This window comes from Lates calcarifer, linkage group LG15, assembly GCF_001640805.2.
Source record: "Lates calcarifer isolate ASB-BC8 linkage group LG15, TLL_Latcal_v3, whole genome shotgun sequence".
NCBI lineage: Eukaryota > Metazoa > Chordata > Actinopteri > Centropomidae > Lates > Lates calcarifer.
Window position 1 is genome coordinate 26879889 of NC_066847.1, and position 142223 is coordinate 27022111.

The following is a 142223-nucleotide window of genomic DNA, read 5'->3' on the forward strand; positions in this document are numbered from 1 at the left end:
GTGAGAGTGTTTCATCAACATGTTGATGCTGAGAGGAGGGATATTTTGACCCTCACATTCATTCATATTGAATTACTGCTATTTGCACAACAGGACCTGTTTCGCATGTTTCCACTGTCACGTGGTCGTTGCAAAATCTCCCCTCACACCTACTCCTCTCCTCCGGCTTCCCACCAATGGGACGACCTGTGATTTCCTATTCCATCTCCTGCTGATAAGCATCCCATCATCCTTTGTGGCTGTCTGCTACGAAAGCAGGTGTGATCAGTAGCAACTTGTACATCCTGCTGGCTTAATCAAAGATATGGAAATAGAAGTATTAGAGCGTGAGTGTGAGAACATCCCTATGTGTGCGTGTGCTTGTGCATACCTATGTGTTCAGTGCATGTGTGTGTGTGTGTGTAATATGGAACTAGTGGGTGGCGGAGTAGCAGAGGTCTGGCCCTGCAGGCTAGATGTTGGCTGCTGATAATGAGGCACTGTTGGAGTTAATGGAGGCAAAGCCAATTTAGACTCACTCAGTGGCCGTCTGATATCACCACATCGACCAGATTGACGAGAACCCGAAGACAAGCTGTTGTGCATCAGCATTTGAAGATTTGGGATTGCACGGTCTAGACAGCCTTTGGAGGAAAAAATGCACAGAGAACGATGTAGCAACAGGACTGGAATTTAAAATGAAACCAACATAACATTGGTGTCTTTTTGGGAAACTCATTCAGCTCTAAGACCATGTCCACTCCAAGAAACAGACCAAATGAACTACTTAAAACCCTTTATTCTGACACATTCATACATCACACACACATTTACTTGCACTAAACTGAACTAAGCCTGTGTCTGTATATTGTTTTAACCAGAAAAGTGCAGAGCTCCAATTTGCTTTTGGAGATTTGTCACAGCAACACATCTTAGCAGGGTAATTGCAGCATCCCATAGATGGATCAGTCTCCCATGTGTACTGCAGTTTATTGCCTTATAATTATGAGACTAATTACGAAGATGTATTACAACCCCCCATGTGCAAGGATATATGTGTGTACACACAACTCACACACACACACACAAACTCACGCACACACATCAATCAGAAATACTGTAGCCGATGATTAAAATCTCAATGTGAAAATGGGAGGCAGTAATGACTACACCACTACATTCCAGAGCCTGAGTGTTTGCTCTGAAGCAATACTAATGCTTCACTTTCAGGTCTGAATCTGAGATTTATTGTCAACAAAGCTCCTGATTCCATTTTTAACAAAGTGTGTTGACAACAAAGAAGCAATTAAGCTGCGTTCAAATTTCTACACCTTGTTATTACAGCTTCAAATCAAAACTTTTTTGAACAATCGCCCACGCTATTGTCATTGCAATTACACAGAACTATTTTATTGGCACTGCAATGATTCACATATGAGAGTTTCTTGTAAATTAAGTTCAAGCCAAATCGCTCTCTTTTTTTCCTCCTATGCACCTGTCACTAAGAATACTGTGAAGTGTGCTGCAGCCACAACAAGAGTACAGAAGCACAATAATTGCAACAAGGCTCTTCTGTGTAACATCAATCAGAATACAAGAAGTACAGTAAATTAGTACAACTTCGCATAGAGAACATTATACTGTTTGTTCCTCAGGCATATTACAACAGATTATACGACCTTTGTTTGTTCAAAGGTGAGAGAAAGAAGTGACACACACACACACACGCCCTTCCTTGGGATCTCAGGGGATCTCTAAGGACAATGGTGGGATATTGTACACAAGGACGAGGTGTGGCTTCTCTGACACAGTATGATTCGAGCAGTGTTTGCAGTGTGTTTGCACACAGGGGGACGCAGGCACTCCTGTGTACCAAATGATTCATTTCCAAAACAACTTGCATTTGTCGTTTGGGCATACTGAGTGAACTGAAGGGAAGCTGTGAGGAAGAGAATAAGCACACAAGCTCCACGTAGGATCTGTTTGTTTTGTCCTTGGACATGACAAAATTGATGACCCTGTGTATCTTTTCCTGATGGACTGACACACACACACACACAGGCAGACCAACAGAGCTCTGCCATGGGCTTGCATTTTATACAACACCTTCTTTCCCAAAACACCCACCTCTGTGCCTACAGACTGAGAGACTGCTAAAAGAGCAAGCCAAAGCCGTACCGTGGACACAAATTTGCTTTCATTAAACTTTGACTGAAGTTCATCAAAGCTCGTTCTGCCCCTTCAGCAAATCCAGTTGTGCTCTTGATCTGTAGCGGCGAACCAGTGATAAGTAGTTAACTCTTTCATGATAAATCCATTAGTGCTACACACAGAGTTCTGGCAAAGAGGAATGGGCAGAGGAGGGGGAAGATGATAACTTCATGTTCCTAAACAACAGGCAGATTTATCTCCCCATGCCTTCCTGTCTAGGATATCCCATTTGGCTCAGAAGCAATGTCATTATAATGGAAAAGGCTCCATGGGAATATTTCAAAATTCACAGATTGAGCTGATATTCTGTAAACTTTCAGCTCTGCATTCTGCGTCACTTTTGGTGAGTTGTGAGTCACTAGAGCAAAGGTTATCTTAGTGGCAAATCCCTACAGCGGGTTGTGTAGACTGGCTGGTGGGGCTGTGCCTATCTGAAGGCAATGGTCTGTTTATGAGAGAAAACTCAGCAATTCCCTTTTTATAAAACAAGACACAGCCTTGTGGCCCCTAAAATCACCCCATACCCTGCATCTGAATGCAAGATTTGATACCTACATGTATCCCAGCATCCCACCCACATGCACACCACAATGAATACTATCTTGTTGTTCCAATATACTCGCACAAAAGCGTACAAATATTCAAATATATGTTTGGCATTTTCACCACGACTTTCAGATGAATAATTCAGACCTAATCTTCAGAGGGTGGCATGAATTGAACATACACCAGTCAGCGCTGTCCATTTCTGTCTGTTGTGCTGTGTATTATGTTGAAGGATCAACACACGGGCAGTTTGCCTCTTTGGACGGCCTCTCATTGACTTTTAATGTATGTACATGGAATGTATGATCATTAAAAATCTGAGAAGCAATGTAGGGGGGGGTCAGGCTGAATAAAAGTAAAAACACAGCCCCCCCCCAGACCTTCTCTCTCTCTTTCTGTCCATTCATTAATGATATCTATAGCCCTTTAAGCCCTTCATGAGTGTTGGTGGAGTGTCGGGAAGCTCTCTAATCCCCGCGTTGCTCTTTATTCTGCCCATGACGCTCATCCCCTCTGTGTCAGATCCTGAAACCCCGCTAATCCCCTGGTGGCAGTGCGCGCAGGGCCCCAGCTGTCGGCTCCCATGCTGCGCTGCTTCGCGCCCAGCTAATTTGTGGCCCTGCTTGGGATGCTATTGATGTCACCCTGCCCCATCTAGTCCAATAACTTTTTCACTCTCTTGGTCTTTCCCACTGCCTCCTTTCTGTCTCGCTTTCGCACTTTGCACTCTCTCTCTCTCTCTCTCTCCTGGCTGATGATGAAACTCCCAGCTGGCACAAAGTGAATGCTTTTGTTCCCTCTGTTGTATTAGGAGTCAATGTCCTTTCCCTCTGTGCCTGCACATTACAAATCTGCCACAGAGCCCTTCTTCTCTTCCACCAAAAACTGAATGGACGTGCAGTGGAGGAGGTGGAGATAAATGCAGCACAGAGGGCAATTCGGACTTAGCAGCCGAGAGCACACAGACTAAGCATTTGAATGATGGCACATTAAGAATCCTCAAGTTCAATTAGGAGTGCTTAACAATGCATCAGTATGCAGGCCGGCTCTTTCAGACTTATTTTAATGAGAGGAAGGAGGTGGGAAGGAGCAGAGAGGAAAGGGAAGGGCGGTGGGTGAGGGTGTGGGGAATGATTAGCGCTGTTTTCTTTCTTCCTAAGCTCCCTTGTGCAGCACAATGGAGCAGTGGGCTGCAGAGGGATTCAGGACACCTTGGTGTCGCCCACCCAGACTAATGCCACCCGCACGGCAATCTGTGGGTAAGAAGGGAGTGTAGATGCACAGAAACTGCACAAGTGCAAATTATCACCAGTGGTCTGAAACAAGTATTCAGCTCCTGTAGTAAAAGTAGAAATAACACTCACAAAATATTCTGTCATGAGCAAAAATTCTGCTTTCAAAATGTTGTTTTTGTAAAAGTGCCGAGGCATCAAAAAGAAGGCTGTCACAGAATTACAATTACTTTATATATATCACTGTATTATTTTTTACACATGACATAAGAGATAAGAGATAGCAACATATGCATCAAAGGTCCCTGGCTGGATTCTACCATCATGTCCCAGATGGATCCAATTTAACATTTAATACTGTTTGATAGTTAATTTCATAAAAGTGCATCAAGTAACAAATAAATGTAGCTTTTAAACAAATGTGATGGAATTAGAATATTTCCCTCTGAAATGTAAAGGCAGATAAGTATAAAATAGCATAAGACAATATTCAGAGAACCTCAAAATTACTGTGCAGTGCTGTAGTAAATTGGAGTAAATTTATTTTTTGATCCTTCACCATGGCAATGAATCTTTGCGTTAATATTTGACGCATCTAGGGCTGTTAGCTTTTCAAAAAACCAAGTACAAACAAATGAGAGAAAAAACACAGCAACCCTAGCTAACATTAAGCTACATTTATTTGTGATTTTTCCATCTATGTTCTATGTGAAATCCAAAATGCTCCCTCACTTTACCTCTCTGATTATTTGGCGTGAGGATTATCCAGTCTGTGGAACCCACTGCTTTTCTCCATGTTGCATTAACAAAAAGAACAGCTATAGCTTTGTTTACTGGGAGGGAAACAGGACATGCTGTGGGTTAGATGGACAGTACATTTTACGCTGAGTACATGTCAAGGGCCTGTTGTGTTTGTACACTGTACATCCTGAATTTAAAGGGATGATCAAATATTTCTTTTGAAAAAAAAAAAAAAAAACGCTTCATACCGTACTATCATTTGTGTAACACAAGCAGGCTTTAAAGGGGGCCTTGTTTAGTGCTGGCTTCAAGCCCTTTGGAAGAAAAAGTCTGGAGTCCAGAACATAGTATTGAATTGTAAAGAGTTTGGAGAGGCTAAGAGAAGAGAGAGACAAAGGCAGGGGTGACAGATGAATAGTGTCCATTGTAGAAAGAGCAGAGAAGTAGAGGGTAAAACAGTCAAAGTGAAACTGAGGCGGATTAGCGGAAAAGAAAAGACTAATACAGAGACAGAGAAAGACCAAACAAGTGATAGCAGTGAAAATTGGAGTTAGAGCCCCGAGCTGAGATAGTGGGAGACAGGATGTGGAGCTGACCCCATTCCCAACTTCTCTTGGCATGGCTTCATCAATGTGACATGCATTACCATCGCAGCTCTTGTCTCTGGCCCTGCCGTCCCTTCCCTTCACTGTTGTCTCTCTACTGCCAGTCATGATCACAGCCTCTCCCTAACATGCAGGGCCAACACACCAGGCCGCTCTCTCTGTCATCCCCTTCTCTGGACCCACTGTCACAAAGATAAATAAGAAAAAGAAGTCAGTAAGAATTTTCCAACAGTCACTCTCTCCCGGCGGATTTTTCTACACAGTTACTCCGCTCTTATGTGAGGCTCTGGGATTATCTCGGGGGGGCTGGCGGGCAATTCGAGGTCAGGATGAGTATTTACAGGTCTGGTACCCAGTAACAGAACAGTGGAGAGAAGAAACTATTCACAAAGTGACACAAATCAAATCAGTGAGAGTTGAGTTCGCAAAGAGTGTGAACCCTGGTACAGGTGTCAGATCCCATTTTTCTGAAAAGACCATTGCTAGAGAGGAGACACTGAGGGAGCTGAACTCATCAAGTTCATTTCAGAGTGATACTGAGTACATTGGGAATCCTGTAATTATTAAGAGGTTTAAATTACATGAATACAGAGAAGAAGCCCTAAAGGGTTTTGCTAATTTGTGTGAACTGTGGGCTGTATGGACACATCATTAAACTCCAAATGCTCACTTTCTCTTCTAGTAAGTGATACACAGGCACAACAGTGTATTTCTGTGCACAAAGAGATAAAACCACTTATGGCACTTGTCTGTGAAACCAGCTCATGGAATAGTAAATGGCCAAATTATGTTACCGCTTCACATTAAACTGCAAAACTGTTATATCAGTCATTACTCTTGAGCAGATTTTTTTTCTTTCCTGTCTCTTTGTTGGGAGGGAAAATGGAAAATACTCTGTGTTTATTGACAAGAGTTTGTCATTTCCAGGCACCATGCATCTGTTTTTGTTTGACAACCAAAAGCAGCAGTCTTCATGATCACAGTCAGAGAGGATCCAGATAGAGAGACTGAACACTTTAAACAGACAGATAGTATGAGGGGAGGCTGACAGACGGAGAATGAGACAAAAATGACTGGGAAAGAAAATGACACAAGGAAGTATAGACCTTGTAGAAAAAGAACACTTTCATTTCCCATTTGAATGTTTTTTACTGTGGAAGGTCAGTGCCGCTGCCAGAGTGACCAGACTGACTCTACCCTGTCATTTTGATTCAGATTTAAAGCAGTATTTAAAAAGGGGAAGATATGTAATAATTACAACTCTTTGCATGTATTCTTTCAGTGATTAACAATCTACAAGTGTCACTAGGAAGTTTGATTTAAAATCTAACTATTGAAAATTAAGTGTAGTCTAAAACTGATGGTGTATGTAGTTTCAGCTACCGCCAACACAGTTTTGGTTGCAGATTCCCACTGTACAAGTATTAAGAATATACAGAGAAACACATTTGTTTGGCAGTTTCCCCCCCAAAAAAACAACAACAACAAAAAAAAACCCCAGAAACTCTGCTTTGTGCTGTTGTTCCACATGCCATTGACTCCTGAATGAAGGTATTATGTGCACCAGAGTTCACACAAAGTTTGTGAGAGAGATTATAGAGGAGCATGAGAGCTGCAGTGCACAAGGTTATAAGCTAATTCCTCAACAACAGTGGGCCCGATGAGTCTTGTTGATGCCATGTAAGAGAGCTGACAGTCTACCATATGTGTGTATTTGCACTTATGCAGCACATGATTGTGGAGTCAGTGTATGTGCACATGTACAGGTATGTGTTTATTCCCTGGACAGACTCACCTTTCTGCATTCCAAGAAGGTATCCCCCCCCCCCCCCGTGCACTCTGTACATAATTTCAGCTGCTGATACATTGCAACATTGTGCAAGTCCAAATACCATGAATGTGTTGACTTTCAGAATAGGTACAGTGTAATGTATAAAGTGCCCTACAATAAAATAACATATTGTACTGATAAAAGATTTATTTAAGCAGAAACAAATGAGAAAAAAAAAAACTAAAACTAAATATCAACCCTGGAATTACTTTAATTTATTTATGTGAATGACAGAGATCTTTCACACCAGAGCGCTAATGACACACAGAGGTGTTGCACCATGGCTGGAGGAAAAACCCCAGGGCAGGCTTATACCCAGGATTTCTATGTGGATCTTTGGCAGGGCGCGATGGGTGATTTGCATTGCCCCCTCCAGGCCTTTTCATCCTGACCCGGCAGCACTGCGCACGTGGCCGAACAGTAGCCAGTGCTGTTGCCTGGACAACTGATCGCTGGATTACAGGTTGAGAAAAAGGAGAGAGAGAGAGAGAGAGAGAGAGAGAGAGGGAAAGAGAGGGAAAGAGAGGGAGAGACAAAGAGAGGTAGGGTAGGTGTAAGTGTTTGGATCAGTGGTTTTCATCCTGGTCCTGTTGGTTTTTCATTTTGGTCAACTAATGAAGCACTGTTTCAGACTTGGGACACAAAGTGAATGCAATTAACTGGCTGGTTGGAGAGAAGACCATCAGTGCTCTGTGGACTGTAAGCTTAAATTGGGAACCAGTAACTTTGTCTGTTTCCTCCAGTCTTAAACTCTTATTGCTTTACACCATGTTGTGTCATTAAAGAAAAGCTGAAGTACAAACAGCTCTGGTCTGTCTGGTTGACCAATGAATGCAACCCGAGCCCCTTCCATATTCAGTGTTGTCAGATTAGGTTGTTTACTGCCCAGTTGTGATTCTTTTTTTGTAACTGCACTGTTAAAATTTGAATTGGGTGGCTTGTGAGCTACTTCTTGTACCATCAGTTTTTTTTTCTTTAATGACAAGTAAGACTATATCCCAATACATTCTGAGTACTGTCATTTAGTTTGACAGAGAAATTAGCTCAGCAGTGTCAACACACAGTGACTCATGACTCATGACCAACAAAGCAAATATAATTTCAGTTCAATATAACTAGATAGTAGATAGTATAACTACTCAGATTTCGCCCAGTCTTAGGCCTGTGATAAAGAACCTGTGTTCATGTAAGTGAAAAAAATTTAATGCTTTATGTAACATTATACAAAAGATTTGCTAGAGATAATTTTAAATTTGTATAACTTCACCTAAACCTATACTTAAATAGAAGACTGCAAACACAATGCTTTATTTTTCTTCTTGCACTCATATTCAGCTATATAACGTAACAGAGAGGCAGTAAGAGCAAATTATATGGAAGAAAAAAAAGAATTAGTAATTTGAGAGTGGAGCTTGGTTTGATTCTAGGACATGACTGCCCACATGTGCAAGTTTACAATATAGGTGTCACTGAAAACAGATGTATGGAGAAATCAAAAGTGCAAATATAGAGCTGAACTGTAAATGTAGACTGATCTGCCTTCCCCAAAATTCAGTAAGGACCCTCTTCTCATCTCTTTTAGACTCCACTGATCATCAAACGACAGACTATGGCACGCTCAAATCTAATGCCTTCTACTGCTGCAGCATTTTATTTTTTATTTTTTTAAAAAGCCTTGCTATTTTCTGTGAGTGTGGCATGTCTTTATTCAATATCAGGGGCTCCACAGAGACACGTAGAGCTTTGGGCTGGCAGCAGTGTGGTGAGAGTGTGAGCTGCTATCAGACTGACTGATTGTTTTTAATAATCCTCACCCCCTGTGCTCCCATTTGTTCATATTTAACCAGGGAGATGTTAGAGTGGACCAGTGTTGCTCTGTTTTTCTATTAACTTGAAAGAAAGACAATTGTCATAATTTGTGGAAACAAGGTAGAGACTTGGTCACTTCTGAAATGACCTCTTGTAACAAAATGCATTGGCCACTTCTGGTGTTGCACTTCTTTGTACACAAAAAGTAAGAAGTAGCTGTGTGAAGCGTATGGTCATTACAGTCATTACGGTTAGCCAAAATTTCTGCTGACTGGTGACTCCATTGTCATATTTGCTAAGCTTGCTCAAAGTCTCTATGTGATGTAAGTATGTGGTGTATTTGCACAGATTCCTAGTCCATCTGCCTCCTCCCAGGAATGTGAGATGTTTGCCTTATTCTTTGTAGAAAAGATTAGCTGGATGCATTCTATGATCCTCCCAGTTAACTTAGACATTGACATACCACACCTACCGCATGACCACATTCAGCCACATGTGTCCTTAATGTTATTGACGTGATTAACTGCATGAAAATCTCTAGCCCTCTGGATGTTTTGCCTACTCATTATTTAAAAGGTGCATTGGCCAAAGTCTGCACATGATTATTGATAGCTCTCTTTCCTCTGGTTCTGTATCTGGGTATGTTAAGCACGCAGGTGTTCATCCATTTTTAATGAAACCAAAACCTCAACCAACAACAAACCTAAATCTAAAAGTATCTTTAAAAAAATCTTAGAAAAGGTGGTTTCAAAGCATCTTCTGGCAGTTCCCTTAAATTTTACATTTTCTTTTCCTCTCTGACTAGAAGTTTTAATTGATGGTCAGTCGGTCTACCCAGCTTTAAGGACTTCATGTTTGGTCCAATTCTGTCGTTTTTTACATGTTACCAATGGAGTATTATCTCCTGCCCTTTTTACACCCAGTTGCACCTTTCTTTTAATGCAAATGATGTCTGCAGACTTAATGACTATTTTCATGATGCTGACAAAAATTTGATTTTAATTAATGGCCCTACTCCCATGGTTAATAAACACTGGCATTCCCTGACTTCCCTGTATCTAACCACATAATGCCAAATTGTCAGAAAAAATTTAGTTCAGCTTAATTTATGCTTTTTTATTCAGAAAGTCTCACTGAGATCAACATCTCTTTATAATAAATAATAAATAATAAATCTCACAATCTCACATTCACAAAAAAAAAAGTCTCTCAGTCACATTACAGTACTGACACAGTGATTTTTTAATCTCTGAAAATTAACAAAAAATGTATTTACTCTTTCAGGTCATTATACTTTTAAACTTATCCGTGCCTTTGTGGTAGCCTAGTGAGATTATTGTAATGCTCTTCATTAACATTCAGTACGTCCGTCTTCAATAAATCACCCCCAGCTTGTTCAAAACTCTGCTGCCAGACTTCTAACAATGACCAAATGCTCTGCTTGCATCAGCTGAGTATTAGCCTCACTGCATTGACTCTAAGTGAGTTTAAATAAAACAAGTCATTTTCTATATTTTTAAATTACCTACAATGCATTACATGTCATGTCATCAGATCTAAAGACTAAAGAGCCTTTGCACATGATGCCTAAAGTCTGGGACAGATGTTACTATGTTAAGAGTGGTTGATTATTTAGATATGCCTTTTTAGTCTTAACCTGCCTTCCACTGCCTATTTTATTGTGGCTTTGTTTTTTTCTACCAAACTGTATTCCTTTGCTTTTTCTCCTTTTGTTAAACACTTTCTGAGCTGTATAATATAATATAAATATAGGTCTGTTATATTACAGTTGATCAATTTACTACATAGATTTGTTTGAGTCTTGTATGGGTTGTTCTTTGTAATAAAGGGAGCAAATATATTTTCAGTATGTGATCTCAGTAACCCATAGGCAAAGAATGCTGTCATTACATAAGAGACAAGAAATCTCAACCTATAAACCTCTTATCTGTGATACTAAACCACAACAATGTTTTGTCTGTTTGAGATGTATTTGCAATGCATCTGGTCTGGTTTTAGTGGCTAAAAGGAACTGAGCAGCAATGCAAACATGTTAAGGTGTCAAGGTAAGGGCAAACTCAACATGTTGATGGGGGAAAAAAGCTATACTGTTACTTATTCTTACTGAAAACTCAGCTCAGCACAAATGATGCCACTCAGATATTCTTTTCAAATTTAGATACATAAAGTGCGGATGGGACAAAACTGCAAATGTAGGTCTACTGATACAGTTCACTGAGCTGACTACACTCAGTGAAACAAACTTGAGAACAGTTCCTGAGGCCAAGGAGGCGGATGTTGAACACAGTAGAATACGGGGTCAGTTTTTAAATATATCAGTGATAGAAATTATTATTTATCATGCTTTTTATTTTAACAAACATTGACTGTGCTGTTATCACAATGCTATTTTTTTTGTAGTTCTGAACTTGAACCAGTACATTAGCTCTAACAACATGCAGCCATTCCAGAAAGGAGATACATGTGTTCAAAAAAAGAAGAGGGGAAAAAAAAAAAAAACAGATTCAGGGCTAAAAAAGTGCTTTCACAAGTAGGAGGCATGCTTTATTCACTGGAATGTTTGTTCCAGATACTCTTAGATCAGTGTTTGGACGATTATCTTCTGATGTTTCTTGTAAGTGAAGCCATACACATGCATTGAATAGGTTTAATTTGACAAAACACCACCATCTTAGACAAGGTCAACAGTCATCATCTCCAAGCTTCATTATCTGCCAGTAAATTACATTCCATTAAAGTGGATGGTGTTTAGAAACGCGAGGGAGGGCAGTGAGGGGGATGAATACATGAGGAGTGCAACAGGAATGAGGGAGGAGAGGAGAGATGTAACAGATTTCCAGGAAAAGACAGGGAGGCATTGAAAAGGAGGGTGCCCTGAGTGCAAGAACGATAATGTGGTGAACTCAAGAACCTGTAGGAAAAGATGGCTGATACCAGGAGGACGAGGAGGAGAAGTTGGAGTTTGGTATGACAACAGAAGCCCAGAAAGATCAGAGTTGGTAAACCTGAGTTGAGAACTTTGCAGTATGAGGTTTTCTTTCAACAAAAATGAGGTTTTACGTCAGAAAGTACAGCTCCCCTTATTAACATCACCTAAAAAAGAGAGCATTTCATTTTTAGGCCACGTAAGAACAGCAGCAAAAAGCCATAAACACAACACATTATCATTGCCTAAGGTTGAAATAGCAAACTTGTTAGAAAAGAGTTGCTATTTCACACTACAGGCAGATACAGAACAATATTAGCATTTATTTGGATTCGTGTGTCTGGCCACTTGACAAGTGTGAGTCTAATATCCTTTTAGCTCTCTTTTTGGTCTCCACCAACTTCTGAGTAAATCTCTGGCTCTTCAGCTGCCAAATGCTCCACTGTGTTCATTAGCTAGCTGCTAACTTTGTCTGTCAACCATTTGGCACTTGGCAAATAGTGTACAGTGGGATTACAGAGCGATGAGCTAAGCTGCCTGATGCGACTGGAAACAACTCTTATGAGAGCCCCGAGTAAATGAAAAGAGCAAAGGTGCTGGCTATAAAACCAAAACAATAGGTTAAAGATGCTAAAATACTCTGAAGACCTGTGGGATACTGTAGTGTGTGCGACAGTTCTCTCTGGGTTTGATACAAGTGACCTTTACATATACATACCTCAAGGTCTGACCATACCACAAACAGTGGTGACAAAGATGGGAATTCTCACAGAAACTTGTTACCACCCCTGTGGAGATGGGTGCTATTTGTTCTTGCTCTCGAATTTTACCAGAGAGATTGGCTTAAAATTGTATGTCTACCTGCTGTTTGAATCACCATCCCACACTAAATTAATAACAACAAACAAACAAAAAAAGATATAAAGCACAGTATGACAAGATCTCTATAGACTCTCAGTCAAAGCCCTTCTGGAATGTAATATGATTTTAATTGTAGCTTGTTAAAGGGCCCACCATGCTGTTTGGTGTTCTTATGAATTATTGCTTTGTCTTATCATCGACTCACTGACCCTTGCTGCACCTTAAAACCACTTATTTGCTCTGTTTTGAAACCTGACATTTCCACTGCCTGTGCCTGCATCCACCTCTCCCTCTGTGTCCATCTGTTTCTCTGTCTGTCTGCCTGTCGCCCAGAATACAGAGGGAGAAGACAGTCATAGAGGCCTTCAAAGACATCTGAGTAATTTCACCTCCAGAAAATCTGCCAGTGTTCTTTCTCTCCCTCCCCTCTCGATATTTTTCTATCTTCCCCTCTCTCTATAGTGCTTTCCTCTCTCTGTGTCTGTCTCTTCATCTCCTCTTCCTTTGTATTTCTGCTGTCTTTCATGGTCTCTCTCTTTCTCTCCACATTACTATCTCACTCCCTTGCTCCCTTTCCTCGCTTGCCCTCTCTCTCTTCTATACCTCAGGTACACCTGGCTGGCTGCTGAGCACTGACACTTTAAAGACATTGGCTTCAGCTTCTGCTGCTAGTGGAATATCAATATCTGCTGTACACATTCACACACACACACACACACACACACACACACACACACACACACACACACGTGCACACACCTATTCCTCCCTCCCACACGTTTAGCAACATATAGCACACGTGACGGCACACACATGTCCACAAACACCCCCTTCAATCCACACATCACCCACTAACCCACACAGGGTGGCTGACTCTATTACAGCAGACATAAAGGCAGGCTGTGTCTGCCATGTTGCACAGTGGCGATGACTAAGTGATTGCCATATCAACAAGGGGAACCTTGGGGGGGCTACAGTGGAGGGCACAACAAGTAAACACAAAGCATTTCCCCCTCCACCTCCACATTTTTTGTTACTACAAAGCACTTTTTGTCTCTCCAAATAACATGTCCTGCATGCATTGGTTACATCAGAAGAATTTTAAGCAGCTAACTATAAGCCCTTTAAGACCTCATCCCTGCTTGTGCGCGTGTGTATGTACAGAAACTCACATTCACACTTACCTTCCCCCCACAAACCACCCTACCCCACTTTCTCTCTCCCTCTTTCATTGTCTCTGTGGGCTACTCCTCAAACCTCCCTCTCTCCCCTGCGCTCTTTGCTGATTTACGCATGGATGTCTCTCCATCAAAGCTAGATTACTGCTCTCAGTGTTGCCTGGCATGGATCTCTTGGCGCCTGGGAATAATACCCCATGGCAGATTGACTCAAGAGGTTATCACATGATTCTCACTGTCTTTTTCAATTGTTTTGGCTATCTGTGCCTGAGTAAATAGTCATTTGAAATTTCACACCATAAGTGCATTTTTGCAGCAGTAAAAAACAGTTTGGAGATATCTGCGGGGACTAATAGCTTCATTTTCTTTCTTCGTATTTATAGAAAATGCGCTGTCGTGCTGGCCTAAAAATAGCTAAAATAATAAGGAGACAATTCTCATCTCACCAGTTTATGCATCTGTTGTGTTTACTCACTGACTGTGAGTTTAGCCTTGATAGGTTCTTGGAAGTCACAGGGGACAAACACAGCTCTTTACCATTCTCAAATTTGCATAACGTTGGCCTGACACCTAGTGGATACAATAATGCTGGTTGAAAAGGGGTATCGGCAAATTAGACTAAATTTCTAATCTCCATCCATTTCTTGAAATCAACAATCCTACACTAAACTCAGTTGCAAAATTACATCAGAGCTGAAGTTTTCTTGAAGAGCTGTCCGTGCACACCTATGCGTACATGATCAACACTGAGTATTTCACTTAAGCCAATTGTTTAAATTGCCAATATAAATGGATATAAATGTTTCATTAAATTTACTTCAATACTACAGGTAATTTAACACTTTAAGATAGTATTGAACATCAGCTCTGCGACTGAGCAAACAACCCTCAGTCACCCGTCTCCCGCTATAAATGACTATCAGTGAAAAGTCAACTGTGAAAATTGAGTTGTGCAGAAGAAAGGGTCATGCAATCTTAAAGTTGTAATGTGTGAGATTTTCATCATATCAAATGCATTTCTTGATGCTGTTCATGGCTGGCATTTATTCTGCTACAGCCATTAGATGTCTTTACACTCATTAGTTTCATCTTTATACATTACTTTGCAGAGTCAGTGTTGGAGTCTGCCATCCATGCACTGGATTCAAATGGTGTGCAAATGATGAAGGATTCAAAAGTGGTTCATAAGAGATAATGAATACATGTACTGGATGAAATCTGGCAGACTGTGGGCAGTGCATGCATACACTGAGCATAATTTGTACATATGTGTAATATAATGACATAATCTGGAGTTGTTCAAGTTTCCCATCTTCTTCTGCTGTATTTCTGAAACAGCAGTTGTGTATTGCCCTTAGTGATCAACAAATGTGTGATTTCAAAATGAACTCAGGGACTCGTATCCTGTCACCACACTATGTAACGGGGCACTTATGGCTCATGCATATTTTCATTAAAAAAATCTATTGCACAAATCACAAGCACCTAACCAGCCTTGTTTTCTTCTGTCTTGTGGAAGCAAAGCTTGTTTGGGCTGTACGTCTCAGTGAGCTCATTCAAGCACAGAATCAGTGCCCCAGCGCCAGGGCAAGCTATCTAAAGAGACAAAAGTGACAAACCTCAGACCAAGCCTGAGATCTATCACAGAACAAGAAGAAAGGAATTCAGGAGGAAACTTACAATTTGGGGACAATGCCATACATGAGTCAGACAGAAAAGACAGTTGGTTTATATACCTTATAGGATTTGAACTCTTCCCTAATGGGTTGTGGAATAGCACAAACCTGGTACAAAGGGTCTCATTCATTTTCACATTGATTTAATAAAGAAGACCTTAATTGAGCATAAAATAAGGGCTCCATGTAGCAAAAAAATACTCCTGAGCTAAGTGGAGCACAATCAAATGAAGTCAAGTGCTGAAGAGAAAATAGACTCAGTGTGAACTCAGTGTCCATGTTGCTTTCAAATGGTCTTTTATTTGACCAAGGAGAGCTGTCTGCCCTTCACATACACTCACTCACACACACACACACACACACACGCGTGCGCACATGCACACACACATACATACACGCTCACTCATACCCAATACTAATCAGCGAGATCTAAATCCCCTGGGTATAGGCTCTATTAGACCATGTGCTTATGAGAAGATAATCATTTGGTGATATGAAGACACAGCACCAAGTGGTGGGTGGCAACAGTAATGCTGCTGCATGAAAATGCTCTGCTGCAAACTGTGTGCCAAAGCTTTAACTTTTAATATAAGTTGTTGCCTTAAGGCAGACATTAATGAGTCCTTTTTGTCAAGGTGAAGGAACAGAGATAACAGACAATGTGCTTAACTTTAAAGGATGCAATCACAGCTTTGAATATGAGAGTGGGGGGTTATAAAATGACACTGCAGTCTTCTGGGCAAACAAGTTGAGCTTTTGCCCTTGACTATACAGATTGATGAGATTATTTTAATGTCAGATCCATGCAAAAAGGACAGATATTCATTTTTGGCATTTTGCTGTCAGTCATCATTGTCGGAGATAACAACAACATTACAATTTAGCTGACCTGTTAATTGCATATCTTACTTTGAAATAAACCCCCAATCACACACTAAAAAGTCAGATCCGTTGGCGTTAATTAGAAAGGAAACTAGTTTTTCATTGCCACCAAGTTGAGTTTTCACTGATACAACCACTAGATGGTGCTGTTTAGTTACATGCTGCTTGCTTTGTGAGAGCAGCCCTTGCTCTGTGGTTTCACACACGGCAACTCTGTGACCTTACATTTTCAGTCTGCCATCATGTACAGCTCCTTTGTTGCAAACGTTGTGGGTCTGCCTCACATCTTTTAGCAATCTCAGCAACTTCAGTGCTTGTGTCATCTGCAGCGTAGCCCACAAACAACAAAATGACAAACCGTCCACAGAGATGGCTAGTAAACACGAGCAGTATATGGTCTAAGCTGGTGATGTTGTTGTGCAATCCACATTGAACTGCACTCTAGTGGTCGCAGTAGCTCAAGTAGCTATTTAAGTCTGATTTGCTGAGCTCTGTAAACAAGCCTAAGTACGAGAAAAACATGTCACATCTGTATCTGTGTCGACTGAAATGCATTCTAGTTTTGTTGTTTTTGTGTACCCACAAAGCCCTGTAAGCTTTGATGCTTTGATTCCTCTCCAGCTTTAAGGAATGGGCAAGCAATTACATTGCCACTTTCTGGGATGTATTCCGTGAAAGATGGTACTATAGTGAATAGACTTTATCTGTTTCAGTGAGCATGAAACAAATGAGATGGAAATGAGCTTAACAAACACAATAATGGAACATGCAAGCATCTGTTGTTGATGTAGACTTAAATCAGGATGTTTCTTTATGTCTAAAGGATGAATACATCTGTAAAAAAGAGAAACCGTAAACAGGGCATCACATGGTCAGAGTAAAAACACTTCTCATTTTTCTCCTTTAACCCAAGCCTCTTGGTAAATCTGAAACACATTCACTGCACTCATGGTGTCTCATTTGTAATATCAATAGTTGTGGTCAGTATGTTTTGAATGTGGTCGTTCTTTTTCCTTGTATTGCAGACTTCTTCATATCTGTGTTTATGTTGCTTCTACAGTAACCTAATCCTGTTTTTGTATCTTTGAGTTCCACCAGTCAGCCAACAGACTGAGCAGCCAACAAAATGAGTGTTATCAAGTATCAGAGCTGTTTTTACTGCTACAATCATGTGCCAGACAGAGATAGAGATGATGGAGTGGATAGGAATGCAAACTATAGCAAAGAAAGGAGAGGTCTTTTGCAGGCAGAAGAAACAGAGTAGGAATATGATATTAGAGGAAGAGGGAAAGAAAGAAAAAATAGATAGAAACACAGATTAAGGGATGGAGTCAGACAGATACCGAGAAAGCGCTCTAACATGTCACATGTGAGTCTGCAGTGGTGTTGCCAAAGAGAGGCTCTATTTTTAGGGGAGGAATGTACACACAGGCCTCGTGGAAAGAGACCATAACAACAAACAGTGCGCAACACACTCCTACAAAGAGACGGCCCCCTTTGGAACATAGAGTCACACAGCATCAACACGAGAGAAAAGAGGAAGAAAGTACAGGAAAATGTCAAGACATCATATTTTCTGCTAAGATCTTGCTTTGAATACAGAGTGGGAGCCCCAGAAAACACATAAAAAGAGAGCGAGAAGAGGAACAGGTAAGACATGTATTTTAGTAAAGGCTTCATGAGCCACAGGCAGCATTGGTTTTGTCTGATGTTACCATTGCTTTGAATACATTTTAGCTAAATATAGATCAAACATAAGCTTTACCTTGTTTTAAAACACTTTAACATTGCACTTGCATGCTGAAGTGCAATTTTAGATTCATCTTTTGAAGTTGAATGAGAATGAATGAGTTGTATTATGTTCCTTTAAATTTACATTTTACTTTTGCAGTCACATTCAATGAGATTAAAATTCGAAATGAAAACCAAAAAAACATTTCTGAGGCTCATAACATGAAATATCGCCACACAGCAGAAGCACCACTGATCCAGTGACAATGACACTTCTGTAACAGAAATAGTTGTGCAGGTGTTTCTGTAGTAATCTGCCTAGACAACTAGTCTCCAAAATAATTAGCCAGGCATACTGTAGGCCCTGTTCATGAAAGCAGTGGTGAATTGGGCTGAAAGGCAATAATATTAAATCCATAAAATAACAAAGTTAGTGATATAGTCGTGAGTTGAACAAGTTGCAGATTACTTGAAAATATGTAAACAAGACATTTGGACTGTAATTTACTGAAAGTTTGCACTGAATATTTACAGGCTAAATTACTAAAACATGATACAAGAACGATTCCCCTAGCCTGGCAGTATGGTAATGTATTTTAATCTTTGACTTAATCTTTGGCTAAATACTCCAGATATTGGATCTTGTGCTTTACTAGCCTTATGTTCCTTGTTAATTCTGGGTATTTGAATGAAAGTTGTGGCCTTGTATTGAATACAGAGGCCTTTTTCTCTTTTATTATTGCACTATTTGTTATTCAGTTATACAAGTAGAGAGGGCTGAAATGATCTAAAATCTCATTCAGTTTTGTTTTAGTAATTTGAATCCTACATCTAAGTAGCTTTCATTCGTTTGAAGGTCGATGACCATTATTTTACTGTTACTGTTTGACTGTTTATTCAAGTTGATGAATTTAAATTTTTCAACAACAGCAAAGCCTGAAAACCAGATGGTTTGACAATGACAACATGGTTACTCTCCTCAGCATGGACCGACCAGCAGTCAAAGTCTTCCACTACAAAGACAAAGAGCAGTCCTCCAACCTGCTCCTGCAGCTAAACAGACTGAGACAGGAGAAAATCCTGACAGACGTGTTACTGTGCTCAGATAACACAGAGATCCCATGCCATCGTAATGTCCTGGTCTCCAGCAGTCCTTACTTCAGAGCCATGTTCTGCAACAACTTCATGGAGAGACAGCAGACCAAGATTGACTTAAAGGGCATCACCTCAACCATTCTCAGTAGCATCATTGACTATGTTTACACTGGACTCATTATTATCAGCATGGATATTGTGCTGCCCCTGATGCAGGCGGCGTCCATGTTGCAATATGGCCGCCTTTTTGAGGCCTGTTCGAGTTTCCTTCAGGAGCAGCTGAGCCCAGAAAACTGTTTGAGCATGATAAGACTCTCTGATATCATGAATTGTAATAGTTTGAGAGACAAGGCAAAGGAGATGGCCATGAAGAGCTTCTCTGATGTGTCAGCATCTGAGGATCTGTGTGAGCTCTCCTTACCAGAGCTTATGGGATACCTGGAGGACGACAGTCTTTGTGCAGAAGAGGAACAGGTCTTTGAGACACTTGTTGCTTGGATCCACCATGATCCTTTATCTAGGCGTGGTGCCATTAGTGACCTTTTCAAGAAGGTTCGCCTTCGATACATCCACCCCACCTACCTCTTCCAGTTCATAGCCAACGACCCTCTGATCCAGTCCTCCACTCTCTGCACAGAGCTCATTGAATCTGTGAGACGCCTCATGTTTTCTGTCAACACAAAATGCATCGGAGACACGGAAGTGGACTTCAAACATCTCTGGGTGGCACCAAGGCGCTACACCTACCATGATATGCTGGTGGTGGTAGGAGGAAGAAAGAACAATGAGCAGACCTCGAGGGAGGCGCTAGTCTTTGATGAGAAGAGCCAGAAATGGCAGTGGCTTGCCAAGCTGCCCATTCGTCTGTACAAGGCCTCTTATGTTGCCCTGCACAGCATCCTGTATGTTATTGGAGGCCTGACCACAAACACAAAGTACAGCCAAGTCAGCACGACTGTCTACACCCTCTCCCTTAAGACCAACCAGTGGCGAACGGCAGAGCCCATGCTGGAGCCACGCTTTGCCCACCAGAGTGTCTCCTATCTCCACTTCATCTTCGCACTGGGTGGCCTTGGGCCTGACAGACGGGTGACAGACCGCGTGGAGAGGTGAAATGGACCATAATTATCATTAGTCAACAAATTGTGTGTTACAACACACACAGCATAAAACATGCAAATATGGCAGATAATAACACATCCCAATAATGCTATTAGGTACAACAGTATGTTTAACCAGTGGGAGTCTATGGCGCCCATGCCTGTGGCTGTGCTGCACCCTGCAGTGGCTGCTACTAACCAGAGGATCTATATGTTTGGAGGAGAAGACACCTTGCAGAACCCTGTCAGAATAATACAAGTAAGACATTGTGGCTTCACTGATTTGTCCTCTTATCCATTCTCATTCATTCATTCACTCAATCTATTTGCTTTGACTCCTGCTTCCCCTCTCCCTCTGTAGGTGTATCACATTGCCAGGAACATGTGGTCTAAGATGGAGAACAGAACAGTGAAGAACGTGTCTGCTCCAGCTGCCATTATGGATGACAAAATCTACATCATTGGAGGTAGTAAATGAAGAAAAAGAGAACCATATTCTTTTTGCTGCAATTCAGCAGTATTGTTTTTTTTCCCTGATAAATCAGATTGTAGATTTACATCACTACATTTTGCTAGAGCCACACGTGCAGCCCTGCTCATGGTATTATCTCCCCTGACACAGGATACACCAGGAGAATGATTGCATACGACACCAAGGCCAACCGGTTCATCAAGTGTGCCAACCTGAAGGAGAGGAGGATGCACCACTCTGCCACCGTCCTCAACAACAAACTCTGCATCACAGGCGGACGTTACATCAATGGCCATGACATCATCGAGGACTCGGACAATTTCGAGTGCTACGATCCGAAGACAGACACTTGGACGTCAAAGGGGACTCTGCCGTATAAAGTGTTTGACCATGGCTCCCTGACTCTGACATGTGTCTCACAGACATGGACAAAATCATAGCTGAGACAGAGGGGAAGGATTTAATGTTGTGATTTATTTTTAGTCAATGTTTCATGTGTCATGTTTGAAGTCTAACTCAAATTTTAATTCTGTTAATTTTAAAACAATCATTTTAAAAAGAAAAGACTGTCAGTTAAAAAGTATTTATGCAGAAATGTTCTGATACATAAAAGAAAGCATACCACAAGTATTTTAAACATTCAGGTCTATTTGGTGATTCTAAACTGTAATACTTGAGTCTTTTTTATACCTAAAAATGTGATTTTTATGTTGTTGTTTTTCTTTTACATCGAAACCTATAAAAACAAGCCATCCTACTGCACAGCTACTTCTTAACCTGTCTGACTTCACAAAGGGTGAAGGTGCTATTTTCAGCCTGCTCTAAATCATGAGATTTCACTTGTCATCTTTAAATCCAGGGCTGTGTACGGTTTGGTGCAAGTCAAAGCTATGCTCAGCTGTTAGGTTTGAACCTGCTGCCATGTCTGGTGAACGTTTGGATCACTGTCTGTTGCCTCAATGCAAAAATGATGATGAAATCATTGTGATAACACCAAATATTTCATGCAGTGATTAAATCAAGAAAAATCATAGGTCACAAGGTTTTGCTAAAAATGTAGCACTAGGCAGCATTTAGATGACCAGTGGTAATGTTTTTAGTTTTGACAGTTTCTACTGCTTTGGACCTATTGCCCTCATGTAATATAATGCACAGTATAGTTGTGTAACATCATATCTACTGTATGTTGAAAACATGGCTTTGCTAATGAACCTGTGTATAAATGAAATGGTTTTCTAAGGATTTTGTACTGTTTTCTCCAAGTAATAAAATGTTATTCTTTACACATGGCCTCTCTGCACCACTTTATCTGGACAGTGAGTGTTAACAGCTCTCAGTCAGTTGACTGTGAATGCAGTCTAAGCAGCACATGTGCCCTGTGTATCTCATCATGTGTCTCTTTGACCCCACTCACACTCCTGTCCACACAGGATCTCTACATGCCCAGACAAGTTTCTTGCAACGTCACATGGAAATTTGCAGACGATAATGTAAAAAAGGTATCCCTTTACAAAGAGCAGCCTTAAATATCATCCTGTAGAAACACGTTGAATTTCTTTTGGTATTCTTGTTGCAGGTGAAATTAAAGCCAGGGGTGCGCAAAGAAGTCTCAGCTGGCTAACATGAGTTTTTATGGTTCTGCACATGGAGGTGCTCGGGAGAACAGTACACAGATGCTGTAAGGACATCAAAGCCAGATAAAGTTGTCTGTTAAGCCAGCAGGACTGGATCTTATGTTCCTGGGAGCACAATTAGGACTTTTGGGATTTCTTCAAGAATGACACATAATGAATGAAAGAGCTGCTTGATTCTGATCTCTGTAAAGTATTATACCAGCTCTTTTGAAATGATTCCTTAAAGATCAAGAACAGCTAAACTGATTACATAATTTCATTCATCAATGACTTTCAGAAACCAATGTCAGCCGTTTCATGTGGAGTAAACATAATGTGACCAGGAGGTATTACACAGGAGCCTATGTGCATTTCTTTGAAACCAGGAGTCACTGGGTCAGATGTTTCAGTCACTCAATGCCAGCGAATGGAGTCCAGGGGACAGTGGGTGGAGTGGGCACTGGAAGGTGGGGGACTGGAAAAACTACAGTTGTATAGGTGATCTGATGTTATTTTGAGAAACAAACAGGAGGGCAAATGTTACACCACGTGAGGCATGTGGCCCTGTTGGTTGCTATGAAAGCTGGCAGATGTGAGGGAAGCGAGAAAGCAGGGTTTCACAACAGAGGATCTGAGCGAGTGATGAAACTCATCCAGGAGGAACAGCAACAGGTGTAAATGTGTATGACTGTGTGCAAATGTGAGAGTGTGTGTTTGTCATTAAGGTGAGCAGCTGTCTCGTCTAGTCACAACATCACAACATAAACAAGGATGACGGACAGAGGAGAAAGGTGGAGAGAGATTATTCACTAATGACCTTTTGACTCATTCTAATTTAATGCCTCGTGCAGCTATATGTCTCACAATACCATATTGCTGACAAATACCATATTGACACATACATACAGGAGAAATTTATGTTTAGGAAATATATAGATAGTGTATATTGATGCTGTTGATGTAAATTCACTCTGTGACATGCGCACAACAACAATGCTAACATGGCCATCCATGTTCAGCAGGTATAATGCTCACTATCTTAGATTAACATGGTAGCATGTAAACATTTTCTACTCAGAGATAAACTCAAAGTTCAGCTGAAACGGATTAGAAGTCAGGGGATCACCAAAATCATTAGGATGTATCTTTTTAGTTACATGAATATCTACACCAAATTCAGTGGTCATCCAGTAAATAGATATTGATTACATGTTTCAACTGATAAGTAAAAACCTTGACCATGCTGATAGTGCGAGGATCAAAGTCAGTATGATTCATCCACTCGGGACCATGAATGTCAATCCATCCAGTAGATGAGATATCAGTCTGGACCAAAGTGGTTGCATGGCTGACCAACAGTCCAACTTTACCCCCAAGATCCACATTATTAGCACAGGCAAAAACTAGAAGCTATGCAACCTACTTTACCTCAATACAAGCTGGACTAACACCAGAGCACATCTCTGAGTCATCATTGTGATTCAGTGGCTAAACTAAACCAAAACTCTTTAGAGCCTTAGGTCATAGCTTCCTTCTCAGTCAGTCAGTCACCAACTGACCAAACACTTGGTGGGACTTTCCATGTCATCCTGCAGATTGGCCTGTTCTAGAAATAGATTTAATTAGACATCAGAGACTCACAACATCATACGCATTACTGTGTTCCTCCTGTAGTTCACACAATAATTCATATTTAGTCTCCAAGTTTCAGTTTTTACACATACATCACTGTGGCTCTATGTGGTTACTCAAATGGGGAACTGTTGAGCTATTTCAGTCTGGGTCACTTCTACAGTGGCAACAGTTGTAAGTCATTATCAATATACTCAGTCAGAACATATCTGCCCAATGTTCTTTCATATATTCTCATGTGACATCTTGTTGGCAGATTTAAACATGCAGTGTGTGTGTGGAGCTCTTTGACCTTTTGCATATATTGGGGTGTTGCACTAAAACCTCAGACATGAAGCCACAGGTGCACCTGTTTCAAAAGCTTTGGCAACACGGGACTTGTAGTGAGCAATGCAGTCATGTTTTAATGAAAACTGAGACTGAAATAAGCATTTTCATTATACTTTTTCATTCTTTGTGAATGCCACAAAAGGAGCAACAAGGACTGAACAGAACAGAAAGAAAAGAAAGAACAGAGGAGAAGTAATTAGTAGAGCCCCTGTCAACAAAAAAATTACCTTCTCACACTACAGGGTAGTTTGTAACAATCAGTGGTGAGTGTGCAGCACAAAAACCACATCAACCACATCAGCAACACTGGTCATGCTACTCTGACAGGATGTGTCCCAACACAAGTACTAGATGAGATGAAACACTGGCCTGCTGGTTCTTGGAAGAAGTGTATACTCGTTGTGCACCATGTGCTGCTGCTGCTGACATGTTTTGCAGATTGTATAGCGTGTCTTGAATTATGAGGACCCAGAGAAATCCCCCCTCTCTCTTTCTCCCTCATCCCACTGCCTCAGCACAGACAGACATGTAAGCACAAACCCATTCATTCACATGGATACAGACACACACACAGACATGTATACCCACTGCTGTGGCATTTTACTGAGAATGAATACACAAAGTGTTTTTCATGCTGCAAGATTTTTTGGAAGTGAACTTAAGCCCTTTACACATCAATAATCAGACTACAGTGTGCCCAGGAGTGTCCCTTACTGTATGCTGATGACATAATCAATACACAACTCTTCCTGATCTTTCACTACAATAATGGACGTTTAGTTTTTCAACAAGCATCTTGCCTATGAAAGCACAAGGTTAACTGACATGAGGAAAGCTATTGAAGCCATAAGCAAGCAGATATAAAGTTTGAACTTGATTCCCAAAAGCCTCACAGAAGAGTGTGTAAATAAATCATGTGTTTAATAAAGCTGATAAGAGGTGACCCAGTGCCCTGGACAGACTTAGTTACACACTATCTTTAATGGCATGGCCCAAAATAAACAAAATACCCTCAACCAGTCTTAACAGATCAGTTGGTACTGTTTTGGGAAAATTGAAATACAATGGTAAACCCCCCTCCACAGGACATGTACACTCCCACACAATCCACAATGCAACCCAATACTCTGGAGGAATTCAAAGGACAACTTCATCTATTTATAATACCAGGAGTGACTGAGAATCAGGGGACTTTACAGCCACGTTACTGTGAAGCTGTAATGTTTTTCTCCCTTTATATTTACAGTCACATGAAGCTTGTACCGATAAGCTTGGACAAAACACTTCCTGTCCAGTAATTACTTTTATCAACATCAGTGCATTAGCCATTAAAAACTGGAGTGAGATACAGTATTGTTATAATCCAGATGTTTTCAAATTGAGGGCTCCTGAATCGGGGCTGTGGCAAAGGTAGGAGTAGGCTACAGTTTGATGTCACATACATAACCCAAGTAAAATTCCTGCATATGTTTTACAAGCAAAATGTTTTAAAAATATCAAAAGTAATAGCACTCACCATGAGGTCCTATTTTTCATCACAAGAATAAAAATAACAAACTCTCCTCTTAGTTTTGTTGTGGGAAAAGTTACAACTTTATCATTTTTATTAGCATACTGTACCTAGCCAAACCTGAGCTGGTCTAATCAGCCACATAACTCAAAACACCTGTGTGAGTATACCAGGCCTTTCATCTATGACAATGCATCATATTTTATGAGATGGTCATGTATTATTGGACAGAGTCTTTTTATGATGTCACTGACATTTTTTGTTGGAAAGTCAGTCAAACAAGGAATCACAAAATGACAACAAAGAGACTAGAAAATGACTACTAACAGATGTAAAACAACTACAAAGAGTTCAGAGAGAAAAGAGGAAGTGGTGGAGTTTACATCTCTTTTAAAAATGTCTGGGGGAGGGGGGCACTGTCTAATAAAATAAATTTAATAAATAAATGAGTGAAGTAAAGAATAATAATAATAGATTTCTGTATTTGAATAGTTAAATATCATAAATTGGATGTACTTGAGTAAAGTACAAGTACCCGAAAATGAGGTACAGTACTTGAGTAAATGTACTTTCCCACACTGGTCACACCAGAGACGGTTATGTAATTGTCTTTCGAGCTGTTTAACGTCTAACTTTCCTAAGGGTTTGATCGTGTTTAAATCCCTCAAGATGCATTTCCTTGCTGTCCTCTATCTCCGTCTTTTTCCATAACATGAGGAGTTTAGTTACCTCTGCTCTTCTCTCCAGCAGATTTTGCAACGCTCCAGTTGATAAACAAAGCCACGTGTTGCAGGGAAGTGTCCAAAGTGGGCGGTTCTCATGTATTTCCGGGTTCTGAGTGAGAAGATATAAGAAGAGCTGCGCAATGACAACAGTAGAATAGAAACACGTCCAGGACAAAGAGCCTTCAAGAAGGGATACACATTAAGCCACACGGGGATTGTTTCCTGATACATTTTAAATTTATTTAACTCTACGACATCGAGTGAGGATGCCATTTCTTGGACAGGACTGGAGGTCACCGGGTCAGAGTTGGGTTAAAACCGAGGAGGGATGGAAAAAGACAACAACAGACGACAGAAACAACAACGTCTCCATGGAGAGGTTGGTCATTAAAACAAGCCCTGACAAACGCCTCCATCACAGCTATTTTGAAATTGCGCAACAATTGAATGCGCCATCACTTTTTTAGCTTGAGGAAGATGGAGGCGGGGGGTGAAGATACTTTGAAGAAAGTCCAAACAGCATTATGAACAAAGGCAGGGTGACAGACAGACAGACAGACAGAGAGTAGGCCCACACCTTCATATTATTTACCCTCTCGCTAACTTCAGTGCCTTTGTTTTTCTGGGGCCATGTTCCGTTTCCAGGCTAATCACTGAGCTATTAATAACCTCACAACAAGTGAGTGGATTAACAAACGTCTGTTGAGTCTGAACTACTTTCCAAAATGACTTCACACACTTCTAACGCGAAATGCCTGCCCCTGAGGTTACAGTTAGAAATACAGTCGATACCTTTGTTTTGATGCTAGATTGTGTTTGTCAGTTCAGAAGAAAACGGTTAACCTGACTAAAAAAAGTAATGTCTGTACTCTGTACTGAGATAACGTGGTAAAATGGTGCTTTTTAATGAAATATGTGTCCTTGTGTTTTTCCAGCTTCTGCAAAGCCAAACAGGAGGAATGTTTCAACAAGGAGAACTTACTGCTTTCTCTTAGCTATGACATGGCTGCCAAGAAGAGGAAAAAAGATCTAATGAACAACAACACCAAGGTCCCCTGTGAGTCACAGTCAACAAGACACACAGTCTGACTTTTAATATAAATATACAAAGGATAACAGTTTTTTTGTGTTAGTTATAAATCTTGTCATAATATACCAAAGATAGGTTCTGGATCAGAAACATTCACAGGAGAGGCCCATGAGGATGTTATATAACATTCACGAGGGCATCACTTCCTAATAATATTGTTTATTATTAATTTTCCATCATTTCATAAACTCTATTTCAACCACACTCAGTCAGAAATTGTATCTTGTTTGTGATGTGTGTGTGCGCATTTGTCACAATGCTTATGAACTGCTTAATGAGGGCAGGCCACTAATATAAACATTCTGCTTTCTCATAGATTTCCACAGGGAAAAGTGGATTTATGTTCATAAAGGAAGCACCAAGGAGGTAACAAACGAACTAATTTAGTTTCACATCAACTTTTCATATCATCATTGCTAATGTAAACATGCTGAGAAAACTATACTCCTGCTGAGGATCGCTATCTAATACCCTGATAATTAAATTCTCCCAGCGCCACGGATATTGTACACTGGGAGAGGCCTTCAACCGCTTAGATTTCTGCAGCGCCATCAAAGACACAAGGAGATTTAATTACGTCGTTAGAGTGAGTCCACTTCTCTTTCTTCTCTTCCAGTTTCCTCTGTCCCTTTTGTTCGTCTTCCTCTGTTCTTTTTAATAGATGTTTTTGTTAGTATTAGTGCACAGAAGGGGTTAAGGTTAAGAGGGTGTGTAGGCTTCTGCCAGACTCTTATCAATGCTCTGCAGACAAGGGTCTCTCAGTGGCGACGATACTGACCCAGGGAGTGTATGTATGTGTTTTTGGTAGAATAAGACCATGTCACAGTATGGCATTTTGCTATAATGGGATTGCTAAAGCCATTTGGCATCCCTAAATTGAGTTAAAACCAAAGCTGTATTGAAGATCAGTCCCTATTTACTACCCAGTTCAGTGCATTCATAGCATTTAAAAATGTTATGTCTGAAATGTAATTTTGAAGCACTGTGTTGTACCATTAAAAATTTCACAATGTACATAGCATATTGACCAGGGATGCCAAATAGCTCAACGAAAAATGTCCACTGGAGGGGAGATGTGTCATAATCCTTATTCATGATATCATTATTAATAATGTAATTGCATTATGGGACATAAATAGATATTTTTTTATAATTCATTTTAAATTGAGAACTTTTACCCTCCACATCATAATATCACTGCACTAAACTGAACACCAGCTCTCCCACATGTGCTCCCATGTGAGCCGAGGGCTGCATGTGGTCATGTTCTCCTGTGTTGGTGGGGGAGAGAGGGGGTGGCTGACAGCTGTGCGGTGAGGTGCGACCATCTGACAGGGGTTTATGAAACCAGACCCTGTGGTTGTCAGGTGATTTAGACCCCCAAACACACACGCGTGCACTCACACGCACAAACACACAAGCACCGTCATACACTTGCCTCTGCCAGACTTAAGATTCTTCCCCTTGTGTTGTCTCCTGTCACTTTTCTGGTTTCTTATATACATGCTAACTTAATGAATGTTGTGGGATGACCTGCCCAAGTTTGGTTAGTCGCAGACAAACGAACCATTTTGGCAGGACAGTGAGGTTGTAGGCGATCATGTTTTATGACTGTTTTTTTGTATTTATCTAGTCATAAACCCATAAACACAGGTGTAGTATATCAGCATCATAAAATTCTTGAGATATCAGAATGCAGAACAATCTTTTTGAAATTTTCAGTCTCTTTACACAAAACTTTCCACAGATAGTTTGCCATTTGTTAGAGTTTCTGTTGAAGTTTTGGATTGACCTTTTAGTGCAGGTTCCAGCTAACAAGTGCAGTGTAGTGTGCTAAGCCCAAAGAACAATATGGCTGTGTAACACTAGCGTCTGGTCTGGACATGATGTCCTAGGTCACTGCTCTTCACTGGTTGTGTCTGATGGCATTTGCAGGTTCATTTAACTCCGTCTCAGTTACACAGATCAGGTTCTACCACAAAGAGACAACAAGTGGTCCTCTCTCTGCTCGGAGCAGACCAATAGAGGTTAATTCAAGGAGACAGAAACCTTAAAATGAACTTGCTCTAGCAGGGGCATCTTATAATAAAGAGATATGCTGTCAGTGTGTTTGTGGAAAAGTGTGAGCCCACACTAAGCTATGAAGTGCAGTTTAGCGAACAGCGGGGGCTAAAAGTAGACACGGAAACGCACATTGTTCTGCCCTGCTGCTCTACAAAGAGAGGAACACTTGATGAGCTGCTAAAAGAAGAAGGGCATGGGATTAGGTTTTAGGAATGGAGACGGAAAGAATGAAAAAAGGAGCCAGGAGGGAGCGAAGAAGCTTAAAATTGGTAAAAACGGACAGGAAGGTAGAGGACTTAGCTAAGAAGTAATTTAGTTCAAAGTTGGGTATTAATAAGATCCTCAAACTAATCAGGATTTGGCTGAATTCTGACTTACAGTAGATGACATTTGTAGTAATGAACTTGAACATTTTTCATGAATCATTATTATGAGTTTCGAAACATGCATTGACCATTGTCCCATCTACTTCTGTATGCCTCTCACAACTCACCTGTTTGCACTGCTAAGTATCCCCTCCAGTTTACCAGAAAGTAGCTCACAAAATGTTGATGTTGGTATGATGACAAAGGTCACATGGTTCAGTCAGAATTGAGCAAGGGTCAACTTGAGTTTCTCCATGATGTCACAGCATCTGTTACATGCCCGACGTGCCACCCTGGAACCCACTAGCCAATGACAACAACTGCGCAGACATACACACACAAGCTCACACACACTCTGTCAAATGATTCAGCTAATTCACATGACAGGAGTATCAGGAGTCAAATGATTAAACACTTGTTTGTGGAGTCTGATGTTGTTGACAGCCCGGGCTGTGGTTGAACACCTTTCCAGTAGCTTCTTCCCCTAAAGAGACTCTGATCAAGAATGATGAGAGCCAAGAATGCTGTTATTTGCTTGTTGGACCCAACTTGAGTTGAGAGTAATGACCAGGTGGAACCACTCCAAATTTGTTTTAGACAGCATTTATTGTTAGGAGTGCAAGTGCCTTTGTAAGAATGCAGCATAACAAACATTAAGTAATGAGGCAATGGAACAGAGAGTCTCTGCAGCTGACGGGATGAAATTTATGTTGTGTTTCTTTCTTTCTGTCTCTTTTCTTTCTCTGCTCCAGCTCCTGGAGCTTATCGCCAAGTCCCAGCTCCCCTCGCTCAGTGGAGTGGCGCAGAAGAATTACATGAATATTCTGGAGAGAGTGGTACAGAAAGGTGAGACCTGTCTCTCTTCACTCACTCTTTTAAAGTCACTCAACTAGTTTGCCTCTTCAGTATCCATCTTTTGTGTGTCTAAGGGTTTTATTTTTGTCTATTTTGGCTGTTGTCTGTTTTCTTTGTTTTTTCCACACACATTCAGCTGTTGCATATGCAAAAATAAACAAATGCACAATTCACCCCTTAATCTATTTCATTTTCTTTTTTGTTGGTTCAAGTTTACAATGGAGTGGCTTCTTATCTTTCTGTCCTAATGGGATAAACATAAATAATATAAGTGGAGCAAATGTTAAACCTTCCTGCTTTGTTGTTTGCACCAATAGGTGAGGAAATGAGCCCTGACAACATCTAAGAAAGGCAGAGGAGTGAATGTAGTGCTTTAATGGCACAGTGAAAACACTGACAGTCACCAGATCCCTCAGCAAGCCACTGTGTAAACTAAATGTTCCCTCTGCTAAACAGAGATTCAGGTTGTTTAGGTGGCGTTATGAAACCTGTTGGCCAAATATTATGAACGTCACAGGAGGAGAGCACAGCCACTGCAAAACATTTAGTTTAACATTGTGATTCTTGATGATTCACAATAAATATTTTACTGTTTCACTGATAGCACTAATCTCTCTGGCTTTTAGGTCATAATTGAAGTCATAAATTGAGCTCAACAAATAGCTTCTGATTTCCTCCCACAGTCCTCGATGACCAGCAGAACGTTCGTCCGATCAAAGAGCTGCTGCAGACGCTGTACGTCTCGCTGTGCGGTCTTGTTCAGGACATGGGCAAGTCCGTCCTGGTGGGGAACATCAACATCTGGGTGCACCGCATGGAGAACATCCTGCAGTGGCAGCAGCGGCTGGACAACATCCAGATCAACAGGGTAAGGTTTTACACAAAATACAGGGCCACAAGCTGGACATAAAAGTGATCAAATGGTATAAAATCAGGGACTTAAAGAAGGCTTTAAAAGGCAAATTCAACTATTGTTCTTGCTCCTGTTTCCTGCAGCCAACATCTACAGGCATGACCCTGACTGACCTGCCTGCCAGCCTGCAGCTCAACATTATGCAGCGTCTGTCAGATGGCAGGGACCTGGTCAGCCTGGGACAAGTGTGTCCTGATCTAGGGGCCCTCACTGAGGACCGGTTGCTGTGGAAGAGACTCTGCCAGTACCACTTCACAGACAGGCAGGCATGTACAAATTAATAGGTGACCTCTAAATATGTTTGTAATGAGAATGTCACACTCATTGCACACGCACATTGACATACACTGCAGGTTAGTTGTCTTCCTCACTGTCCTTAAAGTATGTCACTGCTGACCTACTTGGTACATACCTGAGATTGCTGAAATAAAAAGCCGTCTTCCTGACATACATACCATTAACTCACTCTACAAAGAGGTCAAGCATCTCTGATAAACTTGACTTGCTACTGAAAAATGGGAGGCCACAGGGTGTGCATAGTGACATTGCAGTAATCTTGCATGGTGCTCAAAAGCCTGCACTTGATAAGCGAGTGAGACGGTCTCAAGCTATAAGCTAAAGCAGGTTACACTGATGTTTCCTACAGGTCAGACTGGTTTAAATTCAGTTTGTGTTAGTGGAAAAAAACTCTGTCCATTAAGGCTACTCAGATTTGAGTATATGTGTAGTAGTGAATGTGGCGCAAAAGAAAATCTTGTTTTTCTCTCTTTGGGTCATGTGTTGAAGTCTTCTTCTCTCCTCTTTAGATCCGAAAGCGCCTGATGGTGTCAGATAAAGGTCACCTGGAGTGGAAGAAGATGTACTTTAAGCTGAGCCGCTGTTATCCTCACAGAGAACAATACAGTGACACCCTGCACTTCTGCACACACTGCCACATCCTTTTCTGGAAGGTAGTTTATTTTTCTCTCTTTCACTTTGCACTTGATCAAAGTGGATAAAAAACTAAAATGTTACTGTTAGCAAAGCTAGAGATAAAACAGGAACACCACAGTTTAATATTGATGGTTGTGTTTGCTTCTTTTTGCAGGACACAAACCATCCCTGCACAGCCAACAACCCAGAAAGTTGCACCATGTCCCTTTCCCCTCAAGACTTTATCAACCTTTTCAACTTCTGATCCCCCCCTCAAATCCGGATGAACTGACTGTACATACTGTACATAGAAATGTACAATATTGCTTTTGTTTAACCGCACAATCAATTCTTGGATGTATATTTAGTTGAGGTATGACTGGAGACAGAATGGGACAATTATGCAATCGAGTTTCTTTTGGAAGAGTACACAGGCTTCTGGCAGGGTTCACTATTGAGAGCAAGCGAATGTGACAGAGAGGGAAAGAAATGTAGGAGCAGTTGTTGTGTTGATGGAGGAGAGCAGAGGAAAAAGGGAACACTCAGCAGTCAGAGTTAAGTCTTAGTTTAAAAGTCACCCCCAAATGAGCACACACACTTGACCATAGCTGCGTGCACTTGTTTTTCCAAATTTGGAGATTTTGGTTTTGTTTAAATTTTTTTGGTTTTCAAACCTTGCAATGGTCCCTTTCAAAATGGAAAGTAGGAAGATTATTTGATTTGTTTAAAATTGTTATTTGTTCAGTATAAAGTTACAAAGTCTGCTCACATGGGGTAACTGTGTGTTTCAGATGAAGTTTGCAGTAACATTGAGTTTGGCACTGGGATGGAGAGAAGTAAATCTTGAGTCACTGCGGTACCTAAGAGATAATGAATGTAAACAAGGGAGTCAGTGATTAAACATTAGACTGAGTGATGATTCTATAATATGTTAACACACCACAATATCTTTTCTATTTTGTTTTGTTCTTTTTCACTTTTATATGGATTTGATATGATTTAGTTTTTTTTTTTTTATTAATTGTGTGTTTGTTCTCTGCTGTGGCTGCTATAGCAACAGCACTTGAGTGCAGTATTACCAAAGATTGTAACCATAGTCAGCATTACAATGGTGTGTGCCTTATCATGAAACTTGAAACCGGTACAGCTTAATCCTTGTTTGAATTGTTTTTCAGATCCTGATGCTGTTTTTTTAAAATCATCATCACCAAATGTCTCATTAACAGAGGAGTGGTATTTAAGATCTGAGGCTCTGATACCAAAGTTGCTTGTCTGAAACATCGTATTTTTCTGTAGCCTCCTGCATGATTTTTGAAAATCACCCAGCTGATTGTGTTTACGTATTTATTTATTGAGATTCTGGCAAGTGGCTCTACTTGCACTATTGGGTTTGATGAAGACAGTTTAACCTAGACTTTCCTCTGTCACTGCTCAGACAGTGAAGAATAATGTACATGCTATGCAATGCGTTTTCTTTATGTTCTGTTGAATAAATAAATGAAAATAACTCTGGCCTTGATGTGATTTTTCTCAGCACACACTGCATACAATAATTGCTAACATTCTTTTTAAGAGAGCTGAAACTCAAATGGGCCTCCAGCTAGGGGTGAACAGGAGCTGCTCTGTGGTTTTCCTGTTCCTAACAGCAAACTTGCGCTCTCTACTGGACAAATGATGAACTGCAAGGTAGTAATATGAACCAAAAAATACCTTGGGTATGGTATGACCGGTACTTGGCATCTTCAGGACATGTTTACAACAAACTGTGAGAGATTATGTTTTCTCTGCCTCAGTTTCCATCACTGTTCATACCTGAGTGTTTTTTACTGGACCAGAGAATGGGATCTGTCCTTAGACAATTAAACACAAAGCTAAGACTCATGAAAAAACAAAGGAAATTCTTATTAGGAGAGCATCTCAGCCCACTCATACAATGGTAGGGGCAATGCTTAAGGCACTAACAGAACAAGCAGATTTCTGTGATGTCTTTTCACCAAAGAACTCTGAGACATTAGTCTTAATTAGGCAGGCCTGCTGTATAATAACACTAGAGGTTGTTAGACAAAGCTCTGTGTGAGCAACAGCACAGCATTCACATCATCAGTTTCTAAAATGAAAATTTCTCAAACAGTTGTTTTTATTGTTGCAGTAGGACAACACTTGAAGTTAAAACTAAATTTAAAAAGCAAATGAAATATTTTTACATGACATGATATAAACAATGTAATGATTCACTGCTTGTTATGCAACGTATTTAAATAAATAGTATTTATACAAATATTATGTAAATATTATTCATTTTAACTATGTAAGTCATGGTGTGCATTTCCCACTGCAGCATTGCACATACAGTACGGCCCTGCTCCTCAGGGCCTCACAGGTAGTCTTTATGGAGTAGTTCAACATTTGGAAGCATGATGTGTAGGACTGGAAAAGGCATGACACTGCTGCCAAAGCAATAACACACAGGCGTCGTTTTAAGGCCGTATAAATAGGTAATTCTATCACAAAGACAGTCTATCCATCATTTTACCACACTGATCACAAAAGCGGAGTCTGTCATCTTCATCTTCCTCATTTACAGTTACAAATCTGCTGGTTTCAGGCAATACTGCCCATCAATTTTACATCAAAAAGATGCCAGTGTATTGATGCCTTGACAGCAGAAGAAGAAGGCAATGTTAATGGTACATTCCCATCCTTTTTCTGATATAAACACTATCATTTCTTGTAATTAAATGTAATCTAAAGCTGCATTAGTAATCATAGCTAGCTGTCTAGCTAGCTGGCTACCCCCTTTTTTTCTTTACTACTATCATGCAAACATATCATCTACAGTTTGTGCCTCTTGAAACACATAATAAGCACCAATAACAACTCTCTGGTTTTAACTCCTAGTATAGGAGTCACTGGTATTTGACATTACAGAATAATTACATCAGGTAAAATAAAGTTATGAAGTTTGTTGCATATTATATTGTACTGTAATTTGCCAAAAAATTGTGTGCATGTCTCCCTATTGCATCCATCTTCTGCCACAAGTACCTTTCAAAACTGAAGCTATGATGTGAGATCAAAGTAAATATGGGGCAGTAATATAATATTCAAACCAGTGAAGTTTGGTATGTTCATAAAGCTGATACGCCCTCTTTACAGAAGGTAAACTTAACAGCACACAACAAACCTTGTGGTCATTCAGCAGGAAAGTGTATTAATCACTGAAAGAAACTGTCTCCGTTTCCTCAGTAGGAAAAAAATTTGAATGGCTGTTGGGTGGGTTGGGATGGGTTAATGAACGACACCAACCGCATCCTTTAAATCCTATTCTACCATGCTTTCGCTCTCATGCTTCCTCATCAGCTTTGGCAGCATTTGACTGTCTGAGCTTCCAGTGCATGTAGTCCAGAGGTGACAGAGAGAGTGGGGGGGGTGAAAATCCATACAACCTCCCCAGACAGTTTAAGTACCAACTGCAGAGGATCCCGAGATGCTGAGGATCCCCAGTGGTTTATGAGGTGTAGCCAAGGAGAGTAGTCATCACTGTAGCGCTGTAGCCCTGTGTGTGCAAACAAATAAGCGCTGAGCATTAAGTGAGTGACACATACAATAATGTAATGCTTTTCTTGGTAGCTTAGAGAGAGAAAAAAGTGGCATGCTTATAATAATCTGGTAAGACTGGAGGACAAAGATGCAAAGGAAAGAGTTACCAGAGTTAGTAAATGTCACAGAGAGGTACGTTCTCTCTTTCAGAGTTCTGAATAATCCACTCAATAGCATCCCAACCCTACAGATTCACACAGAGAAACAGAAGATTACAGAGGAATCACACACATAGACACGTGAATACCACTGGAAATAATAACTTTTGACTGTATGTCCAATAAGACCGGCCCTGGAACAGCAGAGAGGACAGTGGAGTCCAAGTTAGATGGCATGCAAGGAAATCAGCAATATCTTTATTACTGGAAACAAAGTTCAGATCAACATGCAAGGGATGAAATAAAAATAGAAATATAAAAGTACTGTTTTTATTTGCTGTTACCTTCCTGGCGTTAGCTGACATTCTCCTGGCCATCATCCCCTCCAGGTAGCTGCTTAGACTGACTCCCTTGACTGTAATGATGGCCTCCTGGGTCAACACAGTACTAAGGGCCGAGTGAGGGAGGTGACAAGAGAGGGAGGTGCAAGACATGAGAAAACATTTCTAACATTTCTAACATTATGCACCTGCAAGAACACAGTGTCTAGCTCATTCTGTTTCCTATGTGTTACACAAAAAACACTTTTAGAAATGCAAAGTGAATGAATTTGTACTTACACCTCAGGGTTGTCTGGGTGTGGTCTGTAAAGAAGCCTCTCATCCACTGATATGAGGTTGGTAAGAGTAATCTGGAAGACAAATTAGACATGGATTTCCTTACTTAAGTAAGGAAGTAGTAGTCACTTACAGGATGCACTATTGATATTGGCAGGGCAATAACTGTCACAATGTGCCACAGCACTTCCTGTAAATTCGTTTTGAATCTGAAATATCCACTTCACAGTCTGAGGACTATTTTGGAAAAATGTTCACATTTTGAGACATTACTTTACATTATGTTGTACTTGCTTTGAATCTTTTTCAATTTTCATGCTGTGGTGGCTCACTGCTGCTAAATAAACTGCGTGACCAGTGTTAAATCAATGCTGTGTAACTAATGCTGATCAAAGTCATGGCTGGCTGACTGGCTCAGTACAAACTTACATTTGTTGAGCACAACTCCATCTTCTTCTCCTCTGGGTCGACTATGGAATGTTCCTTCACATACGTCTGTGTCTGGCTGGTTCCTAGTATCTGCAAACACAATCATAAACAGGATGTACAGTAAAATCATCCAAAACTATCACTTGTCTTGTGTATGTGCATGACACAGCTTTGACAGGATCCACGTCTAGAAGCTGTTGATGGTCTCTACAGTACTGATTGTATACAAGAATGAAATCAGATTACTCTTTATTGAAATGTTAGAACCTCATCACAGGAGGACAAATAATATCTTTACTCCCTCCACGTTAACATGTACCTGTGTGCCTCTGAGCATGCATACATGTATATTTCTATACACCTAGAGTGTGAGTTTGTGTTGATGACTGACCGCTCGCACAATACCCGGTAGGCCCCACTCTGTGCTGAGGAGTCTGTGGCTGTGCAGACGTCCCTCAGTGTCCAGGCTGCGGTCCAGCACGTCCACCCCGACCACATTAGGGTTCATGGGGTTGGGGTACTTCCTCATGGCGGCCTTGATCACTGTCTCCCATGGGTAACTGCACACAAACCGGTACAAAATAACATGAATGGAAGGCAATGTACAAACTGACAAAGTTCTTTTAATGTGGACCTAACGGAACAGCAACAGGGTCATTGGAGCCAGTGCTTAATCAACCCTTAATACTTCCCTTATGTGCTTCTCTAGTACTTCTCTGGGGAGGCTGTGGTAATATGTTTTATTAAGGTCTTGTGATGAAGCGTCTGCCAGTTCACTGACTCCTGATGTTAAATGCTCATGGTGGCTCACCATCACTCAGTGAAGTCATTATATAGAATATGTAGAATTTACTGGCCATAAGCTTCAGTGAAATGCTCCAGTTTAAACTGAAATAATGATGCTGTAGCCCTACAATCACAGACCAGTTCGTTCTGCTTTAATAATCTAAACAATAATAACCAGTGCGACCAACCTGAAAACATGTTCCGTGCTCCAAATCTTCATCTTTATTTTCCAAACACAGTCTTGACCTTTACGCGGAAAAACAAAACCTTCGTCGTCTGAAACTATATTTCATCGGACCATTTTCATATGAGGAACTAGCTCCACTGATCAGAGAATGGGGCCTGTGATGGAAGCTCACGGCCATCAATGAAGTGAGTCCAAGGAGCGCGTCTCCGCTTTTCTCCGCATTTCAACCTGGCGTTAAGACTGCGCAAAATGCTCTGGTCCACCGAGGAGTAAGAGACATTAAACATCTACAGATTATAACAAGGAGCTCCTACATGTAGAGGACAACAGAGAAGCCGGTGCAACCGCAGAGCCTCCACGCGTCTAGTTAGACGGAGTGTGAGACAGGATTCCGGTCAGGAATGTCAAAATAAAATCCTTTGTCATAATTGCAGCTTTTGTTTTACCGACATCTACCTCAGCCTTAGATATTTCTACAGGTGATATTTATTTAGATTTATCCTTTTGAAGAAATCTACAGTAAGTGGCAGTTACAAAAGCTTTATGAAAATTCTTACTTCTTCTTGTATTGTTCTGTGGTACAAACTGTCATGGCGGCACTGTTGAACGGCTGATGGTCAAAATTACTTTAATACAACACTTCTACTAATAAACAAATCCTTAAATTCACTGCTATTTCCCTGATCAGTCATGTAATAATTTCTTTGAATGTCATGCATTAGTCATTTTCATAACAAGACCTCACAGCAGTAGTGGTGCAGTTCTTTTGTGCGACCAATAGTTGCTATTTTTGTCATTGACGACAAATTGTAACCGTTTAATTTTGAAGGAAAAGGAAGTGCTTTACTCGTCTCACTCTGTTCGTGCCGGGCTGACTTGACGAAGCTGATGTAGCCCCGCTGCTGCATCCGCCTCCATTAGTGCGCATGCGCATAGCATCCTTCTATCATTCCCGACAAGAGGCACCACACGAGCATCAAGTTACACAGAGACAGCCAGACAGCCAGAATCAGACAGGATGTGCAGTGATAGCGCTTTTAAATAAAAGCATGAAGTTTGCGACCAAAACATATTACGGTCACCAAAGCGAGGTCAAACTGCTGCAGTTAAATACTTGACAAATAATGTAGTTAATTACTGTTGAAAATAAGACACTTACATGATCATTTAAGTCCCAGCATTGAGGATATTATGGCCAACGTGAGTATTTTGTAATCTGAGGTACTCGGGATTGAGTTAGGCTATTATTGTCTGATGCCTAACAACCCTTTTTAAAAATCGTTTCTGGTCAACTTATAGGCCATTTTTACCTAGTTAAGAAATTCAATATTTTTTATTTTCCCATTTCCGCTGTCTTCCAAAGGAAAAAAGGTCAATTCGTCTTTTATTGTGACAGTCTTATCGGAAGTGCGAGGTGTATTCTGGCTGTCTTGACGCTGGGGACCAGGAGAGGAATTCATTGAAGCAGACGCGCAGTGGAGGCTAGTGTGGTCCCTTAACGGGAAATTCATGCCATCGCCGTGCACTCAACGGCCTGTTTATTTCACTGTGGAAACGGATCAATTAATCAGTTCGTGAAAAACGTGATCAGTCGATTACAAGGCGGAATAACGCGCACTGAATGACCTTGCATCGAATGTCATAAAAGAAGGAATTTTTAAGCACCGACACGGTAAGGTCCTAATAAGCATCTTCATTCGCACCGAGTAGAGGGCCGGTGTGGATATTATGGTCTCCTGTGTGTTTGCTGTGCGCAGCCTTGATTTCGATTCATATTTAGGCCAAACTCATTGTATATACAGATCTAAGATGGAAACAGATCAGAGGTTTTGTGAAAATCACATTGGTAATAGGAGTGTATGCAGCCTGTCTGAAGGCCGGACTGCATGCCGCAGAATGCAAATTCGCCATTTAAATGATGGGAATCTTACACTAGGAATATAATAGCCCAAGCGTCTAAGAAATATAAAATATGATGTTGAATGTGTATTTTAATTATTTTGAATGGTTTACTCCCTGAGCAGGTTATAGGGAGAGCGCGTGCAGGACTATGGCAGATGCTGCAGCAGCCCTTGATCCGCTTCAGGCTGGAGATAGAGGGAGGGAGGCACAGAGAGAGAGGGTGGGGGCGGGGGGGCGTCATCTTTTTAGGATCATGAAATCTCACTGTGTGCACTCCGCTACTTGTCAGCCTATGCGTCAGTCTGGCTCTCTATAGGAGATGATGACCCATTTCAATGTAAAAGTGGGGCACGAGGCAATCCCTCTCATTATTAAGGGACACCAGGTTGGCCGGTGGTCGTGCTCAAGCCAAAAATCTGCTGACACATGCGCTCTGCCGGCCGGTGCTCCCAGCCTTTGTGCGCAATGAAACCTATAGCCCATCCATCAGGGCCTGGTGGGGCCACAGGCTCCTGTAGGTTTATAACTGGCCCTCTGTTAGCCTGGGTCTGTTTATTTTAGAGATTCTTACCTGAAGTTTGATTGTTTCTAATCTATAAAATTGAATAATTATTATGTTCCAGTTCATTCCAGTATAAAGAGAAAAGCACAGTTTGGGTAACGGTATTGATTATTGATCTCTTAGAGGATGACTCTGACTCCATCAAATGCTGGTCAAAATCTGATTTTATTATTTATTATTTTATTGGCCTCTGTTTTCACATCTGTCTTTTTAATTTCAGATCCTCAGTTGCAACCATGGAGATTGTCACACATTTAATTAATGACACCATAGAATTCTACAAATGGACCCTAACTATTGCAGGTACGTATTTCTGTTACGTCTGAGAGTCATTGCAAGAGAAGTTTTTGTGCACTTTCATTATACAGCACATATACATCTACAGGTATGTTATCCCTGTTGTGAGTCAGTATATAATGAGTCAGTAAAAGGAGAGTGCTTCAGTGGGAATTTGTGAAGGGATGAGTCAGAGTTGCACCATATATATAGTTAAAGAATGTGCGTATGTGTGTGTGCGTGCGTCTAGTTATATATTGACATGAAACATATTGCAGTATATTGATTTTGAATGTATCTCAGTTGTTTGAAGGCTTAAAGTTAATATTTTGTCACATCTTTCTCCTTTATTTAATGATGAATATTGTAGGGATGACTATACTATACAACAATCAATACTATATCCAGAACCATAATTCACATTCAGATTTAATTAGCACATATTCTTTAAGTATCACATGCACCATTAAACAAGGGTGTCTACATCAGACTGACCTCCAGACAGGTCACCTTGGGACATAATCCATCATCTGTACTCCTACTCACCTATTTGACCTGCCCTTCTCTTAAAATAAACTGGCGCTGAACCCACACTGTGCCAATGTAACACGAACATTAAGAATGATTATGTAACGCTATGAGAACATCTGCTCCACAGACAAGCGAGTGGAGAAATGGCCTCTGATGGACAACCCCCTGCCCACACTGGCCATCAGCACCTCCTACCTGCTCTTCCTCTGGCTGGGGCCCAAATACATGAAGAACAGAGAGCCCTTCCAGCTCCGCAAAACCCTCATCATCTACAACTTCAGCATGGTCTTCCTCAACTTCTTCATCTTTAAAGAGGTTGGTTGGTTGCAAGCGATTAAACTCGATGCCCTGCTGTTTACCTGCATGTGTATGCATAGTAGTGTAGTGAATCTGTCAAAGTCTTATTATCACAACCACAACTATCCATCCAGATGAATATGTTACAGTAGCAGTTTTGCCCCCTGGGTTTAGACTAACCTTATTTCAGTGTAACCAGCCTTCTGCCTGCGCTCCATCTCTCCTCCTCTCACTGTGAGTCTCTGCCTTTGTCCATTTACATCAGTGACTGAGTAGAGACATTCTCTTGTTCTTTAGCTGTTTATGGCAGCGAGGGCCGCAAGCTACAGCTACATTTGTCAACCGGTGGACTATTCAGATGACCCCAACGAAGTCAGGGTGAGTGTGTGTTCACTTGTATTAAATGAAAATGCATTTACCATAATGGACTTAAATGAATTTAGTTTCTTACAGTTCACATCTGTGCAGTAATGACTCTTTTAGAAGAAACCAAACACCTCTCCCAACGTCACTGACATGTTTCCTAGATAGATGGTGATCTAACTTCACTGTAGTGCTCTACTGTTCCCAAATGATTAAGAACATCCTTGTCAGTGGTTTTAGAAACATGATCAGCTTCCACTCATTTGTACCCTGGTCCTGTTATCAGAAAAGGAGTGAGCTGGAAGAGGGATCATGGAGGGTGTTCAGTTTCACCTTCCTTCCTGTTGCTCCATGACGTAGTTACACTCCTGACACAGAAAACAGAGTCGTTCGGTCTCAGGTGACCCGAAGCTGAGATGTTGCAGAATAGATTAGATAGACAGTGCATGAAGAAATATGTGGGATTCATATTAACCAACACAGTGCTGTATTGGATTGTAGTAACAAATTAGAAGTTAGAGTCCAAATGAACTACTCCTCTAAGCCTAATTGTTGTGTCCCATCTGAAACAGGTGGCAGGAGCTCTGTGGTGGTATTTCATCTCTAAAGGCATCGAGTACCTGGACACAGTGTTTTTCATTCTGAGGAAGAAATTTAACCAGGTTACCTTCCTGCATGTCTACCACCACTGCACCATGTTCACGCTCTGGTGGATCGGCATCAAATGGGTGGCAGGAGGACAGTGTGAGTGGCTCATGCTACAGTACATGTCAAGATAATGCACTGTGCCGGTTCCTGTCTCTAAAATTCTATATTTTGCAATCTTAAATAACACAGTCTTGAAATGTCCATAGTATTTCAGAAGTTGCAAGAATGTTTAGCATGTTCACCATATGTAAACATGTCAGCATGCAAAGATTTACTAAGTAATACTGAACACACAAGTGTCTAAGTATTGGAAGAATAAAAAATTTGACCTGATGATGATGTGAAAAAGAAAAGAAAAAGTACAATAAGGGGTTCAAAGCAAACCAATTTTAGACTTGTGAGATTTGTGTATTCTAGCCCTACAATTAGCCTGAAAAAAATTAATATCATTGGTTTTATTTTCCTCTATTTGCAGCATTCTTTGGTGCACACATGAATGCAATGATCCATGTGTTGATGTATCTGTATTATGGACTGGCCTCCTGTGGACCTAAGATCCAGAAGTACCTGTGGTGGAAGAAGTATTTGACTATCATCCAGATGGTGAGACAGTAGTTCCCTCTGTGGCATTTTTAAATATTAAATATAATTATTTAACACATTTTGGAAGGTTAATGTTACTGAAGATCTAACTGAAAAAAAAAACAACAAAAAAAAAAAACGCTGTGAAAAATGCTGTGCAAAAATGTGATTTTATTCCTCTCTTTATGTCTCAGATTCAGTTCCACGTCACCATTGGCCACACGGCCTTGTCCCTCTACGTCAACTGTGACTTCCCCCACTGGATGCACTACTCCCTCATCTGCTACGCCATCACCTTCATCATCCTCTTCGGCAACTTCTACTACCAGACCTACCGCCGCCAGCAGCCCAGGCGTGACGCCTCCTCCTCCTCCTCCTCCAAAGCAGGAAAGGCCCTCTCTAATGGGACCCTCAACGGGCTCAGCAAGGCTGCCAACGGAGCGGTGCTGACGGGGAGCAAAGAGGAGAAACCCCAGGAGAACTCTGGGAGGAGAAAGAGGAAAGGAAGAGCTAAAAGAGATTAGAGGAAGAAGAGTGGGAGAGGTTGAGGTGAGGTATGGCCTTGCTCTGGGTTCTCGGTTACTAGTGCTAAAACATGAAAGACTTGGATGGATGTGTTACGGTGTGATGTGTTTATTTAAGCCATGATCTGAGTGTTGTAGATAAAATCTGAGACAGGCCTGAGTTGAGAGAGGATCATTGTGTTAGTAAGAGGTGTCAAAGGTCGTGCCTAAGCTGACCGTTATCACAAATAACCCAAAATACAGTAGTGTCTGGTATGGGATAGAACTTAGTATTCCTTCTCTTTATTGTGGTGCCAAGTGCTGTAGCTCTTCAGCTCCTAAAAACTGAGCCCTGAAAAGGAAACATCAAACACAGAGTTTACCAGGCCCCTTTGGCATGCTGGGGAATGCTACATTAAATGCACCTGAGCTGCTTGAAAAAGATTATATACTATCATTATTAGTGATCACTGCTGTACTGAGACAGGAATACACATCATAACACACGCACAAACATGTCACACACATTTATATTTGAGCTTCTTATTTTTTTGTTGTTCACCTTTACAGATATAAAACTGATGATAATGTACAGTATCATGTCATATTTGTCGTCATCTTATTCAAGCTGTTACATGAGAGAGACTTAAGTTTACAGTACATGTCTACTGAACAGACACCTGTGCAGTTATCCACTTATTTGTGAAGATGAAGATGTATTTTTTATTCTTATTTATTTTGAGTGGTGAACTCTCACTTTTGAGTTTTCATCCATTAGCACACAGTTACATTCTAGTGAAGGAAAATTAATCAATATCTGGAAGTAAGATGAACATAGAAAGGGAAAAAAAGTAGATTTCTAACCCTTTGAGACCTGGATGAGATTGTTTCATCACCGTTTTAAGATGAAATAATCATCATCTGCAGCTCAAAGTAGGTTAAAATCTAGATTTTCTATTTCTGTATACAACCATAACCCGTTTTATATATCCCTACTTGTATGTAATGTGATGAAATATAATGAATATTATAAAGAGAAATGATGAATCTGATGATTATCTCAATGTTTCCCACTTTTGACAGAGAAGCTGGTGGAGTTTTGTCTTTGCAGATGTTTACCTGTCTTTTTATATCCTCTCTGATGTCGTCGTTTGTCTTACACACTGGTGAAAATGTTGTGTGCCGAACAAAGAAGTGCTGGTGATCTGGGTTCCCTTTGTATTTGCGGAGAATTCAGAACAAGCTTACAGGTAGTTTTGATCATAACTTAACTGAACCTATTTTCTTCCAATATTTGATCAAATGTCCTTTTTGTTTTGTTTTTTTAAGTTTTCAGGCTGAAACCATATCCTGAGCTGGCTTGAATGTAAATTTATCAGGGGAAAAATTTGGATCTAAAAAGATAAAGGTTATGATTTCTTTACAAAAAGAGCTAGTATAGTGACTGTATGTTATACCACTATGAAGAATAACTTTGCTCTGCCTGTAATATATAGAGTATAAATCAGTTGTCAGTTCTATATCAGCAGATCCAGCTTTATGTCATCCATCAACTAATGCATTTTGATGTTATTTATTGGTTCTTTCTATTTATTTTTATGTAAATACCAATTTCCATCTAGCTGAGAGTGCTTGTCTGTGTATTTGTGTTTTTTTGTGTTGTACATATTACATTGTGATATTTTGTATACTGCGCATTTGGGAATGTTCCCAGCTTGTTAGCTTGGACATTTATACGTCCACAATGCTTCTGTGTGTGTTTTTTTTTAAGTATCATAACTTTGAACTCTCTTCAAATTAAATTAAACTGAATGCCTGTACAAATGTTGGCTTGCTTTTTTCACTTCATTTAACTGCCTCCTTCATGACAGCATGTCTCCGTAACAAGGATATTAATTATTTTACAGTCCCTGTGGATCAAGACCATGTTTTTACAGAAATGAAATTCTGTTACTAGCCATTATTAGTAACAGAAGTGTAGAGCAGGTTTCCAACACTAGAGGGCAACACGGTCTCATTTCAGTCAAAGAGCATTGCAGTTACTTCACAGCAATGATCACAATGTTTTCCATTCACCGTAATTATGGAAGTGAACTATTCTCAAGATAATGAACTTTATCAAGTTTTATAACAGGAAGAGAACAATATTATCATCTAAAACTTTTAATGGACATCTGTGAGTTATAAAGGTTAATTCCTGGTTATCAATTTGGTCCATCATCAAAACTCATTTCACCCTGGCAGTCATTAACTATACAGTGGGGTAACACCAAGTGTTGTAAAGTAAGTATAATTACTGAAGTGCTGTACTTTCTGAGTACTTCTCTTTAACTGAGTATTTTCTTTCTGCTGCTTGATACTTTGTACTTTGTACTTGTCTCTCCACAACATTTATCTGGAAACTATCCCAAAGTTCAACATGTACATACAAAAGTATGATGAATCAGATTTAAATTATTTATTGTCATAGATTAAACAACCCGTTTCATGTAATTAGTGTGTTTATTTTTGAGACTTTAAGTACATTTATCCAAGAATACTTAAAACTAGATAACTTATACAGGATTTTAAACGCAGGGCTTTTACTTGTAATGGAATATTTTTTTACATTGTAGTACTGCTCCTTGAGAAAGCAGGAGTATATGGGGTGGATCCAGCACAGGGTGGAGTCAGTCACGTCTGTCATGCTTTGTGTCACATGTTGCTTGTCTAATGCATACACACACACACACACACACACACAAACTGTGCCAAAGCCAAATCAACTTGTTTGGTTGGCAAAAAGAAAAAGTCTTAAAATTGAATTGATAGCACTACTCATCCCTCTGGCATTCTCCTCCCATTTTGACGAGATCAGACAAAGGTTGCCACAGTAACTGTACACAGCAGCTGTCTGACCCCCATACCCCGTCATTCTCCCAAACCCCTCCCACCCCCACCCACTTATCTCCCTCCCCCTGTGTCTTCTTTTCCTTGAATCAGCTGGGGTCTATGTGGGAAACAGCACCAGCGTAATAAACTATTAAACAGGGTTTTAGTGCATGTCTGTGTGTGTCTGTGTGTGTGTGTGTGTGCGTGTGTGAGCGTATGAGCGGGTGGATTAGTAAGTGGAGGTTTCATATACTCAAGTGTGCTTGTGTAATAGGTGGAGAGATTGAGAAACACATTTGTGTGTGTGTGTGTGTGTGTGTGTGTGTGTGTGTGTGCTGTCCCCCCGCAGAGTTTATGAGTGGGAGGCCTCCACTGACTGAAGGGTATTACATGGATGATGTTTGTGTTATTCCTCGACCTGGAGCAATAATTTCACAACTCAGTAACAGAAAACCATAACCTCATCAGCAACCTTTCCTTTGGAAGGTGGCCCCCATATCCTTATGACTCTTTCAGCCCTTTCTTCACCATCTCCTCTGGTAGACAGACACATCTCTCGGCATCAACACTTTGAGAAGGAGCTTTCTACAGAACAATTGATTTACAGCTGCTGACGAATCACAAGCTGTGAAATCAGTTTCAAACATCTGCAGCAGAATACAATTGATGTCTTGTAGCTTGTTCAACATTTTTGCCAAACTAAGATTTTTCACTGGCACACAAATTCTTTGGAGTGCTTTTTTAACAGCAAGTCATTTCACATCTTTTATAACAGACTAAGTGGCACATTTGGCCTACTTATCATCCTTAGCCTTAGTGTAAGTATGTCAGTTTGTGCCTTATGCATCGGTTTTAGCTCTAATTAGTGTAATCTCATTAATGTGTAGCTTTTCAGTTTCATGTCAACCAGTGTAATGCTTTCACTCAAATCTTGATAAGAAACAAAATGACCACACTCTTCTGTGTCTCCACACACCACACGAATAGAGGATAGGAGCTAAACACAAAGCCACAGTCAGATGTACAGAATGTAAATAATGTTTATGTACATACACACGTTTGTGTAAGGCATGCAGTACATTGCCGACAGGGTTCAGCATTTCTACTACATCTCAGCATTTATACTATGTGTCAATTTGAATATGTGTCTGTAGCTGTGCAAAGCCACCTCCTTCAGTGAAATCCCCTGTGCATTTCACAGCAAAGTAACAATTTTCCTGCCTGTCAGAAGCTCAGTTGATATCTGGAACACAACTGAGACCGGAGACAGGTGTGTTTTTATGCCTCGTGGGAGAAACGTATTGCACCAATGATGCACTAGCTTTACCTGTCAGGATATGCGCTTAAAGAATGATGATTTTTCATTACCTCTTCCATGACATGTAATTATTCATAAATAATGAAACAATAACATGTTTTGTGTATGGCTCTTCTTAGGCACTTTATTCTATTGCAGAAAAATGCATTTGTTCATACTGTATTACTATGACTGTCAGTGAAAGCTGCCAGTTCTCTCCCTAACAGTCACAATTTAATTTATGGCAATTATGCTAATATATCAGACTTTATGCAGGAAGGATTAATTGAGGCAAAAATGTTACATATGGTATTTAAGCAACACTATACATTGCAATATAAAAATATGAAACCTCACACAGAAACAACAGCATGACACAGCAGATTATTTCCAATAATGTTCAGCAGTGACAAACACACCGTCTGGGTTCCCTGTCACACATAATGTTACTGTGATGATACAGGGTGAGGGTGCTCGTGAATAATAGAGAAAGTGAGAATGAGAGAGAGAGAGACTTGGGTGTGTGAAATGAATGAGGGTGTTATTTTTAGACAAATGTTCATCATGGCCTCTCTCTCTCTCTCTCTCTCTCTCTCTCTCTCTCTTTGGCTGGCCTCATAGCTACTCTCTCTCGTGCTCTCACGAACGCTTAGTGTGGGATGAAGAAGTAGGAAGTGAAAAGCAGATTTACAACCCAAGAAGATGGACACATAAGAAAGAAAAGCAAAACAATAGTGACAGCATTGGGCAGGAATTGTTGCTGGATGAACTGCCTCTTTGTCATTGCAGGAAAATGTCCATCACAACAAGTCATTAAGTCTCATGTCGAGTCCTTTTCAAGTCATCCTGATGGGATGAGAGATACAGTGAGTCAACTTGTTTCAGGGAAACTGCAGGAATAGTGCAAAAGTATTTTGGCAAACAGTCAAGATAAGGTGATTCAATCCAGTAAGAATGACATTCAGTTCTCTCTTCTGCAGTGATTCACACTACAAATATATTTAATTTAAACTGCTTGATTGAATAATAACTGTAAAATGTGCAAATATTACACAGATTTACTATTTGAGGATTTTCTAGAGATAAAGAAATGTATGTTTTCTCAGTGCACAATAAGATACCTTCTCAGACAAACATCACCCTCTTTGTTTTACTTTAGACAAAACAGAATCAGTAATCTTGTCTGGCACATGGGAGCCTCCATAATGCAGACATCTGTCACTTAAATGCAAGCAAATGATTGAATAGTCCTGGGGCAGAGAGAAAGGATAGGTGGGGGAAGTGATGAATGTGTGTGTGTATGTGTGTGTGTGTCTCTGTGAAAGGGAGTGCAAGACCCCAAACATCTGTTATCCTATTCAGAGAAAATGGATCGTCATTCTTGCCCAAAGCAGACTGATTGGCCCTACAACATCTTGTCTGGCAATTAAAGTGTGATTACAATAGAGAGCAGTCTTGTTTCTGAGCAGATCAAGATACAGTGTTGTAAAAGCCTGTTGTGACAGAAGCAAATGGATTGCACAGAGGTAGGGGCCTGAGAGCTGTGGTTACTGAAGCCTTGACAGAAGCTAAAGTCCCTGCCATAAAACTTTCAGAGCAGAGCAAATCCTCACTTTCAATCCAAGTCAATCCTTGGCACTTCCTGCAAATGTACTTGTTATTTTACTCACACAGGGATGATGTGTACGACATCAGCCCACCTTCTTTGTAGTGTATCCTCTGAACCACTTCAGATGTGTATGTACTTATTCTTAACAGGTAATAACAGAACTACTAAGGGCCAAGAATTTAAAAAATCGAAATGACTGGTCAGATGAGTCTGGCCCTGTGCAATATAATTCAACTAAAGTGAAAATGCCTTGACTTCATGAGGAGCTCAGGAGAATCTGTGTTTCCAAACAGAGTAAATGATCCTTATTAACTAGTTCCAGTGGAAACACACACATGAACCTGTTTTCAAACCAAATCCTCTCTAATTTCACATTTCCATTCCCTGACAACACAGATTCAAACAAATTCTGGGAGAAATTAGTTGGCGGGCAGAACTCCAAATGAAATGTATTTATCCCCTGACAGCATTAAGTACTGTAAGGCCTATTCTCCCCTCTCCAAACACTAAATAGTTTGGCAAATGCTTTTTTGGGCATCTGTGGAGGAATTCTGTGCTCCAGCTCCAGCTACAGTTTGGGGTTTTGTGAGAGAAAGAAAGATGAGACATGGGAGAGAAAGGGCGGCGGCCAAGAAACAATAACAGTAGACCAACCTTTTGAATGTTTTGAGACGCAGCCATGCAACTTTAATATAAGTACCTCCATGAGAGAAACTGCATATTTCACTGAAATCTAAGCCACATCTGATCATTGAACCAATGTCAAATGACTGTCCAAGTATGAGCAAACAACATGACATATTTCAACCTGCATGCCTGGTGTAATTTGTCAAACGTCTGAATATCCTTCTATTGTGTATTAAAGACAAGCAGGAAAACAGACCATAGGAACATGCATTATTGTAAATTTTAAATGGTGACTAAAGGATACTGTGTAAAAAGAAGGCAACTATTGTTCCTGTGTGTGCCATAAATCTTAAATTGGCAATTATGTTGCAACTTGCTTTAGTTGAGTGAGAGCTGTTGAATAATGTCCATCACACATGGCTTCAGCCATGCTGTCTTCCTGCCATGAAGTGCAATACTGTGCTGATAGAAAGGACTGCTTATTATAAAGTTTTGGAGCAGATACATTCTCTCTAGTGGTCAGTTCAAGTCCAAATAATCAAGGTCAATTCAAATGACTGACGACAAGGTGAGTTTAAAGTAGCAATGGCTACATCCAATCACTGCTGAGAGAGAGAGAGAGAGAGAGAGAGAGAGAGAGAGAGAGAGAGAGAGAGAGAGAGAGAGAGAGAGAGCATCCTGTCTTCTTCCAATGAGAGCAGCCTGCTGCGTGGTGCTGCTTCGTTTCCGTGCAGCCCTCCCTGGCGATGATGTAATGTCATGAATATTGAAACAGGTTGCTTGGTGGTCGGGAGGCGCTAGAGTCAGCATCCCTTCTGCCTCCCCATCACCACTACCCTTCAGCATCCGACAAAACACCCAGAAAAAGGTAAGAAATTCATTCAAATTTGGAGTTTTCCATGTGATGATCCCTTTTCTTTGAGCACACGGACCTGTTTTAGATGAATGTGACAAGTGTAACCTGTATGAAGGGCAAATGAGTGACTGTGGTCCACATTATTTTCTGTACTGTCAGGCCTTGAAGGTGGGTTGATTTACTGTTGCTGCTCCTAGTTGCTTATATGTAGAGAACACTCCAGGCAATAATAGAGTCCAGACTGAGCTGTGCTTTTCCCCTTGCTTAGTCTAATTCAGTATTCTTCATTTAATCAGCACTGAGTGGGAGACTGGGTGACGGGCAGTCGATTCTTTGCTTTTCAAACCAAAGAGACAAAAGAGAAAATGCATAATCTGTGCCACCTGTGCGATGGGTAAAAGAAATGTTTTGTTCGTTGCCTCCGATACTTTTATAGCTCATCTTCCATCCATTTGAGTAGTGAGTCATCGGGCTTGTTGGAAATGAGCAGTTAGAGATGATGGCTGACAGGAAGCGGCTCTCTCCGTGTACTCTTACAAGCCTGGATGTGGTTCATCTAAGTATCAGGAGGCTGGATCATCCTTTGTCTCTGCTGGGTAGGTCGAAGATCACATCAGAGACCACTCAGAACCTGCTTTCTGTCAGCGAACAAGCAGCGCGGTTTAATTGGCTGGCTGCTGCTTCAGGTTTAACAGCCAATGACACTGCCTTCTCTTTGCTCTCCTTCTCCTCCGTTGCCCTTTGGGCAGCGCACATGACACAAATGTGGATTGTCTAATTGCCCGAGCTGCAGCTGATCTCACACACATCTCATCAAACAGGGGCCTGAATGGCCAACTGCATAATCACTGGTGGTCACGTACTTGTCTCTGGGCGCTTTCCACTGACAGTAGCGTAATTAGCCTTATGTAAAAAGCCCCATATAAAATGCATGGTGCCTCCAGCTTGTTCCCATTCTCCTTTCAGTGTAGTCCAATTAACAAACTTGGACTGTTTGGTGGACCTGTAGAGGACAACCTTTTTTTTTTTTTTTTTTTTTTTTTTATCAAGTGTTATTACCTCTAGAGCCCATCCATCTTTTATAGCCTTTAGGTCTGAAAAGGCGTTTGTTTTCCAGCTACAGGGACACGCGTGAGGGGGATGGATGTTGTTCAGGATGAGCTGAGCCTCTGACACCATGATGAACCCATCCTCTGCCGACTCGCCGCGGCAGCCAGACAATAGCAGCCGAAAGCAGCAGCGGTCGTCGTCTCCGGCTGGGCTCAAAGACAGTGGATCTAAAGCTACACAGAAGGGCAGCAACTCGTCAAAGCTCATCACATCAAAGCAGGGAGGAGGAGGTGGAGGAGGAGGAGGGGGAGGGAGAAGCAGCCGAGGTCATTCTCCCGTTTCCACAGGCAGGGAGCGGCAGGCCGGAGGCGCTCCTGCCACCAGAGGCGCGGCTGCTGTCCAGGCTGCTGGTGCTGAAAGCCCGACACTGAGCAGGCCCGCGGCGGCGGCGGCAGACCGAGGCGGCATCCAGACACCGGAAGACTCCCCCCGCCTTGCCGTTGATGCCTCCTCGCCCTCCAGGACAGACACGAACCGCGTCGTCTCCGACCAGCCCTGCGCATCCAAATCCCCCAAACTGAGGAGCAAAAATCCGAGAGGAGGGGAGGCCGTCGCGGCGACAAGCGGAAACAAGAAGAGCTCTAAAGGCACAGTAGGCTGCGGACCCGGTTTCTGGAAGGAGGGATGTTTGCAATCCGAGCTAATACAGTTTCACTTGAATAAGAGCTTAGGGAAGAAAGGGACAAAAATGCAGACGAAATCAGCATCTCCACCGGCCTCAGAGCCGGAGCTGTCCCCCGAGCCCGACAATCCACAGCCAGCTCCACAGCCAGACCAGAGACTGCAGGAAGAGATAGAGAGGCTGGAGGATGAAAACGAGGATCTAAAGGTAAATTGGTAAAACATTACAAGTCTGGCAATTTTAATTTGCTTATAGAATTAATGTTCTATAGCGTGCGCAATAGTCGCACCTGTTGTATTTGCATACAGGCTACATAATGACTGCAGCGTATAGCTTCAGGCTTTGTTTTGAATAAGATGGTTTTAAAAGACTCTGACCAGTTTCCGTCTGTAGGTCTGGGTTGAATTTAATTATGACGCATTTTCATTTTTTCCTCTGTGTTCTGTCAGAATGAAATCGAGGAGATGCGGGCAGAGATGGATGAGATGCGGGACACCTTCTATGAGGAGGACGCCTGCCAGCTTCAGGACATGCGCAGAGAGCTGGAGAGAGCCAACAAGAACTGTCGGATCCTCCAGTACAGACTTAAGAAAGCCGAGAGGAAGAGGCTCCGGTTCGCAGAAAGTGGCCAGGTGGATGGAGAGCTGCTCAGAAGTCTGGAACAAGACCTGAAGGTGAGTCTGTGGAGGGCTGAGCGTCACTCTATTGATTTACATCAACGACTGATGACAACTTCTATCTCCTCTCTTCTATCTTGGTCTATTTCCCAGGTGGCGAAGGATGTGTCTGTGCGCCTGCACCATGAGCTGGAGAATGTGGAGGAGAAGAGAACTAAGACAGAAGAGGAGAATGAGAAGCTGAGGCAGCAGCTGATTGAAGTGGAGGTCACTAAGCAGGCCCTGCAGAATGAGCTGGAGAAAGCTAAAGAGGTGAAGAGACACAGGGTGGTGTTACATCTTTCTGTATCTGTGCGCTTGGAGAAATATGATTTGAACCACACAAAAAGATAGGTTGAAGTTATTATGAAATGTCCATTGAGCAATATACATACACAACACAGGACTTTCTTTACTGTACTATAATAATACTATTGTAGATTATTGTTAGTAAATACATACATACAGATTAAAGTGTAATATTCCCTACATACTTTATGTCCCGTTTGTTACTGGCTGACATGGCTGAGTTTGAATTACAGGCAATTTAAATAGTAGGTGCATTTGAAAACGTTAAAAGAAAATCCTCAAAAGTCATATATTAGCCTGGTCAGTGTCAGTAGAGCTGCTTCCACTGCCCAGCAGTACAGTAACATAACAAATTTATGTCTTAATATCATTTAAATATTTGTGAGGTACTCACACAAACACGGTAAAAGAATATACGAATGCAAGTTTTGTACATGTTTTTTTTTTTTTTTAACTTCCAGGCCATAAAATCACACTTTCAGGCCATAAAATCACACTTCCACTCAGAGCACCATGATCTAAATTTGAATATATTACCAGAAATGTCCTTGAGTGTGACTTTAAGCAGTCCTGTTTTTCCATTACTGAGTCTTCAGTGTTCCATAAATGTGGATGATATCACTGGCTTCAGTGAGAAAAACAGTGAGCTACTGCTGCTGGTGTAACCATTGCTTTTCCCTGCAGCTCTCACTGAAAAGAAAAGGGAGTAAGGATGGACAGAAAGCAGAGAGAAAGACTCCACAGACCCCAGTTGAGGTGAGTCAGCATTTACTTCATTAGAGTATAACAAAGAACAATGAAGATGCTTAATAATAAAGTTATTTTCCAATGCAATGCAATTTCCAAATGAAAACAACATGTAATATGCAGAACAAGGGATTGAAGAGTCATTTGTAGTGAGTAAAAGTAACATTAAGGAAAAACATGACCGTCATAACATTACAATATGTACTGAGGCACTGAAACATCTCCCAGAAATATAACAATCTAAATAAAAATCACATGAGATAAACTACATTGTGTATTTTCTTCTATTTTGGACTGTAATTAATCAGCAAACAATCAAACTCTCCTCCCTCTTCATAGGAAGAAAATGAGGATCTGAAATGTCAACTAGCCTTCATCAAGGAGGAAGCCATCTTGATGAGGAAAAAGATGGCAAAGATTGATAAGGAGAAAGACCGACTGGAGCAGGAGCTGCAGAAGTACCGCTCCTTCTATGGGGATGTGGATAGCCCTCTGCCTAAAGGTGAAGCAGGAGGACCTCCCACCACCCGTGAATCGGAGCTGAAGCTCCGCTTACGCCTGGTGGAGGAAGAGGCAAATATCCTGGGGAGGAAGATTGTGGAACTAGAGGTGGAGAACAGGGGCCTGAAGGCTGAGTTGGATGACATGAGGGAGGACAGGTACTTTGCATTCAATCATTCGATTCTTGATGATTGAAACAGTTTCACTGAATCATCAAGTTTGATGTCATAGTTGCTATGGAAAGGAAAAACAATATATTCTCACATTAGGGAGAGTAAAATCAGGGATTTGTAACAAGGAAAAAAGAAAAGGGGGGCTATAAACTAACTCTCACTGTTATCAATGCTTGTCTCCTTTCCTCACCTAGCATGGCGGCAGCAGGAGTGGATAGCTCTGGCAGTGGAGGTCAGCAGTGCAGAGAGCAGAGCGAGGCCCTGTCAGAGCTGAGGCAGCAGCTTCAGCTGGTAGAAGATGAGGCAGAACTTCTTCGCAGGAATTTAGCAGATGTGGAAGAAGAGAACAAAAAGGTAGACAGTTTACATAGCACTCAAAAAGGTCAACAGGTCCACTACATTGGTATTGGAGGATCCAAAAACAACTGTATATACAGAAAGACTGTAAATACCAATGTTACTTTAACGTCAGTGATGTAAGATGTAATTTTTATGTCTCCTCTTTCTTGTGTATCTGTTGCTATTATTGGCATCATCAGTGACTTTGAGGCCTTTTATGAAAGCTAACTGTTATCTAAGCCTCACACTTAAAAATATTGAAGTGTGTGAACTATTCAAACAATCAACACGCATGGGAATAACACTGAGTTTCATCTTTAGGTGACAAGTGAACTCAATAAACTGAAGTACAAGGCTGGATCCCATGAAGCTGGATCGAGACATGGAGGAGGTTCGCTTGTTTTTAAATTTTTAAATTTTTTTTTTGTCTTTCAATGTCATTGTTGCTGAAGATGAAACAACTGCATTGCAGAACAAGGAATATCTTCCTCTCTTCTCTTTCAGCTTAGTATATCAGATGGAAAGTGTTTTCATAAAGCCTCCATAAGCTGCACATTAAAGTCTCATTTACAGAAGTGTTCCACTTTTCATTGTTCCCTTGTTTCAACCCTAGGAGGAACTGACCCCGCTAAGGTGGAGGCCCTCCAGGAGGAGCTGAAAGCAGCACGTCTGCAGATCAATGAACTCAGCGGCAAAGTTATGCAGCTCCAGTATGAGAACCGTGTGTTGCTCTCCAACATGCAGCGCTATGACCTTGCCTCCCACCTGGGCATCCGGGGCAGCCCGCGGGACAGTGACGCGGAGAGCGACGGAGGGCGGGACGACGACACCCCCTCGGCCTCTGCTTCCTCCCCTCGTCTCTTACCGCCCCACCGCAAGCGCGAGGGCCCCATTGGAGGGGAGAGTGACTCAGATGAGGTGAGGAACATCCGCTGCCTCACCCCGACACGTTCCCTGTACTCACCTGTGGACAGCCGTTTTTTATCCAGAAGCCTGAAGGACCGGCAGCAGATGATAGACATCCGCATAGAGGCAGAGAGGCTGGGCCGGACCATCGACAGGCTCATTGCTGACACCAGCACTATCATTGCTGAGGCCCGAGTATATGTTACTAATGGAGAGCTGTTTGCCAGGCTGGATGAAGATGAAGAAGGTGGCAGGTAATAAAGACATTTAAAAAACTCACCCCACATTATTTCAAGTTATCAGTTGTACTGTTAGTGTTATGTGAAAATATTGAGAATTAGAATTAGTTAGAATTGTTCAGTCAAGTTCATCTCCATACTTATCACAGGATCAGAGAGCATGAGCTGCTGTATCGTATCAACGCCCAGATGAAAGCCTTCAGGAAGGAGTTGCAGAGCTTCATAGACCGGTTGGATGTCCCCAAGCAGGAGGACAAACAGGCAGAGGAGCCACTGTCTGTGAGTGGATGCAAAAACATGAATGGATTTAGCATGGTTTTAACAACTGTGTTGTCTTATATGCACTTATCTAACTGATGAATCTGCCCCTCCCTCCCTCTTCCCCCATTTTATCATTACGCCATCCATCAAGATGTTCCAGCCCATTATTTTGCTGATCCTCATTCTTGTTCTGTTTTCCTCACTCTCTTATGCCACCATTTTTAAATTGGTATTCCTTTTCACCCTCTTCTTTGTTCTGTAAAGCACACACTCAGTATCATATTCTGTACATTTTTGTTATTTCTTTTTTACTTTACTTTTTTTTCATTCATTTCAATACTTTTATGTTGAACACATCACATGTCACAAGGTCACTCAAGGTACAGGACATTATCATTTTCCACGTATGACCCAAGCCACCCATGTACTCAGATGCTTCAATGCTTACTGGAGAGCAAACACAGCGGAGCAACAGTGGAGTGTTAGGTGAGTTTATGCCCTTACACCGTCTGACTCTAAATAATGAGCTTTTTGCAGACAGTCTAAGTTCCAAATGTTACAGTCTCAAAAGGCCTTAACACCCATTCAGGTGTTTCCACTTTCCACTATGCCTCATTAGACATGTTTCATGACTATGTGGGTGTGTACTGACTGTGCTTGATTGACAACTGTCTCATTTTACTGTGATAGAGATTGGTGACATTATGTAATTCCCTGAATTGCTCAGTCAAATTTCAACCTGATCAGATGTCTACAATAACTGAAAACACCTGTGTGAGTAGGCAAGGCCTTTAACTAGATTTAAAAATGCTGTGGAGCAGCACTGTAAGTGCCAAGTGTCTATCGAGTTTGCCAACACATAAAAATCTTAGTTAAAAAACAGTCTTGTTTGTAGCTTGTGCACCACATTTTCCAGGTCTACACTGTAAATACTGAAGTTTGTGTTAAGACTATTAGGGCAATGCACACACAGACTATGCACACACTCATGCACCAGCATGCTGTCTGATATTGAAACAAACATTAGCCTTATGTCTCATGCAAGTTCTTCTTGGGCAGCTATACTGTCTGAGTCATGATGAAATGTCAACATTTAACACATCACCCAGATGTCTATGGGGAATATCATAGGAGCATTGGCATGTTACCCAAGTTTGGATTTTGGTCATGTGACATCCAGCAGTGTGTGAAACTGCCTTTGGGTGGGTCTGAAAAATCAAGCCAAAAAAGTGCTGATGATGGTGGATCAGTTTAACCAACGAACCTGACCACCAGGACGGAGGCGGAACCGGTCCACTTCTTTCATCCCACCGGTGGGATGTTTACGTCACATATTAGGGCCAGCTGTGGAGCAAGAGAGAGAGAGATACGAATTGGGAAAGAGAGAGAAAGGGAGGTTTTATTCCCGTTAATGAAAGCATCATTTCGGCTGTAGGCTGTCGCTCTCCAGTTGTTTTTAACTAAGCCACTGCATTCCAGTCCAGACTTCATTTCAGCTACTTTGCTGGCCGAAATATGGGCTCTCATGGCTGTTTTTAAAGGAGGACACTCGCTGCAACATTCAGGATCACATTAGAGGAAGAGGTAAGGGTCTTTTTTTCAGCTGGCACGTGCATCGTGTTTTTTTTTGTGCCCGAGCGGAACATCTGACTCAAACTGACACTAGAACAGTCAACACGTTTACTGTAAAAAACTAACTCGTGCCTTAACAGGTTATTTACTTGGTTAGCCTATGGTTACCACGTAGTATCAACAAAGCAACGTATTACTTTTGTGGCCAGTAACTTGTATTATGATCTCTCAGATAAAGATGAATAAAATCCCACCCCTCTTCGCTTCCCTCGTGATAGTCATCCCCCTCTCATGCTAAGATAGCAGATGAGAAATAGCAGAAGGCTGTGTGTACTCCTGCTACGGATGAGAGAAAAGGGAAGGTACGCGAACCTTTCTTATTGGCATGGTAAGACACCTACCGCTTATTTGGCCAGGGTAACTGACATTTAGTGTAACCATTGCTGCTCTGAGGTCGCAATAAGTGGTTTGTTGTCTCTAAAATGAGTAAGCATACAGATGTTTTTGACTATCATGTTTACCGCGGCGCGGCGCGCGCATTGATTTGTTGCCATGGACACAGCGCAAGGTGGTATCCTGCGACGTAATTAGAGCAATCCGGTGTTGATTAATGGATTTTGCTCCGCTGCCACGTCTAGACGCCATTCAGTTATTTGGCTTTAGGAAAATAAACTCATGGTTACAGGGGGTGTAAAAATACTCCGCTGCTCTTACATCAGTGCGCTCTGTTTTATTTTTGGGAACTTCTCCCATTCGCGTCGGAGCGGTTACTGGGTGTCTGTCTTTGCCAGCTCCGGATTGTCGCCTACGACGACTCTGTGCAGGGGAGAGACAGGACACACTGCGTCCTGAGATTTCGATGTAAACATGTAAAAGGAAAGCAGTGCCCGGGTGCAGCAGTGTGGAGGACACCGTAGGAGACCTTTGCCAAGAATGACGGCTTGACCTTGTCTCTTTGAAGATATGGACTGGTCCGAAGCGTGTGGTCCCGTCGCCTTTGTGAGCCCCGCGGTGACTTCTGTCCTGAGTGCTGCTGTGTGGCCGGCGGGGGATTCGGCCGGGTTCGGATAATTGGCGCTTTCATTACTGTTTAAAATATGCTGAACTGTAGCACAAATTATTTCAACTAATGCAGAAATGATATTTACAAAGAAACCTGGGCGCCAGCTTTTAATATTTTTTTTATCTAATTAAGTTGTTTTTATGATTTAATTTGATGCGCTCGGGAAATGTGGAGTGCTTTTATGAACGGCTCGGGGCTGCATGGTGGGGGCGGTACTGGCGGGGGATACGTTCCGTCTCAGGGATGGGAGTTTGTGCCGTGCTCCAGGATGGACAGAGGAGACAGGGGCAGGAGCAAAGCCCGCAGTCCGTTGAGAAGGATCTCTTCTCCGCCCACCGTCTTCAGTCAGATCTACGAGCCCCAGTTCGGTGCTTCACCGGGTGGAGGAGAAGGTGGTCCAGGGACACAGCTTGAGATTCTCAGGGGACAAATGTGGCCAGGTCCCGAACCTCAGCAGCAGCAGCAGCAGCAGCAGCAAACACAGCACTCACGACTTAGAAAGAAATTTGAGGACTTGAAAAAGCGACATGTTCAGGACAAGGAAGATTGGATGCGTGAGAAGGAATCATTGTTGAGAGAAGTGGCTGACATACAAGTAATAGGAACTATTTACTACCACTACCACTGTGAAAGCAATATATATATATATATATATATATATATATATATATATATAGAGAGAGAGAGAGAGAGAGAGATCAGAGATTGTTTCAGTTACATTGTTGAAAGTGTAAGGCTGTGTCTGCTTTCCCAAACTTCTGTTAGGGAAAGCAGACACAGTTCATCTGGCATATTTAGTTGACATGCCTGCTGCCAACTGTGTTTCCATGCAGGGAGGGGAGAACAGGAGGATTCTGCTGGATCTGAAGACAGTTTTGGAGGAAGTGCAGGCGGAGGTGAAGAGAGAGGAGGAGAAGAGGAGCGAGCTCCAGCTGCAGTACACAAGAGACAGATGTGCCTGGGAGCTGGAGAAAGCTGAGCTCAAATGCAGGATTGCACAGGTAGGTGAGGGGTGATGATGATGAAGATGTGTGGGTGGGTTTTTGGGGGCTTGGACTATATCCAAAAGCACCTGCCAGCAAATAATTAGACAGTTGCCATGTTTTAGATAGTGTGTGCAGGTGCATGCTTAGTATGAGCTCAGTCATCAAAAAACAAAGACAAATCTAAGTATTGTACCACATTGAATCTCTTTTGAATAGTTTCTACATAGCTTCGTATGTATCACATTTGTTTTTCTTATGTCTGTGCCTGTCTGACCTCCAGTTTGGTGTAAATTGGGCTTGCTACATTTGCCACCCACATGGCAGGGTGATAAGTCACCCTGGCATCCATCCAACTCAAGCCTCAGCTTAGACAAAAGATTTGCACCGAGGAGACAAACTCAGTTATCCCTGCTCAGCCAGACATAGACACTCAGCTTGGCTTTTAACAGCTTAGAAACGTTAACCTATTGTTACCATGGACAGCTACTGCTAAGTGTTTCTCAAAATGGGAAGAAAAAAAAACAGAGTTAAGTTTGCATTCTTGTGCCATGGTGTATCAGGCTGTACAGATCACTTGAAGGACTGTGCTTATTCTTCAAAGCAATGTGGCTTTTAGGGATTTAGCATTTTTTGCTATATCAGATGGTGGATTTATTTTGTTGGCTTAAGTAGAAAGGTCTAATCAGACTTCATCACTGTTTGTTGATTTAAAGAAAACTTTTGATTCTGTAAAATTTGTTCAGAGTTGGATTTCTCTGCGTACTAATTTTCTAGTTTTTCGTGATGTTGTAGCAACAGTGTTTTTATTTGCCAGTTGTACTCCATACAATCCCCATCACAGACTTTAAACTAATTGGTCACACATTCACCCATCACGTGCTTCTGTTCATCTTCTGAAGCTACTAAAAATCTAATGATTCTCTGATTGAAGTGATGCAGCATTCAGAATTCCTTTACCACATCGCACCTCATACAGACACAGACTGTAGATGGTTTAACTGCCATAATATCATTCCCTCCATGTGAATAGATGGCACAGTGTTACTCCTCAGCTCCTTTCTTTGTCCTGCTGGCTCTGTGCCTTCTCACACTGTGGTTTACAGAGAGGATTATAAAACAGAGACATTTACTATTCTACTGTTTGAAAAGGATTGGAGGCTTGATCTACAGCAGGAAGTTATACCATGATGCCACATACATACAATGATGTTTAGACTAAGATGCAAATTTCTATGTGAGGCAACTGTATTAGAGGCAGTTGAGTATCTGACAGCTCTGAGAGCATTGCCTGTCTAGAGACTCAGGGAGATCAGGATGATTTGCTTGGGAGAGAGATGTCTCAATGTCTCTTTTTTATATATATATGTTTGCAAAGTGCCCAAGTTAGTCTATGTGTGTTTACATGTGGGTGAATATACAAACTGCAGTGTACAGTTATTTTGAAAGGAACGTGCACACACACACATGCAGACACTCATATACAATTTTTGAATATATTGATTGCACAAACAAACCAAAGGAAATGACTTGGAGTGAAGCCACATTGGGTGGGGTCAGCTCCATTGTAAAAGGTTTTTTGTCCTAATGCCACATCCTGCCTTAGTTTATACCTCTGGGTACATGTTTACTAACTGTTAATCTAAGGCTACTCATAAGGTTCAAAATAAATCATGTCTAAGTTTTCTGAAATCATTCACAGCTCTGTAATCAAATGGCTAATTTACAGACTTCAAACTACCTCGTATCCCCCATGGGGCAGTTTCGAGTCCATTTGTCTATTTGTTCTAGAGAGCAGCGTTACAATTTGGCTGTCAATCGTAGATTAGATTGTAGAAGTCATAATTTTTAGAATCCATGTGATTTACTCTTTAAGGCTTGATTTTGACAGAACACAAAAATAGAAGCCTGATAAACAAACTGAATTGTCAGTTTGTTTCACTTCACTTCATTTATTTATAAATTGCTGAACAAATCAGATGTGGGTTGTGATTCAGAGGTCTGGAACCTGGAAGGCTAAAAAAATTGACAAGAATGTATGCAAATCAATGCTGGGCGGTCAGCAGAGCAAAATGGGTGTAACTTCATGTCACTTCGAAGTGAAATGTGAACAATTTCAACATGGGTGAGAAACTCCTCTGTCATTTTCCACATGTTGGTTTCACTGTACCAGTGCAGAGGAGAACCCATTTTTAGCTCAAGCAAAGTCAAAGCAGAGGGTGTTGAAGAGGTAGAGGGTAATTGTAAGGGCAGGTTGAATGCTGACACAACGCTGATGGCAATCCAGAATAGTACTGCGCTGAAAAGTAACTGTACAATTAGCATATGTACTTGAGAAGAGCTCTTAGATGCAATCAACTGATGTGTCACAGTCAGGGAGGTATACTGAACTCTTCCCTGAAGTTTTCTATAATAAACCTGTTAGTATTCAGCTGTTATTCCTTTTTTCTTCATTATTGCACTTTGAAAAGACTTTGATCACACTAGCACACAGTCAGAGAGAGAGACAGAATACTGTAGAGGATTATCCAAGCAGCCAAGTGTTTACAAACCTCAGTGAATGGTGGTGAATGTTTAAAGAAGTGGTGGCCACTCAGGGACCTGGGTCCACTAAGGTGGAATCTTGAGGTAATTTTAAGTGAAACTGATTTGAAATAGTATTTGAAGTCATCATAATCTGTTCTTAACCAGTAGAGTCTGTTTAAACTCACGGACTAAACTACTACATAACTTACACCTGAAATTTCATGTATAATATTTCCATGTCTTGCATTTTTTTGTTAGTTTATTTGCCTTTGTTGATTGTTTGGTCATTACTAGTCCTTAATACCAGTAATACCAGAGAGTCAATTAAACATCAACATAGCTGCAGTTTGTCAACAGTTGCTTGCTTTATTCTTGAGATTTTAATTATACACCTTCCTCCACAGTGGGCTATGGCTGTGAATGTAACTACTGTATGTTGTTTCCACATCCTTTTTGGGCACGTCTACCACCAAATACCAAGCAAGCATCCAAGGTCCCAGGCAGAGGTCTTAGTCCGGATATTTCCAGGCATATTTCTCCGCATGCCACTGATTTATGAAAGCTGCTGGCAGCTTGGAGATATCTCACTCTGTCTTAGCAGCCAAGTCCCCCTCCTCCTTTTACCTCATCTCTCCACCTCCCCTAGGAATGTGACATTGTACAAGGCTGTGTGTCCGCTATTTATAGTGGGTCACCGTGGTGACACAGTTACCTTTATATACTCTGTGCCATACGGTGACAAAAGTAGCTGGAGTTGGCTTCCAGAGGCCGATTTTAAGTTGTGTCAGTCTGCATGAGTGTGTTTTCCCTGAGCTGGCAGTGATGCTAGTAACCTGTATTCCTGTTTGCATATTCAGTTCCTCCAGAACTTCCTTTAAGAGGATTGTTTGCCTTTTCTGTTTTAATTAATGAAAAACAGTCTTTAGCTCTTTTATTTTGACTCCAGCCTTCTTGTTTTTGCACTTTCACTATTTGTTTATGTTTTGATGTTTAAATAGACTGTGGACAGCACCCATCATCATCCATCTGTAATTGTGGAGAACTTTGAGAAAAGCCACAGGCAGACAAAAAGGGTTGACTTGTTTTTCTACACCATAATTTCTTGACCCCAGGCCACAAGCAGAAATAGCACCATGACCGAGGCTTGTAAGAGGGCTTTGGTCGATGTCTGTGACTGAACACTGAAATAACACACTCAGACATGCTTGTATGCATTCTCTCCCTCTTTCTAACACACACTGCATGCACACATGCACACACACACACTGAGGCACAAATGCACATGCACAGGCGTTGTCTTGGGCTCTTTCCAGTTGCAAAGCCAAATTTTTTTTCTCAGTTTTTACTAGCAACAAAAATGCACATATTTACCACAGAATGCACAGATCTGTGTACTAAAACACAGCCTTACTCCTAGCACCATTAGCTTATCTAGAAGTCACTTCAATCTTTGATGTTATCAAATTCAGTCAGTTTCTAAGCTCTTTTTTTTCAGTGAATCCAAATCAGAGAATCATTTCTTTTTATTCTAAACAAAGTGATTACATATTTTTGGCTTAAGGTTTTGGCCCTAACACAGTGAAATTCCCAGGGGGAATGCCCAGGGTATTTCACTTGAAAAGGGCATTGAATAGAGGCACTCAGTAATATTGTCAATAAAAAATAAAATTAATTGGTGTAATTAGATGTTCAGCCTTATTTATGTTGAGAGAGCCTCTTTGTATGAATCCGTGTTTCTTTAAAAACCGGTACACCAGAAGCATGTGCCTGAGGCCACATGCGTCCTCCGCAGACATATTTTGCTGTGCTTCAATCTGCTATATCCTGCACTGTATCCTGTGTTAGTTAAGTACTGTAGAAAAGAGACTTGACCTCTGAACCAATGAACTGAACAATGAATGTGTGTGAGCTCTTACAGGATATTTTAATCTTTCAGTCCTGTCTCTTTTCTCCCTCTTCCTTTCTCTGAACCCACTCACACTTGTCCCCGTGGTGCATTATTCCCCCACTTCCTCCACCTTCTCTTCCTGCCACTCCTTCATTCTCTTAATTCCACTTTTAACCATGTCTCTCACTCCTGCTTTGCTTGCCTTGTCATCTGGCTCTCATCCTCTTTTTCCCCAACTGCAATCTATCCTTTATCAACACTGACTGTTTCCTCCACTGTCTCTCCCACTCTCTCCCTTCCCTTCTCTCCCTTCCCTTCTCCCTTTTTTCTCCACCTCTCTGTTCTTTGCTCTCACTGTCTGTTTCTTTCTTTTCAGTTGGAGACTAGAGAGGTTAGTGGTTTGGTGAGCGGAGGGGTCCAGTCAGCACCAGGTCCTGGCTCTGTGGCGTCACAGAGCACTCGAGAACAACACAGTGAGACCTCAACTCTCCGCCGGGAGAGGGAAGAGCAGCGGAGGATCCTGGCAGACACGCACTCTACGGCCATGGACCTGCGCTATCGCCTGGAGCACAATGAGAGGGACTGGTTAAGGGAGAAAGCCGAGCTGCTGGAGAGGTTTGATGTGGAGAGGAGGGAGTGGGAGAGCCAGCTGAAAGATATGCAGAGGAAAATAGAGGAGGTATGATGCTCTGAGTCAGTGGTTGAATGAGGTTATATGTGCATTTTGTCAAGGTTTAATGATTCGTTTTTTCATGAAGGTTCTTTTTAAGTTCAATTTGGTATAAGTAAAGCAAACAGATGGTAGATGTCATGACTGAAGAAGAAAACCACCCAGAAGTATTGTCAATTCCAAACTTGTAAAACTTTTTGGTCCTATGCATATTAAATTGCTCATGATTCTCAGGACATTTTCTTAACATGTATATTATATATGGTCCTATGCACTAAGCTGCCGACAGTGTGTTACATTTCCCTCCTACACATCCTGTTTGCCATCAACACTGTCAAAACAATATCCCCGTTCAGTGCAGCTGCAGAGTACGACGAAAGGAAGGAGTGGAAGGGGGAGGGCAAGGGGTGTGTTATGTCTCTGACCTCTGGGTACTGAGACAGACATAGTGATTAAGACCGTCTATGACCTGGAGTGGTGTTGAAAGGGAAGCTGGCCTGCAACAGAAAGAGATTTATGAATGATGAAAATACCAAAACAAAAAAGATAACTGACAAGGTTTACAAGGTGGTGTTTAATACAAAATTATTTTATACAGTATGGAGCCCCGGTGATCATGCTCTTTGATCTGTTGATGTTTAGAAATATAACTAATTGTCTCAGTTAGAGCTAACTAAATATTATATCTCCTTTAGTTTTTAAAGTGGATTTTTACTTTACCATGGGTAGAACTGTAGTAATAGTAGTAGGGTTATATGAGAAAGGAATTTGTTATGGAAGTTTCCTATTATTTCCTGACATTTTACAGATCAAACAGCCAACCAATTAATTGACCAAGCATTTAGTAGGTGTATTTACAGTATAATAACAATAAATGTTAGTTTCAGGCCTAATGAGAACTTTCTCAGCTAGCTTGGTTAAAATGGGGGATAAACTATAACAGGACAGACAGGAAAGTAATTCAGAGAAAATTAATGAGCCTAAGAGAGAGTTGCAAAGATAAAGAAAGAGACGGTTTAGCATGAGTGGTGACAAAGCGTAAGTCTACCAGTGGATTAAAATCTGACATGCCCAGAAGAGCAGATTAGTGTTTTTAATGAGAGAAGCCATACACAAGTAGTTGGACAGAGTGCGAAAGCACTGAAACAATTTGCTATAAAAAGAACATGTGGCTCTAATTTGCCCCTTTGAGACCAGAAAATGAGAGAGGAAAACAGCAGAGGAGTAAAGCAGGCTAAAAGGCAGAGGTCCCATCTAGACATTGCGTGATGGGAAGAGCCCAGTCAACATGAAATAGTTACTATTTTGAGTCTCCATGGTAGGAGGCCAGAGGTTATCCAAATTTATGTGAAAGAATTCTTTGCATGTTTTTTTAATCCTCTGTGTCTAAATATGTTCAAAAGATTTGTTGCTAAGCTTTCTTGCCTGACTTCTCATCATCCCATATTAGTTGGTTATTGTGCAAGTGTAGTAGATGCAGTACATTACTGTTAGTATAATCATATAAAGTTATTTACATTCTTCATATTGTCTGAGCTTTTCATGCTTGACTGATAAATTTCCTCTCATTCTAAACACCTATTGAAAGTGGAGTAATGATGGTCATAATGTCGACTCCTGCATCAAAATTTATGCCTGTTTGAACCCATTACTCTGACTTAGGTACCTTTGCGATCTCATACATACATAATAATATCATTGGATATATGTCACCATTTGAGTATAAAATCAGCTTTTGTTCAAATTTGATGCATATAACTGATTCAGATTCACGTTTAAAGGACACGTTTCATAACAAAAGGCAGTGTTTGCTTATTTCAACACAAGACTGTTGCAATACAGCAGAGAAAATGATGACCTCTATTCCATCTTCCTATTTCTAGCTGTACTGTGAAGTGAGAGCCAAGCGCGACGGGGCCGGCCTGGACAGTGGGAGGCAGGACGATGACGATGTTGTGCATAGGCTCAGCATACGTTCCACCAGCACAGGCTCCAGCCTTCTCAGTGACAACACCCGCTCAGAGCCACTCAGCAGCAGCAGCCAATCAGAACCAAACAGACAACTACTAGCACCTGGCTTTGGTCACAACAGAAACATCAGTGGCGGCGGTTGTGGTAGCAGAGAGAGTCATCAGCCCACCTGCTTCCAAGCAGACAGCATCTGTGAATTTATTGCTGATGGTCAGTTTTCTCAGAATAACCATTCACAATCTGCGCTGGTGGATGAATTGAGATCCAGAGGCACTTGGCAGAAAAACTCTGTTGATGATAGCAAGGATACAGTGGATACAGCAGAGCTGGATGTTATTTTTCATGGAGCTCCTGGATATGGAATGTCACAGAAAAATGTCTCTAAAGGGAATGAAAACAATGCCCATGTTGGTCCACAAGAAAGTCCTGTGTGGGCAGAGTTGATTTATGGTAGTGACAAGAAGAAGAACACCACTGCTCTCAATGCTGTAAGTATTTCAAACTATTTTCCTATTTTCTAAATGCACTATATTTATATACAATACAGACACATGGGTGTGGTTTTCATTGCTAGCTTTGTCTTTGCTCTGCTGTCAAATACTTGTTGTTTGATCATCAGTGTTCCAGCACTGTCTCCTGTATACCTGTCTTTGTCATTCCTTGGTTTCTTTGAATAGAGAATCCTCTTGATCTACCATTTCTTTTGCACAGTTCTTCGGCAATACACAGTATTCAGCATTCTTCTTATATCTCTGTCTACCCTTCTTTGTGTCTCAGGCTTTGAAGGAGATAGCCCGTGTAAGTGAGGAGCTCTGTAGCTACCAGGATGAGATCAGGAAGAAGAGTGGAGATAAGAGGTAAATAAATCCTCATTGCTATGTTAGCTTCCTTGCACCAACACAGAACTACGATAATCACTGCCTGTCGAATCTTGATGTGCTTACGTACATAATCTTAATGCCATGTTTGTTTCAGTGCTGTAAGTGAAGAATAAATCATATTTTAATGGTGTAACCTGGCAAAATAGTCACAAATGACATTAGTTATAAATATTAAATATTACATAGATTGATTTTGAAAATTATAATTAAGTGAATGGAGAAAATGTATGTTTGTTTAATTCCCTTCAGGAATCAATCTGAATCCCTGTGCCTAACTGAGGAGAGTGAGATGATGTTTGGTCATGATAAAACCCGACTGGAGGTAGATGAAGCTGCTTGTGACCTCAGCCAGATATACAACGATCTCCGGGCCTTGGAAAGGGAAAACTGGATCACCTTGTCTCCAGATAACACCTGGAGGGCCAAAAGAGCTCAGAGTGAATCCTGGAGAGCAAGTGCCGCTGATCCAGACAGCTACAGAGACACACAGACAAGTCCTGGAATACTCTCTGAGATGGATACAGCAGCTCCACCCATCCCTCCACGCACCTCCTCCTGGAATCTGAGCACCCCTACCCATCCAGACACAGAACTCCATATCCCAGAATCCCCCATGACAACAGTGAGGAAGTGCCATAGCCCCTGTGTTCTACTGGACAGAAAATGCAGCAGCCCATCCATTGTCAGGAAGTTTGAAGCTATGCTACAAGAAAATGAAGGAAAAGTTTTCATAGATGGCGTGATAGCATCATGCTCTGTACCTACTAACTCTAATTGTAATATGGGCTGCTGCCACAACCGCTGGTCCTGCGATGCAAGCAAGTTCAGTAGCAGTAAGTTGTCTGCATATGGGACTGTACAGAAAAGCTTCTCTGAGGCCAACATACTGAGTGCTGGGAAAGACTTTCACTCCGATTACAGCCCGAGTGTTGGTAACTTAAAAAACCCTGAGCTACAAATGCCTTTGCTTGTCAAAGAATTACCTGTAGATTTGCTCTCGTCCTCTCTGGAAATATCACCTGCCAGCCCCAAACTCCAGGGCTCTAAAAGAAACATTAAACTGGAACAAAAAACAGCTGAGTTTAACAGAACTTTGTTTCAAGCTGAGATGGGCCGTGGTGTAGAGGAACAAGACAGTTTTACTGTAACAGATGCCTCCTCTCTGGGCTGCCAACCAGTTCTTACAAAATCAGATGAAGTTTTATATCCCAGGGAGACTAAATTTCAGCCACATTGTACTGATATCACCACTGGTGCTATGGCTGTGCATCCTGAAGTCACATTATCTGTCTCCACTTCGGATTGCACAATTCAGAGCCCAGATGTCCAACCAAGGCAAATGAGATGCAGTCTTGAAGGTCAAGAGGTCAGAATGAAGCAAGAAATCCTCTCTGACCTTTCACCTGAACAGCCACAGGTTGGACTCAGAGAGGCCATCACAATAACCCCTCAGAGTCCTGCACACCATTCTGAGGTCAAGCACAAATTTCGAACAGCAAGCAGTCCCTCCAGGAAAACACCAAACAGAGCAGCCACAGAGGCTCTCTTTTCTGAGCCTGTCTTGCCTGCAAATAGCCAGCCAGGTCAGAATGTGGAGGGTTCCAGCTCTAAGAATGAGAATCCACATGGAGCAAAGCCTCAGCCAGCCAGAGTGGGAGTCTCACTCCAGCCATCGCCTGCAGAGAGCAAACAAAGACAGATGACACAGCCAGGGCACCAGGCACAGCCAAAGCATGTGTCTACACCTCCCTCCCAGTCTGACTCCTCCAGACATGGGCCTCGAATGATGAATGACCATCCTTGGAAGCCCCTCACTCTGGCTGCATACCCACGGCCTGAGGGATCCAGGTCCAACTACGGGGCAGTGGAGAGGATTCTGAAGAATTATGAGAGTGCAGCTCGGGCTCAACAAAGCCAGAACCAACAGAGCGAAACGGCTTCAAGTCCTAACCTTAGTGTTAGGCAGGAGGAGACGGTCACAGATCTGGACATGCTGGACATGGACCCTCTGCCCTTACCACCTACTCTGAGACACACTCAGATTTCACACACCTCACAGATACACACTACACATGCACAGCTCAGCAGCCACACTGCCATGGGTGTGAAAGAGATGCAGCTTACAGTGCAGGTGGGTAGAGTCTGATATATCCATACTTTAATATATAAGTACAACATTACCTCTCAGCATGTGTGCTATTCAGTATACAGATGTTAACATTTAGAGGCATTCTCCTGAAATGAAATCTGTCAGTCTGCATTTTGTTTTGACTAAAATATTATTATATTATTAACTGTATTTCCAAGGCCAATTACCCCAGTGGACCTGGACGAACTTGCACATTTCATTCTGTTCCATTCCACTCTGAAACACTAAGCAATTGCCCTTGACTGAGGACAGCTCCAGTGGGGATGTTGTTTATTTCTGGTATGTGCTAAGAGACAGAAGCAGGCCAAAGCCTCCATTATAATCTGGGCATCTGGGCCATTCCATTGCTTAAAGGCTCCTAACAAAAGGAACTGGTGGTGTGGCATATAAAGTTTAAACTTGGCAGGAGGTCCATCACCCTCACCAACTTGTCTTTTATCTTTCAGTCTTTCCATGGGGCCTCATAGTGGAAGTGTTTTTCTGGCCTTTGTGTTGTAATTACAGAAGTATCTGCAAGAAGCCAGCTGACTAAATGCCCTTGGCAGACCACGGAAATGAGAAAGCCGAAGTGATTACACTGCTTTAAAGTCATGCAAATGTTAAAGAAATTGTGGGAGTGATTATCAAGCCAATTTTATTTGACCTCATGAAAAGAATGTAATTAGAGGCACCACTTTAGTTTAGCCTCAACCAGGGAGCACTGTCCAAAATAAAATTTGATGGTTCTGAAGTGCTGGTAAGTGGCAGCAGAACTGTAGCACGTGTAAGGTATTTCAGTTTAGATGCCTTCCTCTAGACCAAAAGGAATGGGTTCTACTTGTGTGACCTTTTCACATGAGTGTGCTGAATTTATTAGTGTTCCTGTTTGAAATGTTCCTGTTGTTTTCCCTAGGGTCAAGAAGACTACAGATGGAACATGTGACAAAATGTAAAGTATCTGTGTGTGTGAATTTGATTGTTGACAGGACGGTGTGATAATCCTAAATGTTAATTCATTTGTTTCTCCACAGGAAAATGAAGAGTCTTCTGTCTCCTCTTCCTCTTCCTCTGTCCAGAAGAACTTCTCGAGACCTGCCCGCCCAGCCAACCGACGCCTCCCCTCCCGATGGGCCAGCCGCTCCCCCAGTTCTTCCTCCTCCACCTCTTCGTCTCCCTCCACCACCCCTGTCATGCCTCCATCTTTCCCTCTCCAGAAACACACTTCCTCCTTTACCTACTCGCACGCCTTTCACATAGAGACTGTCATCATTTGATCTCCACTTCACTGTGTGTTTTAACAAACCAGAAGCCTTCAGTAATTACCCCTGAACTTTCCCTTTCTCTTATCACATCACTGTTGTACATAGCAAACCCAGACTGCTTCTCCATGCCTACAGACTCAGAAGTGCTTTAGCTGTGAGTTCACCAACTCACCTTTAGAATGTATATGGCATCCAGTGGAGCCTAACAGGCCGAGGACGACAAGTAAAGGATCTGAAGCAGCTTGAGTTATTAAGCAGTGTGCTCCTGATTAACCTGTCAGGCATCAAGCATAGCCTCAGAGGACAGTCAGAACATCACTTTCCAAAGGAACAGTCACATCCAGTGCATCATTCATTCATGCCAACCATCTGAATGGATATCCTATGCTCAGGTCTGGATTCTAGCCTTGACTAGTGTAGCCTTGCAGATTTACCAACAACAGACCGGTCACTACTCCTTCTGTTCTCTATAAAGTATTTACACCTTTAAAAGTGATGCTAGCTCATATTCAAACAATCTACAAACTTTCACCCAATGAAATCCAGAATGATGTATTTAATATGTACTGTATTTTGTATTTTGTGTGCGACATGTTTTGTGTGCTTTTTGCACAAGATATGATGTTACATACACAATATGCAGCATCATGCTGGCTTCAGAGATAAAGGCAGTGGAGAAGATTTCCCCCGGCACCACTCTCACAGTGAGCTGAACAAAGCAGTGTTGGTTTTCTGCCTTCTTGAATATTACTTACAGTACATGCCTGGACTGTACCTTGCCTGTGACTAAAACATTTTGCTTTATGCTCATGACTGGCTTTACATTTTTCATGATTAAGCAAAAACAACATTTACTTGATATCAACAGATAGATTAAAATGTGATTTCCTTTTTTATAACTTTGTACCAAAGGCTGGTTTCTTTATATGCATTTTCCTGATTTAAAAATTAAATTCATTGTTTGTAATGGCATTTATGTTGGCTGTCCACCCATCATTGCTGATGTTTTCCAATCAAAATGTATGTTAAATATCATTCATGAGAGCCCGCTTTTGTGCATAACAATAAGTAACAATGCTTATAAAAATGAATGAAAAGCATTTTTTCTACTTTTACTAATTCTGAATGGTTACATATCAGGACACTCAGCTGAGTAGTATAGGTTTTTTGGGTCAAAATGTTGAATCATATCATGATGAAGGTGATGCCTTTGCTGTTCTTTTTGTGTAATAAACATAAGAACTTAACCATTTCTCTTATCATTTCACATCACATACTGAAGTATTTACATTTGTATTATACTCATGGAACATTATGGTTTTGTTGCTGTGTAGCTTTGACTTGGTTGTCAAATAATTACACTTCTAAAAATTGTTTCTTGGCAGCTGTGAATATTGTTATAAAATAGTATTTCAAAAGTTGTGTATACCTGTAGAAAAAACGTTTTAGGTTTTGTTTAATCTTTATATTGTATTTTTTTTATTTCCAGGAAGCTCCAATAATTCACTTCACAAACTACAAACTAAGCTGACCTTGCCACTGTGTGGTTTCTGTGCTCCTGTGCAGGCCTCTTCAATCCCTAGCCTGCAGAAGGAGCAATAATGTAATAAGTTCTGAACATCAATCAGACATTGCACATAAATATTTCTGTGACTGCATAAAGAGGAGTCCTAGGCGAATGCTCAAGTCACAAAGATGAAGCACCAGAACTAAACGACTGTCTGGCTCCTTCAATCTTGCTGGCTGACATCTTAGGTGACACTGTGATCTCTTCCTTTGAGCGATGACTGCAGGGCTACGTGACAGCAGCAGAGGAGCCGTCCATCTCTATGATAGTGTGAGTGTGTGTCTTTGTGTTTTTCTTCATTTGTGCACAGTATGTATAAATTCCTCCATAAATGTTTATCTAAATGTTGTTTTATCTAAATGTGTGATTTTGTTAGATGCTGTAATGAGCATCACTTTACCTCTTCATGTCTTTGTTTGCCTGTCCAACAATATGAAAAAAAATATTTTTTAACTTTATGGCACTGTCTGGTAAATGAAGCTGTTTTGCACTCACACTGATTTGTCCATTCACTTATATAAACATACAAAGGGACACACGCCCATACTCACGCAACCACACACCCTGTGAGGGACAGACACCTAACCCCTCACCCTGAAACCTGGCACTGCAGGCTGACTGAAATAACAGGTGCGACAATGTTATGGTGCCAGAAATCCTACCCCAGAGCTGATATAAATATAAATATTGTCATCCTCTCCTGATGCCCTAGGCCTGGTGCTGTGCTGGCTGTCTCACCCTGTTTTCCTGTGTCAAGATTGGGCAGGAGTGTAGATTCCCAGACCTGGCCTGTGCTCAAGTCAGGAGGTTTCCAGATGCTGAAACCGTTATATAACCGGTACTAACTGATTTCATTCCAGTGCTGCTTAAAACACAATAACACTGGAAAGAATTTATGGAACAATCTGTATTTTATCCGGCAAGCACATAGTGGCAGCAGTGACTTCAAATAATTGTCATCTAGTGTAGACACAGCAGCTACTTCAAACAGCCTATTGATTAGTTTGCCAATAGTTATTGGCAAAACAATCATGTTGTTAGGTCTATTTCATTATTTATGACGTTAATAACAGTAACAGTCAGGATGATTATATTAAAAGAAAAAAGATTTGAGAACATTTTTCCAGAAAAAAATAATATCACCTGTCTTCACATACTCGTTACAGTAAATATATAATGTGCATTAAAAGTTTTATCTTTCCCTGTAAATCTGATATTTTTTGGTTACATGTGATTGATAAGAGTGCTATATACAGCTTTTTTCATTGATGCTCCAAGAAAATTCCACATCCACACAGACACATAACACCCACTGGCCAGGCGCACAATTTGATCTGATTTGATTTGACCTGTCTAGACTAAAGCAGGTCCTCTCTGAGGGTTTCATCCTCTTACAGCCTTGAGTAGACAACCTTGAGAACAATTTTTCCCTCACTATACTGCAGAGGAATTCAAATTAGCATTTCTGCCCTTTTGGTTGTTGATTGGTGTCAAGGCTACATTTTAGCTAGCTGCTCTCTGTGTGTCTGCAGCCTTGTTTGTTATTGTTACAAACACAGTGAAGCTAGACACTATACATGGTAAAGCCTGACTTGCCTGCAAGGAAGCTCTTGGCCATTAGCCTTATATCCATGGCAGTGCATGGCCAAACATGAGGAGCAAGTCATATTTGGTTATTAGGCTTATCTTTGCAGGATGTTTCTGTTTTGTTACAATGGAGATTATGATGTTACTTAAGAATTATTTTTGAAGTTGAGGTTGACGACTATGTTGTTTAAGTAAACACTGCTTTTTGTACAGGGTTATGTTTTCACTGTTTAGGGATGGTTTCAGATATTCAGTACATTTTACAGTAAATTGTTACATTTTGTCTTTCAGTTGTCTGTGCATTTTGAGTTGCTACAGTAACATCCTGCAACTGAGTTAAAGTGTTTGTTGGCCCTCCAGTGTCTCCCGGCTCTCTGTTTACCAGCTCCACTGTCTTCCCTACACTCCTCACAGGAAACCTCCAGGCCCTGGAGAGCCTCTGGCACCTGCCAACCTGCCATTCTCCCTGCCTTGAAATAGACCCTTACTGGAACTTATCTGATCTCTCTCACAGTGTGTGTGTGTGTATGTGTGTGTGTTTTCCTATCTTGGTGAGTTGGTATAAAGCCATGCTGACTGCAGTGAATTCCCTGACTTCCTGTGGAGCCCTAGACAGCTGCATATTGATTAGTGCACTGATGCATCACTTTAGAGGCCACAAAGAGTACACACACAACCACACAATGAAACACACACACTCAGACATACTGTACATGCAATGACACTTGCGCATGCATATAGACAAATGTGTGTAAAATGTGCATCTCTCCATCTCTCTGTCTGCCATTAGCCAGGTTGTAATTTCAGACAGGCTTCCATTATCAGCTGGAGTCTGCGGCTGCATCACTGATATCCGGATGTATCATAGAACAGGGGGGATTGACCTTAATCAAAATGACTGAGAGGGCTGAGCAAAGGATGAATGCTAGTGGACAGGCACAGTCAGAAAATGGTTTCAAAATTGAAGTTTATGAAAGAGGAGAAACATTCTGGACAGACTGCCAGTCCATCACACACCAAATACAGATAAACAATCACTTCACACACATACACACACACACGATTGACTTGAGACTACTATGCATGCAAATTCCTACTATGTCCTCCAGGTGCTGCACTTCACAGAATGATATTTAGAGACAGGTTGTGGCCTAGCTGACTGAGCTGAATGTACTGTACAGGGCAAGAAGGAGAGTCAGCGTGTCTGGAATGCCTGCCTGGGAAGAGTCCCACCGACCTTTTTGAATTCCTTCCCCTCTTTTAAATAGACCGAAGAGGTGTGGGCTTTGAAAAAGAGTTGACTCTACTGCAGTCTTGGATGAAGTTGACTGTATCCTTGTTGATGACCTTTTATGTTTGTGGCACAGTCATGAAGGAGTTTGGTTCCACAAAATCACCCATTTAAAGAAACACACACTTCATCAGTGTTAATGATAATACTACAGTGTCTTAAATAACTTATCCAGGTAACCAATTGCAGTTTACTTGAAAAATATTTACCATGAGTGATTCATTTAAATGTAATTATGAAAGAATATGTTAGATCAGTGATGGTCAGAGGTATGAGATTTTAGTATACACAATCACTTTTGCAGCTCAAATTTGTTTTAAACTTTTGATTCAGTGTGGCTCTGGAACTCTAAGTAACCCAAGTGAAAAAGAAAGGTATTTTGGTCCCTCGGTTTGTTTTCACAGAGATGTTCAGGGCTGTGAATAGCAGTAGAGGATGTGTGGATAGAAGTGAAAGATTTATGCTCCCAGTAGCCATAGATCAGACCACAGGACAGGAAGCGTCTCAACCTCCCTCTGTTTTTGGCACATTTTACCTCCTTTTCCTGCATATCTCCTGGTCTTTTTTTGTCACTCTCTCATTCTTGTTTGTTTACACCTTGTCTCACTGTCTAAATGCTCTCATCTCTATCTCTCATTCATTGCACATTATATTTATCTCCCATCTGACCTTCCTTTCTCCCTCACACACAGATAGAAATGCATAAATCTTTACAAACCTCAGTATTTACACTGGTGCTCTGGCTATCATTACGTAATAGGTGTTAAAATTATTGGAATACTGGAATTTATTCTTGACTGTGTTTGCACAGTATGATCTGAGAGCATTTTACACTTGTTACTGCCCCTCTTGGTATGATATTGCACATTTCTAGAAGGACTTGAACAAGACCATTCCCCAAACAAGGGGCAGCAACTTCTAAGGAAGTTCTTAATGGCAACTGTACAAAGCTAGAACACAGCTATTATTGCCTATAAATAAATTCTACAAGTAAATTTTGTGTCGCACTGTGTTTGCTCCTCCAGCACAGGAGAACACTGGGTTAATCCTGATCTAAATTCTGTTATTAATCCCAGACTTTTTGTTTAATACCTCTGAGAGAATCTATTATTTATTTATCGCTGACTTTTGAAGATACAGTTTTGGCTGTTTGGCTTGGCCAAACATAAAACCAAATCCCAGAGCAGGCTGTTGTTTGACAAGCTGTTGACAAAGTGTTAGACTTGGACATGTCTTACCTTTTAGTTTCAGCCATCTCACTGGTGTCAAACAAAGGTGTTTTAGGGGTCAACTCAAATAAAATCTGGCATTATAATGTTTTACCAACAAAAAAAACACAACACAATACTGAGAGCTTCAGTTGACAATAAGCCACAATAATATAACTGTCAGTTGTCTGTGCCAATGCTGTACTATAACTTGTTATATATAGCCCTCTGTCAATACTACTGAATATGGACATGCCTGTAAAGCCATTTTCCCAGCATGCTGTGTTTACAGAGCTGTGACAGACAAAGAGCAGATCTCTCTGTGCAGTGCATTGGCTTATGATGAATGCTATTATGGTTAATGCTGACCAATAAATTATAGTTTGTGTTGTAGCTTGAGTGTTGTGTGAAACAAACTATAGATAAATTATGGGGCTCAATATCACAACTGCACATTTATTGGATATTTTTTTTTAATGAATTGCTGCGTGGCAGTGTTATTCCACCCCCCTGTGGAAAAGTTGAAGAACTACATGTGCGTGTTGCTGTGTCTATTTCCAGCGAGCTCCAGTTTCCAGGGGGACGGATTTCAGAGTAACACCACACGGCTCCCATTAAGGTTAGTGTTGGCATTTTGTTATTAAATGTTGTTGTAATCAGTGTAGCGACATGCTAACATCTGACTCACGAGTCATAGTCATTTTCTTTGCAGCTCGCCGTGTGCGTACGTAGTAAAATTAGACTTAAACCTTGTATGACATTCACTTTCTAAATAACAAGATGGTTTACAGCAGAACAAGACTGTAAAATCATTCAGAGCTTTGATGCGACAGTTGCTGTTTGAAAGGCTTTTCTGTGTAACTGGGTTGGTTCAGTATTACACTGCTTTCAACCAGAAACATGATGCTGGATGTTTCCCATCAAAAATTAATCTATAGCAGTATAACAAGGTTGCTAAATATTACACACATCACATCATATGATATCAGACTATTATTTATGTCTGCTTACTGTATAAGAAAAACAAGTCATTATAGTCTCTGAAGTGTAAGTGTTCCTGTGTACAGGAATATTTTCAGGTACTTATCTCATGTGGTATTTAAATCTGCTCTCTCCCACACATTTTCATCAAGGCCTCTTTAACAGTCCTCCTTCACTTGTTGCACAGCTGTTGTTTGTGGGTGTATTGTGACTAAAAGTGACTACAGCTGATTAGACCTCAGACCATCTCCTACTATGACAAGTCAAACTATCTGCTGTGATAAGATTGACATGATTGTACAACATGCTTAAAAAACTTTAGCTGTGCTCCTTGTCCTCAAGCTTTGTCTCCCTTTGCATCCCTTTGCATGTGCCCACAGACAGTACTTTTTTTTTTTTTTAATGAAGTGATATATCTGAGGTAATTACTCTCCCATTTTCCTTCATTTCCATGCAGCAGCAGGATGGTTCTTTATGCACTGAGGTGGCAACTTCTGAAAATCAGCAGAGGCTGTGGAGCCTGGGGCAGGTAAAGAAGCCAGGCCAGCATTGTTTATCATCACACCAGCAGCAGTAAAATCATAAATAAAGGAACGTCGAATGTACAGAGCTGAACCCACAGTATTTGTTCACAGTCAAGCCCAACAAACAAAATTTACTTTTTTGAGGTGCTGACACTTGTAAAATGTCAATCTATAGAATTGATAACTTATCTAATTCTGATTTATAACTACAGTGGGACAGAATCAAAGATGGTTCATTGTTATATGTTGGAGGTTTGTGCAAATGGCTTGTATCATACTCTCTTCAGGCTGATGTTTAGAGGGTTAAGGGAGTGTATTAAAAGCATTTATCCTTCTCCTGTCTATGAGTGCAGGCATAAACTGAGTCCTGAGCAACACAAGTCTGATTTCCATTAGGTAGCTGCACATATCATTTCTTTATACTACAGTTACACATGCAGTTTCAATTTGATTTGAAATAATAGGTCAGCCAGCATTACAGTACACATCTGATCAGGTAAATAACAACAGAATTTAAAGACAGACAAAATTCATATGCTGTATTGATGTTCTTCCTTCAAGGTTGCTGCAGAGACAGAGCAGCAGATTTGTTTACTCCAACATCCATGGCTTCGACCAGGTGGAGATCAGAGAAAAGCTGCAGGCTTTTCCTGGAGGCTCCATTGACCTGCTCAAACAGGACTCTGGTATAGCTGTCCTGACCATCAACAACCCCTCCCGCATGAACGCCTTCTCCGGTAAGAAGACTCTGATACTGGACATCAGATTTGATGATGAAGTGCTGATTTGGCGTTCTCTGGATGATACCAATCAAGGTACACTGCATCGCAGTTTGTTGCTTTGCTGAAACAGAGCTGTGCCTCCCTCCCAGGCAGTATGATGGTGGATCTGGAGGAAAAGGTGACCCAGCTGGAGAACTGGACAGATGGCAAAGGCCTCATTGTCCAGGGTGCTGCTCAAACCTTCTGCTCTGGGTCGGACCTCAATGCTGTCCGGGCAATATCTAACCCACAGGTAGGAAAATGAAGAAATACCTCACAGCATCTCTCTTCCTGTTTTTACCTGTATTTTTGCCACCGTTGGTCTGTTTGTTTTTGAGGCTTTAATACTCTTAGATGCCAAAATAATGTTTCTCTTGTCTCGAAGGACGGGATGAAGATGTGTATGTTCATGCAGAATTCTCTTACAAGGCTCCTTAGGTAAAAGCTCTTGTTTTCCTTTGTATGAGTCTTATACATGATGATGCAGGCTACACAAAAGCAGCAGCAACCAGTCTGAGCTTAAAGAAGTTGGACTTTAGCTGTTATGTAATGTGCCCTACAGTATGCTGACAGAATAGTTTTCTCAGTGCAGGCTGCCTCTGATATCTGTTGCTCTGGTGGAGGGGAGAGCACTGGGAGGAGGTGCAGAACTCACCACTGCCTGTGATTTCAGGTAATGATTTTTATACAAGTGAATAAAAGATAACACTTGGCATCCAAAGATAGCTAAAACTCTTAAATTATGTCTGCTATCTGTTGCTCGTAGATTAATGGCATCAGACAGTGTGATCCAGTTTGTCCACAAACACATGGGACTGGTTCCAGGCTGGGGCGGTGCCGCACGACTTGTTCACATTGTTAGAAGCCAGAACGCTCTAAAGCTCCTTGGTGGTGCTCTGAAAGTGGACCCCAAACTTGGCCTGCAGATTGGACTGGCAGATGGAGTCCTGGAGGCAGAGGACAGTGCAGGGACTCCCTTAGAGCAGGCTGAAAACTGGCTCAGTCGCTACATAAAAGGACCGGCCCCTGTGATTCGGGCTGTGAAGAAGGTGGTGTTGTCAGGGAGAGAGCTCCCTCTGTCTGAGGCTCTGAGGACTGAAAAGGATGTGTTTGGGACAGTGTGGGGTGGGCCGGCTAACCTTGAGGCCCTGGCTAGCAAGTCCAAACACAAATGAACTGGTCCAAGTGCCTCTCCTCAATATATTTAGATTGGCAAAGATCAAGTGAGACATTTCTGAAAAGCTCATTACTGGTCAAAATGGTTTGTAAGGTGCCACACAGAGAGCTGCTACAGCACCTATGAGAGACTGACTCTTGATTGACATTACTGAACTGACTGGTGGGACATTTATAGGACTTTTTAAGTACTTTTCATGTAATATGTTGAATGTTGTGTCCAAATGTGGACTGACTTTGCAGTGGGAAAGTAGAAACAGATGATTTATTTCTGTTCTGTGGTCAGTGGAAAAAGGGACAATAAACCTTGTTTATTTCAATAAATTAGATTCTGTGTTGTCTCAAATACACTGATGATATGGGACTGTGAATTATCACATATCACAAATATAAAATGTGCTCTTTGGTCATATATTGAGGTCGTATTTAAGAAGCTTGACTCTGCAGTTACCTGTTCACAAAAATTACAGCAGTTGTGGTACAGTGTCAGCTGACCTAAAAATATTTTCTCTAATACTGTGTAGACTGATACTACATGAGGACTTATTTTTCTTTCTTTTTTTTTTTTTTTTTTTAGATTTGTCCCCTCAATCAAGGGATATCGAATTCAAAAAACTGTGAATATGCAGCTTAATTCTAGTGGTATAATAGCCTTATATTCTTGGTATGGTTGAAAACAAGGACCTACAGCAAATGTTTACATTCTCCATCCTCTAAACCCCTTCTGTTCCCATCAGTCAAGCAAATGAGCGCTGTTTTGCCTCCAGGTCTACTGAAAATATGATTATGGTAATCATTTGCTCATGCCAGGCTGAGCTTAACTGAAGCAGACAGACAGCAGCAGCATACAGATAGATACTGATGAGGTACAACAAGTATGAGACTGCAGCATCTGTCTGCAGGAGTGAGAGTAATGCTGCTGCACTCTTCTTCTCTTTACCTCAGTTTTGTAGGTTAGTTCAGCACTTCCTTCGTATTCCTCTGTGCTCATGATGTGTCAACAGTAGCCTTGATCAACCCCACTCTCCTTGTTTCTGTGCTATTGAAAGACTCACAGCTGTAGGTTATAGCATTATTTGGATTATTTACAGTACTCTGCACAGTGGATCTCATGGAACTTTGAAAACACAGGGCCAACTCAAAAAGTCATGTATACATACTGAATATTATGTAAGGTTTGTCATCAAATTGTAGCTTATTTTTCATTACATATTTAAAATTAGCTCAAACAGCAAATGAGGCACTGCAAAAGCACAAACGAGTACAGACTGAAACGACAAGAACAAGACAGGTCCCGGGAGGATGCCAGGCCTTTATCTCCTGTTCCCCTTCCAGAGGTCATGTTTCCTGGCCAGACACCCAGTTGGCTGCTGTGGTCAGAATACCAAACATCTACAAGATGAGCAAGGGAAAGTTAAGACTTGGCCTCAATATGATACAATAAACACTTGTTTATATGGTCTCCTATGAGCAAAGAAGTAGAGGCTGTTGCAAACTGTACATATTTTGGACCAGTCAAGGGGATCTTTATTGTTTCATCTGTTTTTATAATGTGGTCATTGTCGTTAGGGAAACCACAACCACAAACCACTTTTTGCCAGTTCTTCAAGCTGTTTTTGTCCATGTCTCATCTGCTTTATCTGAGTCTTACACTGGACGCTTTGTTATTTGATATGATAAGATACTTTAGTCCCTCATCTAGTTGGAACAATGGGAGTTTTTTTCCCTTTGAAAATCTACTTGATAAATCCTTGGCAGTGTGGAGAAAAATGTGTGAAATATTACTAACAATAGACCCATTAATAGTCCTGCTTATGTAACACTCAGGACAAATATATTTTAAAATAAAACCAAACTGGCGTACACCCTACCACACAGTAAGACAAGACGCCAAAAAACAAAACAAACAAACAAAAAAAAACATACTCAGAGACAGGAACACAAAAATATCCCTTTAGGATGATGAAATGACACAATTTATTCTTAAATTACAAACCATGTAACAAAAAAGTTGCCAAGCAAAAACTGTTACACAAACTTTATTCTTCAGAATGGAAAGTCTAAAACTGAGCTGATGATGTAAGCATGTAAGAAATATAAAAATAACATAACTTGAAATTTCTGCAGGATGGCCAATAGCAGTGGCATGTTTTTGTTCTCTTTCTGCCTCAGACATCATACATAAGAGGATTTACAACCATAAGAAACGCAAAAACAAACAAATTTACTCAAACTGAACTCAAAAATATCAATTCTCAACATCCTGCGGACCAGTAGTGTTTAAATAACTCTCTCTTCAAACAAGCACAAATCACAAAACTTTAGAAACACACCAATTGAGAATACTTTAGTCAGGGATGATAAGAATACAAATGAGGTCCAGAGGCCTCAACAGCTTTGAAAAGAAAACACTGATACTTCACATTGAAATGCCAATTATTTAAAGCTGGGAAAAATTAAAAGAATTTTGATATGTACTTCTATTGTGCACATTCATTTAAAACAGGATTCATAATCTCTATAGATTTTAGAATTTCACAAAGCTGCAGGTTAATTGAAATCAAAGACAAACTGTAGGCAGGTAGCCAGATAATCCTGTGGGCTCCTGAGTTACATTACTATGTGTTGTAAAACATTAAGTGTGAAATTTAATTACCCACATAGCTTAAGAGCATTGTTAAGTATTTCTGTTACCTTTCTTTATCTGTATAAACAACCTTCAAACCACAATCTGCTCTGAAAGGACACACTTTGTTAATAGTTAAGATTCAGAACTTGGAAGGAAAAGTTTCATCATCAGTTAAATCTGAAGTAAGGAAATTATTTAGGTAGGGTGGAGGTTGGGAAAAATTTTATCAAGGATTAAATTCTTTCCAAGAGTAGTCAGGTGACTTGAGCTCCAAGAAGCCCATATCCGCGTGCTATGTTAGCTGAGAGAGTTAAACTGTAGATGAATAGAATGCAGCCATTCATGATAATGAAAATGACACCGTTCCATTTCCAGGAGTAACATCCCCATTTATGCCTGTTTCACTGCATATCACAAATCTGGATGGGACGCCCACAAAGCCCTCTGGGTATTAGATCACAAACTTAAATACAGCAATATCTAGGTTTTGCAAAAGCAGGTTGGCGAATCACTTTAACCTTTTAACTTCCTCTTTTCTGGAATTTAAGAAAGAACAGACTCGATATGCCTGCAACCAAATGGCTAAAATCAGCAGACTGATGTCAGCTGAACACCACAATAAGTCTGTTACACCTACCTCCCATGTTGTGCTAGATAGAGAATTATGAAACAAAGATTTCATGGCTCAAGACAACATGCTGTATTCATCTGTTTACCAAGCTGTACCTCATGTCTCAGTACTAGAACACTCAGTGCTTAAACATGAAACCCAACATTGCATCTACAGGCTGGGTACACATAGGATGAGACTGACAAACAAATCATACAGATACATCCAGATCACTGTGAGCCAAAACGAGGTGTAGAATTTGATTGCTAAAACTGAGTTGTTTATCCAAAAACTTGGTCGTGTTTGTTATCGAGTGCATGATTCCTCCTGTACCAAGCAATCCACCCACATCCGATCTGTGACTGAGTGAAGGGCAACATAAAGTCAGGAATAAATTAATGGAATGGAACTTAGCCATTTGGTGATGATGGTTTCAGTGATGACTTCACACTTCAGTCACTGTACACTGGCCATCAGGCATTCTGGATCTCCCACTGCTACTGGATGAGGAAGGGGGAGAGGCGGACTCTGCACCAGGAGGGGCTCTGTCCTCTGGATTCAGTCTTTGCCTCTGTGGCCTATCCTCCCAGGGCTCCACACGTTCTCCATCTCCCCCCTCCTCTTCTACATCCTCCTCCTCCTCATCGTCGCTCCAGTCTCCAGAGCCAGACTCGTCCACAGATGTGTGAGGATCAGAGGACCTGGAGGGTGAGGCCTCCTCCTCCTCATCTTCTTCCTCTCCTTCCCCAGCCTCAGAACGCTCATGAGAAGGTGTGGGCCTGGGGCTGATTTGCAGCTGGGAAAGGGCATCCTCCAAAGAGGGACTAGTGCTGGTGCCAGGCTGACCACCAAGGGAGGTGGGAGGTCTGGCTGTGGCTGGAGGGGCTGTAACAGTAGAAGCAATACCTGTAACCTGCTGTTGTACACCTGCTACTGTGGTATCAGCCCCATCAGCAGAGTTTTCTCGACCTGCTGCCCCTATGGCTCCAGTAACACCCTCAGTGTCCAAACGCAGTCCTGCCACTCCCTTCTTGGGGATATCCAAAATGTCCCTCTTCATCTTGCGTCTACGACCGTGCTCATTGCGCCTGTACTGCACCATGTTTTCCAAGTCAGCTACATACAAAAAACCAGCAATCAACATTTCAGCTGTTTTCTTGCCCTTGGAGAAAGCGTCCTCCAGCTCACGGCTGGTTCGCTCATCATACTGCCACCAACCATTACGGCCCTCATAGTACCAGGCGTGATCACTTGCTGTGCTGCCCCGACCTCCTGCAGATGCTTTAAGCTCCTCTGGAGAGAGAAGCGTAGGCCTTTCCAGGAAGTCATCTGGGACTTCCTGTCTGCAGAGAGCGCAGCGTTTGCTCTGCCAGGACGCTCCCTTCACACATAGGAAACAGAAGACGTGATGGCATGGCAGTTGGACTGGGTGGACGCAGCTCTGCAGACAGATGGCACACTCCGGTACAGACAGGGCTGGGGATGAGTTGCTGGAGCCAGAGCATGATGATTCTGCACTGTTCCCACTTCCACCACCACTGTTGCTGCCTTTCTTACTGGATGGAAGTGAGCTAACAGAGTGGTCTACCTCCCCACAACTAGCCATCCTTAGGAAGTACTGAGGAAAGGGGACAATTGTAAATAATGATTATAATGGTCACATTAGAATTATTATATTTACTTTAATGAGCAGGAAAAATATTTAGTTATTTTTTTATTTTACTGCTGGTCACATTCAATACACAACTCCAAGCCAGTAAATAGCAAACAATCCCAAGATGGAGTCAAATGAAAAACTGCAGATACTAAATGATATATTCTATGTGACACTTGATGCCACTTGTGACCTCAAACAGGGCTGTCAGATCTGCTATTCGATACTTACTGGAAGTACCCTTAATGCTGCTGTATCATTAGGAGAGCTGATGGACCTTCAAACTTGCCACTGCCAAAACAAAAGAGAAGTCAATGAAAATGCATTTGTTTTCAGCCTGTCCATAATAGCAAGTATAACACACGGCATTCCTTATGTAAACATTGTTTGACAGCCATATCAATAACGTTATGTGACAACCAATCTGCACTTTAAGCCCCGATGTTAAAGCGGATTAGCTACAATTTAGTTACTCAAATGTATGAGGTTATTTAAGTGTGTAGAACAAAGGGCTGCTCTGTTAACTGACTACAAGCTGCTGTGCCAGCTAACTATTATAAGTATGTGCTAACCCAGCTGGCCTTGTAACAGGGCTAGTGATGGACACAGCTAACGTTTCTAAAGTAAATTCAATTGCTAACGATTTGATATTCACACTACCTGGTAACAGTCTATGAGCACACTTGCTTAGCCAGCGTTAGATACATTGAAACTGCTCAAAAGCAAGGCGTTTGTGGTTTAGTACAGACACCAGTCGAACAGCACAGAGGGATTTCTCGACTGACAAAGCGACCATAACAATGAGACCTGTTGTAGCTAACGGTGGCTAGGCTGAGGGCAGCACTCTGACTCCAGTAAATAGACGGAGTTCATCTGACAGCGCTAGCTTATTTTAGCAGGGCGACATAAACAGCCAGGAGAAGCATTTTCTCCTCATGCAGACAATGCACACGTACCGTACCGTTAGATTGTGCGGCGATAGTCTGGTTTACAGTAACAATTCGTGTGATGGCACCAATTTCCAACGCTAATTTACCGACTCCCAACGTTAACTGGCTTTGTTTTCCTCTGAAAAATGAAGCTGGTATAAGGACGACGACGTAAGAGTACGCGTTGACGCAATTGGACGTAAAATCGCACGACCATTACTTTCGACGCATGACAGTTTACGAGTCTTCCTGTTCGCTCGTGGCTAGAGGACGTTGGTGTCACAGAGGAGAGGGGCTCTTCGGGTATTTTTATTTTCACTAAATCAAGAAAATAAGTAACAGTCAAAATGTTTTCCCGTGCCGTGAGACCTACCGTCAGCCTCGTTCGGAGCTTGTCCACCTCGTCTCAGAACAACGCCAAGGTGGCGGTGCTTGGAGCGTCAGGCGGTATAGGCCAGCCGCTATCTCTGCTGCTCAAGAATAGCCCCCTGGTGAGTCACCTCTCCCTCTATGATATTGCCCACACTCCCGGGGTGGCTGCAGACCTTAGCCACATCGAGACAAGGGCCCAAGTGACCGGCCACATGGGTCCCGACCAGCTGGATGCCGCTCTGCAGGGCTGCGACGTCGTGGTTATTCCCGCCGGTGTACCCAGAAAGCCAGGCATGACCCGTGATGACCTGTTCAACACCAATGCCACCATTGTTGCCACCTTGGCTGATGCCTGCGCCCGCAACTGCCCCGAGGCTATGATCTGCATCATCGCCAACCCTGTCAATTCCACTATCCCTATTACATCAGAGGTCATGAAGAAACGTGGAGTGTACAACCCCAACAGAGTGTTTGGTGTCACAACCCTGGACATTGTCAGAGCAAACACCTTCGTGGCAGAGCTTAAAGGCCTTGACCCAGCTCGCGTCAATGTACCAGTCATTGGAGGTCACGCAGGGAAGACCATCATCCCCCTCATTTCCCAATGCACACCCAAAGTGGAGTTCCCTGCTGACCAGCTGTCTGCACTGACTGGCAGGATCCAGGAGGCCGGAACAGAGGTGGTGAAGGCCAAGGCTGGAGCTGGATCTGCTACCCTCTCCATGGCCTATGCAGGTGCCCGTTTCACCTTCTCTGTCCTGGACGCCATGAATGGAAAGGAGGGTGTGGTGGAATGCGCCTATGTCAGATCTGAGGAGACGGAGTGCAAGTACTTCTCCACACCTCTTCTCCTGGGGAAGAGTGGCATTGAGAAGAACCTGGGGCTGGGCCGGCTGTCTGCCTTTGAGGAGAAGCTGGTGGCTGATGCCATAGATGAGCTGAAGGCTTCAATCAAGAAGGGCGAGGATTTTGTAGCTAATATGAAGTGAACAGGGGGCATAAAGTTAGCTGTAAATTAGCAGTGTCTGTGATTGATAATTTGTTCTGTCTTAACTTAAAGGCATCTGGGTAAATCTCAAGATCTGTCACAGTGTTTCCTCTTTTTTATTTTTGTTTTAGCAGTAGGATCTCCTAATTCAGAAATCCTGCTTTTGGCATTGGTCCTCACTCCTTTGTATAATTTCCATTGCCTTTCCCAACATGGCTTTATTTTGCACCTATGATTTGTGTACATACTGTACTGTGACTTATCTATATTTTGCAAATGTCAAATTTAAACAAAACTTCCTATATTTTCATGTACAGTCTGTGTTAGAGGGGATTTCTCTGCTGAATGAATGAGGAGGAAATGCTGTCATCATGCCTGTCGATGCAAATAGATGTTACTGATGAGCAAAATATTCACTCCACCAATAAAACAGTTCAGCTTTAAAAAAATGATCCTTTATTTCTTTTTTTTGTTACACAAAAATAATTTGGCTTGACAGCGTACAACTGAAACGGTGACCAAATGTCCGGGACCACTGATGCTTCTCATGAGACTAAACAGGTTAATCCAGATAAAAGTGATCATCCTTCATTTCACATGTCAAATCTAGTTCACTGACAAACTTTCAAACAAAGAAATATTTTAGATACTCAAATGTATAAAGCTTAATGTTTAAAAAGAAATCTAAATTTTACACTTGAGTTCAGTCAGTTGAAAAATATCTTGCTGTGAAGTTTAATCTACATGATGGTAGTTGTCATAATTGGTGTTTTTACAGGAAAATGAAAGAGGGGCAACTGTCCCTGCAAAAACTGAATTTTGACTTGCATAATAAGAACTACTGGTTGCTTGATTTATCTAAACTGCATTTTAATGATTCACAATATGTGCTGAAGCCATTGTAGGTGTGTAATATTTATGACAAGTTGTGTTACATGTGTAACTTAATACTCTGGCTTCACTTTGCAAAGTGAGCCCAAATGAACCCATGGCAACCTTTGAATTAACAATAAGTAGCTGTTTACTGTACTGAGTTTCACTTTCCATTTACTGAGAGAGTTTTAAGCGTATTCAAGTGGATTGCACAAGATGGCTGTCAGATGAGAAAATGGATAACAGACACAGATACAAACCCATTATAGTTTTATTTGACATACAGGTGATGTTGGTTCCTAGTCAAGGAGTTTTACTGAGAGCACAGACTCCATTTATACATAAAGAAAAACCAGTGGTAGAGTAGATTTATCACTTATCTGGATAAAACTAGCTTTTGTCCAACACATACAGAACATATGTTAATGCTTTTCAGTTTTTTTCCCTCACTCCTTTGATTCACAGCATGCAGGTTCTCCTACATCTGTCGTTTGTAGTGATTTTGAAGATATCACAAGATGGCAAGAGCAAACTCACTTTTTATTTTTTTTTCTTTAGAAATTCTGCACCAAATAAAATAAAGAGATCTAAAGAACAGGAACAACAATAATAAACAATTGTTCTACATAATGTTGCAAAATCTACATTCAAAAACCAAGATGCACAATGTTGTACCAGGGCCCCATTAAATAACCATATCAACAAGCACATAGTGTAACGTCTTTGTCTCTCTGTTTGTCTGCCAGTCCTCCACATGGTCACAGACACTTCTCGCTTTGTTCTTCAGTCCCAACAGCAGTCTTAGCAATATCTCCTGCACTTTTCAACAGAGACTCTCTCTCAGTGGTGGAGGTGAAGGAGTAGAGGCTACAGGGTAGAAAAAAAGACTTTTTAAAGTCCAGAGTGGCCCAAGCCTTGGGGCTGAATGTGCCCCATCCTGTTTGTGCACAAACAGTATTTTCAAATCATACAGGTAGCAGCAACACCCCTGCAGACAGGGGTTGAGGGGGGCGAACAGTGGGTGAGAGTGGGGAGGTTTTGGAGGAGGAAGAATGGGAGGATAACAGGAGGAAGGTGGGGAGGCATGAGAGCACTACTGTACAAGGCCGTCTTGAGGGGAGACTGGCTCTGTGTCGTGGCCTCTGCGGTGCCTGTGCTCTGTTTTGTTCCTATTATCAGAGTCTTCACGTTCACCTGGGTCTCTCTCCCTCTCTCGCTCCCTTTCCCTCTTCCTCTCTCGTCGCCCCTTTTGGTTCTCCTTATCTTTGCGGTTGTTGCGATTCCTCCGTTCTCTTCGCTCATTCTTTCTCGATGCTCCTGGAAGTTGAGAAAATTAAATAATTAAGGCTAAAATAGGGGAGAGGATGAAGCTCTTGTTTGTCCTCCATTATTGTCATATTTAAAAGGAGGTTGTGTAAAGTAAAAAAAAAAAAAAAAGAAACATTCTACCTTGCTTAATATTTTCAGCAAACAATCTTGAGAAGCAAGAAATATTATACTTTTGTAGCATATAAGAGAGGAGACTATGTATAGGTATTTTACGAAGCAAACACTTTACAGGGAGCAATTCCTCTTCTAAGTGTGACATTGGTTATTGCAATGCTCTATGTTCACCACTAGATGCCAGTCTTTAATCGCAGATGGCAGCCACACTGTCTGACTATCAGCTGTTGCAGCCCTATCTCCCTGTGATGAGCAGACCTTTGTCCAAAATAGAAAAGCTTTAAATAAACCCCCAGTTTATCTGTTCTTGCAACACCATCTCATAAACAAAACCGAGAGTTTTGGAATGCTGAAGGTTTATCTCTACTCGAGCAACATTTATTAATGATAATAACAAGATTCACCCCCAGGGAGGTTGGAGACAGGACCTGCGAGTGAAAGCAGAGGAGGCCCTTTCCTGTTGTTGTACTGCTGCTGTTCGTGTGTGAGTGGAACGGAGCAGCACGGCCTGCTTGGCTGCTTGGCTGGCTGGTCGGGGATTGTGAAACTGCTGAAGTAGGCAGTAGGCACAGACACGGGGAGAGAGAGAAAGAGATCTCTCTCTCTGTCTCTCTCCTGTCCGCTTCATGTTTGCCCCCCCAACGCTCATCCTCTCTCTCTCTGTCTGTTCATTAATCAAGCCAGGGCTCTGGTTGGACCAGGAATCATGTCTGACCCACACATTCTAGACTAGTGATCCCAAGAGCTACCTTCCTACTGTATTTAATCTTCTAGAAATAATGAAAGGACAAGTGGACAGAGGTTGGACATTAGTGAACATGTGCACACACAGTTTAGATGCCACAGTGTTCACATGGTTTAATTGCAAGACAGAGAAAAGACAGTAAAAATGAACCATAATAAAAGATAGTGAAGATAACTGGGCGCATGGACGGATGAATGGATGGATGGGGTAATCTGGTGCACTGACTCATTCGGGGTCTGCCCCCCCATCCTCTATAAACACAGGAAGTCCCCTTCGCTCTCATTGTTTTCACTGCCCTGACACTATAACTATTTACAATTTCAGTGGATTAGTCATACTGTAGCCCCTGTGCTTTTGTCGAGCCAGAGGAGAAACCTAATCCATGCCAGTGTTGAGATGATTAGAAGAGTGTTTATCAAACCAACCTGCATTTGGTTAGTTGGAACAGTTTCTGATGGGCTTTTGTAAACTGTGCATTGAATAATGTCATCAAGACTTTGATACTGGCAATGAATGAGTGGTTGGCTTTTGGGACAACACATGAAAATCTTCCAGTTGTGTTATGAAATGGATTTTTTTTAATTGCTCCATTTGAAGGTACAAGTTCAAGAAAAGCTTCCATATTGCTCCTTAATAAAAGTGGAATTACTCTAAACAGAACAGTGAGGACATCATCACTTACTCCTGTTTTGGCTGAGACTTGCACAATAAGTGGTATAAGGATGCAAAAGCACTCCACAAAAATATACTAAACACATTTATCCTACAAAATAAGAAATCCAGTTAATAATTTTGTTGTGAGTGTTTTGGGGAATCTTTGTGTCTACAAAGTCCAAATGTGGCCATACAGGGTTTTCTCAGTACTTGGCACAGTTTATTTTATTTATAATTTATAATAATAATTAATATAATTTAAATCATAATTTCATATTATATAATTTACACATTTTTAAAAAATATATGCCCCTGCATTTGTACAGTTTATACACAGTGTGGGATGTTGATAGAATTCAGCCTGCATACTGTGTTATTTAGATTCAAAGGTCACAGCAAAGTTGTACCAAATAAAATATGCAAACACTGTTTTTCAAGGGAAATTATTGTTATAGGGGCTTCCTGTTGCAACGAGCTGAATCATTTTAAAAGGGGAATAACGCAACATTCCCAAAAGCAATACTTTGACATTCTAGGAAATACACTTATGCACTCTGTTTATGAGTGCTGAGTATTAAGCTCAAGTCTGGAGGCAATTAGCTTAGCTTAGCATAATGACTGGAAGGTGGGGGAAACAGTTATCTTGGCTCTATCCAGAAATTCACCTACAAACACACAGTCACATGCTGTAACCATTTCTTAAAGACCAGCACTCAAACTATTTGTTTAATATGGTTAAGTTGATGTAACTGCCACATGTGTGAGGCAACTGAAAAGTTTATTTAAAGCCATGTCCTTAAACACTTTCTATTTTGTTGTCTAGCAATAGCTCATAAAACTAAGTACAATAATCTCACAAAGACAATAATAATGGTGTAATGTAAGAGAGCACTTGTAAATCTCTGAGGTCACTCTCTAACCTGTCACTCAGATTATATGATGTACTGACTTTCCACTACGTGCCCTACTTCAGATTTTATCATTCGTACTAAGACTGCGTATGCTATAAAACATTAATTGTGACAAATTCAGAACAAAAAAATGACATTTGTGTCAAATTATAAGAAGTCTGGGTCCAACAAAAGCATTGACTGTAACTACTCTCAAATTCTACAAACAATTAGTGGCACATTAAGTACACAGTACACAGATAAGTATTTGTACAAGTTAAGACCATTTCCTATAATCTCTAGTTAATGAGCAGAAATGTGTGCAGAAATGCCTTATCCTTTTCATCTTGTGTTATTCCCGTTAAACCGCTGCCTGAACACTGTAAACACAGCCACTAGTGTTAACCTGCTGAATTGTTTGTGGCTATAATATAACTTTTAGAAATCTGTTACAGCACATTCACAAAGGGCAGGATTTAGTTAACTGTATCAAGAGTAAAGAGAGGGGGTTTACTGAATGGGACACTGCACGCCGTGTGTGTGTGTGTGCTGGTACAGTGAGTGAGTGAGCATGTTAGTGAAAGAGACATGGAGAGACAAAGAGAGCCATAGAAGAAATGAATAACAGAGAATGAACTAAAGAACAAGGTGAGAGTGGGACATGGGCAGAGAGCAAATGAGAAAGCAAAGGGGCACTGAGGGTAAAGGGAGGTGTGTGTGTGTGTGTTTGTGTGTGCGTGCATGTGGTTAGAAGCTCTCTGTATGTTTTATGGTGGCACATCCTCCGTGGCAGGCGTTCTGTCGTCCGGGGAGCTTTTGGCGGGAGCCAGGCTGGGATTAAAGGCTAACGGCTGTCCCACAAGTGGAATGCTTGCCGCATGGCCGCCAGGATGTCATGAGGGTGGGAGTCTGGGTGTGAGTGTAACAGTCCCCCCTCACTGACTGATTGGTGCTAGCTTGCTTAACTGTTTCTCTGTGTGTAATAGGTCTGTGCAAGTATCTGTATGCGTGTGTTTGGGAGTTAAAGGGGAGCTAAGGTTTGCAGAGGGCACATGGTCTATCCGGCAGCAGAGATAGAGAGGTGAACAGCAGGTCGATCGAAGGACAAATTAGCCAGCATTAACTTGAGAGAAATGTGGCGGATGAGGATGTGTGTGTAAACATTCACAATCTCTGCCCTTTGATAACAAGGGAACAGAGCCAATTTTTTCTGACTCTAAGCCTCAGTATGTCAGCATGTTTCCTGCAGTTTTACAACTTTTCTGACATGATATCTGTAATTTAAAACATTAAGGGTTACATCAGGACCAACTGGAAATTGTGATTTTGCAATGAGCTGGAGTCCTGATTGAGTCCAACTCTTAAAAGAATAACAGACATTTTGCTTATTTGTGTTCCTGCTGAGTGTGAGATGAGAAGATCAACACCACTCTCATACCTGTGCATTAAATGTGTAACGTGGGTCTGTCACTCAGACTATATGATGTACAGACTTTCCACTACATGCCCTACTTCAGATTTTATCATTTGTACTAAGGCTACATATGCTATAAAAGATTAATTATGACAAATTCAGAACAAAGAAATTAAATTTAAATTAATTTAAATTAATTGTTAAATTATAAGAGGTCTGGGTCCAATAAAAGCATTGACTGTAACTGCTGTCAATTTCACTAATACCACAATTAGTGGCACATTCAGTACACAGATTATGTGGAGGAGAAAATTATCTTAGCTTAATATGAGGAGGGGAAGCAGCGAAAAGAAGCTAACCTTGCTCTGGCCAAAAAAATCACCTACCAGCAACAAAAAAACTTCTGTTCTGGCATGCATACAACCATAACTTAACATCCTAATGTTTGAGTACAGGTTAAATAAATGAGAAATGCTAATAAGAGAGCTTTAAGGCAGATTTTGTTAACATTACATTAGATAGGCTACCCCCCCCCCCCCCCCCCCCCCAAATCATGTTTGGAGTACCGACATGAAAGTAGCATTTTTTATATTTTTAAGTGCAAAAAGGAGGGGAGGAACAAGTAAGCTGCATTTAATGATTTGAACTTAAAAGTTGCCTTTAAACTTTACACTCACACTGAGCAGTTTTCAAGGGCTACGTGGTCGTAGTTTAATAATAGGCCCTGTTCATACCCGGCATTAACATGTTTCTTGGGTGATCTGATTAGAAGTGGACATTTCTAAGTACAGGTGTGAATGCACCCATAACACATTGTGAACACTTCAGATGCTCAGAGTGTGTCCTTGGCCACACTGAAGGTCTGTCTGCTCAACTGATGTTCTCTACACAAGTAGTGAGTAGCTCTTCAAAGTACATACTTGATAATACTCATTTAGTTGGTTGTTAAATTGTGTAAGCTGGCTTTGTCCACAAAGTCTGAAAAGGGACCCAACAGTAGGCTTCCATTTATATATACAGAAGTGTGAAAAGAGGTGTTGTCAAAGATGGAGGCAAAAGGAGTATGAGAGGAAACACACAGAAGTTCTTACAGAATTTTGGAGGGATTTGGGCTACGGTTATTTAAAAAAAGCTGTAAAAAAATACATGTTTATCTTGAGTGAATGTGGAGAGGAGAAAAATAAAAAAAAAGAGGAAGACTTGGTAGTACTCATGTAGAGGAGTAAAGCGATGTAGCAAGGAGAAGGACAGGAAGAGGAGAGGCAGGGCAGAGGGGGAGAAGAAGCCAAAGGGAGAGAGTGCAAAAGAGGAGGAAAGGAAGAGGAGGAGGAGGAGGAGGAGGATGTATCAGTGTCTGAGGGCTGCTGGAGGATTACCAGGGGTTCTCTGAGGTCGGACCACTGACCCCCTAGCGTGTGCAGAACGTAAACAGCAAGGAGAGGACGCACCGAGGCAGATAATTAGCTCTCATTCACCACGGATGCTGTTGGAGTGGGAGCAACTGGATAATGTAGGGGCGCAGTCCATAAATGGGTTCTGTAGTGTGTAAGACTGCACAAAACGTCCTCTATTTCTTTCTGCCTTTTGTTCGTTCTTTCTTTCTCCTCTCAACCCATTTCTCACTGTCACCCCCCTCTCTTCACCAGACTTTGGCTAGATCAACAGAGCCGTCGACTCCACACTAAAGTCTAGGCCCCGACCCGGCTGACAGGGAGTGCCAACAGGGAGCTTATATGGGGGTCTATGTTTTCTTTAGGGTACTAGGGAGTGTGTGTGTGTTTGTGTGGATGGGGGAATGGATCAGTAGAGAGATACAGATAGAAAGTGAGAGAGAAGGGGATAGCCAGGGTGCCAGAGGGCACATTTCACAGTCTGCCTTACAATTCATGTCAACCCAGTTGACTCTCTTCACAAATTGCCACCAAAGGTTGTGAAGTTGTTTTAGTGAGACAAGGTTGGTTGGTGTGTGTGTGTGTGTGTGTGTGTGTGCGCATTTGTCTGATTTGTTTGAAATGGAGAGGGTGTATCTGTATCTGGATTTGTGTGTGCATGTGTTGGTTTGCGTGTGTGTGTGTGTGTGAGAGAGAGAGAGAGAGTCAGTATAAGTGTGTGTATTGGCAGCTGTGGGGATAAACCAATACTGATCCCCTGGTCGCCGCGTGCCTCCCAGGGGGAGGATGTTGATGTTGAGCTGGCTGTTTCTGCTGCATCACACACACACATGCACAGAAACACACACATGCACACACAGTGTTTGTTCTGTAAGTGTGAGGCCCCAGGGGGCTGGATCTCAGCCTCCTACCCTGTCTGCGATCTGTCATTTAACACTACAGAGCCCAGGCTAAAAAACAACCAGCCGTAGCCGCCAACCACGTCAGTAACCACACACATGCAGTACACACATAACACAAAGCAATTGTAAATGCTCCACAGAGTTGGGTTTTATAAAGAGACGAGCCCGTCTGAAAGCAGTTTTCACTCTATTCATTAGAAATGATCACGCTATTCCCTGTTTACTAGAGAAAGCAGAGAAAGCGGTTTTACTGTTTAAAAATCTAAAGAGGTCTCATGGGAAAACACACAACATACCCATTGCAACATCACACATGTGTTCCCCCCACTGTCCTCACTCTGACCACAATGACAATCCTCTGAGTAAACAGTCGTAGTCCTGAGCGGAAGAACGACTAGCTCTGATTGTACAAGCTGAAGCGGCAAAGTCTGGAATTCATAGAGTAGATTGTGCCATGTGTCACAAATACAATGTTGGCAGTGAGAGTGATGGATCAGCAGCAACTATATCAGACAGTGTCTACTATGTTCCCATTTTGAAAATTCTGCTCTTTGACACTCTATGTTCAGATAATAGATTAGAAGGATCTGGCATATAGCTGGGGCACAGAAATATTGCAACACTAAGACAGTAATGCTAACATTTTCTTTACCTGGACATTTCCTCCTCTTGACCAGGCACTCTTTGATCTCTGAGATCTCAGGGCAGGGGTTACCGAAGGGTGATGGGTACTGCAGGACCTGCCGTGTGCGGGTCTCCTGGCCCCACTTGAAGCCACAGGTTCTACCATGGCGAGAACAGGGGCTCCACTCACTCCATTCGCCCACTTCGCAGTGCACTGACCAGAGAAATTGGAGAAAGAAGTGAAGGTAGGAAACATCAATTTAATCATTTTATGTTCATATGTTTTCTAAAGATTGAAATGGGGTTGCTCTCTTTTCCTCAATCCTATTTGCCAATCAACATCAAGGGCCAAAAAGTTGGCCAATAGGACAGGCATCTTTGATGGTTATTTTTTCTCTGACACATCCACACACACATGCTGGACTGACCTTGTGGTGTACACTCCATAAGTTTGTCACTGGGCTCGTAGTCCTCTGGACAGACATGGTGGCACCTTCCACTGAGCTGGTACAGGCCTGGTCGACACTGTGTACATGTCTCACTGTTCACACATGACTCACACTCTGCAGGGCACCCTGCAAAAACAAAAGCGCAGTTATGTATCTGTGAATATTGAGGCCAAATTTAACACAAAAATATGTTTTATGTACCAGTTAAGCTTCATTTTAAAGAGAGAATTATTTCGTATAAATGGGTAATGTGGGGATTCATACAAGTTAAACAGATTTAAAAGGCAAACCCTCTTCCTATTAAATGTGAACTCGGGGCACTTACTGGGAACACACTCCCTCTGTGTGTCACTGCGGACCAGCCCCTCGGGACAGTTCTCCTGGCACTTGCCCAGGTGAAGGTAGAATCCTGCTCGGCAGCGCGTGCAGAAGTTCTTGTTGAAGCAGGAGTCGCACTCCAACCTGCACTCTGACAGAGAAACACAGACCCACCGCCAGGGTTTATTTAAACCATACAAGTTATCATGTGTGTCGTGCGTGTTAAATATACAGGGTGTCAGTGTGTGTGTGTTCATGTCTGACTGGGAATACAGTCAGGGATATAGGCCACCACACGGGGCCAATGGTGATATATGATTTCAAGTAAAACAACACTTGATTTGATTTAATGTCACCAAAAAGAAACATACTTAAGAGGCTAACTACTACCAAGTTTTTCAGTTATTTGAGGACATGCATATGTAGGCCTACACAGAATGCCATACTTCACAAGCAGGTCTTGAAATGTTGCTTGTAAAGAAGTGTATATGAAGAAACGACATAATTTACCAGTGCCTTGAGGCTGAGCTTATGCTTGTCACGTTTTAAATAAAACACACTGTTAAGAGGCCACATTTAACTCCAGAAAAGTTTGAGGTACTTTTCTGTGTGTGTTCGTGGCAAGAAGGGATTATATGGAACCTAATGCATCCATTCGGAGGACAGCCGTTTGGCTACTAATACCATCCAAACAGACTCCTGTTCATTAGGACTTACTTGTGCAGGTGTTTCTTTCTGGGGAGCGTGTGCCGTAAAAGCCTGGAGGACAGGAAGTCATGCACACCCCGATCTGCTTCATCCCAATCCTCTCCAAATGCATGAAGAAGCGCGGCTTGCAGGACAGGCAGCCATTGTAGTCAGAGCAGGTCAGACAGCCACCCTGCTGACACCCTGAGCTCACACCAGAGATCTCTGTTGACAGGAACAGGGGGATATGCATGTATGAATTTTCACATGTGCTATAATATGAAAACTAAAATATTAAGACAAAGATTACATTTTGGGTCATTTTAAACTATGGAATTAGAAATAGTCTAAATGGATATTTTGTCTATATAATACATAATATTGGAAAAATTGCAACATTTGATAAGCCACAATGCATTGGTTCAATGCCGCCTGCTTTGGAAGTGCTTGTAGATACCATGATAGTAATACCAGCCTCCCTCTTACTAAAAGCTCATAGCAGGAATTCATCTTTCTGTTGGTGCCAAGGATGGCCTCAGTAACTTTCTGGCAGCCTTTCTGTACAACTCAAGCTCATATAGCATTAAACATAAAGGGAAGGAAATGTATATCCAGTGTCCTCATGATCTTTTTTTAGCCAGGGAGCCATTTTAGGTCTGACACAATAATTCATAACCTTATTAGGTTTAACTAAATCCAACCTTTTCTATCTTTCCATCTCGTTCATACCAGACTTGTATTCTTGTATCGAGGCTCTAAAACTGTCGTCTTGCTGCCTAAAGCACCAAAAGAACAGGAAATAACATCCGATGTACCTGTAGCCGCTTGAAAAAAATGACTATGCACTTTCAAAATGAAGTTCCTCATATTTCTAATAATATAAGTCACACACACAACCAGCAAACCTGACTCAATAGCTTTGGCATAAAGTAGATTCTACAGAATGTACTATATTTTTTGTTGATGGCTAAATGGGTTTTTGCTATTGTTCTCCTCCACAAAACAGGATCAGACTGACTCAATCTAGAAAGTTTAACCCAGGATTATACGTTTTAAAAGGTGTAGTTGTAGTGCTGCTGTCAGGTCAGACTGTTATGTAGCACCACCATGCGTGCTTTATGCTCGGCTATACAATATTAACATCAATACCTCAGTGATCACAAAATAATGGTTTAATGTTTCATGGTGCACCAACAATGTAAATGTATGATCTTAGTGTGTGTTACATCTCACCTGTCACACAGTTAAAAAAAACAACAAAAAGACTGTGCTGAAAAAAATGGCTTCAAATATTTGCGAAAAAATGAAGACAAATATAACATCTTCAAAGTTGCCCACAAAGCTTTGAAATGATTTAAATGTCATATTTCAGCCAAATATTTGTAGTAAGAAAAAAGAAAAAAGAAAAAAGTCAGCTGTATCATTAAAGGTCATTATTTTACATACATATGTTTTTATTACATTATAGGACTAATCACCTACCATCTCAGCATAGTGACTGATAGCAGAGTGATAATGACAGTAATTTACACCATGTTTACAACACTGTTTATATGCATAAGTACTACAGTGTTTAGACTATGGTGACATATTTTATAGTAGGGTTTTCATTCCCCACTCTTCACTCAGTTTGTGGGATGATTCATCCAACTTTGTCCTCCAAGGATGAAGGCCCGGGTTATAGCATTGAATCATTTTAATTGTATGCTGACAGCCTTGTCACAGACATTTTTAATGTCTCCCATGTAAGAACAAGTGTATTTCAAAACGATAGTGTGCGTTTAGGCTCATGATTTAAAACATATGTATATGCTAAGTGATTGACATTGTAGACATGTCAAAATATCCTAACTTTGTTTTAACTTTAACATTAACTTTAAGGACCCGACTGCATCAAAGAAAGAGAAATAAATTCAGGATAATAGAATTTTTCTGAAAAAGCTTGTATATCATATCTTTTTTTGTATGTCTGATTGCACAGTGGTGGACAAAATGATTACTAAAGAGGATTTAAGTGGTTAGATCTATATGTTCTGAAAACCACCAGATACACATGACAGATTTCATGCAGTAGTATAGTTCAGAGTTTTAGCTCCTGCCCCTGATGCCATACTGCATCACTGTCTTTATGAGAGAATAGGTTTAACTCATGCTCTTGTCAACTCTAGACTGTTACTATTGATGTTGATGCCTGTTAATGTCTACTCTTTTACCTGTACCAGGGGTGACACCTGTGGTATACAGTCAGTAGGCGATAGCTATGAGCCATGTTTGACGTACTTCTGCTCTAGTGAGGTGTTGGTGCTCCATTTACAAATGAATTGTTTGGAATATGTTGCAGTAGCTACATATGGTAGGCAAATCAAAAGCAATCCCCGTAAGCACCCATGGAATTGGTTTTCGTCTCCAGCCTTGGCATTTCATGCCCATGGCTTAAGCTGGCCATCTTTCTTCTTCTCTAGGTTCGGAGTTTAGCTGCCAGTTTACCATAGATCATGGATACTTTGTTTAAAATATCTAGACAATCTTTACAACTGCTGTCCATTTGCCCACATGTGTTCCTGCCAAGCTGCCCTGATTCACAGAAGTCTTAAGACGCAGGAATTTGGTCTTGCCCTCGCACTTGCACCAACAAAACCTCAGTTGGACAGTGGTATCTTGCATAACATACCAACAAAGTCACATATGAATAAACACATTCACATGCCGACACACACACAAAAACAGATGGTTCATGGAGAAAATAGAACTGGGCAACAAAACAGAACAAGTAACAAAAAAAAAAAAAAAAAAAAGCAAAACAAAACATTTTGCCTTATGTGTTAAATGCCTGCTTCTTTAGGATTCTATCATGTGACACATTTGATTCCCTTGCCTTTACAATATACATATTCTATATTTAGTCTTAATCAAGAGCTAGATCCATCCATCTTCATTCATCTTCCATTACATAACAATTATATGTCTTCTTAAATTTTATAGAATATGTATGTAATCACTGTTAGCATCCAGGCCTTCATTTTTGGATGCATCATCACAGACAGGAAGCTCAGAGCTTGGGTTCTGTCTCTGCTTGGTAATTTTGGCCTGTTAACTTAATGGTCATTGACTTCCAACTCACTCTTACCCCCTTCTTTCCCTCCGAAGTCTGTTCTAATTCACCCCTTCGCCAACTAATCCCTCCATCCTCCCTGACATCTCGGGAAGTCTTAGATATCTGCATCCTTGGAGGAAGTTTGGATTCTTAGAAACACTTGTCAACTAATGGGCACTGAGTCAGTGTCCAAGGCAGATTACTCCTCTCTGTAGAATGTGAACTAAACCTTTAACTTACATAAACAGCAATGAAGTAAGATGTTGTGCTCCTATCTCATTCGCAGGACTGAATCACACCATGAGGATGTACTTCAGTGAAAAATGTGTTTGATCTTTTCAGTTAAAAGACAAATTTTCAGTATTTTATCCTGCACAAAAGAAGACCCTTGTGCTACCCCTCCCTCACACTTTGCTGAGAGGCTCTTTAATGTTGTTTGGATGGAAATAAACATTTAAAAGAGAGAATCTGTGTGCCTCAATGAAGCGTAGTATATGAAGCAGATTTTACCGTGTCTACATTTTGTACATTAGTGCAGCACAAACATGCACTTAAGTGAGAATAATCAACTTATTACATACAGCAGATACATTTCCTTCTCTTTTATTATTGGTATTTATATGGCAGTTTGCTACATTTTTAACTGGTGCCAATGTGTGATATTTCACCCTGCTGAACAGCAAAAAGATCTGTGCTTAGCTCTTCAGTTCTGACCTAAATTACATTGACCAGTGCTGCCAAGAGCAAAGGTAATGCCAGACCCCCTTAAAACTACATCGTAAACACACAGTTAATCCCAGGTGCTGTAGCTCTCTGCTTTTTAAAAACTATCCACTTTGGTGGTCATGAGAGAAAAAAATGACAACAAAACAGTCCTCTTTCTGGTCCAGACTACAGATCTAAGCTCTGTGATCAGATGTGAAGACAAAGAGGCATAAAGAGAAGTTTCAGCCCCAGGTGGCAAGGATAAAAACATCACTCTGAAGGTCTATTATTGTAGATCACAGACAGTTTGCAGCCACGCTGGCAAGTGATGCATGGAATATTCCAGCTATCACTACTCTTCTCTAATAGACTTAGTCACAGCGCACATCTGGAGACCCTCAGTGATAAAGTGTGCGTAGGAAGAATAGAAAAATATACTTTATTGATACTTGTTTCATAGTGTGATGGAAAAAGGTTGGCCATAGCTCAAGAGATGAGACATAATGTTGGACCACAGGGAGATGTATGGGAGATGAAATAGAGCCAGCCCTAAGAGTGTTTTAAGTATGAAACATCTCTGCTGTTGTGATTGAGCCCACTGTCAAATTTGCATTTTCGTAGGTTGTGAGCAGCAACAAGAACAAGATGGGACATGATTTCAAATTATGAATCGTGGAAGCTACATCACCAAATATGGGAACTGTAGCTGTGAATATCCGTTTGAACACTGATCAGCCCTGATACCCGAGCACCGGACAGCTCAGTGCCTGAAGTCTGCAGCTCTGACCGCTAGAGAGCGACGAGAACCAGGAGACTAAGTGCAAAGGGCAGCGGCTGCAGGGTTCAGGTGACAGGCAGAACAATCAATTAATCCAATTAAGTTCAAAGGAAACATTGCAGAAAAATGAGTGACTAAAAATTACTGAAGGTATCATGGATGTGCCATAAAATCATAAATTATTAGGCTGGAGCATGCGCGCTGAAATTGGCCGAAATCAATCAATTTCAGTCACTGAAGTCATTTTGTCACCGAAAGTAGGCAAGTTAAGAAACGGGAGTGCATAAAACTCATATTGTCTATAAAAGTAAAGTCGGGAGTGGGGAAGTTGGTGTTAATAGTTTTCTTATATCTCATAGGGTTTTTTCAGTCTATATGGAATCACTACGGTAAAACTTAAAATCTGCTATAGGTGAGTTTAGATTTGCTGTTGTTTGAAAAAATTATTATAGAAAGAAAAAGACATCAAACGTCACCTGCTATTTATCTTTGTAATATCTACACAGACTCACATCAGTGGAACAGCCCAGTGATCCCAGCCGTGCGCCTATGTATGAATGTTTGGTGACCTACAAGTCTACCCGTTTACTACACATTATAATGTGCCTTTCATTAATTTAGAAAAGACTGGGTGTTGAATAGACTGAATGTTGAATTGACTGAGAATGATGCAGAATGTAGACTGGAGACCTCTGTGACTTGACGCATGTCTTAGTAAGGCAGGTAAATAAATGCTGTTAGGTATAAAAATAAAACGAATAAAAAGTAAAAGCATAAAAAGGAACATAAAGACAGTACTAAGTGTGTGCAGCAAACACCTGGCAGCATCGTTCCGCACTTTATCCTACTCACGTTTATGTTGCCGGTGCCTGGAGCTGCTGTGCTGCTGACAACCAGTGTAATCCATGCAGTGCAAGATGATCAAAACAAAGGAGATCAGTTGTAATTGCATAGTAGCCCAGAGGTGAGACTCGTAAAGCCAATGTCAATGTTCACCAAAACACTTATTAGATAAGATTCCGTTTTCTTCCCTCAGACGGCGGCAGAAGGTGGAAGGTATATAATTCCTAGACACAGCAGGACCCCCAGCTATGTGGTGATATGTGGTGATGGTAGTGTACGGTGGCCCAATGATGCCTGGGCCGCTGATACTGTAACATCCTGGAGAGGGTCTTCATATGTGCCAGGAAAGCCAGACCGAGTCAGGGATCCGTTATCCGTGCTGTGATGAAGAGCATTCCCTCCAAAAAACAACAAACGCACCAAGAAGCTCGATTTTCATCCGTCGCGCGCAGTAGTAGAGCAGAATCAAACATTAGTGTTGATCAAAAAAGATGAAGAGAATTATTGATTACGACAGGTATGGCTCTCAGAAAGTTTGAGATATACATCCATTTGTGAGCTCCACATTGACCTTCCTCCCCCTCTATCCGTGTTTCTCAGTGGAGATGCGCCGTGCGTCCCGGTGTGTGGATACGTTTATGTGCCAGGCGCGCTGAGGGTCTCGGCTTCATCTCAGCACCAGCTGAAGCACAATAAGTAAAAGCCACCACAGAACCAAAGCGAATGTCTACAAAATTAGTGTGAAGTATCAGTGGGATGTTTCAGAGTTCTTTTTGGCTGTCAAAACACGCACCTCCTCTCTCGCTCGCAGTCGGCGGCAGGCAACTGAACCAAAGTAAACCTCCGCAGTTTCAGCGCTTTTCTGCTTTGCGTGCGGGACCCATTCACTCCCCTCCTGCCGGCCCGCTGATGACTTCAGCCCTCTGCTGTGTCTCTGTCTCTCTCTCTCCCCCTATGAGCTCCAAAGTTTATTTAGAGGGCAAGCCCCCCGCGTCAGAGAGAGAGTGAGAGAGAGAGAGAGAGAGAGAGAGAGAGAGAGAGAGACATACTGAAGTTATTTCAGCGATGGTTCAGAAGTGTGTACTGTAGCGTCTATGATTCCTGTCTGTATTGGTGCTTCCATGTGATGCTTTAAATGCCCATCATAGCCGGATCAGAATGTTTCACCTATTGATGTGATTGACCAGAACAAATTCACCTGTGATCAGAGTTGACCTCTTGCTATTAAACTGATTCTCTACAGCTCTCACAAGAGGAGCTTTCCCTCACAAGAAAAATCCATAAAAACCAATATGAAAAAGATCTGATTCAGCCAAACACATTCCAGTAGGTTATGTCAGTGCTGACAAGCAGATGTCGATCAAGATGTAATTTTTGGCGCATCAGAACATTTCTCTTCTGTCTCGTGTGTGTGTGTGTGTGTGTGTGTGTGAGGGAGAGAGAGAGATAGAAAGGTGGTTATTGTCAAAGTAAGCCCTTATTCTGACTGAGATTATTTTTGATCCATACAGAAAAAGCCATACAGAAGTTCACACTAATATTTTAAATTTTATAGTGACTCTACTGTGCAATATGCACAGAACTCTCTAAAATTACATCACAAAAAATAACTCTTTCAGTAAAGAATTAGTATGAATAATGTTAGCCCACAGTAAGTCTGCATATTTGTTTTCAATTATGACATCTGAGACTGATCTGCAATAATGCACCTAAAGCTTTACAGATGTTCAGTAATTGTGTCATGTAATAGGTAGTTTACAGGGTAGACAAAGGAGAGAGGTAGGAGAGGGTCTGATCACATCTATTTCCCATGCAATCATTTTTATTTTGTAAAATTTCTTTTTTAAATGGAAGTGACTTGGATGCGGAGAGAGAAAATGCTGAAGCTGACATCATCTGAACCAGCAGCATCTCATCTTATGACCTCTAGAGGGAGTTAGTTTCATAAAAGCTTGAGGCACATTGCCATGACAGAGAGGCATGGGTATCAGTGAGCTATGGTAAACTGTAGGACTTGACCTTTTCCTGCTGAGTTCAAATGTGATGTTGTTTGTGTTAGTTACAATAAAGAGGAAAGATCAGGAGAAATATAGCCAGTAAAACTTAAAATACAGCATTTAAAAATACACAAGGATAGCATTGTTTTTTGCTTTTAAGCATTTCATCACATTGAGCAAATTATTATACATAGTCCATCATCAATCATTGTTCCATTTGTCATTGAGTCTCAGTCTGCAAGTTTAGAAGTTTTGATGATAAATACTCTTAAATGTAGAGACTGTACCCCTCCAGGTTTAGTGAATTGTGGCCCCTGGAGATCAGAGTGGGGTAAAGCAAGGCCCAAGCCTCATTTGTCTAACTAATATGTTGATGTTTAGGAGGAACAGTATGCATGGGCACTGCGGCTTCTGGTTGTCCATCAGTCATTGTGCTGGAAAAAGCAATTCAACACAGTGTGGTCTCTTTCTTCATGGAAATACTTCCCTGTTTGTCCTGTACTAACTCAGGACCAAACCAGTGACACATATCAGAGACTGATGCATTATTTTAAACCCTCTCACCTTCACTGAGGCAGACTGCTGAATCCAAACTCTACTGAGTGATGCATTATATGCATGTGCCTCTAATATGCATATTTAAAATGTCAAGTCATTTTTTAATAGATTTATAATTGAACCAAACTGTAAAGCCTCTGTAAGACTGTTTCACAGCTGAGATGTGTTAAATTAACATGTTTTTGTGGAAAAAAGGAAAAACTACAACATATCATGATGAAATTTTCCTCCTCCCTCTCCTCAGTCCCAGCACTTTCGTATATGGGATGCAGAAGAATAATGCTTGTCTTTGTGTGCCAGTCTGAACTAACCTCACCATCCCCTGGGGGTAGGAGCATGTGTGTGTGTGTGTGTGTGTGTGTACGGGTGTTTGTGTGTGTGTGTGTGTGTGTGTGTGTGTGTATATGTGGCACTGGGGTGCGGAAGGTTAAGGTCACTTGGTCAGTCCCTGTGACCGTCCAGTGAGAGAATCAGTCAACACCTGTAAATGAAGTCGGGCAGGTGCACAAACCCTCCTGACCAAGGGTGGATGCACACTACACATTTTTTTTTCTTCCCTAATATCACATCAAGTCCTATTTTAGCCTAAATCTAATTTAGGCCTTGTTCTCAGGGGGCATGAGAACGAATGCCATCACTCTTGCTGACACACATTTTGGCACAAATTAAAGTTAACACAAATACTTTGGTCCCATGCAACAAATGAATATTTTTGGACACACACCTGAACAGAATACTCTATAATTGATATTGATTATACAAGCAAAAATAACAGTAACAAAGTGACACCTTTATAATGAACACTTATATTTGTAATTTTTAAAAATCTTTTGTAAATATTGTACTTTCTCAGCCTACTGATCTTACAGGATTTTAATGACTAACTTCCTGTACGAGTTCACAGCATAACTAGCTAATTTGATCTTGCAACCAGCAGGAAAATCATAAAAGATGCATGATACACAGCTAAGCAGTTAAACCTTATTTGAAGTCTCCCCAAAATACCAAATATTCCATATTCCACATGTGTACTTTTCCATGATGCAGCCATAAAAACACAGTCTTTGGTGTTAATACTTTACACGGCAGAAACATGACTCAGCTTCAATTAAACACACTGAACAAGCAGATGCAGACTATCAACCGTGTCTGCTAGAAATTACGTTTGTATACTACTAAACTGCTGTCCAATTATCTTATGGTGTCGATGTAAACCAAAACTTTAAAGCTGCAGGTGTTAGAATAAAAAAAAAAGATAAAAGAAGCTAATGTGCTTCATAGAGGAGGAACTGGGAACTGCAGAGTTGGTTTATAGTCACTACAAGCGATATTCATAGTCATTTCTTCCATTGTTAGCATGCAAATATTGATTACAGCAGCTTTAATGGGAATGTGAGAGTTGAAAAGGCTGTAATTCAAAGAGTATGAGAAGCTAATTATACTTATCATTCCCCAGCAAAGGCTAGGAATATCATTCAGTTAAGTACATGCCCAGCTATTGTACTGATATGACATTGAACAAATCCATTTACCTCGACCTCATCATGAAAATCATGCTCTTAATCCTCAGCAGCACCAGAGTAGCAAACACACCACTACACCACAAAGCTCATGTCTATGAACTCCAAACTATTCATTCCCTGGCCTATGACTCATAAAATTCCCAGATGACAGTGACAATGTTGATCCACTGCCCTGTCATCAGCTTATGAATTAGGCTGGGCTTAGTGTGGACAGCAATTGATAGCGTGTGCCTCACTGGGGTCTGTGAAAACATAGTGGCTCAGTCTGTGGCCTTATAAGCAGGTTTTTCTGACGTTGCATCTATTAAAGCTGCAGATATCCCAGTGGCAATCCTGTGCATTCTCTCAGCATGAAGCAAGCAGAGAGAGAGAGACCGTGACAAGGGGCAGCAGAGGGTGTACAATGTTATGAAAATAAACATGCATGAGCACACGCACATACATAAATACAGGATGTGTTAGTTCTAATAAATAATTATTGATTCATGGAATTCTACTATACACCCAAACAAGGAGGATTAAGTTAGTATAAATCAGGCTAAGACAAGTGCATATGTTGTGGAGCAGGAGGTGGGGCAGTCTTATCTTAAATGTGTGGCTATGTGTGTAGCTGCATGTGTATGTGTGTGTGTGTATGCTGCAGTTATTGAAAGGATCATTTTATAGTAAGAGGGATTGAGAAGGTAGTCAAGGACAAATAATCACTCCGAACAAGAGGTGTCAGCTGTACACACAGAGGGAAAGCAGGTCAGAGATTTTTGTAGAGAAGGTCAAAATAGAACTTTAATGTGTGTGTGTGTTTCTATGTTTGTGTTTGAGATGAGAAAGTAGGCAAATTATCACAGATTCCCCACCTTGACCTGCATTCTCCTCAGATAAGGAAAAATGACAGAGCAACTTTCAGAAAAACCAAAGCCCCCCAGTGTAAATTTGTATTAAAGAAATAGTAATAGACATTTTGAAAAACACTTAACACTTGCACACATACATACTCATGTCTCTATGGTAAGTATGAAACTAGAACCAGCATCCGGTTAGCAAAGTTTAGCACCCTGAGTTTGTCAGGCAACAAGCGGGGAAGTCACTGCACCTGGCCAGTTATCAATACACAGTAAAATGTACCAAACTCTCACTGTGTATTGATAACTGGCCCGTTTGCACAGTCTGACACAAAACTCCAATAAAACCACAAATTGTTGTACACACACTTTGTGGTCATTTTCAGACAGAGCCAGACTAACTGTTCCCACCTGTTTCCAGTCTTTATGCTAAGCTAAGATCACATGCTGCTGGCTATAGAGTCATATTTAACAGACAGTTATGAGAGTGCCCATCTATTTCTTTAAACATTATACTGTCTGGACTGGAGAGTTTTTCCAAATGCTGCTCACACTAACTTCATGGTACCTCAGGGTCTTCACATACATACTAGCATAGCACTTTGTTGATGTATGTGTTTCTTATAGATGATCAGTGTAAATGCTGCATGTGGATGTGAATGTACTTAAGTGTATGTGTGTGTCTTTTACCATGGAAGTGACCCCAGGATGAATCCCCTCAGCAGGCCTGACTAATTTGGCCATGAGCGTGGCATTAACTACACATTCCTTCCGAAGTGGCGTCTCCACTTCCCTCTCCCCCTTGACAGCAACACTTTAAATAAACTGAGCCCAGGACTGTTAAGAAAGGCCACCACTTTCTGTGTCTGACCCTGGGTACGACCTCAATTGATGTATTTCCGCTTCTTTTTAGCTTCTCTTTGAAAAAGCTGACTGCCCAGTGACTTGTCAAAGTGACTAGTATGACAGGAGGGGTTGGGGGTGGGATGTGGGGGCAGGATAAGGAAAGTCCTGAGTCCACTTGAATTGGAAAGGGTGGGGGGGGGGGGGGGGGGGGTCCTCTTTATCCTCAAAAAATAGAGGAAAAGTCAGTGAGCAAAGCCAGCCACCTCTTGACAAGAGTGAGAAAGTTTATATATTCTCTTCCCTCTCTCGTTACCCCCGTGTTGGGTTTCTTATGAAGCCATGGAGAGACAATGACAGCATACTGGGGATCAAACACTGCTACCCAGGAAATTTTAATCATTGAAGCAACACCACCTATTTTTCCCATCAGTTGTTGCTAGGCAACAGGTGAGGCAGACGCCAGGTATTCCCTATGTGTGTGCGTGTGAGAGATGTGTGTGTGGTATTTCTGGTGGGGGAGTAGCAGCGGGTGGAGATCAGGGTGTGCATAGAAGAACCTCGGGGTTATTTTATTAATCTGCATGGGGAGCCCTTTCTTTTTCTCCCTAAAACCCTTTCTACCCTTTCTTTATAGCAGGCGGCCCGTCTGCCCTCGACTTTTGTCCTGTGATCACTCAGCTCTGCAGGGACCCGTGTCAGGCATCTCCCTCAAAGAGCTCCTGTGTGAGAGTAGGTGTGGGTATGTGTGAGAGATAGAGAACGCTGTAATCATTATGGAAAGTTTGCAAAACTGCATCCCTCAGGAAAATGTAGTTTATCATGCAAATAGTGTAAATCATTTTTGTTGACTTTTTACAGAACACATGGTCCAGGAACAGCCCTCGAGAAACTTCAGTTTTTCTCGCTGTAGAAAGTTGAAAGAAGGCAGATGGCCTGAGCTTTATTTTTCTAGTGAACAATTTCCTCTCAATCTAAGGGGTCCTAATGGAAAGACCCTGAATTAAAACATGTGTGAAAGTACAATTCACCCCTTCGTTTCTCACCCAGGCAGTACAACCCCGGCGAACTGCACTGAAAAGAGAATTTGTCTTTTGATGAAGCAAATTAATGCAGACATTTTTCCATCCAGTGAAAAAATTAGGACTCTTTCCCACTTCCAGCAAAGCTCATTGTTGGCCACATCTGCTCTGCTGGAGTTACCAGTGGCTAATGCTGGGTTGTTGATTTCAGGAACTGTTGAGACAGTGCGGTTTTAACAGTCAACAAATAGCTTCTCAGATGTTCCAAACACTGAGACATTGGAGTGATGCCTTGCTTTTCTCAAATGCACCACATAATATCACACTGGAGCCCTTGGGATACTTCTGACGGGTGGTGCCTGTTTCCAGAGTGTTTTGAGTTGATTTAAGGATTTTATTGCTAAGGAAGTATAATTTACAGAATGACAAAATTGTATGTATAATTGGATACACAGAAACTAACTGCTCCATACTGAGCCAGGAACAGTTGTCCAGACAGGTTCCAAATAATACAAACAAAACTCAGACTTCTGAACAAGACTGAGGGTCTAGCGCCCGCTAGCAGTTTTGTGAGACTGTACTTACTCACAGTGAGTGTTACCATGCTGATATTTTACAGGTATTATTATTTACCTACCTCTTAGCTTAGGGAGTTAGCAGGCTAACACTTGGTTATCAGCACTATGCACAAAGCACAGTTGAGGCTGATGAGAATGTTATTAGTATTGCAGGTATTTGGCCAAACTGGACAAATTAAACTTTACCTGATAATGATGCCAGAGGAAAAAGTGAGGGGTTCATCCAGTACATATCAAGATATTTCACTAAATGCTAAGAAAATGCCAACCTCATGGTGGTGCTAGAGGAACAGGAGGAACAGCATCACCAAAGCCAGTACGATTAATCTTCTGGGAACCATGAATGGTACATTATTATTATTATTTTTTCATATTTCAGTCTGGAGTGACCGACATCACCATCCCCAGAACACAGCACTGGTGTCACTAAAAACAACATGCAGTGTTTTTCTAGATGTTCAATATGTTGAATAAATGAACAGATGTATGACTGTTTGCGATCTTGCTCCAGACGTAGCATATCCCATAAGAAATTACAGACTACATTTGTAAAAATCAGAAAACCAAACACAAGAAGGCTGTGATGTTTATGTAAAAAGTAACATCAGATATCTGTCACAGCTCTGATTCTGTTTTAATGCTGGTCACATATTGTTATAGTAACCAACAAAAGAGAAAGAATCTCTCCTCCAAGAGGCCGGAGGCTCTAAAAATTAACAAGTCTTGATTAATCTCATACAAGCAATCCATTTCATGTTTGAAAACCAGTCATATAAAAATACCCACGACCCATAAAACAGCAGGATTCTAGAGCTGGTGTTTTTTATAATTAAAGCCAAAGCTCATTCCTGCTAATGACCAGAGTGGGAGTGTTTAGCAGGGACAGTACATGTGTGCTGCACACAAGGTAAATCCAAATGATCTGCAGGGCTGTAGGAAATAAAATGAAGTAAGATTAGGAAAAAAAGAAACAAACAAACAAAAAAAAAAAACATAAAAACAACAACAACATTATGGAGGTGAAAATAGGAACATAAGGGAGGGTACAGTGCCTCTGAATGACCAAGTTGTTGAGCCAAGCCTGTAAGTGCTCTGCCGTTCTGTTTGTAATTTGGTGTTCTGTATGGTTTGATCTCATGGACCAACTCTACCATGGTTTATAAGTGCTGGAGTGGTAAACAAAGTCTCCAAGCAAACACACAAAGACCATAGATGTTTTGCCATACAGTGCATTGTGATCATGTATTATAAAGCAACAAATCATTCAGATCCAGTCATACAATATGCTATAATACACTGTATAATATATGTACATATAATATAATACATACCTATATTTTATTGGCATATGAATGTGTACCGTATCTGTGGCATTATACACTGTGTTGTTATCTGAATATATTTGTATTAGTATAAGTAACTTTTGAGAAAAAAAATACAGCGTTGTTTTACCTTGATGAAGGTAAGCATGTAATGGTCCCACATCAGCAATATGAACCACAAAAAAGTAAAACTCTGTGGTATGTGATGTTCCCCATAATTAAATTCTGTTTTAAATAATGATTAGTGCCTGAATAGGAGGTTAAATTGCTTCACCCCTGAAGGGGATGTGAAATATACCTACAGTGTTTACCCACAGAGAGCCTGAGAGTTGCTGGACAGCACACATGTCCGTCGTATGTGAAGCACATGAGACCAGTAAAACACGAGTAATCCTGCATCTGACCAAAAGAGTGGGGCGACTGAGTACAGCGGCTGTTTATTGCCAGTGATAATGGCCTCCATATAAAAGCAACAGTTGGCTAATTATGCAAGTGAGTTTGTGACATCCATAAGCTATTTTGTAAAACAAGGTGCATGATGCAGAGCAGCTGAGAGCACAATTTTTTCACACTACACAACATCCACTACAGAATTTGCAAAAAGGTTTTGCTGCATTCAGTTTTTTTCTTTTTTTCCCCTAATGGCAACTAAAGCAAGACTGCAGTTTGGTTATATTGAAACGACTAAAACCACATCTTTAATGCTAGGGAGACTGTGCACCAGTTTGCAACATTTTCCATCCTCACTATCCTCAGTATGTATGAGTGGAGAAGAGCAACACAGAGGTAAGTGTAGTCAATGGAAATGCTGCAGGAATTCCAAATCTCCTTCTTCTTTGTGGTGGAGCAAAAAAGAAAACTCCAGGAGACAGCTGTGAAATCAAGTGAAAGTGCTGCTTCTCGCTCTCTCCTAGCAAACACTGTGATTTGATTTGTGCCCTTGTAAAATCGATTATTACTAATATTTGAATCACTGACCTATTACAGGAACATTCTGTGTGTTATTGTGAATCACCTGGCAGTTACTCATTCTGTCAAAAATCTGTGTCATTCCTAGCCAGTTGAACTCTGTCCACATGCAAGATGAACTTCACCACCCGGAAAATAGACTCATCTTTCTTAGTTTCAAGTGCTTTCATTTCTGTAATCACACGACAGAGGACAGAGCAGAGTCACGCTATGAGGATCCCATAACAGTCAGGTCCAAATGGCACTGTGAGGGGCTTTTAGTTTGTCTTACTGATGAAAGCAAGATATTCTCCCAAAGGTGAGTCATTACCTTATTGACTGCTATTAGAATCATTGTGTGGGTTCAACAGTCCTATATGATAATCAGGTTATTTTGAATGGATGTACAACAGTGTCCTAAACCTTGGGTCAGCGCCTGCAATTGTTCCTGCACAATCCCCAAATGACATGAGTCCTAACGTCTTTTAATGAGCCGGAGATTCAGCACAAGGCTGTATTTACTTTGATTGGACCCTGAGTTAAGTGTTTATGAATCCTTGGCATACACCATGCTTGTAATCAGTGGACATTTTTCAAATTACAGGCCCTGTCCTCAGAAGAACTTTCATCCAGGTCGAAGGGCAAACTTCTCTGGATATAGACAGACATGCGACGTAGGACCGGCTGTTGGGAAGGGCTAATGCAGCGCAGATTTGAGGGCGCTGAGGGATTGTGGTTGGATGCGAGTGATATGGGCAGGTTTGTTGTACTTGGATGATTTGTTTGGCAGTGAATATTCCCATCCTTGATCGTGACTGAAATTAGTTGGCTCTGATGGTTGAAACCAGGAAATATTTTACTTTACATTTAGTAAATTGTACTGTATGTGTGCTATAATCATGCTTCTGTGTAAACACACACACGCTGTTGTTTACTTTGGGAAATGGAACTGAACAGAATGCACACACACGCGCACACACACACACACACGCACACACACACACACAGAGGATACGGTGGATATCACCAATCTTCATAATAGATGACTCATTGTCATTTCATTGTGGAACTTACTGGAATTTTCAAATCATCAACAGGTGGCAAACATACAGAGAAATCCTCCTGAACCAAATATGAAATGTGGTTTAGGAAACAGAGTCACACTCACATGGCTAAGCCTCACAAGTTAAAAACACACAATAGACTAACAATTGACAGACGATTGACACAGTTCCTCTGCAATGCAGTAGTCGTGGTTAACAACAGCCTCTTTAGTCTCAGAGGGATTACAGTCACTGCAGTTTAAACCCAGCAGCACTTCTTCTGTGCTCTGTCGCATGAATCATTGCTCTCCTTTTCTACTGCCTTCTCCAATTACCATTTACCCCACGCTATAACTTCTCCTAAAACTGAATGGTAGTCATTGGTATTTTGTAGTGAAACAACCTATCATTTCACAAAAACAAATTGCTGAACAAATACTTGCCAGCAGCTGTGGCTGAGCCTGAATTATTTGATTCATGTGTTGGTTATAAGGTGTTAAATCAAAGTTATTAGGCTATAATCATTTTTTACAAGATGAGACTAGCGCTCAATTCCCTACTGCTGTTGTGTTGTGTATGTTTGGGTCTGGAAGATAAAAACATTTTCTCCATCTGTGCTCTGCACCAAGAAGAATTTATAGTCTCTATGGTCCTTTGCTTTTACAGTGGTTTCAGAACAGCTTTAAAGCAGTGTGTGTGTGTGTGTGTGTGTATGTGTGTGTGGAATTAGTTACAGTAAGTCATGAAGAGCCACTATTTGACACCCAAGATGGGAAAGCAAACTACCTGGCTCTTCTGAAGAAAGATGTTTTAGTTGTGAAACACTTATACATTGGACTGTTGAATTTCTAAACAATAAAAACATTTGAAACATTTATACACCATAAAAAAGTAGTTTCCCTGCTTTAATATCCGCACTGTTTACATTACTCCACAATTTGTGAATCATTTGGAATTCTACAACCACAACTTAATCAAAGACACAAGCAGAGGGAGCGAGAAAGTGAGGGAGACGGGACAAAAAGCTGAGAAAGAGCAGTGGAATGCAAGAAGAGGCAGAGAGGGTGGAGGAAAGATGAAACAGGCATGTGTTTGTGAATAAATCAAACACCCACAACATGCTTGTGTGCCAACATGTGTGATGACAACATAGTTCAAGTCACACAGCAATTGAATTAAGTTCACTTATTATAGAGTAGACATATCTGAAAGATAACCGATGGCAGATCAGATCCAACAAAGCCTGACCCCACTGGATAAAAATCTGAGAGGCGACAGACCATAAAGACAGATACTCTCTCTCAGCCTGCAGTATAAGGAGTTGTCTTCCAGCTATTTAATCAGAGATGTTTTAGTGCTGGTAGTTAAGAAGTGGAGATTTATGGGTGTGTGGAGAGGTGTTGCATGAGAACGGAAAAACATAGCCTTGCTGAACCCAGCATAAAGCAGAGCAGTGTGGCTGAGACTGGCAGCTTTAGGTTGAGCTTCTCACAATCTCATTCTCTCTGTCAAGCTGCTCCCTACTTCCTGTATCTGTATTTGTATCCATATATCATCTCTCCTGTCAGTTACTGCTGTATCATAACAACTCTGAACAGGAGTATTAGCCCATAAATTTGATCCTGAACACCTTACAGCTATGCAGACAAGTCTACGTGTGCACACAGGAACACACACAGAGAATGTACACAATCTTGGAGGAATACCCACTGCAGTAAATATGTCTGGAGTAGTAACGCAGCAACACATCCCAGAAGTGTTTTCACCAGCAACTGAGTAAATAAACACACCAAACACCTCTATAGTGATGACACATACATGCTTGCACGCACACACTTTAAATGGTACTTGAATCAATGATGGTATGTGAATCAGCGTTAAGTTTTATATTTCAAGTTTTACAGCCAGACACTTGAAGACCTTCAAAGATGTCAAATGAATAATCTCCATCACTGGAATAAATACCCTCTTACAAAATGTTTCTCCCTTTCTTTCTTTCTTTTTTTGTTATTTAAAAAAGCTGTACCACACATTGTGATTTTTATGTGGAAAAAGTGGTACCTGGAGGGACTCTTGAGCTAATTTCAGCCTTCCTGTTACTTTGTTGTATTTGATCTCATCTTGTAGCTTGTTATGTATAGGCTCTATCTATTGCCAATTGAATTACAGAGCAGTGAAATAAGAGGACTTGAGGGAAATGGCTTATCCTAAGATTTATGATAATGTTTATTAATTTGTCATACTGAATCATATTCATAGCAATTTGTGTAATGGTAAAGAAATTAACATAGCTGATAATCAGACGGCTGTGTGCTGTTGGCCACATTTCCCATAATGCAACTTAATAATGCTTTTTGTTATGAGTAATGTTTTTACTTAATTTGAACATTGCAGACTTTTGTTTTAAATACTTACCAGATTTTCTGGAACTTTTTAAAATTATGAATAAATACATTTGTGTTTTCTCCCTATTGTTTTCACTCAAAATGATTACTCTTTGAGCCTTGTTTTTACTGTTATGTGGCAATAATTTCAATTATTTTGTTAAATGGCCGGAATGGAATAGAATAGAATAGAACAGAATGTCTTTATTGTCATTGCATTGAAAACAATACAATGAAAATTGAAAACATGTCATCATGTTTAGGTAAACACGATCAGTGTCCTTTTAAAGTCAGCCTATGCGCTTTTGTGTGTGCGTGTTTGTACAGAGAAAAGTAAGTTTTGTGTGAGTGGGTATAAGATTAATTGTTCTGGAATGAGATTGCCCTTAGGGTGCAGAGGGAATCTCCACGCTCAGGCCTTATGAACACTGTGTGTGTGTGTGTTCCTGCACGGCAAGCTTTGTTTATACATCTACAGGGACACACTCCCTTTGCCCTGTACATGCCCTAAGAGAAACATGCACACCACGTACTCACACACATTGGCAGACACACACATGCACACACATTTTATGAGCCATCTAGAAAAACAAATAAACATACTCCACAATCCCACCAAGCAACGGTACACACACCAACACAGGGCTGCACTTTCTCTCCCGCTGTTCATTTATCTGTCGGTGTATCTGCCTCTATCTGTTGATTTCTATCACTCACTACCACACAAGTGCACACAGGCATGCATGAGTAAAGAAGCATTTTTCTGGACTGACAAATAAGAAAAAGTGATTATATATATTATATTATATTATTATATTATAAAAGTGATTAAATTAGGACTGAACAACAGAGGTTTTAGAGTCATTACCTAATCAGTAATATAGCAGTCAGGTACATAAAAGGTCCATTTAATATGATAACCTTTCACCTTCCCATTCCTTGTCAATGAAGATGCTGCGGCATTCTCTGTTAATCTCGCTCCCTTCATGTCTTCTCACTCTCCTCTCCTCTCTCATCCCGCTCTCCCCTCCTCTTTCTCTCAGAGTCATGGCTCATTGGAAGACAAACATCCTGACCCTCCACACACCCCCACCACTCCCCCAGGCCCATCTATAAACTATCCCTCCCTCTATTCCTCCCTCTTATCCCTTCATCCCTTTCTCCCTCCCTTCCAGCTTGTAACCGTATCCTACCTGCAGTGTATCTTTTACATGCATTCATCAACGTCAGCCATTTAGTCAAACTCTCAGAAGGCAAGAAAAAACAACACAACATTAAATTAGCTAGAGCAAGGGGGAAGAGGAGGGAGAGAGTTGCTGTGTGATTGCTAGTATGATGTGAAAAGGAGATGTCCTAGAGAGAAGGCATGCATGGAATCAGTAGTATGGACCCCTTGCTGAGCTTGAGAATCAGTGATTCAGGACATCTTAGTGTCAGTGAGGGCTGTTTTTATTGACTATTTTAGGATTCAAAAGTGGAACAAAGAGCAATTCGAATGAGTATCTAAATGTGTTTTGGTTTACACTGCATGCTGCAAAGGGATTGTACACCACACTATATACAGTGGTTGGGAAAACAGCACAAGAGATGTGCAGTAACGTTCTGTAAATATTAGTTAACTTTGTCTATATGGTGCAAAAATGGAGGGAGCCAAAAATAAATGCAAGCTGCATCCAGATGAGGCAGCAAGTGTTAATGTTTATACATATCTGAGATCTGAGAATACAGTTGGGAATCCGCAGGCGGCTGAACCTAAGTTTGACTGTTAGTTTGTGTAAAGTCAGCACTAACTGCTACATTATAACTTGTTTCACACTGAACTCAAAACTTTGTAATCATTTTAGAGTGGCTTTATCTCACGCAAACATGGTCAAATATAATTAAATGTCAGCAAAAGTCTGTGGAAAACTTCCAGCTTTGTTTAAAATAATACACTGAAGTCAACACCTAAACTCAAATTGGTGCCAGTGGTGAGTCAGGTTGTGCATGCATTTAAAATTGCGCTCACGCTCCAGAGAAACAAGAGAGTAGGATGAAAAGAAGTGAAAAGAGTTCATTTCTTTCCTAATTCAATGCAGGCGTTTTTTTTTAAAGTAAAAAATATTTTTAATATATAATATTAGTTTGGGTTTGAGATTGTTGAGGTTGATTTAGGTTACTGTTGGCAGACATAAGACCTATGGGTTCTATCACAAGTGTGAAGCCCCCACCAGCCAACCACCATGTCTCCCCACTTCCTGAATCAGTTCCACACTGACGCTCAGCACAGCACCAGGAGTGATCCTCCATGCTGGCTGATCCTCGCCTTGTAGAGAAATGACAATCAAACTGAAGGAGATAACACAGGAAATGCTCACCTGAACTCTGTGTTTGGGTGCAACCTAAAACTATTCCAAAGTTTGTTTTCCAGTGCTGTGGGTTTGCTTTAGTGACTGTTGAAATTGAAGCGGGACAGCGGAAAATATGAGCACAGATAAGCAGTGCAGCCAGGGAATGGGAAGAATCAGAAGGATATTAAATACACTTTGGTGAACAAATAGACAGTCTAAATGCTCTTGTCTGGAGGGAGGTTTCTCTGGGAGAAAGTAATCCTGTCTCAATTGTTTTTCTCCTCTGTGATTAAAAGCAGTAATTTCCTCACCAATAGGATAATTGCTCAGGAATAAAATCAAACAACATCTCCATTCATTCATGCTGAATTTTGACTAAAGCATGCTTAATGCTATTTCTTCTGCAGAAAAGAAGTGTGACTGGGCTAAAGTAAAACATAAAAATATAAAAAGCCCTTGTTGCTAAAAAAGTGAACATTAAAAGAGTATTTTACTATATAAACGATTTTGCTAAATAATGAAAAAAAATGTGGAAAAATTAATAGATGTGTTTTTATGACAGCAAATGTATTGTACCTTACTGCTTAGACAAACTTTGAAAATGTTGCTTGTTAAAAGCAACATTTTTCAAGTTGCTGTTGGATGAATTGGAGAGAGTAACAGGATCGAAAGTCACTGAGTGGTGCTTTGTTTTCCTGTGTGTCTCTCTCTTGTTGGACTGTGACTGTTTGAAGTTGAAGTCCTTCATTGATGAGCAGAGTGCGTTGCAGAGCAAAGAAAAACTCTCTGGAGTGATGTGTCCCGCTTTCATCTTTTGCCCTGTTTCTATCATATGTTCATAGGTTCCTCATGACAGGAGGGCTTGAGATGGTCTGAGTCATTGAGTAAAGTCAGTTGTGCAAATGTCTTTGAGGTCATGGTGAACAATGAGAGGTTGACAGGAGAAGTAACTGGTGGGAGAGGAGGAAAGGGAGAGAGAGAGAGGAAAGGGAGAGAGCCACAGACCTAAAAGGGTAAAACTATTCTAGCAAAGCAATTATTGCCAGCTATATTTCACCAGTATAACTAGCTACAAAAAGAGAAATGATTTACAGTCACTTACAGGGCAGGAGTCAATGGTACAACTACTCTTTTGAATACACTGCGTGAGATGTTTTCCCCTTAACCAAGCTAACCAGCTTGATGATGGACAGTTAGCCAGCAGTTGGCAATTTTCACCTCTTTAATTAGACTTTTTTGGATGAAAAGATGCATAATCCTGAGAACAAAATACCAGTGGGGACTTAATGCCACAGTATAGAGAAAATCATAAGAAGCTATGGTGACTAGTGCTTGCATGTTCCCTCACTGGCTACAGCTTTGTGGTGCCACTTTCTGATTTAACCAAGCTTTCAAGATGCCAAAAGGTGAGATGTGCCTTAGAAATGTCTTTCATTTCCTCTTTTCTTCAGTTTTTCTTGCACATAGGACAGAGAAAGCTACTACTGTACTGAATTCATCACAAGAAACTTACTGTGTTACATGTGTTTTGTCAATATATGACTGTGTGTGTGTGTGTGTGTTATGTGGGGCCAGCAGTGTGGTAGTGAATCTGATTTTCCTCAACTTTTCTTTACTCTGACCCACACACTTTGGCTCCCCTCTTCTAAACAACTCATGTATAAATGATATTCATATGTTAGCCTGAATGTAACACTATTTTATTATTATTATTATTATTATTTACACTACTATTTTGTTATATTTTAAGTTCTTTGGGTGTAATCAATTATATTTTTGCACCCATATTATAGTGTGTCTTTTACTGTTGCAGCTGTGAGCTTCGGGAAATTCACAGGCAAATAAAATACAACTCCAATTAAAACTCGATGCATTTGTCTCAGTAATGAACTGAATGTAATGGTGTGGTTTCCTCATTACCCAGCAACAGAAAACATAAAATCATCAGCAACACAAACAAAACACTGTGCAGCCATGTGCAGCCTTATTAAACATGGAAAACCTTGTGTGAAGACAGTGTGGGATCATGACCTTGCACTTATTGTGGATTACCACATTGGTAAAATCCTACTGTTTGGTTGGGGCACCTGCATGAGAGGTCTGGGGTGTGCAAAGAAAACATTGTGAACTGCTCATGTTGCAGGTGATGAGAAGAGGTCCTTGTGCGTTGGAGAACTGTCTCCACCCTCGTCATGCTAACAGAGGAGTTAACAAAGACTGCAGGAAGTGATGATTACAGACTGATTAGAAAAAGTGGAAAAGATACACATTTCTAGTTTCCATGTTGATAGGTAATTGCGGTGAGTAAGAATGGGAGAATGTGTTATTGGCTGTATTCTGTGTCAGCTACTGTTGGTAGCCAAACTTTCTGGAGAATGCTGATACTATCTGCATCCATGTGCTGCAATCACTTACCAGGAAAGTCCCAGAAATATTTTGGGACTTTGTCATTCAGGCCCAGCTATGTGTGCACTTGTGTTGCTAGTAATTATCATTATACATCAACAATCACATCCAAACACAATATTTTTGATAATATTGAACATTAGTTGTATATGTGTGCGTGTGTGTATGTGTGTGTATTGGATCTACAATAAGTTCCCTGTTTCTGCAGTGTGCTCAGACAATATAAAGTAGTGAGAGAGACTGCATATCCTTTGTTTACGTTTGTCTTAACTGTGGTCTATCTCTCCTCACATGAAGGCCAAATGAAGTACCAGCATATCCAAGATGCAGATATTTATTTATTTATCTTATCATTTTTTATAAAAATAGAGCTTCAGTTTTTCCATAAAAAGAAATGTCATTGATTTTTCTCAAAAGCCATATGAGCACCATTATCAAAAGAAAAAAAAAGAAGATGAGTTTAATGGGGACTTAGAGCCCAGCTAATTTAGGAAATCTTGTACATCCAGGTAACTTAAGATGATTAAAACAAAGCCCCAAGCACCTTCCGAGTAACAGCTAACATCCTTGCATCAACCCTGTGCATGCTTGACTGATGATTTAGAGGACTCCCCTATGACTGATGGAAAGAGAGCACGTAGGAGAGGAGAGGAGGGAGAAGTGGAGAGAGAGAGAGAAGAGGGGGTTGGAGGTCTGCTTGGGCTCTTCAGCCTGTTTGTTTCCGTTCAGTGTTGAAAGGCTATCCTTTCATCTCTACTCATATACTGGTGTCTGGTGTCACACAAAGGGAAGCTGTAAGAGCTTTATCTTACAGAGATTTACAGAGAATTATGAAGAGACGCAGTGTTCCTGGGCCTGAGTGTTTAAGTGGTCTGACTGATAACGCCTTCAGAGATCTCTGTCTGTGGTGGGATGTGTGGAGACCCGTGTACAGCAACTCATGTCAGAGAAGAGACTGTAGCAAAAACTCCACGTTGTGCAGCACATCAGATTTCAGATAAAACTGTGCACACCAGAGATTTATACAAGCATACTGATGGGCATAAGTGCATGGATTAGCTCTGATTAAACATATACTAACATCAATAATAGTGATAAAACTTACCACAAGTAAGGCACAAATCTTATTGCCTTATGTTGTTTTTAAATTCAAAAATACATTGATCTAGATTTTTCTAACTTTTTTGTTCTTACTTACTTCACATATTAGTCACCTGTGACAGTTATTTAAAATATTATGTAAAACAATATAGATAACAAACCTTGACAATGTGTAGATTTTATGGAGGTATCACCATTCTACATATTAGAGCAATTATCTACATTATCTACATGTATAGGTTAATCTAAATTACTGCCACCATCAGTCTATGGATTTTTCTTTCTACTACATTGGTCTTTTTTCACTGTCACAGCAGCCAAGACAGTTTTCTGAATATATTGTTTGTGTAAGCATGATAGACTTTACAATTATTGCAGTCAGACTGATTGAACTGTAGGTTTACAGTTCTAGAGGCTCAACAAGGAAGTATTGTAATCACATCTGTAATTTGTCCAATTGTTTGATGTTTTCTTGAATTTTTAAAGTGGCAGCAAATGTGCTCATGTTGTATGCTAAATTAGCTTTTTGATTTTTATCATGTGTTGTGTAATTACATATTCGCTGTCCAGGGTGCTGAATTATGTGCTAATAGGGCATACTATATATGCACCTGATGTTGAAGAAAATGAGATGCCAAGATTTGTCATGACATTGCACATCACTGACACCATCATGAATGGCATTGTGTCTGCAAAAGGTGGTTTTAGTAGCATATGGTTCCCTGGAACCATAATGTATGTTTCTTAGATTCCCTGTGTGATGTTACACATAGTGAAGAGGTAGAGAAACATTACTTCTACTTAGCTTCTTAAAGCTCAAACTGTTCTATATATTGGCCAAAGCATTAGAATGAGCCTGTGACTGTTTGCATTACTTTACTTTATCCTTCTCACAGCTCTGAGGTTGGATTGGAGAGACACTTGCACTGTGAAATAACTCAGTCAAAAAGGAATGCATAAAAAAACCAAAAAATAGTTTGTTTTCATAGTTCCTTAAGATTGCATGTGTGCATATCTGCACGGTTTCTCAGTCACCTCTCAGACCTTTATTTACACAATTGGACTCGTTGTTCTGGAAGATTTTTCTTATCAGTTGAAGATGGGCTAAACTGCAGAGCTGTGGCAGACAGCTGCCCCGCTGCAGGTCGTGGTCCAGCTCCAGAGAAATGTACACTAAGTGCAGGCACCGTGAAAGCCTTGCACATAGTTCACCACGTGAATGGTGGAGGATCTGCTTCCAGGTGGAGATGAGATCTTTGTGTGTATTTGCGTCTGACAGCTGTGTAAGTGTTTGTGTGCGCATGCATGCAAATGTGCATTCAAATGTTTGTGTGCCAGCTGTGTGGAGGAGCAGGGCTGTTGGGTCATAAGGCTTGGATAAACTCGGTAAGATGTCAGCATCTGCATCATTGTGTGCAATGCCTACGTCAGCATATTGAAACTCAGTCATCTTTTCTAGTGATGCTTAACATTGGGAACCTTTTGACGTTTGCTTGACTATCTCAAAAATCTGTTGTATTCATACTGTATTTGTACAATGTGTGTGTGTGTGTGTGTGTGTGTATGTGTGTTCTCCTCACATGGTATATGATAGTTATTTGCCTTGGAGACAATAATACAGTATATTTTGGTTCTTTCGATCAATGCATCAAGACAAGATTACTTCCCACAAGGCAGTCCAGAGAATCTTTAACTTGTATTCTCTATTACTACATGTGGAGAAATAAAGACAGAAGGAGAGAAACATAAAGAGACAGAGGCATCAAGGGAGGGACAGTTGAGAGAACCAGATGGCTGTCCTTTGATATCTTCTCTCTTGATGAGGCCAGAAAGTCAGAATACAGCCTGAGACAGAGACAGAGAGACAGTCCGCACTCAAGAGGTCCACATCACTGTGGTTTGGGATGCTTCAAATCTTCAAATCCGCAGGCTCTGAATGTTCAAATAAACAAATGCATGCACACATACAGGACAGTACATACACGGATACATGAATGCACCCACAAGCATTACTACATCCACATACACACACTCATACAGACACTCAACCACAGGCAGCTGAAAAAGTGTTTTAGCTACGAGGACGAGTCGGTAAAACCAAAACTGGTTTTCAGATTTTGCTAAAAGGGAAAGCTGGTAGTTGAATGTTGGAATGTAATTACTGCCTTCATAGTTTTAGTGGTCAAATACCCAGTGTGACTTCTCTGTTGATATGTCATCTATAAATCCAATCACCCGATTATGTACAGAAGTATGATATTTTAAAGATCTGGCCTGTTGCAGAACATTAAGAGAAGATATTTGCATAATTGCAGAAAGTGTCAGCATGGTTCACAGAGACAATGGGTTCTGAGTCTTTTAGACAAGACTGAATTTAGTGTCCCAATGGGACAGTTAAACATTTCTTTTGTTGTGGGAACCCACCAAAGGAAGACAAGCTACCCCACCCATCACACATTTTAACAGCAGAACAGTGGCATAGACAGCTTGTCTTCTTTTGATATTTTATGACACAAGTTTTGTGTGGAATGTACATATGGGCAAGCTGAATTTCTAATAGCGTGAAAGTTGTAAAAGACATTTATCACAATTCTCTGCTTAAGAGTAGCCCTACCTACAAGGGCCTCTGGCTGTGTGTCAAAAATGTCAACACTTGGCCTGTTCTCCGGAGAAGTTGGCGTTTATGTAGGCTTAATATCGGATTGATCTGAAAAACGATGCCGTGTTCCTATGCCAGCCAGGCATCCAAGCCCAGATTGAAGATTTTTTTTCCTCTCCTCTGTAAAATTGCAAGCAGGTGTTCGTCCTGGCTTTTCTCTTCTCCTGCTACCCCCATAACCTCCCTCCTCAGGCCCCCCACCACCTCATGCGTGTACAAGAGTAACATTAGTTCACAATGTACCAAAACCTCCCTGGTTTAAACTAATTTTCAGAACCAAAGGTATCATTAAGATGTTGACCCGAGCATGCACAGGCAGGAAATTAGATTAGGATCACTCTCGTTTTCTGTCAATACCTCACCACTTACTTACAATAGTCACATTCATATCATCACACTCATATTATTTCTTAACTAAGCAAAGCGTGGTAGGAGAGCCATGAGCAGAGTAATGTGGTGTTTGACGGCCGGCCAGACCGGGATGCAGTTCATTTGTGCTGCAAGTGAGGGAAGCATTTCAGAGTGTTTATTTTAAAACATGAAGCTGGAAAGAAGGATAGAAAGGTTCTGCATTTTCTGAATATACACTGCATAGAAATATTCCTCTATCATGGCGGGATTATTAGTGAATACACACCATGAATACATTTCACCAATGGATAGTTATATACACTCTGGGTAAACTTTTTTTAAAGCAACCCCATGTATGTTTTGCTTTACAGGGGCAGCTGTGGCATGAAGTGGTAATATTATATATAAAGTTATGAAATATAGTAGGACAGTCACAAAGGAAGAGAAGAGTCATAAAGTTTGGAAGATAACCCAGTAAATGTAAGTTACAGAGTAAAGTTTGCAATCAATAGCCAATATAAGCTACTGTGTCACAGGGTTCTTTCTTAAACCTCCCCAAAATCCACAAATGGTGGAGGTAAGGGAAAGAAAAAAAGAAAAATCCCGGGAAAAACTCACAGGCGTAGTCAGAAGATAATATGGTGCTCTTATTTGCTTTATTTTGCTGGCCTCCCAAAGTGCAAATAGTGATAACTTTTTTACAGTGTGAAAATTAGTAACAACCAAAGAAACAATGCAAAAAAACATCAAGAAAAAATTAAGCTGAATAGAGTTCACTGAGTACTTCAGTAACTCAGTAAGCATGAGTCACTAGTTGTTACCTCCTCTGTAGCCAAACCAGCACTCCCTTCCCTGGGCCACAGCAGCCCCTTATAAATCCATAGCCCCTCCTTCCAGGCTCCAGAATTAATAGAAAAACACATTTTTTTCCCCCCTAACAATGCCTCTAAAGGCTCCACAACACAAATATAAATTAAACAAAAATTAACTGTGTTTTTATAAATGCAGTTCCTTTCATCCACAATGCAGGACTGGAAAATTTCAGATAAAATAAACGAAGACCAGAAATATATATATATCAGATTGGTCACATGACCCCGAAACCCCGCGAGAACATGGCATATAATAGCGGCAAATGCTATGCCCCCGTTTTGCCGCCTCATGCTCCGCAACCGGAACGACTGATATGCCGCAGGTGAGTAACATGTTTAAATGTATGTTTAAAGAGACATAGAACTACCAAGTGTGCACCCCTGGTCGCTCTACTTCAACAAGAATGGGAACATGACTGACTGATTGGAAAGTTTGTTAACTGGGGAAAACGGGATGGATCAGAAGTTTTATGTGTGTGCGTGTATGTATGCCAGTACATGTGTGTGCGCTCCCCGCCGTCAGTGACGGAGCCGCTGCGTCACATACTGGTTATATAGACTGAATATGGCTGTTGCAGCAAAACCACACTGTATTGGCGTGAACAAGGTGTTTTATTGTTTCTAATTTCAACTTTTCAATTTGTAAGAGAAAGAATGTGGTATTCTGTATTTCAAAAGTTACATATCTAGCTTTGAATATCAAGAACACATGCTATGATTTTGTAGCTGGGATTCCTCATCTACTGCTCTGTCAGTTTCAGAAGCATTACTCTTCCTGTGTGTGTAAATAAAGCTTGAAACACCTTTTACCTTTGAATATTGTTGCCATTGTTGTTACACCTGTTGTATTTATTTTTTCATACATAAATTTTGATTGTTTCTTGGTGATGTGTGATTCTTTGCTCTCTCTAAATCATGCTTGAAATCAATTAATTTGATATGTTTGTGTGTTAAACCATGACAGAGGAAAATCATCTCAACTTTCATCAGCACTCTTAGATACACACTGTGTGTTCTTTGTGTTGGAAACAAAATAAAAAGAAGAAAGCAGGTGCCAGGACTATGGGTTCTCTCTTGTTTTGTGTCTGTAGCATTAGACCCCTTATTTCAGATCAGACAGCAGATAAGACTGAAATGAATGACCCTGGTGGTAATATTTTCAGGAAATGTGTCTCTTCTCTCTCCCTCTTTTACCCTTTTGCTCTTGTCTCCTTCCTGTCTGTCCCTAGTTTTCCCTTTTCCCTGTGACTGTACCCCTGAACTCAAAGTAGCACAGTGAGGAAATGCATGTTATTCTTCTTTTCAAATCCACTGTGCTCCCTTCTCTGGAGAAATTCAGCAAACTCTCACCTTCTTGAATTCAAATTTTCCCTTATCCATCCTCTCCCTCTCTCTCATCCTCATTCTTCGTCCTTTGTGTTGTCCCCCCCCCACCCAAAAAAGACTAAATTTGTCTCGATGTATCAGAGTAAAGCTCCCTAAAAGGTGCAGCCAAATCCCTTGGATATGGAGAGGGCTCTTGTCTTTTTTCACCACTAGCAGGTTGAGATTGATGGGCCGCGTAAGTGGTCTTGTTCTCTCCAGCTATTAAACGCATCCATCAACCTTCTTCTCAATTATTAAGATGAGATATACAGCAAGAGGGAGTCTAAGTGCTGGATTGCATGGTTACTGCTGCTGCTTCAAGTGATTAAATAGCATTTAAGAGGTTCAGGCTCCTCACTCACCTCCTCCATTAAATGTAGTTTTGACTGATGCTACATTTCACAGGAGAGGCCATCAGGATGTTTGTGTGTCTTAGCATCAAGCCCAAATGTCATCCCTAGTTGAAAAACTGATGTTGAGTTGAGCTGTGTGGCTCAAACTCCTGATGAATTGTTGAGCAGATTGAGCCTGCGAGAGAAATAATGTACTGCTCTGTCCGGCTCATTTCCTTTGAGTTAAATCGTCCTGCTAAAGTATTCCCCTGTGCCTTTGAGACTGTGAATTCTGTTTTAATGGGATGCTGAACTTGTAGTCAGGGCCTTGCTGACACCTTCAGTCTTTCAGCTACACAAAAGTTCATGTAACCACAAGCACATATTGAGAAAATCAAAGATGTAATATCATATACTGTACTGTATGAGAGAGATCCAGTCAAAAACCAAACGTAACTCCTCAACATTCAGACAGCTTTCTTGACTTCACAGAATAAAGTGAATGAGCTGGTAATTTAGTTTTAGTCTCTAATGTGCAGCACATACAGTTTTATTAACTGTAATATATTTTCAGGTAAACAATTGAACAGATTGAAGAGAAGGGGCACTCCACTGATTTTACGCAAAAAGTCCATTATTTATTCATGACAAGCACTACTCAGGATATCTCTCCTCTCTCTGTCTCCTCTGCACTGTTTTTGACCATTTTAAAAAAAGTATCTCTTTTGAGTCTTTGTAACAGTGCAGTACTAAAACACTGGACTATCCATTTAACAACTCTTTCTTATCACCTGAAAAACATCATTCTGTGAGTGTGTGATGTTCCAAAGAACTGCATAAACTTGAAGCATATTGTCTTAATCTGCCATTTGACTTTTTACTAGTACTTTTTACTAGTACTGAATTTCCTAAATTTGAATCCTCTTAATGAAAACAAACAAACAAACAAACAAATAGCAACAACAAATTTGGGAAGAGCAAATATTTATATAAATGCTAATTATGATGATGAGTTATTTCTTCTCATGTATTTATTACAGCGTTTTATCAACAAACTGGTTAGAACGCAAGTAAACACAATTATTGCGTTACATTCAACTACAAATTTAGCTTAGTTGATTTACTTTGGCACCCTAAGCATACACATGTGTTCATGTGCAGTGTACACACACACACACACTTGATCTGTCTGTCTTTAGTGGGTGGTTTTCATTTGCTTCCTGTGGCCTGCTTGCCATACATTGAACCGCAGCATTCCACCAGAACAATTTATGGATTTTATTAGAGTTCTACGGATATATAGTCTTAGTATTGTCGGAAAACTGTGGCAATGTCCATGATGAGGTTAGTTGAATGTACACACATGCACATGCTCACACACACACACACACACACATATATATCAATTCCATCTGCCTCTCCTATTGAGAGCTATCAAGGCCAGCAGCAGCTCAGTCTAATTGGAGTGTAGTCCCCTCAGCTTTCTGCGGGGTAACCATATCTACAGCTTCTACTGTCCGACCAGGAAATTCAGAGGGACAGGTCTCTTCCAAACTCTGCCAGCAAGGATATCTGCTTTTCAGCCACTTCTTCAAAAATGTGAAACACACAAAGAAACACACACATTTCTTTGGTTTTCTGATTAGAACTGCCATGTGTTTGACAGTTTTCCTGCTGACTGAAAGTGTTTTTCTTTGTTGCTGGTCTCATGTTTTCTAACGGTCAGCTTTTGCAGCAATTAGCCTGGTTGGTCAGCCTGACACAATTTAACTTTTTTCCTTGTCTCTCATCTTTCCCCCCTCTTTTTTAAAAATCTCTTTGATGGTGATATAATAATATTTAAATGAACTAACTTGCTGCTTAGTTTTTTCAAGTGACCAATTTATCCGTTTCCTGTACGCTCATGTTCATTAATTTCCATGACTAAATACATCAATAATTATAATGTATATTTGAGCACACATATAGCACACAAGCTGACTTTCTGATGTCTGACCTGACTGTATCTGTTTATAGCAAAGGCAACTGTTCTGTAAAATCATCTCCCATAATGTCTTCACAGTGACAGAGGGAGATGTGAGAGAATGTCTGCATGTGTTGCCTTTTACCCGTTGGACATGGGTGAGTAATTCACTTTGTCACCACTACAAAAACAGGATGTAAATCTTTGTCTTTGGGGCATGAAAGTCAAAAGGTTACCCCAGGTAACATGTGTTGGATAGATGGGTGGATGGATAGATGCATGGGATAGACAAAGGACAGCCTGATTTTTTACTTTGAAGGTGTCCTGTGGAGAAGGACTGAAAGAAACAGTGTTGTCCTACACATCACTTTCTCAGTTTCTTACCAATGCTCACAGCCACCTATATAGCATCAGTTCCTCCTCCCTGGCATGTTAAGAATCTCACTGTCATGTTGAATACAAGGCTAAGCATGGCAACGTTGCTGAGTTCTTGTTCAGAGCCAAATGGGCCGTCACCCTGTTAAACCACAATCACTGACACATGTAGAGGTTTAAAGGCATTAACCTCACTGTGTAGGCCTGAAAACCACTTCCTTTGTCAGAATTATGCCCCTCAGCTGTGGTCGTCCAGGATAGGTACATTCAGGGCTGTATATCTCTGAAGTTTTGCAACACTGATAATCTGGAACTTTTTACAGTAAATGGTCTTAGTCATTCATCTGTTTCTTCCTAAAACTTAGTCCAAACTCCACTTTCGCCCCTGATAAGATATAACTATTGCCAGACAACATCAGTTTGCTGATAATTGTAACAGGAAGTGTTAGAGAATTTTAATCATTAAATGGTGCAATATTTGAATGAAAGGTTTGACTGGGTAAACAGGGGCAGTGTGCAGACCCTCACTATGTAGGACATATTGTATTCAGACTACAACACTTCCTCAAAGGATAAACGTCTTCTGTCAGACATTATATCAGTTTGTGTTTGTTTGACATAGCAATCTCAGCTCACTGTATAGCTGACCTCAAAGGTTTATATACAATAGACATGTAAGGGAAATGGAGTGCGTGGGGTTTTCTTTTATAGAATGGAGACCTTTTTGCACACATCTTGCAGGCATCAGCTGTGCTGAGTGCACAGTCTGGTTGTTCCAGTCAAACTATGTGTCCCTTCTCTCTCTCAGTCTTCCAACTGGTCACAGGATAGTCCCAGAAAGTTACACTACCACAAAATAGATTTTAGAGAACAATGGATTCCAACAAAGGACAAAGGAGTGCAACCCAACTAGACAGCAAAACAAAGATGCAAAACAACAAAGAAGCATGGGAAGAACCACAAGTTAATAAACAAGAATTCATTTTAGAATAAGAATTAACATCAGGTTGTTTTTACAGCACCGCAGTGGAACATTTTTCCATATTATAGTGTAAAAATTGGCGGTGATCTGTTTTTTATTGTGGTTTTGTGTGTGGTATCCACAGGAGCCACAGACTAATAAAGAGAAATGTTGTGTGTGAACTAAAAATCAGCAGGTTTCTCTTCAAAGTACCATATAGTCACAGTACATTTCCATATTACAATGATAGTGTCTTTAATCACTGCATCGCACACGGTCACGATGAAGGGGGCAGTTCTTTTGTTTTCAGAATATGGAACTGTTCTGTCTGGTTCTTGCTTAGTTGCCTCATAGATTATTAAAAGAAAAAGAATGAATAAAATGTGTTCATTAAAATAAATGTATACTCTATTGCCTTTATTTTACCAGGGTAGTTTTGCTGAGAGCAGGAACATTTTTAATGACTGCCTACAAAATCCCTCCCAGCTACAACAACTGAAACATGAATTTCCGCAGTCAGGGCACCCCTAAACTGTCATATTTTTAAAATTGTGGCTTTCATAGCACTCTTGAAATAGTTTGTATTATTCTACATGATAAATACATAATGTCAAACTGAATCAATCAATCAGAGAAAATTACAGAGGGCATCATCATTATTACTTTCATGAAGTGAAAGTGTGACATTGATCATTAGTAAAATGTTTAGACAGACATCATTATCCTGGCAGGGCATGAGCGATCGCACAGAACTAATAACAGATACACCATTTTGCAGTATATTTGAGACTCATTAAGCCCTGGAATGAAGAGTCAAGAATGTGAGAAGTGGTTAGTGAGGCCATTTAATTGATGTTAAATGGGAAAGTATTCAAATATGTTGTAGACATAGCTTCCAGTTAATATGCCGGAATCCCATACATACCCTTCTTTGTTTAACTTTGTAGGGCAAAAATTCCTGGGGCTTTCCCCAGCTTTCCTAACTCCAGGAGAGTTGACTGAGTTTTGGATTTGTGTAAATTTCCAGATTTGTTTTTCCTTTTTATCTGTCTTGTTACTGAACATTCTTTATGTATAATTTATACACTACACCAAATAATTTGATTTTGCTAAATTTTGACATGCTATTTGATCCTGTGTATTTTGTAAATCCATAAAAGGATCTTGGCCGTAATGACATATATCTTACATTTTACTCAAAGAGATGACTGAAAGACATATCTCTATGAGCCATCTATCTGACTAGCCTTGTTCTCTCATCTAACCATCACTTTGTGTTTTTGAAATGTATTTAAAACATATTTTTCTCTGTCAGCTTGACCACTCAATGACATTATCAGCATAATATAAGTAATTGTCGATAATGCTAGTGTGTTTTGTCCTTTGTTTGATTTGACAGGTACACTGTGTTAAATATCTAGATTGTTATCAATAAACAGTGAAATAGGGCGACAAAACAACGGAGCTTTATCTAATACATTATTTTTCGCCTTGAATGAGAAACATTTTTCTAGCATCTAATTTGGTATATCTGGCACCAATCAGGGCTAATTCAAGCAAACACAAATGGTTTTGTTTCCTAACATTTAAGATAAACTGCTCTTTGGTCTAGAAGGTCAGCCAGAATGTTCACAAAAATCTAAAAATCCTTGGCCTGGTGTTTTTCGTTGGGGTTGAGTCTTGTGTTATTGTGCGTTGCCAGTGACTTCTTTTTGAGTTTGCCTAATAAATTATGAGCACTTGCATTCCAAATCAAGATCATTTAGACCTCAGACAAAACAGAGCTGATCAGTTAAACACATTCCAGAGCCGATCGGTCTGATTTCCTACCACATGAGACACATCGGTTTGGATTAATACTAAGTGATGCATGCCGTGACTGCACATGTACTGTGCAGATGCGGTTTACACACATTTATCCCTCAGAGTATACCACATCTTCTCTTTTCTATTTGTACTGCAACAGAAACCTACATTACACAGTATGTAGTATACAACTGGAAACAATATCAGAACACAATCGCTGTTCTGTGATAGTTTTACCCAGCAAATCAGATGCAATCAGAGCAATGGAAATCATTCATCTTCAGGTAATAAAAATCTTTTTTTTTTTTTTTTTTTTAATTTTATTTTACAAATAATGACCATACCATGAATGGTAAGTGTTTCCATAGTTTTATTTATATTTGGGTACATTACTATGTTGTATACAAATTCATCCGCTGCCACACAATCCACACTGTGTCCAAATTGAGCAATGACCTAGAATGTTATAGTGTAAGATTATTCAAAACTATGGAAAACAAAATGTTTAAGCTGCAAATGACGTGTGCCTTTCAGCTCTACATTTGAGTCATACACAAACTGCAGATGTTTTCATAACCTTTGGATATGGACCAACAAAAGTTGAGGTCCTACTTCTGCTAGCTGCCCACAAGCCAAGAGTTTGGGCAGAATGAGAAGCAAGAGGTTTTCATAACCTTGTGTCCCCATCTTCCTTTGGTCGGACTGGTTGAACAAGTTTACAACCCTGGTATATGCTGTGCACTATAGGTTGGTGATGCCAGGCTGGGCTGTTGCTGTTATTTCTTCCACCAGACAGCACAGCTGTGCAAACACAGAGCCAAGTGGTATTTCCTTTAAAAATATTAACTTGGAGACTAAAGCAGAAGCCAATAATTAGTGCCATATCAAATAATTCAAATGATTACTCACATTTATGAGGTTTATTCTTAGAAAAGAGGGAAAGGGATTTAACCTTGTATTCATATAGGTTATGGTCAAGGGAGTTTTTACCCATCCAGCCTTTCTGTGTGCTGTGGACCTGTAGTGGGCTTATCGTATATCATATATATACACTGACCCCTAGTACTCACTGAGTTTGAACTGCTGTAAAAAAATGACTTCCAAGAACTACAGGATTTTGTGCAAGGAAAATGTAAATTGGAGCTCAACAGGTGGACCTGCTCTGTGGTAAAAATGGAGCAGTGTCAGATGGCAAAGCTAATGATTTATCAGTTGCCATAACTTTTATAGCCAAACTTTTTTTGGGTGGAAGTTGTTTTTTTTTTTTTAATATATTTGCAGAGAACAAGCAGCTGAAACAAGTTACCTCAGCCTAAAGCCAGGAGATATCAGAAAGGGCTCAGTGGAGTCATTAGTCTTTCATGTTGAATAGAGACATTTTATTGTGTAATGTGTTTAGGAGTTGTTTCTGATTAGGATGTCTCCTCGAAGCCTCACTGTGGAGGTATGCCCATCCAGTCTGAGTGGGAGGAAATCCCAGGACAAATCAGAATAGGGTGGAGGGATTGTATATTTCAGTTGGCCTGGGGATGCTTCAGAGTCCCCAGAGTAGCTTTAGGACATACTCTAGCTAAGAGCGATAGCTTCATGCTTAGTCTACTATCATCATGACTTTAAGCTGGATTTTTAAAAATGGATAGGAAAATAGAATAGGACTATTTTATTTCCACTTCTGCATCAATTTTCAATGAACTATGTGACATTGAGCTAAAAAGAATAATGGAGGTCTACTTTAATGTAGAACAAGTCAATGCAGAATCCTGGATCACACAGGTAAATCTGTCCAGTTCTAAACAAGACACTTTTAACTGTACAATATTATATTGTCTGAATATAAACAGTGCCTTCCAGACTTGTGATGCCATCATTTATTGTAAAACACCATGCAGTGCAGAGAATGAGGAGCAGAGTTCAGCAGATGAACATAATCAATCAGAGGGATAAACGCAGAGACAAGCTTAAATCCAGTTAGATGGGCTCCTCCATCTCTCAGCTAGCTAGCTGATAAGAGAGATGGGGGTGAGATGCTTATTATCATCAGCCACTCTGAAATGAACTCCCTGTTCAATCAGAGAAGCTGGAATTGGGATGTGAATACTGCTGATTTGATGTGGACGTATTAAGGTTTTAGCATTAACATGACGGCTAAAATGCTAGTAGCTACTGTACCAAGGGTTTAGTGGTGCTACAGCCATGTGCAGTATACATGTAATATATTAATGATCAACATTATATTAATATCCTTATGAATAAAGTCAGCTTCAGCTGGGTGGCTAATGGCAAAATGACACAAAGCTCCTGAAACTTCTGTCTTCTTATAAAGTCTGAGCTGAAGAAATAACTCAAGACGTTGGACATTCAAGCATTCTGTTGTTTATTCAGACAGAAAAGTTGTCTGCTGCTTGTTAACATTTTACATCCGTTACATCCTGCCGTTAAAGTAATCAGATGGCTTAACCAAAAGTAAGCAGCTCATGTGCTGCTTGCCGACTAAATGCACATTATCTGACAGATATTTGTTTACACCGGCTGTTAGACCAGTGAAGACAAAAGTTCAGCTTCCTCTGCCAAACAAGGATGAGCAGGCAGGTTATCTCCATTTCCATCAGGTTAGCCATCCATGGAGCCAGATAAATCTTCTATGCATCCCACGCTGGAGGAGGTCTGAGGCATGTCTGGTTTATGAACTGATAAAGGATTGTGTACATTGTTTACACTGAGAAAGAAGAGCATAGATGACAAAAACCTCTTTTGTAAATAATTAAAGCTCTGTATGTAAAACTGTGATTTATTGTTAGCAAGAAATGTTCTGCAGCCAAGTGTTGCTGAACTGAGTGAACTCACAGTAGAATAAAAGAAAAGAAGAATAATTACCACTGAATTACAGGGAAATGTGTATGAATTTATGTACCAAAAAAAATCAATTTTACATTTACATTTAGAACTCAGTAAAAGCATGGTATTGCTGCAGATAATCCTTGTAACCTTGTTACCTTGTTGTTTACCCTTGGATTAAGCATTGGGTCTTTCAGGCTGGGTCAACTCTGTCCCACATCTTCATCAATCATTCTGTGCTTCCATCCATCCATCCATTCATAGGCACTGGAAAAACACTCACACTCCTCAGGTTCTGGGGTTGCAGTCATATAACAACAACATGACGCTGCAGGAACAGACACATTCCTGACATTCCTCCAAATTTTTGTGTGTGTGAAAGTTTGTGTCAGGACAGGGGAGAGGATAAAAACAAGCAAAGAGGTTAGAAAGACCAACTGTCAAAGGAGAAAAGAATGAGGAGAGAGGAACTGGTATTTTAGAAATGTGGAAAAGAGAGAGGACCAGAGAAACTGCTTCATGTAGATGAGAGGACGGGTGGGTGAGAGGATGTAAGGATAGCAGAGAAGGGGTGAAAAAGGAAAAGGGAGGAGGAGGTGGAGAAATGTGAGAGGAGAGGTAGGACAGAGTTAAATCCTTGCAAACAAACAAAACTCCTCACACCTGTGGCATGAGACTGTGTGCGTGTGTGTGTGCGTGTATGTGTGTGCGGTCCTGTCTCTATTTTCATTATGAATTCACATGTGGAGCATGTGCACACAAAAATACATAAAATCAACATATAGTCTGTTTATTTCTTTCTTTGACACTCATCAAAGTAGTAGTGAAAAAAAACAAACTTCACCCCATATGAAACAAGGATATTCCCTGTGTGTTTGTGTATGTGGGCTACACAAGGGCTACACTGTATATACAGTATTCTGTATGTCAGACGTCACTTTCAACACTTCCTCATCATAATCACATCCCATGTCAGGATTTCTGTTTTTAGTCATCCATTTGAATGGCGACACCACATTTGTATGTGAAGACATGGATGCATGTGTGTGCAGTTACTTTCCACTCAATGCAAACAGCAACAGCTGGGAGTACGAGCCATATATTCCACCCTCTCCGCCTTTTTGCCTTCCAAGATGAAAGTTCAACAAACCAGCTGACAGTCAGAGCCGTAGACCCTTTGCACATTTTTGTGGATGATAGAGGGAACAAAATTATCAACAATTTAAAGAGAGTGTTGCTTTTTAAGTGCCAGAGTCAGAGTTCAGGCAGACCAAAAGTCATTAACTGCTTAATTAAGTGTAGGTGCAAATCCAGTGTCAGATGGATGTATATCTCACACAGTTATCACTGACTCTCATTTTTTCTTTGTAAACAAGCTTAAAGTACTCCTAAGAATTATTCATAAAATCTTTTTATTATAAGACTTTTTAACAATCTGAAAAACACTCTCACTTTTGCCCCAAAATGGGTGTATTTCACATACAAAAGTTTTTTCAAAGAATATTTTGGTAAGAGGTAGTGTTGCTTTTACTTTGCCAGTGATTGCAATTGCATGTGAAATTTAGCCAACGTTTTTGAAATAAGCAACAGATATTGGGTGAGGTATTTCTTGGCTATAATCTGTGGTCATTATCATTAAGATGCCTGTTTGTGAGCTGTAAATCCAAAACATATCAAAATACTGATCAATGGGCAGATATGGGGCATGCAGTCAGACCGATGAAAAGCAGCCAAACAATTGTGCGTGCATGTATGAGTAAAGTTGTGAGAGAGAACTATAAATCTTTGGCAGCAGTGAAAAACTGTTACAAAACAAGATGTTAAATCTGTTGGGGAAACCAATTTTTATCTCTTTGTGCACCTGTCAGACTTGCACAGAGGATTTGAGTGCACACAGGTGGTGTTGGTATCAAACCTGTTGATATTACAGTAATAGATGGTCAAAGCTTTGAGGGACCAGAAGCAGCTAAGAAAGTACTTCATTATATGTTCGATGTTCGCAATGAAGTTCTCAAAATGAGTTCATATTAATGTACAAGGTCACAAAGTAGCTGATAAAAGATGTGACAAGAGGCAGCTGATCTTCGAATCTGATGCACAGTCCTCAGGTAAAAATGGCAGCCATGTGGGAAGTGGACAGACGAGACGTCTTTATAACTAGTCCTGTGTAGGTAACCGCGGGGTATGACATAGTGTAGAGAAAGGGGAACATAGCTTCCCCCCCCGAATATCTTGACTGATGTGTAAACCTCAATGTGTTCCAGCCATGCAGAACAAGTCTGAGATGTCTTGATGTTTCCACTCTCAGGGAAATCCTATCCGTCTGTGTTTAAAGCATGTGTGTGCACATGTGCACAGTCCTGTCACGACCCTTTCTCTATAAATCTATGTTCATCCCAATTGCTCCTCTTCCTCTCTTCTCATTCGTCTCTTTCAACCAATCACTCTCCTATTTTAGTCCAGGGGATCCAGGAGAATAAAACCAATGTAATTATTTTTTACTGAAGCCACTATTTTTTTTCTTTCTTTTCAATCTGCAAACAAAACATGAAGTAAAAACAGATGTAGTGGTTTGTTTTAGAAATGCAAAGCAGCTCAAACCAACCCAAAAGAGTGGGTGTGATATCCCATGAGTCTTTGGGGCCACGCACATACTTTTGGCCAAACTCAGATACCAACACTCACCTTCAATTAAGCTCTCCAACTAAGTGCAGCTCTGCTGTAAACATGCTGTTTCTTTTTTCCCCAGATAAGACAAACACAAGGCAGGCTATTATGTGGTCCTTTCTGCCACTGAGGATTGTGTGTATCACTGTCGTTTTAGTTTACAGAATAAAGAAGCGAATAGAAGATTACAAAATGTAATAGCAGGGAAAAGAGATGGGTGTAGAACAAAAATAAGAGGAGTATCTATGCCATGTCAAAGCAATCAGCAGCAGCTGTCAGAGCCTTCAGTATCCAGCCAACCTCAGTTAGTGCCTGTCAACTAACTAACCCCTGGCTTGCTTAGGAAAACACACTGCATCCATGGCTATAGACGGTATTTATATCTCCTTGGCCTTCATGACATGTCTGTTGTTGCCAGTCAACTGGTGTGTCTCACAAAACTAAATCTAAATTAAGAAACCTCAATTTGGGAAAAGCAAAAAGTTACATTTTCAGTTTTTAATTGTTGATCACACATTAAAGTGAAGGTTTTCATTTTACAAATGTCCTTATTTTACATTTTTACACAGGCAAAATCAAGTTATTCAGATTTTGCGGCTCTAATCTCTTCCTACACAAGATACTGAGGGAGGAGAAAAAGGGAGGTGGGTAATTAATATGAACATTACTGGTATTTGAGCCCACTTCTTACTAATGTAACACATTTTTCTATCTCACTATACTTGTTAAATGGTAAATTATACAATATTTCCCTGTGTTCAAAAACCTTTCCTGTTTGCTCAACTCTTTTTTTGTTTTAAGTTACTAAGCATCATTTTTTGTTTGAGACAAACTGTGATAAAATAACCAAATGCTTCAAAGGATCAGTGTGTAGAATTTAGTGGCATCTAGCAGTGAGGATGTGGATTGCAACCGACTGAATACCCCACCTTCACCCCTCCCTTTCCTACAGTGGCCCTGAGGTAATCATGAATATCTTATACTATTTATGCCAATAGATCTTACACACTGATCCTTTAATTATGTTTTATGAATGCCTATTATTATCAATCAAAAAGTCTATATGTCTGTAAAAGTGATGAATTCTCAAATTGCAAAGCCTAAGATTTAGAAAGTAATACAATTTTAAATTCTAGTATCAGACAACTTTAAGAATCTAACAGTATCTTGCATGATGAAGAATGATGTTGAGTGGTGTTGAGCAAAAACACCTAAAAAAACCACGTCCCAACCTTGTTGTGAAAATAAAATAGCACCAATCAGCAAACTGTTACAGGAACACAACATAGACAGAGGACTTTGGTGGCGATGACAGTAATGTTTGGTGTTGTTGTCACACACTGTCAGAGATGTCTGAGTCATCCACCAAAGAAAAATAATTATTTACAAAGGCGTGCACCGCAGTGGGTCAACTTTTACTTACTAAGCACTTGAAGAGCCACTAGGGGGAAAACCTGTCATGGTCAGCGCTAAAATTACCTTTAGAAACAATAACTGATGTTTTACTCACTTTGCCACTGACAGCCATCGTGAAAATGAGTTATTTTATTGCCGTATTTTATTTTTTAGCCTATTTTTTAGCTTACATGTGTAATCTACCAGTCCAGATAGATAGATAGATTTTACATTTTGGAGCTGTATACTCATAGAAAGCCCTGCGATGGACTGGTGATCCATACAGGGTGTACCCCGCCTCTTGCCCAATGACAGCTGGGATAGGCTCCAGCCCCTCCACCCCCTGCGACCCTTAACAGATAAGCGGTGTAGATAATAGGTGGATGGATGGATCCTCATAGAAAATCTATCAGAAAAAGCAAAATCTCTATGTAAATATATAAATATAAAGCAAAACCTTGTTGAGCAAACTGTGGAGTTGGTATGAACAGCTTAACACAGCAACTGACTTTATTATCTTGGAAAGCACAGCATCAGACAACAGAGGAAAGGCTGTTTTTTGTGAAATGAAAGTAAGAATAGGAATCTAAGAAACAAAATGTGAGTTGTGAAACTAATGTAAGTCACATAAATGACCAATCATCTTCAAATCAGTTCACCTCAACATTAATGCAGCATGGATGAAGGCAACAGCAACTGTCACTGTGACCATAATATTGCAGATTTCCCTTGCTTTGCATGACACAACCCCGTGCCATGCTAAAACATGCTGAACAAATGGAAAAAAAGGACTAAGTGGATACCAACTGAGACATGTCGGTGCCTTTCCAAGCAACAGCCACACCAACCATTCAGACTTACAATTTAATTTAAAGAGCCCTTCTCTTTCTCTCGGTCTAAGATAAAGACTCCAGGATGACATGAAGAATTTAGGCCACTAACAAGACAGGAATGTGGGGAAGGAAACTATTTGCCTAACTGACATGGAAGACAATAAACCAGATGGAAATTCTACTGGACTTTGGACAGCAAACAAAAAAACATACACTCCTATTATATTTCTGTACTGATGAGCAATGAATGGAACTCAAGACAAAATTTCTCACTAAGACAGAAAATTTAAAAGATGACGCTCCAGCAACACAGAGGATTATGTAAATTAGTTATCCTTAACCTTACTATTGATCCATTTTACCTTGTAAATCTTATCTCATCACATCCAACAAGGTAATTCTTTTTCTTCAAGCTCATCACATCATATCTCTGTCACTGGATATACTGTTTATAGCTCATACTAAATGATTGAAT

The 142223-nt window shown here is 40.9% G+C and overlaps 9 protein-coding genes and 1 long non-coding RNA gene across 18 annotated transcripts; 6 read left to right on the forward strand and 4 right to left on the reverse strand.

Annotated features, from left to right (window-relative positions):
* Positions 1-7340: 7340 nt before the first annotated feature.
* On the reverse strand, positions 7341-16976 carry LOC127143310 (uncharacterized). The gene is made up of 2 exons (XR_007814608.1): positions 16724-16976; positions 7341-7597 (listed from the first exon to the last, which is right to left on the reverse strand). It is a non-coding gene; the product is annotated as an uncharacterized LOC127143310 (long non-coding RNA).
* Positions 16977-17843: 867 nt separating this feature from the next.
* On the forward strand, positions 17844-22181 carry klhl38b (kelch-like family member 38b). Of its 3 annotated transcripts, none has more exons than XM_018684711.2 (5): positions 17860-18148; positions 19160-20433; positions 20542-20683; positions 20786-20891; positions 21047-22181. In XM_018684711.2, the coding sequence occupies exons 2-5, from the start codon at positions 19196-19198 to the stop codon at positions 21334-21336; spliced, it is 1776 nt and encodes a 591-aa protein (XP_018540227.1). In that variant the 5' UTR covers positions 17860-18148; positions 19160-19195; the 3' UTR covers positions 21337-22181. The 3 variants fall into 3 exon arrangements, with proteins under 3 accessions (XP_050931928.1, XP_018540227.1, XP_018540234.1); XM_018684718.2 differs by having other exon boundaries at positions 17862-18148; positions 19213-20433; XM_051075971.1 differs by lacking the exon at positions 21047-22181 and having other exon boundaries at positions 17844-18148; positions 20786-20902.
* A 4657-nt stretch (positions 22182-26838) lies between these two features.
* Positions 26839-34412, forward strand: fbxo32 (F-box protein 32). The gene is made up of 9 exons (XM_018684730.2): positions 26839-27085; positions 27642-27763; positions 28113-28162; positions 28290-28382; positions 30978-31071; positions 31764-31948; positions 32077-32259; positions 32800-32943; positions 33081-34412. The coding sequence occupies exons 1-9, from the start codon at positions 26973-26975 to the stop codon at positions 33168-33170; spliced, it is 1074 nt and encodes a 357-aa protein (XP_018540246.1). The 5' UTR covers positions 26839-26972; the 3' UTR covers positions 33171-34412.
* A 606-nt stretch (positions 34413-35018) lies between these two features.
* prelid3a (PRELI domain containing 3A) lies at positions 35019-39001 on the reverse strand. Of its 2 annotated transcripts, XM_018684695.1 has the most exons (7): positions 38624-39001; positions 38041-38209; positions 37650-37739; positions 37224-37294; positions 36948-37050; positions 36613-36689; positions 35019-36461 (listed from the first exon to the last, which is right to left on the reverse strand). In XM_018684695.1, the coding sequence occupies exons 1-6, from the start codon at positions 38653-38655 to the stop codon at positions 36618-36620; spliced, it is 537 nt and encodes a 178-aa protein (XP_018540211.1). In that variant the 5' UTR covers positions 38656-39001; the 3' UTR covers positions 35019-36461; positions 36613-36617. The 2 variants fall into 2 exon arrangements, with proteins under 2 accessions (XP_018540211.1, XP_018540219.1); XM_018684703.2 differs by lacking the exon at positions 36613-36689.
* A 1034-nt stretch (positions 39002-40035) lies between these two features.
* On the forward strand, positions 40036-46110 carry elovl4a (ELOVL fatty acid elongase 4a). The gene is made up of 7 exons (XM_018684654.2): positions 40036-40294; positions 41307-41389; positions 42021-42208; positions 42488-42568; positions 43126-43297; positions 43677-43804; positions 43978-46110. The coding sequence occupies exons 2-7, from the start codon at positions 41323-41325 to the stop codon at positions 44305-44307; spliced, it is 966 nt and encodes a 321-aa protein (XP_018540170.1). The 5' UTR covers positions 40036-40294; positions 41307-41322; the 3' UTR covers positions 44308-46110.
* Positions 46111-48247: 2137 nt separating this feature from the next.
* Positions 48248-73600, forward strand: LOC108888539 (protein SOGA3). Of its 5 annotated transcripts, XM_018684601.2 has the most exons (12): positions 48248-51558; positions 52664-53485; positions 53728-53952; positions 54049-54207; positions 54928-54999; positions 55330-55649; positions 55859-56018; positions 56325-56394; positions 56617-57163; positions 57298-57427; positions 57561-57895; positions 60878-60970. In XM_018684601.2, exons 2-11 carry the CDS (start codon positions 52724-52726, stop codon positions 57669-57671), a joined length of 2556 nt encoding a protein of 851 aa, XP_018540117.1. In that variant the 5' UTR covers positions 48248-51558; positions 52664-52723; the 3' UTR covers positions 57672-57895; positions 60878-60970. The 5 variants fall into 5 exon arrangements, with proteins under 5 accessions (XP_018540117.1, XP_018540108.1, XP_018540087.1 ...); XM_018684581.2 differs by lacking the exons at positions 48248-51558; positions 52664-53485; positions 53728-53952; ... (6 more) ...; positions 57298-57427; positions 57561-57895 and adding exons at positions 59422-60639; positions 65818-66120; positions 67995-68570; ... (2 more) ...; positions 72005-72040; positions 72123-72264 and having other exon boundaries at positions 60878-61045; XM_018684592.2 differs by lacking the exons at positions 48248-51558; positions 52664-53485; positions 53728-53952; ... (6 more) ...; positions 57298-57427; positions 57561-57895 and adding exons at positions 59057-59369; positions 65818-66120; positions 67995-68570; ... (1 more) ...; positions 69213-71094; positions 72123-73600 and having other exon boundaries at positions 60878-61045.
* A 4979-nt stretch (positions 73601-78579) lies between these two features.
* echdc1 (enoyl CoA hydratase domain containing 1) lies at positions 78580-81775 on the forward strand. Its single transcript, XM_018684665.2, has 7 exons — positions 78580-78625; positions 79445-79516; positions 80073-80248; positions 80383-80525; positions 80658-80710; positions 80865-80945; positions 81039-81775. The coding sequence occupies exons 2-7, from the start codon at positions 79452-79454 to the stop codon at positions 81445-81447; spliced, it is 927 nt and encodes a 308-aa protein (XP_018540181.1). The 5' UTR covers positions 78580-78625; positions 79445-79451; the 3' UTR covers positions 81448-81775.
* A 1622-nt stretch (positions 81776-83397) lies between these two features.
* LOC108888555 (E3 ubiquitin-protein ligase rnf146) lies at positions 83398-87453 on the reverse strand. 2 transcript variants are annotated; one of them, XM_018684611.2, is made up of 3 exons: positions 87303-87453; positions 86573-86632; positions 83398-86305 (listed from the first exon to the last, which is right to left on the reverse strand). In XM_018684611.2, the coding sequence occupies exon 3, from the start codon at positions 86291-86293 to the stop codon at positions 85133-85135; it is 1161 nt and encodes a 386-aa protein (XP_018540127.1). In that variant the 5' UTR covers positions 86294-86305; positions 86573-86632; positions 87303-87453; the 3' UTR covers positions 83398-85132. The 2 variants fall into 2 exon arrangements, with proteins under 2 accessions (XP_018540127.1, XP_018540135.1); XM_018684619.2 differs by having other exon boundaries at positions 87298-87446.
* Positions 87454-87492: 39 nt separating this feature from the next.
* Positions 87493-89079, forward strand: mdh2 (malate dehydrogenase 2, NAD (mitochondrial)). The gene has a single exon (XM_018684626.2). The coding sequence runs from the start codon at positions 87618-87620 to the stop codon at positions 88629-88631; it is 1014 nt and encodes a 337-aa protein (XP_018540142.1). The 5' UTR covers positions 87493-87617; the 3' UTR covers positions 88632-89079.
* On the reverse strand, positions 88866-105405 carry rspo3 (R-spondin 3). The gene is made up of 6 exons (XM_018684638.2): positions 104450-105405; positions 99051-99245; positions 98341-98484; positions 97995-98141; positions 97595-97780; positions 88866-90820 (listed from the first exon to the last, which is right to left on the reverse strand). Exons 1-6 carry the CDS (start codon positions 104547-104549, stop codon positions 90597-90599), a joined length of 996 nt encoding a protein of 331 aa, XP_018540154.1. The 5' UTR covers positions 104550-105405; the 3' UTR covers positions 88866-90596.
* Between the last annotated feature and the right edge of the window lie 36818 nt (positions 105406-142223).

What these genes read in the sequence shown, in the direction of transcription:
- klhl38b (XM_018684711.2), top strand. Translation starts at nt 19,196, where the DNA reads ATGGTTACTCTCCTCAGCATGGACCGACCAGCAGTCAAAGTCTTCCAC. An exon ending in ACCCTGTCAGAATAATACAA is followed by an intron (nt 20,684 to 20,785) that starts GTAAGACATTGT and finishes CTCCCTCTGTAG; the next exon opens with GTGTATCACATTGCCAGGAA. An exon ending in CAAAATCTACATCATTGGAG is followed by an intron (nt 20,892 to 21,046) that starts GTAGTAAATGAA and finishes CCCCTGACACAG; the next exon opens with GATACACCAGGAGAATGATT.
- fbxo32 (XM_018684730.2), top strand. Translation starts at nt 26,973, where the DNA reads ATGCCATTTCTTGGACAGGACTGGAGGTCACCGGGTCAGAGTTGGGTT. An exon ending in AACAACGTCTCCATGGAGAG is followed by an intron (nt 27,086 to 27,641) that starts GTTGGTCATTAA and finishes GTGTTTTTCCAG; the next exon opens with CTTCTGCAAAGCCAAACAGG. An exon ending in CAACAACACCAAGGTCCCCT is followed by an intron (nt 27,764 to 28,112) that starts GTGAGTCACAGT and finishes GCTTTCTCATAG; the next exon opens with ATTTCCACAGGGAAAAGTGG.
- prelid3a (XM_018684695.1), bottom strand. Translation starts at nt 38,655, where the DNA reads ATGAAGATTTGGAGCACGGAACATGTTTTCAG. An exon ending in CACCCAGACAACCCTGAGGT is followed by an intron (nt 37,051 to 37,223) that starts GTAAGTACAAAT and finishes CTCGGCCCTTAG; the next exon opens with TACTGTGTTGACCCAGGAGG. An exon ending in TGTCAGCTAACGCCAGGAAG is followed by an intron (nt 36,690 to 36,947) that starts GTAACAGCAAAT and finishes GTGAATCTGTAG; the next exon opens with GGTTGGGATGCTATTGAGTG.
- elovl4a (XM_018684654.2), top strand. Translation starts at nt 41,323, where the DNA reads ATGGAGATTGTCACACATTTAATTAATGACACCATAGAATTCTACAAA. An exon ending in ACTTCTTCATCTTTAAAGAG is followed by an intron (nt 42,209 to 42,487) that starts GTTGGTTGGTTG and finishes CTTGTTCTTTAG; the next exon opens with CTGTTTATGGCAGCGAGGGC. An exon ending in ATTTGACTATCATCCAGATG is followed by an intron (nt 43,805 to 43,977) that starts GTGAGACAGTAG and finishes TTTATGTCTCAG; the next exon opens with ATTCAGTTCCACGTCACCAT.
- LOC108888539 (XM_018684561.2), top strand. Translation starts at nt 60,211, where the DNA reads ATGTGGAGTGCTTTTATGAACGGCTCGGGGCTGCATGGTGGGGGCGGT. An exon ending in TCAAATGCAGGATTGCACAG is followed by an intron (nt 61,046 to 65,817) that starts GTAGGTGAGGGG and finishes CTTTCTTTTCAG; the next exon opens with TTGGAGACTAGAGAGGTTAG. An exon ending in ACACCACTGCTCTCAATGCT is followed by an intron (nt 68,571 to 68,859) that starts GTAAGTATTTCA and finishes TTTGTGTCTCAG; the next exon opens with GCTTTGAAGGAGATAGCCCG.
- echdc1 (XM_018684665.2), top strand. Translation starts at nt 79,452, where the DNA reads ATGGTTCTTTATGCACTGAGGTGGCAACTTCTGAAAATCAGCAGAGGC. An exon ending in GGCTGTGGAGCCTGGGGCAG is followed by an intron (nt 79,517 to 80,072) that starts GTAAAGAAGCCA and finishes TCTTCCTTCAAG; the next exon opens with GTTGCTGCAGAGACAGAGCA. An exon ending in CCGCATGAACGCCTTCTCCG is followed by an intron (nt 80,249 to 80,382) that starts GTAAGAAGACTC and finishes CCTCCCTCCCAG; the next exon opens with GCAGTATGATGGTGGATCTG.
- LOC108888555 (XM_018684611.2), bottom strand. Translation starts at nt 86,293, where the DNA reads ATGGCTAGTTGTGGGGAGGTAGACCACTCTGTTAGCTCACTTCCATCC.
- mdh2 (XM_018684626.2), top strand. Translation starts at nt 87,618, where the DNA reads ATGTTTTCCCGTGCCGTGAGACCTACCGTCAGCCTCGTTCGGAGCTTG.
- rspo3 (XM_018684638.2), bottom strand. Translation starts at nt 104,549, where the DNA reads ATGCAATTACAACTGATCTCCTTTGTTTTGATCATCTTGCACTGCATG. An exon ending in AGAAAGAAACACCTGCACAA is followed by an intron (nt 98,485 to 99,050) that starts GTAAGTCCTAAT and finishes TTTCTCTGTCAG; the next exon opens with AGTGCAGGTTGGAGTGCGAC. An exon ending in CAAGAGGAGGAAATGTCCAG is followed by an intron (nt 90,821 to 97,594) that starts GTAAAGAAAATG and finishes CTCAACTTCCAG; the next exon opens with GAGCATCGAGAAAGAATGAG.